This window comes from Mobula hypostoma, unplaced genomic scaffold, assembly GCF_963921235.1.
Source record: "Mobula hypostoma unplaced genomic scaffold, sMobHyp1.1 scaffold_169, whole genome shotgun sequence".
NCBI lineage: Eukaryota > Metazoa > Chordata > Chondrichthyes > Myliobatiformes > Myliobatidae > Mobula > Mobula hypostoma.
The window spans coordinates 26,492-170,670 of record NW_026948235.1 but is presented as its reverse complement, the minus strand read 5'-3'; the positions used below and the strand labels follow the sequence as shown (position 1 = coordinate 170,670).

General features: G+C 46.9%; 1 protein-coding gene across 1 annotated transcript; it reads left to right on the top strand.

The window, feature by feature from the left end:
- Window positions 1-58,082: 58,082 nt before the first annotated feature.
- Window positions 58,083-133,013, top strand: LOC134342105 (EF-hand calcium-binding domain-containing protein 4B-like; the record flags this gene model as incomplete). The annotated part of the gene is made up of 21 exons (XM_063040040.1): window positions 58,083-58,193; window positions 67,497-67,755; window positions 71,539-71,650; window positions 75,679-75,850; window positions 81,127-81,273; window positions 84,363-84,440; window positions 87,618-87,708; window positions 91,411-91,506; window positions 97,801-97,985; window positions 98,970-99,027; window positions 107,064-107,206; window positions 111,132-111,162; window positions 114,347-114,378; window positions 117,083-117,281; window positions 119,445-119,629; window positions 120,689-120,746; window positions 123,742-123,926; window positions 128,991-129,048; window positions 130,571-130,755; window positions 131,146-131,203; window positions 132,829-133,013. Coding segments are annotated over exons 2-21 (2,489 nt in total), but the record flags the coding sequence as incomplete, so codon positions are not given.
- Between the last annotated feature and the right edge of the window lie 11,166 nt (window positions 133,014-144,179).

Below are 144,179 nucleotides of genomic sequence, written 5' to 3'. Positions count from 1 at the left end.
TGTGTGCAAAGACACAGATACACTCAGTGACCTGTCCATACACTCAGCTGGTGTGTGTGCAGACACAGATACACTCAGAGACCAGTCTATCCCCAGTTAGCTGGTGTGTGTACAAACACAGATATACTCTGAGACCTGTCTATCCCCATTCAACTGGTATGTGTACTGACACATATACACTCAGAGACCTGTCTGTACACTGGGCTGCTGTGTGTACAGACACAGATACACGCAGAGACCTGTCTGTACAGTGAGGTGGTGTGTGTAGAGACACATATACACTCAGAAACCTGTCTATACACTCAGCTGGTGGGTGTACGGACACAGATAGACTCAGAGACCCGTCTAAACACTCAGCTAGTGTGTGTACAGACACAGATACACTCAGAGTCCTGACTATTAACTGGGCTGGTGTGTGTACAGACACAGATACACTCATAGTCCCATCCATACACTCAGAGTGTGTGTTTACTGACACAGATACACTCAGAGACCTGTCTATCCTCACTCAGTTGGTGTATGCACAGAGATAGATACACTCAGAGACCTGTCTATCCCCATTTAGCTGCTGTGTGTATAGACACAGAGATAGATACACTCAGAGACCTGTCTATCCCCATTTAGCTGCTGTGTGTATAGACACAGATAGACTCAGAGTTCTGTCTATACACTCAGCTGGGGTGTGTACAGACACAGATACACTCAGAGATCCGTCTAAACACTCAGCTGGTGTGTGTACAGACACAGATACACTCAGAGACCTGTCTATGCTCTCAGTTCGTTTGTATACAGACACAGATACATTCAGAGACCTGTCTATGCTCTCAGCTCGTGTGTGTACAGGCGCAGATACACGCAGAGACCTGTCTATACACCCAGCTGGTGTGTGTACAGACACAGATACACGCAGAGACCTGTCTATACACTCAGCTGGTGTGTGTACAGACACAGATACACACAGAGTCCTGACTATTAACTGGGCTTGTGTGTGTACAGACACAGATACACTCAGAGACCTGTCTATACACTCAGCTGGTGTGTGTACAGGCACAGATACACACAGAGAACTGTCTATACACTCAGCTGGTGTGTGTACAGACACAGATACACTCAAAGACCCGTCTAAACACTCAGCTGGTGTGTGTACAGACACAGATACACTCAGAGACCTGTCTATACACTCAGCTGGTGTGTGTACAGACACAGATACACTCAGAGACCCGTCTAAACACTCAGCTGGTGTGTGTACAGACACAGATACACTCAGAGACTAGTCTACACACTCAACTGGTGTGTGTACAGACACGGATACAATCACAGACCTAACTATCCCCAGTCAGCTGGTGTGTGTACAGACACAGATACACTCAGAGACCCGTCTAAACACTCAGCTGGTGTGTGCAAAGACACAGATACACTCAGAGACCTGTCTATGCTCTCAGTTCGTGTGTGTACAGACACAGATACATTCAGAGAAATGTCTATGCTCTCAGCTCGTGTGTGTACAGGCACAGATACACTCAGAGACCCGTCTATACACTCAGCTGGTGTGAGTACAGACACATATACACTCAGAGACCTGTCTGTACACAGGGCTTGTGTGTGTACAGACACAGATACACGCAGAGTCCTGACTATTAACTGGGCTGGTGTGTGTACAGACACAGATACACTCAGAGACCTGTCTATCCGCACTCAGCTGGTGTGTGTAAAGACACAGATAGACTCAGAGACCAGTATATGCACTCAGCTAAAGTGTATTTGGACAAAGACACACTCAGAGACCCATCTATACACTCAGCTAGTGTGTGCACAGACTCAGAAACACTGAGTGACCTGCCTTTAGCCACTCAGCTGGTGTGTGCAAAGACACAGATACACTCAGAGACCAGTCTATCCCCAGTTAGCTGGTGTGTGTACAAACACAGATTTACTCAGAGACCTGTCTATCCCCATTCAACTGGTATGTGTACTGACACATATACACTCAGAGACCTGTCAGTACACTGGGCTGCTGTGTGTACAGACACAGATACACGCAGAGACTTGTCTGTACAGTGAGGTGGTGTGTGTAGAGACACATATACACTCAGAAACCTGTCTATACACTCAGCTGGTGGGTGTACGGACACAGATAGACTCAGAGACCCGTCTAAACACTCAGCTAGTGTGTGTACAGACACAGATACACTCAGAGTCCTGACTATTAACTGGGCTGGTGTGTGTACAGACACAGATACACTCATAGTCCCATCCATACACTCAGATGGTGTGTGTACTGACACAGATACACTCAGAGATCCGTCTATACACTTAGCTGGTGTGAGTACAGACACATATACACTCAGAGACCTGTCTGTACACAGGGCTGGTGTGTGTGCAGACACAGATACACTCAGAGTCCCGTCTAAACACTCAGCTGGTGTGTGTACAGACACAGATACACTCAGAGACCAGTCTACACACTCAACTGGTGTGTGTACAGACACGGATACAATCACAGACCTAACTATCCCCACTCAGTTGCTGTGTGTAGAGACAAAGATACACTCAGAGACCCGTCTATACACTCAGCTAGTGTGTGTAAAGACACAGATAGACTCAGAGACCAGTATATGCACTCAGCTAATGTGTATTGGGACAAAGATACACTCAGAGACCCGTCTATACACTCAGCTGGTGTGTGTACAGACTCAGAAACACTGAGTGACCTGCCTTTAGCCACTCAGCTGGTGTGTGCAAAGACACAGATACACTCAGTGACGTGTCCATACACTCAGCTGGTGTGTGTGCAGACACAGATGCACTCAGAGACTTGTCGATTCACTCATCTGGTGTGTGTACAGACACAGATACACTCAGAGACCTGTCTATCCCCAGTTAGCTGGTGTGTGTACAAACACAGATATACTCAGAGACCTGTCTATCAACATTCAACTGGTATGTGTACTGACACATATGCACTCAGAGACTTGTCTGTACACTGGGCTGGTGTGTGTACAGACACAGATACACGCAGAGACCTGTCTGTACAGTGAGGTGGTGTGTGTAGAGACACAGATACACTCAGAGACCTGTCTATACACTCAGCTGGTCGGTGTACGGACACAGATAGACTCAGAGACCCGTCTAAACACTCAGCTAGTGTGTGTACAGACACAGATACACTGAGAGTCCTGTCGATAACTCAGCTGTTGTTTCTACAGACACAGATACACTCAGAAACCTGTTTGTACACTCAGCTGGTGTGTGTACAGACACAGATACACTCAGAGTCCTGACTATTAACTGGGCTGGTGTGTGTACAGACACAGATACACTCACAGTCCCATCCATACACTCAGATGGTGTGTGTGCTGGCACAGATACACTCAGAGACCAGTCTATCCTCACTCAGTTGGTGTATGCACAGAGATAGATACACTCAGAGACCTGTCTATCCCCATTTAGCTGCTGTGTGTATAGACACAGATAGACTCAGAGTTCTGTCTATACACTCAGCTGGTGTGTGTAAAGACACAGATACACTCAGAGACCCGTCTAAACACTCAGCTGGTGTGTGTACAGACACAGATACACTCAGAGACCTGTCTATCCCCACTCAGCTGGTCTGTGTACAGACACAGACTCAGAGACCCGTCTAAACACTCAGCTGGTGTGTGTACAGACACAGATACACTCAGAGACCCGTCTAAACACTCAACTGGTGTGTGTACAGACACAGATACACTCAGACACGAGTCTACACACTCAACTGGTGTGTGTACAGACACAGATACAATCACAGACCTAACTATCCCCACTCAGTTGCTGTGTGTAGAGACAAAGATACACTCAGAGACCCGTCTATACACTCAGCTGGTGTGTGTAAAGACACAGATTGACTCAGAGACCAGTATATGCACTCAGCTAATGTGTATTTGGACAAAGATACACTCAGAGACCCGTCTATACACTCAGTTGGTGTGTGTACAGACTCAGAAACACTGAGAGACCTGCCTTTAGCCACTCAGCTGGTGTGTGCAAAGACACAGATACACTCAGTGACCTGTCCATACACTCAGCTGGTGTGTGTGCAGACACAGATACACTCAGAGACCAGTCTATCCCCAGTTAGCTGGTGTGTGTACAAACACAGATATACTCAGAGACCTGTCTATCCCCATTCAACTGGTATGTGTACTGACACATATACACTCAGAGACCTGTCTGTACACTGGGCTGCTGTGTGTACAGACACAGATACACGCAGAGACCTGTCTGTACAGTGAGGTGGTGTGTGTAGAGACACATATACACTCAGAAACCTGTCTATACACTCAGCTGGTGGGTGTACGGACACAGATAGACTCAGAGACCCGTCTAAACACTCAGCTAGTGTGTGTACAGACACAGATACACTCAAAGTCCTGACTATTAACTGGGCTGGTGTGTGTACAGACACAGATACACTCATAGTCCCATCCATACACTCAGAGTGTGTGTTTACTGACACAGATACACTCAGAGACCTGTCTATCCTCACTCAGTTGGTGTATGCACAGAGATAGATACACTCAGAGACCTGTCTATCCCCATTTAGCTGCTGTGTGTATAGACACAGATAGACTCAGAGTTCTGTCTATACACTCAGCTGGGGTGTGTACAGACACAGATACACTCAGAGATCCGTCTAAACACTCAGCTGGTGTGTGTACAGACACAGATACACTCAGAGACCTGTCTATGCTCTCAGTTCGTTTGTATACAGACACAGATACATTCAGAGACCTGTCTATGCTCTCAGCTCGTGTGTGTACAGGCGCAGATACACGCAGAGACCTGTCTATACACCCAGCTGGTGTGTGTACAGACACAGATACACGCAGAGACCTGTCTATACACTCAGCTGGTGTGTGTACAGACACAGATAAACACAGAGACCTGTCTATACACTCAGCTGGTGTGTGTACAGACACAGATACACTCAAAGACCCGTCTAAACACTCAGCTGGTGTGTGTACAGACACAGATACACTCAGTGACCTGTCTATACACTCAGCTGGTGTGTGTACAGACACAGATACACTCAGAGACCCGTCTAAACACTCAGCTGGTGTGTGTACAGTCACAGATACACTCAGAGACTAGTCTACACACTCAACTGGTGTGTGTACAGACACGGATACAATCACAGACCTAACTATCCCCAGTCAGCTGGTGTGTGTACAGACACAGATACACTCAGAGACCCGTCTAAACACTCAGCTGGTGTGTGCAAAGACACAGATACACTCAGAGACCTGTCTATGCTCTCAGTTCGTGTGTGTACAGACACAGATACATTCAGAGAAATGTCTATGCTCTCAGCTCGTGTGTGTACAGGCACAGATACACTCAGAGACCCGTCTATACACTCAGCTGGTGTGAGTACAGACACATATACACTCAGAGACCTGTCTGTACACAGGGCTTGTGTGTGTACAGACACAGATACACGCAGAGTCCTGACTATTAACTGGGCTGGTGTGTGTACAGACACAGATACACTCAGAGACCTGTCTATCCGCACTCAGCTGGTGTGTGTAAAGACACAGATAGACTCAGAGACCAGTATATGCACTCAGCTAAAGTGTATTTGGACAAAGACACACTCAGAGACCCATCTATACACTCAGCTAGTGTGTGCACAGACTCAGAAACACTGAGTGACCTGCCTTTAGCCACTCAGCTGGTGTGTGCAAAGACACAGATACACTCAGAGACCAGTCTATCCCCAGTTAGCTGGTGTGTGTACAAACACAGATTTACTCAGAGACCTGTCTATCCCCATTCAACTGGTATGTGTACTGACACATATACACTCAGAGACCTGTCAGTACACTGGGCTGCTGTGTGTACAGACACAGATACACGCAGAGACTTGTCTGTACAGTGAGGTGGTGTGTGTAGAGACACATATACACTCAGAAACCTGTCTATACACTCAGCTGGTGGGTGTACGGACACAGATAGACTCAGAGACCCGTCTAAACACTCAGCTAGTGTGTGTACAGACACAGATACACTCAGAGTCCTGACTATTAACTGGGCTGGTGTGTGTACAGACACAGATACACTCATAGTCCCATCCATACACTCAGATGGTGTGTGTACTGACACAGATACACTCAGAGACCTGTCTATCCTCACTCAGTTGGTGTATGCACAGAGATAGATACACTCAGAGACCTGTCTATCCCCATTTAGCTGCTGTGTGTATAGACACAGATAGACTCAGAGTTCTGTCTATACACTCAGCTGGGGTGTGTACAGACACAGATACACTCAGAGATCCGTCTAAACACTCAGCTGGTGTGTGTACAGACACAGATACACTCAGAGACCTGTCTATGCTCTCAGTTCGTTTGTGTACAGACACAGATACATTCAGAGACCTGTCTATGCTCTCAGCTCGTGTGTGTACAGGCACAGATACACGCAGAGGCCTGTCTATACACCCAGCTGGTGTGTGTACAGACACAGATACACGCAGAGACCTGTCTATACACTCAGCTGGTGTGTGTACAGACACAGATACACTCAGAGACCTGTCAGTACACTGGGCTGCTGTGTGTACAGACCCAGATACACGCAGAGACTTGTCTGTACAGTGAGGTGGTGTGTGTAGAGACACATATACACTCAGAAACCTGTCTATACACTCAGCTGGTGGGTGTACAGACACAGATACACTCAGAGTCCTGACTATTAACTGGGCTGGTGTGTGTACAGACACAGATACACTCATAGTCCCATCCATACACTCAGATGGTGTGTGTACTGACACAGATACACTCAGAGACCTGTCTATCCTCACTCAGTTGGTGTATGCACAGAGATAGATACACTCAGAGACCTGTCTATCCCCATTTAGCTGCTGTGTGTATAGACACAGATAGACTCAGAGTTCTGTCTATACACTCAGCTGGGGTGTGTACAGACACAGATACACTCAGAGATCCGTCTAAACACTCAGCTGGTGTGTGTACAGACACAGATACACTCAGAGACCTGTCTATGCTCTCAGTTCGTTTGTGTACAGACACAGATACATTCAGAGACCTGTCTATGCTCTCAGCTCGTGTGTGTACAGGCACAGATACATGCAGAGGCCTGTCTATACACCCAGCTGGTGTGTGTACAGACACAGATACACGCAGAGACCTGTCTATACACTCAGCTGGTGTGTGTACAGACACAGATACACACAGAGTCCTGACTATTAACTGGGCTTGTGTGTGTACAGACACAGATACACTCAGAGACCTGTCTATACACTCAGCTGGTGTGTGTACAGGCACAGATACACACAGAGACCTGTCTATACACTCAGCTGGTGTGTGTACAGACACAGATACACTCAGAGACCCGTCTAAACACTCAGCTGGTGTGTGTACAGACACAGATACACTCAGAGACCTGTCTATACACTCAGCTGGTGTGTGTACAGACACAGATACACTCAGAGACCCGTCTAAACACTCAGCTGGTGTGTGTACAGACACAGATACACTCAGAGACTAGTCTACACGCTCAACTGGTGTGTGTACAGACACGGATACAATCACAGACCTAACTATCCCCACTCAGCTGGTGTGTGTACAGACACAGATACACTCAGAGACCCGTCTAAACACTCAGCTTGTGTGTGCAAAGACACAGATACACTCAGAGACCTGTCTATGCTCTCAGTTCGTGTGTGTACAGACACAGATACATTCAGAGAACTGTCTATGCTCTCAGCTCGTGTGTGTACAGGCACAGATACACTCAGAGACCCGTCTATACACTCAGCTGGTGTGAGTACAGACACATATACACTCAGAGACCTGTCTGTACACAGGGCTTGTGTGTGTACAGACACAGATACACGCAGAGTCCTGACTATTAACTGGGCTGGTGTGTGTACAGACACAGATACACTCAGAGTCCTGTCTATCCGCACTCAGCTGGTGTGTGTAAAGACACAGATAGACTCAGAGACCAGTATATGCACTCAGCTAAAGTGTATTTGGACAAAGACACACTCAGAGACCCATCTATACACTCAGCTGGTGTGTGCACAGACTCAGAAACACTGAGTGACCTGCCTTTAGCCACTCAGCTGGTGTGTGCAAAGACACAGATACACTCAGTGAACTGTCCATACACTCACATGGTGTGTGTGCAGACACAGATACACTCAGAGACATGTCGATTCACTCATCTGGTGTGTGTACAAACACAGATATACTCAGAGACCTGTCTATCAACATTCAACTGGTATGTGTACTGACACATATACACTCAGAGACTTGTCTGTACACTGGGCTGGTGTGTGTACAGACACAGATACACGCAGAGACCTGTCTGTACAGTGAGGTGGTGTGTGTAGAGACACAGATACACTCAGAGACCTGTCTATACACTCAGCTGGTGGGTGTACGGACACAGATAGACTCAGAGACCCGTCTAAACACTCAGCTAGTGTGTGTACAGACACAGATACACACAGAGTCCTGTCGATAACTCAGCTGTTGTTTATACAGACACAGATACACTCAGAAACCTGTTTGTACACTCAGCTGGTGTGTGTACAGACACAGATACACTCAGAGTCCTGAATATTAACTGGGCTGGTGTGTGTACAGACACACATACACTCATAGTCCCATCCATACACTCAGATGGTGTGTGTGCTGACACAGATACACTCAGAAACCTGTCTATACTCACTCAGTTGGTGTATGCACAGAGATAGATACACTTAGAAACCTGTCTATCCCCATTTAGCTGCTGTGTGTATAGACACAGATAGACTCAGAGTTCTGTCTATACACTCAGCTGGTGTGTGTACAGACACAGATACACTCAGAGTCTTGACTATTAACTGGGCTGGTGTGTGTACAGACACAGATACACTCAGAGACCTGTCTATCCCCACTCAGCTGGTGGGTGTACAGACACAGATAGACTCAGAGACCCGTCTAAACACTCAGCTGGTGTGTGTACAGACACAGATACACTCAGAGACCTGTCTATGCTCTCAGTTCATGTGTGTACAGACACAGATACACTCAGAGACCTGTCTATCCCCACTCAGCTGGTGAGTGTACAGACACAGATAGACTCAGAGACCCGTCTAAACACTCAGCTGGTGTGTGTACAGACACAGATACACTCAGAGACCTGTCTATGCTCTCAGCTCGTGTGTGTACAGGCACAGATATACGCAGAGACCTCTCTATACACTCAGCTGGTGTGTGTACAGACACAGATACACTCAGAGACCCGTCTATACACTCAGCTGGTGTGAGTACAGACACATATACACTCAGACACCTGCCTGTACACTGGGCTGGTGTGTGTACAGACACAGATACACGCAGAGACCTGTCTGTACAGTGAGGTGGTGTATGTAGAGACATAGATACACTCAGAGACCTGTCTATACACTCAGCTGGTGTGTGTACAGACACAGATACACTCAGAGTCCTGACTATTAACTGGGCTGGTGTGTGTACAGACACAGATACACTCATAGTCCCATCCATACACTCAGATGGTGTGTGTACTGACACAGATACACTCAGAGACCTGTCTATCCTCACTCAGTTGGTGTATGCACAGAGATAGATACACTCAGAGACCTGTCTATCCCCATTTAGCTGCTGTGTGTATAGACACAGATAGACTCAGAGTTCTGTCTATACACTCAGCTGGGGTGTGTACAGACACAGATACACTCAGAGATCCGTCTAAACACTCAGCTGGTGTGTGTACAGACACAGATACACTCAGAGACCTGTCTATGCTCTCAGTTCGTTTGTGTACAGACACAGATACATTCAGAGACCTGTCTATGCTCTCAGCTCGTGTGTGTACAGGCACAGATACACGCAGAGGCCTGTCTATACACCCAGCTGGTGTGTGTACAGACACAGATACACGCAGAGACCTGTCTATACACTCAGCTGGTGTGTGTACAGACACAGATACACTCAGAGACCTGTCAGTACACTGGGCTGCTGTGTGTACAGACCCAGATACACGCAGAGACTTGTCTGTACAGTGAGGTGGTGTGTGTAGAGACACATATACACTCAGAAACCTGTCTATACACTCAGCTGGTGGGTGTACGGACACAGATAGACTCAGAGACCCGTCTAAACACTCAGCTAGTGTGTGTACAGACACAGATACACTCAGAGTCCTGACTATTAACTGGGCTGGTGTGTGTACAGACACAGATACACTCATAGTCCCATCCATACACTCAGATGGTGTGTGTACTGACACAGATACACTCAGAGACCTGTCTATCCTCACTCAGTTGGTGTATGCACAGAGATAGATACACTCAGAGACCTGTCTATCCCTATTTAGCTGCTGTGTGTATAGACACAGATAGACTCAGAGTTCTGTCTATACACTCAGCTGGGGTGTGTACAGACACAGATACACTCAGAGATCCGTCTAAACACTCAGCTGGTGTGTGTACAGACACAGATACACTCAGAGACCTGTCTATGCTCTCAGTTCGTTTGTGTACAGAGACAGATACATTCAGAGACCTGTCTATGCTCTCAGCTCGTGTGTGTACAGGCACAGATACACGCAGAGGCCTGTCTATACACCCAGCTGGTGTGTGTACAGACACAGATACACGCAGAGACCTGTCTATACACTCAGCTGGTGTGTGTACAGACACAGATACACACAGAGTCCTGACTATTAACTGGGCTTGTGTGTGTACAGACACAGATACACTCAGAGACCTGTCTATACACTCAGCTGGTGTGTGTACAGGCACAGATACACACAGAGACCTGTCTATACACTCAGCTGGTGTGTGTACAGACACAGATACACTCAGAGACCCGTCTAAACACTCAGCTGGTGTGTGTACAGACACAGATACACTCAGAGACCTGTCTATACACTCAGCTGGTGTGTGTACAGACACAGATACACTCAGAGACCCGTCTAAACACTCAGCTGGTGTGTGTACAGACACAGATACACTCAGAGACTAGTCTACACGCTCAACTGGTGTGTGTACAGACACGGATACAATCACAGACCTAACTATCCCCACTCAGCTGGTGTGTGTACAGACACAGATACACTCAGAGACCCGTCTAAACACTCAGCTTGTGTGTGCAAAGACACAGATACACTCAGAGACCTGTCTATGCTCTCAGTTCGTGTGTGTACAGACACAGATACATTCAGAGAACTGTCTATGCTCTCAGCTCGTGTGTGTACAGGCACAGATACACTCAGAGACCCGTCTATACACTCAGCTGGTGTGAGTACAGACACATATACACTCAGAGACCTGTCTGTACACAGGGCTTGTGTGTGTACAGACACAGATACACGCAGAGTCCTGACTATTAACTGGGCTGGTGTGTGTACAGACACAGATACACTCAGAGTCCTGTCTATCCGCACTCAGCTGGTGTGTGTAAAGACACAGATAGACTCAGAGACCAGTATATGCACTCAGCTAAAGTGTATTTGGACAAAGACACACTCAGAGACCCATCTATACACTCAGCTGGTGTGTGCACAGACTCAGAAACACTGAGTGACCTGCCTTTAGCCACTCAGCTGGTGTGTGCAAAGACACAGATACACTCAGTGAACTGTCCATACACTCACATGGTGTGTGTGCAGACACAGATACACTCAGAGACATGTCGATTCACTCATCTGGTGTGTGTACAAACACAGATATACTCAGAGACCTGTCTATCAACATTCAACTGGTATGTGTACTGACACATATACACTCAGAGACTTGTCTGTACACTGGGCTGGTGTGTGTACAGACACAGATACACGCAGAGACCTGTCTGTACAGTGAGGTGGTGTGTGTAGAGACACAGATACACTCAGAGACCTGTCTATACACTCAGCTGGTGGGTGTACGGACACAGATAGACTCAGAGACCCGTCTAAACACTCAGCTAGTGTGTGTACAGACACAGATACACACAGAGTCCTGTCGATAACTCAGCTGTTGTTTATACAGACACAGATACACTCAGAAACCTGTTTGTACACTCAGCTGGTGTGTGTACAGACACAGATACACTCAGAGTCCTGAATATTAACTGGGCTGGTGTGTGTACAGACACACATACACTCATAGTCCCATCCATACACTCAGATGGTGTGTGTGCTGACACAGATACACTCAGAAACCTGTCTATACTCACTCAGTTGGTGTATGCACAGAGATAGATACACTTAGAAACCTGTCTATCCCCATTTAGCTGCTGTGTGTATAGACACAGATAGACTCAGAGTTCTGTCTATACACTCAGCTGGTGTGTGTACAGACACAGATACACTCAGAGTCTTGACTATTAACTGGGCTGGTGTGTGTACAGACACAGATACACTCAGAGACCTGTCTATCCCCACTCAGCTGGTGGGTGTACAGACACAGATAGACTCAGAGACCCGTCTAAACACTCAGCTGGTGTGTGTACAGACACAGATACACTCAGAGACCTGTCTATGCTCTCAGTTCATGTGTGTACAGACACAGATACACTCAGAGACCTGTCTATCCCCACTCAGCTGGTGAGTGTACAGACACAGATAGACTCAGAGACCCGTCTAAACACTCAGCTGGTGTGTGTACAGACACAGATACACTCAGAGACCTGTCTATGCTCTCAGCTCGTGTGTGTACAGGCACAGATATACGCAGAGACCTCTCTATACACTCAGCTGGTGTGTGTACAGACACAGATACACTCAGAGACCCGTCTATACACTCAGCTGGTGTGAGTACAGACACATATACACTCAGACACCTGCCTGTACACTGGGCTGGTGTGTGTACAGACACAGATACACGCAGAGACCTGTCTGTACAGTGAGGTGGTGTATGTAGAGACACAGATACACTCAGAGACCTGTCTATACACTCAGCTGGTGTGTGTACAGACACAGATACACTCAGAGTCCTGACTATTAACTGGGCTGGTGTGTGTACAGACACAGATACACTCATTGTCCCATCCATACACTCAGATGGTGTGTATACTGACACAGATACACTCAGAGACCTGTCTATCCTCACTCAGTTGGTGTATGCACAGAGATAGATACACGCAGAGATCTGTCTATCCCCATTTAGCTGCTGTGTGTATAGACACAGATAGACTCAGAGTTCTGTCTATACACTCAGCTGGTGTGTGTAAAGACACAGATACACTCAGAGACCCGTCTAAACACTCAGCTGGTGTGTGTACAGACACAGATACACTCAGAGACCTGTCTATCCGCACTCAGCTGGTGTGTGTAAAGACACAGATAGACTCAGAGACCAGTATATGCACTCAGTTAAAGTGTATTTGGACAAAGACACACTCAGAGACCCATCTATACACTCAGCTGGTGTGTGCACAGACTCAGAAACACTGAGTGACCTGCCTTTAGCCACTCAGCTGGTGTGTGCAAAGACACAGATACACTCAGTGACGTGTACATACACTCAGATGGTGTGTGTGCAGACACAGATACACTCAGAGACATGTCGATTCACTCATCTCGTGTGTGTACAGACACAGATACACTCAGAGACCTGTCTATCCCCAGTTAGCTGGTGTGTGTACAAACACAGATATACTCAGAGACCTGTCTATCCCCATTCAACTGGTATGTGTACTGACACATATACACTCAGAGACCTGTCTGTACACTTGGCTGGTGTATGTACAGACACAGATACACACAGAGACCTGTCTGTACAGTGAGGTGGTGTGTGTACTGACAGAGATACACTCAGAGACCTGTCTATAACTCAGCTGTTGTTTATGCAGACACAGATGCACTCAGAAACCTGTTTGTACACTCAGCTGGTGTGTGTACTGACAGAGATACATCAGAGTCCTGATTATTAACTGGGCTGGTGTGTGTACAGACACAGATACACTCAGAGACCCGTCTAAACACTCAGCTGGTGTGTGTACAGACACAGATACACTCAGAGACCTGTCTATCCGCACTCAGCTGGTGTGTGTAAAGACACAGATAGACTCAGAGACCAGTATATGCACTCAGCTAAAGTGTATTTGGACAAAGACACACTCAGAGACCCATCTATACACTCAGCTGGTGTGTGCACAGACTCAGAAACACTGAGTGACCTGCCTTTAGCCACTCAGCTGGTGTGTGCAAAGACACAGATACACTCAGTGACGTGTCCATACACTCAGATGGTGTGTGTGCAGACACAGATACACTCAGAGACATGTCGATTCACTCATCTGGTGTGTGTACAGACACAGATACACTCAGAGACCTGTCTATCCCCAGTTAGCTGGTGTGTGTACAAACACAGATATACTCAGAGACCTGTCTATCCCCATTCAAATGGTATGTGTACTGACACATATACACTCAGAGACCTGTCTGTACACTGGGCTGGTGTATGTACAGACACAGATACACACAGAGACCTGTCTGTACAGTGAGGTGGTGTGTGTACTGACACAGATACACTCAGAGACCTGTCTATAACTCAGCTGTTGTTTATACAGACACAGATGCACTCAGAAACCTGTTTGTACACTCAGCTGGTGTGTGTACTGACAGAGATACATCAGAGTCCTGATTATTAACTGGGCTGGTGTGTGTACAGACACAGATACACTCATAGTCCCATCCATACACTCAGATGGTGTGTGTACTGACACAGATACACTCAGAGACCTGTCTATCCTCAATCAGTTGGTGTATGCACAGAGATAGATACACTCAGAGACCTGTCTATCCCCATTTAGCTGCTGTGTGTATAGACACAGATAGACTCAGAGTTCTGTCTATACACTCAGCTGGTGTGTGTACAGACACAGACACACTCAGAGACCCGTCTAAACACTAAGCTGGTGTGTGTACAGACACAGATACACTCAGAGACCTGTCTATCCCCACTCAGCTGGTGTGTGTACAGACACAGATAGACTCAGAGACCCGTCTAAACACTCAGCTGGTGTGAGTACAGACACATATACACTCATAGACCTGTCTGTACACTGGCTGGTGTGTGTACAGACACAGATACACGTAGAGACCTGCCTGTACAGTGAGGTGGTGTGTGTAGAGACACAGATACACTCAGAGACCTGTCTATACACTCAGCTGGTGTGTGTACAGACACAGATACACTCAGAGTCCTGACTATTAACTGGGCTGGTGTGTGTACTGACAAAGATACACTCATAGTCCCATCCATACACTCAGATGGTGTGTGTACTGACACAGATACACTCAGAGACCTGTCTATCCTCACTCAGTTGGTGTATGCACAGAGATAGATACACTCAGAGACCTGTCTATCCCCATTTAGCTGCTGTGTGTATAGACACAGATAGACTCAGAGTTCTGTCTATACACTCAGCTGGTGTGTGTACAGACACAGATACACTCAGAGATCCGTCTAAACACTCAGCTGGTGTGTGTACAGACACAGATACACTCAGAGACCCGTCTAAACACTCAGCTGGTGTGTGTACACAACACAGATACAATTAGAGACCAGACTATACACTCAGCTGGTGTGTGTACAGACACAGATAAACTCAGAGACCCCTCTATCGCCACTTAGCTGGTGAGTGTACAAACACAGATATACTCAGATAACTGTCTATCTCCAGTCAACTGGTGTGTGTACAGACACAGATACAATCACAGAACTGACTATCCCCACTGAGCTGCTGTGTGTACAGAGAAAGATGCAGTCAGAGACCCATCTATACACACAGCTGGTGTGTGTACAGACACAGATACACTCAGAGACCCGTCTATTCACTCAGCTGGTCTGAGTAAAGACACATATACCCTCAGAGACCTGTCTGTATACTGGGCTGGTGTGTGTACAGACACAGATACACTCAGAGACCTGTCTATACCCTCAGCTGGTTTGTGTACAGACACAGATATACTCAGAGACCTGTCTATACACTCAGCTGGTGTGTGTACAGACACAGATAAACTCTGAGTCCCGTATCCCCACTCAGCTGCTGTTGTGTACAGACACAGATACTCTCAGAGACTTGTCAATAAACTCAGCCTGTGTGTGTACAGACACTGATAGACTCAGATGCCTGTATATCCCCACTCAGCTGCTGTGTCCGCAGACACAGACATACTCAGAGGCCTCGCTATCCCCGCTCAGCTGATGTTTGTACAGACACAGATACAATCAGAAACCTGTCTGTACACTCAGCTGGTGTGTGTACAGACACAGATACACTCAGAGACCTGTCTCTCCCTACTCAGCTGGTATGTCTACGAACACAGATATACTCAGGGACCTGTTAATCCCCACTCAGCTGGTGTGTGTACAGACACAGATACACTCAGAAACCTGTCTACTCCCACTCAGCTGGTGTGCGTACAAACACAGATACACTCAGAGACCTGTGTATACACTCAGTTGGTGTGTGTACAGACACTGATACACTATGAGGCCCCTCTATCCCCACTTAGCTGGTGTGTGTACTTACAGAGATATACTTAGTCGCCTGTCTTTCCCCACTGAGCTGGTGTGTGTACAGACACAGATACACTCAGACACCTGTGTATACACTCAGCTCGTGTGTGTACAGACACAGATACACTCAGAGACCTGTCTATCCCCACTTAGCTGGTGTGTGTACAAACACAGATATACTCAGAGACCTGTCTATCCCCATTCAACTGGTATGTGTACAGACACATATACACTCAGAGACCTGTCTGTACACTCGGCTGGTGTGTGTACAGACACAGATACATGCAGAGACCTGTCTGTACAGTGAGGTAGTGTGTGTAGAGACACAGATACACTCAGAGACCTGTCTATACTCTCAGCTGGTGTGTGTACGGACACAGATAGACTCAGAGACCCGTCTAAACACTGAGCTAGTGTGTGTACAGACAGAGATACACTCAGAGTCCTGTCTATAACTCAGTTGTTGTTTATACAGACACAGATACACTCAGAAACCTGTTTGTACACTCAGCTGGTGTGTGTACAGACACAGATACACTCAGAGACCTGTCTGTACTCTCAGTTGGCGTGTGTACAGGCACAGATACACTCAGAGACCCATCTACACTCTCAACTTGTGTGTGTACAGACACAGATACAATCACAGACCTGACTATCCCCACTCAGCTGTTGTGTGTACAGACAGATACAGTCAGAGACCCATCTATACACACAGCTGGTGTGTGTACAGACACAGATACACTCAGAGACCTGTATCTGTGTCTGTACACACACCAGCTGAGGGTATAGACCCGTCTAAACACTCAGCTGGTGTGTGTACAGACACAGATAGACTCAGAGTCCTGTCTATAACACAGCTGCTGTTTATACAGAGACAGTTACACTCAGAAACCTGTCTGTACACTCAGCTGGTGTGTGTACAGACACAGATACACTCAGAGACCCGTCTAAACACTCAGCTGGTCTGTGTACAGACACAGATACACTCAGAGACCCGTCTAAACACTCAGCTGGTGTGTGTACAGACACAGATACACTCAGAGACCGGACTATACACTCAGCTGGTGTGTGTACAGACACAGATAAACTCAGAGACCCCTCTATCGCCACTTAGCTGGTGTGTGTACAAACACAGATATACTCAGATAACTGTCTATCTCCAGTCAACTGGTGTGTGTACAGACACAGATACAATCACAGAACTGACTATCCCCACTGAGCTGCTGTGTGTACAGAGAAAGATGCAGTCAGAGACCCGTCTATACACACAGCTGGTGTGTGTACAGACACAGATACACTCAGAGACCGGTCTATACACTCAGCTGGTGTGTGTACAGGCACAGATACACTCAGAGACCGGTCTATACACTCAGCTGGTGTGTGTACAGGCACAGATACACACAGAGACCCGTCTACACACTCAACTGGTGTGAGTACAGACACAGATACACACAGAGACCCGTCTACACACTCAGCTGGTGAGTGTTCAGACACAGATACACTCAGAGACCTGTCAATACACTCAGATGGTGTGTGTACAGACATAGATACACTCAGAGTCCTGTGTATACACTCAGCTTGTGTGTGTACAGACATAGATACACTCAGAGACCCCTCTATCGCCACTCAGCTGGTGTGTGTACAAACACAGATATACTCAGAGACCTGTCTATCCCCATTCAACTGGTGTGCGTACAGACACAGACACACTCAGAGACCCGTCTATACACTCAGCTGGTCTGAGTACAGACACATATACACTCAGAGACCTGTCTGTATACTGAGCTGGTGTGTGTACAGACACAGATACACTCAGAGACCTGTCTATACCCTCAGCTGGTTTGTGTACAGACACAGATATACTCAGAGACCTGTTTATACACTCAGCTGGTGTGTGTACAGACACAGATAAACTCTGAGTCCCGTATCCCCACTCAGCTGCTGTTGTGTACAGACACAGATACTCTCAGAGACTTGTCAATACACTCACTCAGCCTGTGTGTCTACAGACACTGATAGACTCAGATGCCTGTATATCCCCACTCAGCTGCTGTGTCCGCAGACACAGACATACTCAGAGGCCTGTCTATCCCCGCTCAGCTGATGTTTGTACAGACACAGATACAATCAGAAACCTGTCTGTACACTCAGCTGGTGTGTGTACAGACACAGATACACTCAGAGACCTGTCTCTCCCTACTCAGCTGGTATGTCTACGAACACAGATATACTCAGGGACCTGTTAATCCCCACTCAGCTGGTGTGTGTACGGACACAGATACACTCAGAAACCTGTCTACTCCCACTCAGCTGGTGTGCGTACAAACACAGATACACTCAGAGACCTGGGTATACACTCAGCTGGTGTGTGTACAGACACTGATACACTATGAGGCCCCTCTATCCCCACTTAGCTGGTGTGTGTACTTACAGAGATATACTTAGTCGCCTGTGTTTCCCCACTGAGCTGGTGTGTGTACAGACACAGATACACTCAGACACCTGTGTATACACTCAGCTCGTGTGTGTACAGACACAGATACACTCAGAGAGCTGTCTATACACTCAGCTGGTGTGTCTATAGACACAGATTCACTCAGAGACCTGTCTATACACTCAGCTGGTGAGTGTTCAGACACAGATACAGTCAGAGACCTGTCTATCCACGCTCCCCTGTTGTGTGTACAGACACATATACACTCAGAGACGTGTCTATGCCAACTCAGCTGGTGTGTCTACAGACACAGATACACTCAGAGACCTCTCTTTCCCCACTCAAATGGTGTGTGTACAGAGACAGCTACACTGAGACAAACTGTCTATCTCCACTCAGCAGATGTGTGTACACACACAGATACACTCAGACGCCCATCTATCCTCACACAGCTGGTGTGTGTACAGACACAGGTACACTCTGAGGCCCCTCTATCCCCACTTAGCTGGTGTGTGTACAGACGCAGACACACTAAGAGACCTGTTTATCCTCACTCAGCTGGTGTGCGTACAGACATAGATAGACTCAGACACCTGTCTATCCCTACTCAGCTGGTGTGTGTACAAACACAGATACATTCAGAGACCTGTCTATCCCCACTCAGCTGGTGTGCGTACAAACACAGATACACTCAGAGACCTGTCTATCCTCATTCAGCTAGTGTGTGTACAAACACAGATACACTCTGAGACGTGACGATACACTCAGCTGGTGTGTTTACAGACACAGATAGACACAGACGCCTGTCCATCCCCACTCAGCTGGTGTGTGTACACAGATACACTCTGAGATCTGTCTATACACTCAGCTTGTGTGTGTACCGACATAGATAGACTCAGACGCCTGTCTATCCCTACTCAGCTGGTGTGTGTACAGACACAGATATACTCAGAGTCCTGTCTATACACTCAGTTGGTATGAGTACAGACACAGACACCCCTCTATCCACACTTAGCTGGTGTGTGTACAGATACCGATATACTCAGTCGCCTGTCTACACCCACTCAGCTGGTGTGTGTACAGACTCAGATATACTCAGAGACCTGCCTATTCCCACTCATCTGGTGTTTGTGCAGACACAGATACACTCAGAGACATTTCTATACACTTTGCTGGTGTGCATACAGACACAGTCAGACTCAGACACCTGTCTATTCCCACTCAGCTGGTGTGCGTACAGGCACAGATACACTCTGAGACCCGTATACCCACTCAGCTGGTGTGTGTACAGACACAGATACACTCAGAGAGCTGTCTATACACTCAGCTGGTGTGTGTACAAACACGGATAGACTCAGACACCTGTCTATCCCTACACCGCTGGTGTGTGTGTACAGACACAGATACACTCAGAGAGCTGTCTATCCCCACTTAGCTGGTGTGTGTACAAACACAGATATACTCAGAGACCTGTCTATCCCCATTCAACTGGTATGTGTACAGACACATATACACTCAGAGACCTGTCTATACCCTCAGCTGGTGTGCGTACGGACACAGATAGACTCAGAGACACGTCTAAACACTCAGTTAGTGTGTGTACAGACACAGATACACTCAGAGACCTGTCTGTACTCTCAGCTGGCGTGCGTACAGGCACAGATATACTCAGAGACTTGTCTATCCCCACTCAGCTTGTGTGTGCACAGACACAGATACACTCAGAGACGTCTATACACTCGGCTTGAGTCTGTACAGACATAGATAGATTCAGACACCTGTCTAAACCTACTCAGCTGGAGTGTGTACAGACACAGATACACTCAGAGACCCGTCTGTACACTCAACTGGTGTGTGTACAACACAGATAGACTCAGACGCCTGTCTATCCCTAATCAGCTGGTGTGTGCACAAACACAGATATACTCAGAGACCTGTCTGTCCCCACTCTGCTGGTGTGTGTACAGACACAGATACACTGACACACCTGTCTATCCCCACTCAGCCGGTGTGTGTACAGACACAGATACACTCAGAGACCTGTCTATCTCCACTCAGCTGGTGTGTGTACAGACACAGATACACTCAGAGACCCGTCTGTACACTCAGCTGGTGTGCGTACAGACACAGATACAGTCAGAGACCCATATCTCCACTCAGCTGGTGTGTGTACAGACACAGATACACTCAGAGACCTCTCTATACACTCAACTGGTGTGTGTACAGACACAGATACAGTCAGAGACCTATCTAAACACTCAGCTGCTGTGTGTACAACACAGATAGACTCAGACGCCTGTCTATCCCCAATCAACTGGTGTGTGTACAAACACAGATACACTCAGAGACCTGTCTATCCCCATACAGCTGGTGTGTGTACACACTCAGATATACTCAGAGACCTGTCTATCCTCCCTCAGCTGGTGTGTGTACAGACACATATACACTCAGAGACCTGTCTATACATTCAGCTGGTCTGCGTAGAGACACTGATATAGTCAGTGACCTGTCTTTCTCCTCTCACTGGTGTGTGTACAGACAGAGATACAGTCAGAGACCTGTCTATCCCCACTGAGCTGGTGTGTGTACACACACAGATCTACTCAGAGACCTGTCTATCTCCACTCAGGTGGTGTGCGTACAGACACAGATACACTCAGAGACCTATCAAATCACTCAACTGCTGTGTGTAGAGGCACAGATACTCTCAGAGACCTATCTAAACACTCAACTGCTGTGTGTACAACACAGATAGACTCAGACGCCTGTCTATCCCCAATCAACCGGTGTGTGTACAGACACAGATACACTCAGAGACCTGTCTATCCTCCCTCAGCTAGTGTGTGTACAGACACAGATATACTCTGAGACCCGTATCCCCACTCAGCTGATGTGTGTACAGACACAGAAACCCTCAGAGATCTGTCAATACACTCAGTTGGTGTGTGTACAGTCACAGATATACTCAACGTCTGTCTATCCCCACTCAGATGCTGTGTCCACAGACACAGATGTACTCAGAGACCTGTCTATCCTCATTCTGCTGGTGTGTGTACAGACACAGATACACTTTGAGACCTGTCTATCCCCACTCAGTTGGTGTGTGTACCCACACATATACACTCTGAGACCTGTCTATCCCCACCCAGCTGGTGCGTGTACAGACACATATACACTCAGAGACCTGTCTATACACTCAACTGGTCTGCGTAGAGGCACTGATATAGTCAGTGACCTGTCTTTCTCCTCTCAGCTGGTGTGTGTACAACAGAGATACAGTCAGAAACCTGTCTATCCCCACTGAGCTGGTTATGTACACACCGAGATATACTCAGAGACCTGTTTATCCCCACTCAGGTGGTGTGTGTACAGACACAGATACACTCAAAGACCTGTCTATGCACTCAGCTGGTATGTGTACAGACACAGACACACTCAGAGACCTAACTAAAAACTCAGCTGATGTGTGTAGAGACACAGATACACTCAGAGACCTACTTAAACACTCAACTGCTGTGTGTACAAACACTGATATACTCAGACACCTGTCTATCCCCAATCAGCTGGTGTGTGTACAGACACAGATACACTCAGAGACCTGTCTATCCCCATGCAGCTGGTGTGTGTACAGACACAGATACACTGAGACACCTGTCTATCCCCACTCAACTGGTGTGTGTACAAACACAGATATACTCAGAGACCTGTCTATCCCCACTCAGCTGGTGTGTGTACAGACACAGATACACTCAGAGACCTGTCTATCCCCACTCAGCTCGTGTGTGTACATACACAGATAGTCTCAGACGCCTGTCTATCCACACTCCCCTGTTGTGTGTACAGACACATATACACTCAGAGACGTGTCTATGCCAACTCAGCTGGTGTGTCTACAGACACAGATGCACTGAGACAATGGTCTATCCCCACTCAGCTGGTGTGTGTACAGACACAAATACACTCAGAGACCTCTCTTTCCCCACTCAGCTGGTGGTGTACAGAGACAGCTACACTGAGACAAACTGTCTATCCCCACTCAGCTGGTGTGTGTACACACACAGATACACTCAAAGACCTGTCTATACACTCAGATGGTCTGTGTAGAGACACTGATATAGTCAGTGACCTGTCTTTCTCCTCTCAACTGGTGTGTGTACAGACAGAGATACAGTCAGAGACCTGTCTATCCCCACTGAGCTGGTGTGTGTACACACACAGATATACTCAGAGACCTGTCTATCCCCACTCAGGTGGTGTGTGTACAGACACAGATACACTCAGAGACCTGTCTATCCCCACTGAGCTGGTGTGTGTACACACACAGATATACTCAGAGACCTGTCTATCCTCACTCAGGTGGTGTGTGTACAGACACAGATACACTCAGAGACCTGTCTATCTCCACTCAGCTGGTGTGTGTTGTTACGAGAATACACATAAAATTAAGATGTTTGCTGGCCTGGGCTAGCATCAGTGGCATCAGCAGTTGGTCTGCCACCTGCCCTCAGGGGAAGGAGAGATAAGGAACAATGGAGCAGCGTCTGGAGATGTGTAATGAAGGGATGTGGGAGGAAGAGCTGTCTGGAGCGGCTCCCCCCTTTGAACCCTGAACTGTTTGAAGTGATGGACAGGCGATACCCCAGCAGGGGGATAAAAAGGGACAGGTTCGCTAGGACACACACACACGCCACCCGAGGTAACGAGACCCTGGAAGCGGTACGCTTCTCACGAGTGGGTGGAAAGGTACGATCAGCGGGAACCCGGTGTGTGTCCGCCCTTGCCTGGGTGCCGGGTTCACTGCAGAGGATCGACCGCATCTGGAGGAGGGGTCACAGTCGGTGACCTCAGGTGACATCACCAAGGACCTGCCCAAAAGCTGTTTGTGAGCCATCTCGCTGGTCTGTGAGCCATCCCGCTGGTCTGTGAGTGAAGCAGTGTTCTGAATGATCAGTTGTTCCTATTCTGTCTCTCTTCCCCCACCTTGTCCATCGCCATGGCAACGATTACTGCGAACTGAACTACAAACTGGACTGAACTTTGAGTCATTTTGAAATTGGTCATTTACCCCTAGACAACGATAGAGCTTGATTGATGCTGTTATCTTAATTCTGTGCACATGTGTGGTTATTATTGTTGAATTGTTGCATTTATTATCCTTTCGATTACTGTGTTGCTTGTTTCTTTAATAAAACTTTCTTAGTTCTAGTACTCCAGACTCCAACTGAGTGATCCATTTCTGCTGGTTTGGCAACCCAGTTACGGGGTACGTAACATAAGTGGGGGCTCGTCCGGGATTTTGAACACTAAATTTGGGACGGAGTAAATTGATTGGGTTAAAATTCCCGAAAGAAAGAAAAGACAAACAGCAGAAATGGAGGTTGAGGAATTTATAAAGGCGCCGACCTTGGAGGCATTAGAGGATGCCAGGAAATCGGAATTGATAGCTGTGGCAAAACGGGTGAATCTTGCTAAGGTGAAGTCGACAATGAGGAGAGAGGAGATACACAGAGCTATTGTAGAGCACTATGTATCTAAAGGTGTGTTTCCCCAAGGTGAGCTGGGGGAGGTGTCTATTGAAAAACCTGCTGGAGACGCGGTACAGGTACAGCTTGAAAAACTGAGACTCGAGCACGAGTTCCGGGTACGGCAGTTAGAAAGGCAGGAGAAAGAGAGAGAGTTAGAAAGACAGTTGGAGAGAGAAGAGAGAGAGAGGGACAGACAGTTGGAGAGAGAGGAGAAACAGAGGGAAAGGGAATTTGAGCTGGAGAAGTTAAAGATAAGGGCCGAGCAGGGGCTCGTGCCGAACCAAGGTGGAGGGTTCCGGGCGACCCAGGAGGTTAGGCTGGTTCCCCCATTTGACGATACCGATGTGGATCGGTACTTTCTCCACTTCGAAAAAGTAGCTATAAGTCAGGACTGGCCGAGGGATAAGTGGGTTGTCTTACTTCAGAGTGTACTGAAAGGGAAAGCCCAACAAGCTTACTCAGCTTTATCCGCGGAAGATGCCCAGAAGTATGAGGTGGTGAAGGAGGCCATCCTCAGGATTTATGAGTTGGTCCCGGAGGCATACCGGCAGAGGTTCCGGAATGCGAGGAAGTAGTGGGACCGCACGTATTTGGAGTTTGCTCGTGAGATGCAAACATATTGTGAGCGTTGGTGCGCCTCGAAAGGGGTAGAGGGGGATTATGACAGACTGCTACAGCTGATCCTGATTGAGCAGTTTAAAGGTTGTGTCCCTGAGGGTATGAGACCCTACCTCGATGAGAAAGAGGCAGCCACGTTAGCCGCAACTGCTAAGTTAGCGGATGAGTATGCGTTGACGCATAAAATGAAGTTTGCCCCGAGTAAAGGCTACCAGAAGGGTAGTCAGGACGGAGGGGAGAGTCCGCCGGAAAAGTCAGAAAGTAAGCCGGGGACTAGTGAAAAGGATAAGGTAGACCGGGAGCAGTCTGGTCGGAAGTCTCCTGGAGTCGTCTGTTATAATTGTGGGAAAGTCGGACACTTTGCGTCCAGGTGCTTTGCCCCAAGGAAGGAGACGGGGAAAGGAAAAGCGGAAATTTTGAATGGCTGTATTGAGCTGTTAAGCGAACCGCTAGGGAAGGACAGGTCTGAAAAAGTCCAGGAAGGGCGCGAGAGGTTTATCTCGGCCGGACTGGTGTCAGTGAAAAAGAGGTTAAAACCAGTTCCAGTGCGGATCTGGAGAGACACGGGAGCGTGTCAGTCACTAATACTGAAGAGTGTATTAGAGTTTAGCTCAGAGACCCAGACTGGGGAGGTAGAGGTCAAAGGTGTTGGGGAAGGGACAGAGTCAGTCCCTTTGCACCAGATACATTTACAGAGCAACCTGGTCTCTGGACTAGTCACGATTGGGGTGAGGTCCGAATTACCGATGAAAGACGTGGAAGTCTTGCTCGGTAATGACATCGCCGGAGGAATCGTGTTCCCAGTCGTGAGATTGACGGGTCAGCCTGCCAGCATGGAGGCCCCGCCCGCGATGGTGAATTTGGCTGAAACATTTCTGCCAACCTTGTATGAGACAGGGTGTAGTGAGATAAGAGGTAGTGAGGGAGCTGGGACGGACGTAGCAGTAGCCAGGAAAGAATTTGTGCAGACGCAGGAGCGAGACGAGGGGCTGATGGTTTTTGCCGAGACAGCCCTCTCTGACACAGCCTTGACAAGCTATTGTGCGGAGGAGGAAGTGCTAAGGAAGAAAGGGAAATCAAGGACAGTACCCGCAGATGAGGAATGGGGGGTGGTGCAAAAGAGTTACGGGGATGAGGTTTTTAACATGGCCCACGAGGTACCCCCCGGTGGACATTTTGCGGTGCTGGGGGAAACAGTTGGTGGAATCATGAAAGAGAGTTACCGGCTGCCCAGGGGGAAGAATGTTATTGATCATGACCGACGCGAACTGAGACGGTCACAGGCTTTTGATATGCTAACAAACCTAGTCGGTGTTAGCGTGGAAATCAATGAAGCTAGGGGCCCCCTGATAAGAGAAAAGAACCATTTTGAAAAGATTAGGATGGGATCGGTCAGATGGGAGAAGGCTATTGTTTTGGCCAGGTCTACTGATAAGGTCTCTCCCTTAATCCCCGAAGGAGTAATTAAACGACTCGCACCCATGTGTTTGATTGTCCCGAGGAAATGCAAAGAACTGGGACGTTGGGTTATGTCTGTTACAATAGGGCGGCCAAGCAAACAACACCCATATTTTTCGAGTAATTCAGTGACTAAAGGGCTGATGAACACAGAGGTGTGTATTGGCAATTTAATACGGCTGTCTGAAGCCAGCGTGATAGTGAGCCTTGGAAAAAATGAATTCGGCCACACGAATGTCACTTACCTGGGAATTGTGGTGACACAGGGGCAGCTGGCAGTGATGCAAGCTACAGTGCAGGCTATCGCTGACCTCCCAACCCCGACAGACAAGAGGGCCCTCAGAAGGCTTTTGGAGATGGTGGGGTACTGCAGGAAGTTTTGCAATAACTCTGCGGTCAATACCCGTCCCCCTCCTACTAAGCCCTTGCGAGAGAAAACTGAGTCGGAATGGGACGACCCTTGTTATTGTGGTCCGGGACAAAACCAAATGAGAGGTTACATTGGTCGCAATTCATCAGTGTTTTTGGCCACTATGAAGTTTGCTGAGTTGGAGCCTGGTCACGTGTAAAAGGAACAGAAAATGTGATGACTGTCTGTCAAGGTGTTGACAGCTTCAAATTCTCTGTATTAGCTAAATAACTGTTAAAGATGTATATTGTGTATGTATCAGATAATGTAGTCATGTTTGTAATTTTTACCTCCCGGTAAAAATCCTTAAAGGGGGGAAGTGTTACGAGAATACACATAAAATTAAGATGTTTGCTGGCCTGGGCTAGCATCAGTGGCATCAGCAGTTGGTCTGCCACCTGCCCTCAGGGGAAGGAGAGATAAGGAACAATGGAGCAGCGTCTGGAGATGTGTAATGAAGGGATGTGGGAGGAAGAGCTGTCTGGAGCGGCTCCCCCCTTTGAACCCTGAACTGTTTGAAGTGATGGACAGGCGATACCCCAGCAGGGGGATAAAAAGGGACAAGTTCGCTAAGACAGACACACACGCCACCCGAGGTAACGAGACCCTGGAAGCGGTACGCTTCTCACGAGTGGGTGGAAAGGTACGATCAGCGGGAACCCGGTGTGTGTCCGCCCTTGCCTGGGTGCCGGGTTCACTGCAGAGGATCGACCGCATCTGGAGGAGGGGTCACAGTCGGTGACCTCAGGTGACATCACCAAGGACCCGCCCAAATGCTGTTTGTGAGCCATCTCGCTGGTCTGTGAGCCATCCCGCTGGTCTGTGAGTGAAGCAGTGTTCTGAATGATCAGTTGTTCCTATTCTGTCTCTCTTCCCCCACCTTGTCCATCGCCATGGCAACGATTACTGCGAACTGAACTACAAACTGGACTGAACTTTGAGTCATTTTGAAATTGGTCATTTACCCCTAGACAACGATAGAGCTTGATTGATGCTGTTATCTTAATTCTGTGCACATGTGTGGTTATCATTGTTGAATTGTTGCATTTATTATCCTTTCGATTACTGTGTTGCTTGTTTCTTTAATAAAACTTTCTTAGTTCTAGTACTCCAGACTCCAACTGAGTGATCCATTTCTGCTGGTTTGGCAACCCAGTTACGGGGTACGTAACAGTGTACAGACACAGATACACTCAGAGACCCGTCTGTACACTCAGCTGGTGTGCGTACAGACACAGATACACTCAGAGACCCATATCTCCACTCAGCTGGTGTGTGTACAGACACAGATACACTCAGAGACCTCTCTATACACTCAACTGGTGTGTGTACAGACACAGATACAGTCAGAGACCTATCTAAACACTCAGCTGCTGTGTGTACAACACAGATAGACTCAGACGCCTGTCTATCCCCAATCAACTGGTGTGTGTACAAACACAGATACACTCAGAGACCTGTCTATCCCCATACAGCTGGTGTGTGTACACACTCAGATATACTCAGAGACCTGTCTATCCTCCCTCAGCTGGTGTGTGTACAGACACATATACACTCAGAGACCTGTCTATACATTCAGCTGGTCTGCGTAGAGACACTGATATAGTCAGTGACCTGTCTTTCTCCTCTCACTGGTGTGTGCACAGACAGAGATACAGTCAGAGACCTGTCTATCCCCACTGAGCTGGTGTGTGTACACACACAGATCTACTCAGAGACCTGTCTATCTCCACTCAGTTGGTGTGCGTACAGACACAGATACACTCAGAGACCTATCAAATCACTCAACTGCTGTGTGTAGAGGCACAGATACTCTCAGAGACCTATCTAAACACTCAACTGCTGTGTGTACAACACAGATAGACTCTGAGACCCGTATCCCCACTCAGCTGATGTGTATACAGACACAGAAACCCTCAGAGATCTGTCAATACACTCAGTTGGTGTGTGTACAGTCACAGATATACTCAACGTCTGTCTATCCCCACTCAGATGCTGTGTCCACAGACACAGATGTACTCAGAGACCTGTCTATCCTCATTCTGCTGGTGTGTGTACAGACACAGATACACTTTGAGACCTGTCTATCCCCACTCAGTTGGTGTGTGTACCCACACATATACACTCTGAGACCTGTCTATCCCCACCCAGCTGGTGCGTGTACAGACACATATACACTCAGAGACCTGTCTATACACTCAACTGGTCTGCGTAGAGGCACTGATATAGTCAGTGACCTGTCTTTCTCCTCTCAGCTGGTGTGTGTACAACAGAGATACAGTCAGAAACCTGTCTATCCCCACTGAGCTGGTTATGTACACACCGAGATATACTCAGAGACCTGTTTATCCCCACTCAGGTGGTGTGTGTACAGACACAGATACACTCAAAGACCTGTCTATGCACTCAGCTGGTATGTGTACAGACACAGACACACTCAGAGACCTAACTAAAAACTCAGCTGATGTGTGTAGAGACACAGATACACTCAGAGACCTACTTAAACACTCAACTGCTGTGTGTACAAACACTGATATACTCAGACACCTGTCTATCCCCAATCAGCTGGTGTGTGTACAGACACAGATACACTCAGAGACCTGTCTATCCCCATGCAGCTGGTGTGTGTACAGACACAGATACACTGAGACACCTGTCTATCCCCACTCAACTGGTGTGTGTACAAACACAGATATACTCAGAGACCTGTCTATCCCCACTCAGCTGGTGTGTGTACAGACACAGATACACTCAGAGACCTGTCTATCCCCACTCAGCTCGTGTGTGTACATACACAGATAGTCTCAGACGCCTGTCTATCCACACTCCCCTGTTGTGTGTACAGACACATATACACTCAGAGACGTGTCTATGCCAACTCAGCTGGTGTGTCTACAGACACAGATGCACTGAGACAATGGTCTATCCCCACTCAGCTGGTGTGTGTACAGACACAAATACACTCAGAGACCTCTCTTTCCCCACTCAGCTGGTGGTGTACAGAGACAGCTACACTGAGACAAACTGTCTATCCCCACTCAGCTGGTGTGTGTACACACACAGATACACTCAAAGACCTGTCTATACACTCAGATGGTCTGTGTAGAGACACTGATATAGTCAGTGACCTGTCTTTCTCCTCTCAACTGGTGTGTGTACAGACAGAGATACAGTCAGAGACCTGTCTATCCCCACTGAGCTGGTGTGTGTACACACACAGATATACTCAGAGACCTGTCTATCCCCACTCAGGTGGTGTGTGTACAGACACAGATACACTCAGAGACCTGTCTATCCCCACTGAGCTGGTGTGTGTACACACACAGATATACTCAGAGACCTGTCTATCCTCACTCAGGTGGTGTGTGTACAGACACAGATACACTCAGAGACCTATCAAATCACTCGACTGCTGTGTGTAGAGGCACAGATACTCTCAGAGACCTATCTAAACACTCAACTGCTGTGTGTACAACACAGATAGACTCAGATGCCTGTCTATCCCCAATCATCCGGTGTGTGTACAGACACAGATACACTCAGAGACCTGTCACTTCCTACTAAGCTGGTGTGTGTACAAACACAGATATACTGAGAGACCTGTCTATCCCCACTCAGCTGGTGTGTGTACAGACAGAGATAGACTCAGACTCCTGTCCATCCCCACTCAACTGGTGTGTGTACAGAAACAGATACACTGAGACACCTGTCTATCCCCACTCAACTGGTGTGTGTACAAACACAGATATACTCAGAGACCTGTCTATCCCCACTCTGCTGGTGTGGGTACAGACACAGATCCACTGAGACACCTGTCTATCCCCACTCAGCTGGTGTGTGTACAGACAGAGATAGACTCAGACTCCTGTCCATCCCCACTCAGGTGGTGTGTGTACAGACGCAGATACACTCTGAGACCTGTCTATCCCCACTCAGTTGGTGTGTGTACACACTCAGATATACTCAGAGATCTGTCTATCCTCCCTCAGCTGGTGTGTGTACAGACACAGATATACTCTGAGACCCGTATCCCCACTCAGCTGATGTGTGTACAGACACAGACACACTCAGAGACCTGTCTATCCCCACTCAGCTGGTGTGTGTACAAACACAGATCCACTCAGAGACCTGTCTATCCCCACTCTGCTGGTGTGAGTACAGACACAGATACACTGACACACCTGTCTATCCCCACTCAGTTGGTGTGTGTACAGACACAGATACACTCTGAGACGTGATGATACACTCAGCTGGTGTGTTTACAGACACAGATAGAGTCAGACGCCTGTCCATCCCCACTCAGCTGGTGTGTGCACACAGATACACTCTGAGATCTGTCTATACACTCAGCTTGTGTGTGTACAGACATAGATAGACTCAGACACCTGTCTATCCCTACTCAGCTGGTGAGTGTTCAGACACAGATATACTCAGAAATCTGTCTATACACTCAACTGCTGTGTGTACAACACAGATAGACTCAGACGCCTGTCTATCCCCAACCAACTGGTGTGTGTACAAACACAGATACAGTCAGACACCTGTCTATCCCTACTCAGCTGGTGTGTGTACAGACACAGATTCACTCTGAGACGTGACGATACACTCAGCTGGTGTGTTTACAGACACAGATAGAGTCAGACGCCTGTCCATCCCCACTCAGCTGGTGTGTGTACACAGATACACTCTGAGATCTGTCTATACATTCAGCTTGTGTGCGTACAGACATAGATAGACTCAGACACCTGTCTATCCCCACTCAGCTGGTGTGTGTACAGACACAGATACACTCAGAGTCCTGTCTATTCACACAGCTGCTATGTGTACAGACACAGAGACCCCTCCATCCACACTTAGCTGGTGTGTGTACAGATATCGATATACTGAGTCGCCTGTCAGCACCCACTCAGCTGGTGTGCGTACAGGCACAGATACACTCTGAGACCCGTATACCCACTCAGCTGCTGTGTGTATAGACACAGATACACTCAGAGACCTGTCAATAAACTCAGCTGGTGTGTGTACAAACACAGATAGACTCAGACACCTGTCTATCCCTACACCGCTGGTGTGTGTACAGACACAGATAGACTCAGAGACCTGTCTATACACTCAGCTGGTGTGTGTACAGACACAGATTCACTCAGAGACCTGTCTATACACTCAGCTGGTGTGTGTACATACACAGATAGTCTCAGACGCCTGTCTATCCACACTCCCCTGTTGTGTGTACAGACACATATACACTCAGAGACGTGTCTATGCCAACTCAGCTGGTGTGTGTACAGACACAGATACACTGAGACAACTGTCTATCCCCACTCAGCTGGTGTGTGTACAGAGACAGCTATACTGAAACAAACTGTCAATCCCCAATCAGCAGGTGTGTGTACACACACAGATACACTCAGAGACCTGTCTATCCCCACTCAGCTGGTGTGTGTACACACACAGATACACTCAGAGACCTGTCTATCCTCATTCAGCTAGTGTGTGTACAAACACAGATATACTCAGAGACCTGTCTATCCCCACTCAGCTGGTGTGTGTACAAACACAGATACACTCAGAGACCTGTCTATCCTCATTCAGCTAGTGTGTGTACAAACACAGATACACTCTGAGACGTGACGACACACTCAGCTAGTGTGTTTACAGACACAGATAGACTCAGACGCCTGTCCATCCCCACTCAGCTGGTGTGTGTACACAGATATACTCTGAGATCTGTCTATACACTCAGCTTGTGTGCGTACAGACATAGATAGACTCAGACACCTGTCTATCCCCACTCAGCTGGTGAGTTTAAAGACACAGATATACTCAGAGTCCTGTCTATACACTCAGCTGGAATGTGTACAGACACAGAGACCCCTCTATCCACACTTAGCTGGTGTGTGTACAGATACCGATATACTCAGTTGCCTGTCTACACACACTCAGCTGGTGTGTGTACAGACTCAGATATACTCAGAGTCCTGCCTATCCCCACTCATCTGGTGTTTGTACAGACACAGATACACTCAGAAACCTGTCTGTACACTCAGCTGGTGTGTGTACAGACACAGATACACTCAGAGACCCGTATATACACTCAGCTCGTATGTGTACAGGCACAGATACACACAGAGACCTGTCTATACACTCAACTGGTGTGTGCACAGATACAAATACACAGACAGACCTGTCTATGCACCCAGCTGGTGTGTGTACAGTCACTGATACACTCAGAGACCCGTCTGTACACTCAGCTGGTGTGTGTACAGACACAGATACACTCCGAGACCCGTCTGTACACTCAGCTGGTGTGTGTGCAGACATAGATACACTCAGAGAGCTGTCTACACACTCGGCTGGTGTGTATAAAGACACAGATAGACTCAGAGACCTATCTATACACTTAACTAGTGTGTGTACAGACAAAGATACACTCAGAGACCCATCTATACACTCAGCTGGTGTGTGTACAGGCACAGAAACATTCAGTGACCTGCCTTTTGCCACTTAGCTGGTGTGTGCAAAGACACAGATACACTCAGTGACGTGTCCATACACTCAGCTGGTGTGTGTGCAGACACAGATACACTCAGAGTCCTGTGTATACACTCAGCTGGTGTGTGTACAGACACAGATACACTCAGAGACCCCTCTATCGCCACTTAGCTGATGTGTGTACAAACACAGATATACTCAGAGACCCATCTATACACTCAGCTGGTGTGAGCACAGACACATATATACTCAGAGACCTGTCTGTACACGGGGCTGGTGTGTGTACAGACACAGATAGACTCAGAGTCCTGTCTATAACTCAGCTGATGTTTGTACAGACACAGATACACTCAGAAACCTGTCTGTATAGTCAGCTGGTGTGTGTACAGACACAAATAGACTCAGAGACCCGTCTAAACACTCAGTGGTGTGTGTACATACACAGATAGACTCAGATGCCTGTCTATCCCCACTCAGCTGGTGTGTCCACAGACACAGATACACTCAGAGACCTGTCTATCCCCACTCAGCTTGTGTGTGTACAGACACAGATACACTCAGGGACAGATTTAAACACTCAGCCTGTGTGTGTACAGACACTGATACACTCAGACACTTGTCTATCACCAAACAGCAGGTGTGTGTACATATACAAATACACTCAGATAACAATCCATCACCACTCAGCTGTTGTATGTACAGACACAGATACACTCAGGTGGTTTGTGTACAGACACAGATTCACTGAGAGACCTGTCTACACACTCAGCTGGTGTGTGTAAAGACACAGATAGACTCAGAGACCTATCTATACACTCAGCTAGTGTGTGTACAGACACAGATACACTCAGAGACCTGTCTACACACTCAGCTGGTGTGTGTACAGACACAGAAACACTGAGTGACCTGCCTTTTGCCACTTAGCTGGTGTGTGCAAAGACACAGATACACTCAGTGACGTGTCCATACACTCAGCTGGTGTGTGTGCAGACACAGATACACTCAGAGACCTGTCTGTTCACTCATCTGGTGTGTGTACAGACACAGATACACTCAGAGTCTTGTGTATACACTCAGCTGGTGTGTGTACAGACACAGATACACTCAGAGACCCCTCAATCGCCACTTAGCTGGTGTGTGTACAAACACAGATATACTCAGAGGCCTGTCTATCCCCATTCAACTGGTGTGTGTACAGACACAGATACAATCACAGACCTGACTATCCCCACTCAGCTGCTGTGTGTACAGACAAAGATACAATCAGAGACCCGTCTATACACACAGCTGGTGTGTGTACAGATACAGATACCATCAGAGTCCTGACTATTAACTGGGCTGGTGTGTGTACAGACACAGATACACTCATAGTCCCGTCCATACACTCAGATGGTGTGTGTACTGACACAGATACACTCAGAGACCTGTCTATCCTCACTCAGTTGGTGTATACACAGAGACAGATACACTCAGAGACCCATCTATCCCCATTTAGCTGCTGTGTGTGCAGACACAGATAGACTCAGAGTTCTGTCTATACACTCAGCTGGTGTGTGTACAGACACAGATACACTCTGAGACCCGTATATACACTCAGCTCGTATGTGTACAGACACAGATACACTCAGAGACCTGTCTATACACTCAGCTGGTGTGAGTACAGACACATATACACTCAGAGACCTGTCTGTACACTGGGCTGGTGTGTGTACAGACACAGATACACTCAGAGACCCGTCTATCCCGACTCAGGTGGTGTGTGTACAGACACAGATAGACTCAGAGTCCTGTCTATACACTCAGCTGATGTTTGTACAGACACAGATACACTCAGAAACCTGTCTGTACACTCAACTGGTGTGTGTACAGACACAGATACACACAGAGACCCGTCTAAACACTCAGTGGTGTGTGTTCAGACACAGATACAATCACAGACCAGTCTTTACCCACTCAGCTGGTGTGTGTACAGACACAGATACTCTCAGAGACCTGTCAATACACTCAGCTGGTGTGTGTACAGAGACAGATACACTCAGAGACCTGTCTCTCCCTACTCAGCTGGTGTGTGTACAGACACAGACACACTCAGAGACCCGTCTAAACACTCAGCTGGTGTGTGTACAGACACAGATACACTGAGACACCTGTCTATCCCCACTGAGCTGGTGTGTGTACAGACACAGATACACTCAGACACCTGTGTATACACTCAGCTCGTGTGTGTATAGACACAGATTCACTCAGAGACCTGTCTATACACTCAACTGGTGTGTGTACAACACAGATATACTCAGAGACCTGTCAATCCCCACTCAGCTGGAGTGTGTACAAACACAGATACACTCTGAGACCGGTCTATACACTCAGATTGTGTGTGTACAGACAGACATAGACTCAGACACCTGTCTGTCCCTACATAGCTGGTGTGTGTACAGACACAGATACACTCAGAGAACTGTCTATACACTCAGCTGGTGAGTGTTCAGACACAGATATTCTCAGAAATCTGTCTATACACTCTACTGGTGTGTGTACAACACAGATAGACTCAGACGCCTGTCTATCTCCAACCAACTGATGTGTGTACAGACACAGATACACTCAGATGCCTGTCTATCTCCAATCAGCTGGTGTGTGTTCAGAAACAGATACACTCAGAGACCTATCTATCCCCACTCAGCTCGTGTTTGTACAGACACAGATACACTGAGACACTTGTTTACCCCCACTCAGCGGGTGTGGCTACAGACACAAATACACTCACAGACCTGTCTATCCCCATTCTTCAAGTGTGTGTACTGACACAGCTACACTCAGAGAGCCATCTATCCCCACTCAACTGGTGTGTGTACAGACACAGATACAGTCAGAGACCTGTCTATACACTCAGCTGGTGTGTGTACATACACAGATAGTCTCAGACGCCTGTCTATCCACACTCCCCTGTTGTGTGTACAGACACATATACACTCAGAGACGTGTCTATGCCAACTCAGCTGGTGTGTCTACAGACACAGATACACTGAGACAACTGTCTATCCCCACTCAGCTGGTGTGTGTACACACACAGATACACTCAGAGACCTGTCTATCCCCACTCAGCTGGTGTGTGTACACACACAGATACATTCAGAGACCTGTCTATCCCCACTCAGCTGGTGTGTGTACAGACACAGATGCATAGAAACATAGAAAATAGATGCAGGAGTAGGCCATTCGGCCCTTTGAGCCTGCACTGCCATTTATTATCATCATGGCTGATCATCCAACTCAGAACCCACCCTAGCCTTCCCTCCATACCCCCTGACCCCAGTAGCCACAAGGGCCATATCTAACTCCCTCTTAAATATAGCCAATGAACTGGCCTCAACTGTTTCCTGTGGCAGAGCATTCCACAGATTCACTACTCTCTCTATGAAGAAGTTTTTCCTAATCTCGGTCCTAAAAGGCTTCCCCTCTATCCTCAAACTGTGGCCCCTTGTTCTGGACTTCTCCAACATCGGGAACAATCTTCCTGCATCTAGCCTGTCCAATCCCTTTAGGATTTTATACGTTTCAATCAGATCCCCCCTCAATCTTCTAAATTCCAATGAGTACAAGCCCAGTTCATCCAGTCTTTCTTCATATGAAAGTCCTGCCATCCCAGGAATCAATCTGGTGAACCTTCTTTGTACTCCCTCTATGGCAAGGATGTCTTTCCTCAGATTAGGGGACCAAAACTGCACACAATACTCCAGGTGTGGTCTCACCAAGGCCTTGTACAACTGCAGTAGTACCTCCCTGCTCCTGTACTCGAATCCTCTCGCTATAAATGCCTGCATACCATTCGCCTTCTTCACCGCCTGCTGTACCTGCATGCCCACTTTCAATGACTGGTGTATAATGACACCCAGGTCTTGTTGCACCTCCCCTTTTCCTAATCGGCCACCATTCAGATAATAATCTGTTTTCCTATTTTTGCCACCAAAGTGGATAACTTCACATTTATCCACATTAAATTGCATCTGCCATGAATTTGCCCACTCACCCAACCTATCCAAGTCACCCTGCATCCTCTTAGCATCCTCCTCACAGCTAACACTGCCACCCAGCTTCGTGTCATCCGTAGACTTGGAGATGCTGCATTCAATTCCCTCATCCAAGTCATTAATATATATTGTAAACAACTGGGGTCCCAGCACTGAGCCTAGTCACCGCCTGCCATTCTGAAAAGGTCCCGTTTATTCCCACTCTTTGCTTCCTGTCTGCTAACCAATTCTCCACCCACACCAATACCTTACCCCCAGTACCGTGTGCTTTAAGTTTGCACACTAATCTCCTGTGTGGGACCTTGTCAAAAGCCTTTTGAAAATCCAAATATAATAGATCCACTGGTTCTCCCCTATCCACTCTACTAGTTACATCCTCAAAAAATTCTATGAGATTCGTCAGACATGATTTTCCTTTCACAAATACACTCAGAGACCTGTCTATAAACTCAGCAGGTGTGTGTACAGACACAGATAGACTCAGACGCCCATCTATCCCCACACAGCTGGTGTGTGTACAGACACAAATACACTCAGAGACCTGTCTATCCCCACTCAGCTGGCGTGTGTACAAACACAGATACAATCAGAGACCTGTCTATCCTCATTCAGCTAGTGTGTGTACAAACACAGATACACTCTGAGACGTGACGATACACTCAGCTGGTGTGTTTACAGACACAGATAGACACAGACGCCTGTCCATCCCCACTCAGCTGGTGTGTGTACACAGATACACTCTGAGATCTGTCTATACACTCAGCTTGTGTGTGTACAGATACCGATATACTCAGTCGCCTGTCTACACCCACTCAGCTGGTGTGTGTACAGACTCAGATATACTCAGAGACCTGCCTATTCCCACTCATCTGGTGTTTGTGCAGACACAGATACACTCAGAGACGTGTCTATACACTTTGCTGGTGTGCATACAGACACAGTCAGACTCAGACACCTGTCTATTCCCACTCAGCTGGTGTGAGTACAGGCACAGATACACTCTGAGACCCGTATACCCACTCAGCTGCTGTGTGTATAGACACAGATACACTCAGAGACCTGTCAATACACTCAGCTTGTGTGTGTACAGACACAGATACACTCAGAGACCTGTCTATCCCTACACCGCTGGTGTGTGTACAGACACAGATACACTCAGAGAGCTGTCTATACACTCAGCTGGTGTACATACAGACACAGATACACTCAGAGACCTGTCAATACACTGAGATGGCATGTGTACAGACACAGATAGACTCAGAGACCTGTCTATCCCCACTGAGCTGGTGTGTGTACACACACAGATTTACTCAGAGACAAGTCTATAGTCACTCAGCTGGTGTGTGTACAGACACAGATACACTCAGAGACCTGTCTATACACTCAGCTGGTGTTTGTACACGCACAGATATACTCAGAGACTTGTCTATCCCCACTCAGCTTGTGTGTGCACAGACACAGATACACTCAGAGACGTCTATACACTCAGCTGGTGTGTGTACAGACATAGATAGATTCAGACACCTGTCTAAACCTACTCAGCTGGAGTGTGTACATACACAGATTCACTCAGAGACCTGTCTATACACTCAACTGGTGTGTGTACAACACAGATAGACTCACACGCCTGTCTATCCCTAATCAGCTGGTGTGTGTACAGACACAGATACACTCAGAGACCTGTCACTCCTTACTAAGCTGGTGTGTGTACACACACAGATATACTCAGAGACCTGTCTGTCCCCACTCTGCTGTTGTGTGTACAGACACAGATACACTGACACACCTGTCTATCCCCACTCAGCCGGTGTGTGTACAGACACAGATACACTCAGAGACCTGTCTATACACTCAGCTGGTGTTTGTACAGACACAGATAGACTCAGACTCCTGTCCATCCTCACTCAACTGGTGTGTGTACAGACACAGATACACTCAGAGACGTGTCTACACACTCAGCTTGTGTGCGTACAGACACAGATATAATGACAGTCCTGTCTAACTCTACTCAGCTGGTGAGTGTACAGACACGGATACACTCAGAGACCTGTCTATACACTGAGCTGGTGTGTGTACATATACAGATAGTCTCAGATGCCTGTCTATCCCCACTCAACTGGTGTGTGCACAACCACAGATACACTGAGACACCTGTCTATCCCCACTCAGCTGGTGTGTGTAAAGACACAGATACACTGAGACACCTGTCTATCCCCACTCAGCAGGTGTGTGCTGTTACGTACCTCGTAACTGGGTTGCCAAACCAGCAGAAGTGGATCACTCCGTTGGAGTCTGGATTACTAGAACTAAGAAAGTTTTATTAAAGAAACAAGCAACACAGTACTCTAATCAAAAGGATAATGAATGCAACAGTTCAGCAATGATAAACATACATGTACACAGAATTAAGATAACAGGATCAATCAAGCTCTATCGTTGTCTAGGGGTAAATGACCAGTTTCAAAGTGACGCAAAGTTCAGTTCAATTTAGTTCAGTTCAGTTCGCAGTAATCGCTGCCGTGGCGATGGACAGTGGGGGGAAGGAGAGAGAGAGCAAAAATGAATGAATATTCAAACGGCTTCCACACAGACCTTCGCAGTCAGCTTTCGGGCAAGTCCTTTGTGATGTCATCTGAGGTCACCGACCGTGACCCCTCCGTTTCCAGATACGATCGTTTCTCTGCGGTGAACCCGGCACCCAGGCAAGGGTGGACACACACCAGGTTCCCGCCGATCGTGCCTTTCCACCCTGTGCGTCTATGGCCTGGTCCCGCAACCGGCTTTCCAAAACTTCCCACCGACTTGTGAGAGACGCACCGCTTCCAGGGTCTCGTTACCTCGTGGTGTCGTGTGTGTCGCCTTAGCGAACCTGTCCCTTTTTATCCCCCAGCTGGGGTATCACCTGTCCATCACTTCAAACAGTTCAGGGTTCAAAGGGGGAGCCGATCTTGACAGCTCTCCTTCCGTTACTCTCTCCCGTCCCTTCATTAACATCTCCAAATGCTGCTCCACTGTTTTCCTTATCTCTCTCTCTCCTGAAGACAGGTGGCAGACCAACTGCTGATCCCACTGGTGCCAGCACAGGACAGCTAACATCTTAATCTATGTGTATTCTTGTCACAGTGTACAGACACAGATACACTCAGAGATCTGTCTATACACTCAGCTAGTGTGTGTACAGAGACAGATAGACTCAGACGCCTGTCCATCCCCACACAGCTGGTGTGTGTACAGACACAGATACACTCAGAGACCTGACTATACACTCAGCTTGTGTGTGTACGCACACAGATACACTGAGAGACCTGTGTATACACTCAGCTGGTGTGTGTACAGACACAGGTACACTCAGAGACCTGTCTATCCCCATTCAGCTGGTGTGTGTACAGACACAGATACACTCAGAGACCCGTCTGTACACTCAGAGACCCGTCTGTACACTCAGCTGGTGTGTGTACAGACACAGATATACTCAGAGACCCGTATCCCCACTCAGCTGGTGTGTGTACAGACACAGATAGACTCAAACACCTGTCTATCCCTATACCGCTGGTGTGTGTACAGACACAGATACACTCAGAGACCCCTCTATACACTCAGCTGGTGTGTGTACAGACACAGATACAATCAGAGACCTCTCTATACACTCAGCTGGTGTGTGTACAGACACAGATAGACTCAAACACCTGTCTATCCCCACTGAGCTGGTGTGTGTACACACAGAGATACACTCAGAGACCTATCAAATCACTCAACTGCTGTGTGTAGAGGCACAGATACTCTCAGAGACCTATCTAAACACTCAACTGCTGTGTGTACAACACAGATAGACTCAGATGCCTGTCTATCCCCAATCATCCGGTGTGTGTACAGACACAGATACAGTCAGAGACCTGTCACTTCCTACTAAGCTGGTGTGTGTACAAACACATATATACTGAGAGACCTGTCTATCCCCACTCTGCTGGTGTGAGTACAGACACAGATACACTGACACACCTGTCTATCCCCACTCAGCTGGTGTGTGTACGGACAGAGATAGACTCAGACTCCTGTCCATCCCCACTCAGGTGGTGTGTGTACAGACGCAGATAGACTCTGAGACCTGTCTATCCTTACTCAGATGGTGTGTGTACACACTCAAATATACTCAGAGACCTGTCTATCCTCCCTCAGCTGGTGTGTGTACAGACACAGATACGCTCAGAAACCTGTCTATACACTCAACTAGTGTGTGTACACACACAGATAGACTCTGAGACCCGTATCCCCACTCAGCTGCTGTGTGTACAGACACAGATACACTCAGAGACCTGTCTATACTCTCAGCTGGTGTGTGTACAGACACAGATACACTCAGAGACCCGTCTATACACTCAGCTGGTGTGCGTAGAGACACTGTTATAGTCAGTAACCCATCTTTCTCCTCTCAGCTGGTGTGTGTACAGACAGAGGTACAGTCAGAGACCTGTCTATCCCCACTGAGCTGGTGTGTGCACACACAGAGATATACTCAGAGACCTGTCTATCCCCACTCTGCTGGTGTGTGTACAGACACAGATACACTGACACACCTGTCTATCCCCACTCAACTGATGTGTGTACAGACACATATATACTCAGAAACCTGTCCATACACTCAGCTGGGGTGTGTACAGACACAGATACACTCAGAGATCTATCAATACACTGAGATGGTATGTGTACAGACACAGATAGACTCAGACGCCTGTCTATCCCCACTCAGCTGGTGTGTCCACAGAAACAGATACACTCAGAGACATGTCTATAGTCACTCAGTTGGTGTGTGTACAGACACTTATACACTCAGAGACCTGTCTATACTCTCAGCTGGTGTGTCCAAAGAAACAGATATACTCAGAGACCTGTCTATACACTCAGCTGTTGTGCGTAGAGACACTGATATAGTCAGTGACCTGTCTTTCTCCTCTCAGTTGGTGTGGGTACAGACACAGACACACTCAGAGACCTATCTAAACACTCAGCTGCTGTGTGTACAACACAGATAGACTCAGACGCCTGTCTATCCCCAATCAGCCGGTGTGTGTACAGCCACAGATACACTCAGAGGCCTGTCACTCCCTACTAAGCTGGTGTGTGTACAAACACAGATATACTGAGAGACCTGTCTATCCCCACTCTGCTGGTGTGTGTACATATGCAGATACAATCAGCGACCTATATATCCCTATTCTGCTGATTATACAGACAGAGATACACTCAGAAACCTGTCTCTCCCCACTCAACTGCTGTGCGTACAAACACAGATAGACTCAGAGACCTGTCTATGAACCCAGCTTGTGTGTGTACAGTTGCAGATAGACTCAGACGCCTGTCTATCCCCAATCAGCTGCTGTGTGTACAGACACAGATACACTCAGTGACCTGTCTATACACACAGCTGGTGGGTGTACAGACATAGATATACTCAGATTCTTGTCTGTCCCAACTCAGATGGGGTGTGTTCAGACACAGATACACTCAGAGACCTGTCTATACTGTCAGCTCATGTGTGTTCGCACACAGATACACTGAGAGACCTGTCTATACAATCAGCTGGCGTGTGTACAGACACAGATACACTGAGAGACCTGTCTATACAATCAGCTGGCGTGTGTACAGACACAGATACACTCAGAGACCCCTCTAACCCACTCAGCTGGTGTGTGTACAAACACCGATATACTCACAGACCTGTCTATCCCCAATCATCAGGTGTGTGTACAGACACAGATACACTCAGAGACCTGTCTATACACTCAGCTGGTGTGCATTCAGACACAGGTAGACTCAGACTCCTGTCTATCCCCACTCAGCTGGTGTGTGTACAGACACAGATACCATAAGACCATAAGACCATAAGACAAAGGAGCAGAAGTAGGCCATTCGGCCCATCGAGTCTGCTCCACCATTTTATCATGAGCTGATCCATTTTATCCTATTTAGTCCCACTGCCCCGCCTTCTCACCATAACCTTTGATGCCCTGGCTACTCAGATACCTATCAATCTCTGCCTTAAATACACCCAATGTCTTGGCCTCCACTGTTGCCCGTGGCAACAAATTCCATAGATTCACCACCCTCTGACTAAAAAAATTTCTTCACATTTCTGTTCTGAAAGGGCGCCCTTCAATCCTGAAGTCATGCACTCTCGTACTAGACTCCCCCATCATGGGAAACAACTTTGCCACATCCACTCTGTCCATGCCTTTTAACATTCGAAATGTTTCTATGAGGTCTCCCCTCATTCTTCTAAACTCCAAGGAATACAGTCCAAGAGCGGACAAACGTTCCTCATATGTTAACCCTCTCATTCCTGGAATCATTCTAGTGACTCCTCTCTGTACCCTCTCCAACGTCAGCACATCCTTTCTTAAATAAGGAGACCAAAAATGCCCACAGTACTCCAAGTGAGGTCTCACCAGCGCCTTATAGAGCCTCAACACCACATCCCTGCTCCTATACTCTATTCCTCTAGAAATGAATGCCAACATTGCATTCACCTTCTTCACCACTGACTCCATCTGGAGGTTAACTTTAAGGGAATCCTGTACAGGACTCCCAAGTCCTGTTGCATCTCAGAACTTTGAATTCTCTCCCCATTTAAATAATAGTCTGCCTCTTTATTCCTTCTGCCAAAGTGCATAACCATACACTTTCCAACATTGTACTTCATTTGCCACTTCTCTGCCCATTCTTCCAATCTATCCAAGTCTCTCTGCAGACTCTCCGTTTCCTCAGCACTACCGGCCCCTCCACCTAACTTCGTATCGTCAGCAAACTTAGCCACATAGCCATCTATTCCATAATCCAAATCGTTGATGTACAATGTAAAAAGAAGCGGCCCCAACACTGATCCCTGTGGAAAACCACTGGTAACCAGCAGCCAACCAGAATAGGATCCCTTTATTCCCACTCTCTGTTTCCTGCCAATCAGCCAACGCTCTATCCACGTATGTAACTTTACTGTAATTCCATGGGCTCTTATCTTGTTAAGTAGCCTCATGTGTGGCACCTTGTCAAAGGCCTTCTGAAAATCCAAATATACAACATCCACTGCATCTCCCTTGTCTAGCCTACTGGTAATTTCCTCAAAAAATTGTAATAGGTTTGTCAGGCAGGATTTTCCTTTAAGGAATCCATGCTGAGTTCTGCCTATCTTGTCATATGCCTCCAGGTACTCTGTAACCTCATCCTTGACAATTGACTCCAACAACTTCCCAACCACCGATGTCAAGCTAACAGGTCTATAATTTCCTTTTTGCTTCCTTGCCCCCTTCTTAAATAGCGGAGTGACATTTGCAATCTTCCAGTCTTCCGGAACCATGCCAGAATCTATCGACTTTTGAAAGATCATCGCTAATGCCTCCGCAATCTCCACAGCTACTTCCTTCAGAACACGAGGGTGCATTTCATCTGGTCCAGGAGATTTATCGACCTTTAGCCTATTCAGCTTCCTGAGTACTTTCTCTGTCGTAATTGTGACTGCGCACACTTCCCTTCCCTGTCACCCTTGAGTGTCCGGTATACTGCTCAGTGAAGACTGATGCAAAATACTTGTTCAGTTCCTCTGCCATCTCCTCATCTCCCATTACAATTTCTCCAGTATCATTTTCTATCGGTCCTATATCTACTCTCACCTGTCTTTTACTCTTTATATACTTGAAAAAGCTTTTAGTATCCTCTTTGATATTATTTGCTAGTTTCCTTTCATAGTTAATCTTTTCTCTCTTAATGACCTTCTTGGTTTCCTTTTGTAAGGTTTTAAAAACTTCCCAATCCTCTGTCTTCCCACTAATTTTTGCTTCCTTGTATGCCCGCTCCTTTGCTTTAACTTTGGCTTTGACTTCTCTTGTCAGCCACAGTTGCATCCTTTTTCCGCTCAAAAATTTCTTCTTTTTTGGAATATACCTGTCTTGCACATTCCTCATTTCTCGCATAAACTCCAGCCACTGCTGCTCTGCCGTCTTTCCCACCAGTGTCTCTTTCCAGTCAACTTTGGCCAGTTCCTCTCTCATGCCACTGTAATTTCCTTTACTCCACCTAAATACCGACACATCAGATTTCGGTTTCTCTTTTTCAAATGTCACAGTGAACTCAATCATGTTCTGATCACTGTCTCCTTAGGGTTCCTTCACCTCAATCTCTCCAATCACCTCCGGTTCATTACACAATACCCAATCCAGTACAGCCGATCCCCTAGTGGGCTCAACAACAAGCTGTTCTAAAAAGCCATCTCGCAGACATTCTACAAATTCTCTCTCTTGAGATCCAGTGCCGACCTGATTTTTCCAATCTACTGGCATGTTAAAATCCCCCACAATTATCATAACACTGCCCTTCTGACAAGCCTTTTCTATTTCCAGTTGTAATTTGTAGTCCACATCCCTGCAGCTGTTTGGAGGCCTATAAATAACTGCCATCAGGGTTCTTTTACCCCGCTATTCCTTAGCTCAACCCATAAAGATTCTGCACCTTCCGATCCTATATCACCTCTTTCTAATGATTTAATACAATTTCTTACCTATAAAGCCACGCCTCCCCCTCTGCCTACCTTCCTATGCTTCCGATACACCGTGTATCCTTGGACGTTCAGCTCCCAGAGACATGCATCCTTTAGCCAGGTCTCAGTGATGGCCACAATATCATACCTGCCAATCTGTAGCTGTACAACAAGACCATCCACCTTATTACTTATGCTGCGTGCATTTAAGTACAACACCTTAAGACCAGTATTTGATACTTTTTCTTTGATTTCACTCAGAGATCTGTCTATACACTCAGCTGGTGTATGTACAGACATAGATAGACTCAAACACCTGTCTATCCCTACTCAGCTGGTGTGTGTACAGACACAGATACATTCGGAGACCTGTCTCTCCCCACTCTGCTGGTGTGTGTACAAACACAGATACACTCAGAGACCTGTCTATACACTCAGCTGATGTGTGTACAGACACAGATAGACTCAGATGACTGTCTATACCCTCTCAGCTTGTGTGTGTACAGACACAGATACACTCAGAGACCTGTCTATTCAATCAGCAGGTGTGTGAACAGACACAGATACACTCGGACACCTGTATATCCCTACTCAGCTTGTGTGTGTACAGACACAGAAGCACTAAGAGACCTGTCTATCCTTACTAAACTGGTGTGTGTACAGACGCAGACAGACTCAGAGTTCTGTCTATACACTCAGCTGGTGTGTGTAGAAACACAGATACACTCAGAGACCTGTCTATACTCTCAGTGTGTGTGTGTGTGTAGACACAGATACACTCAGAGAACTGTCTATCCCCACTCAGGTGGTGTGTGTACAGACACAGATAGACTGTGACACCTGTCTATCCCCACTCATCTTGTGGGTGTACAAACACAGGTATACCCAGAGACCTGTCTATCCCGACTCAGCTGGTGTGTGTACAGACGCAGATACACCCAGAGACCTGTCTATACACTCAACTAGTGTGTGTACGGACACAGATAAAGTCAGAGTCCTGTCTATCCCCACTCAGCTGATGTGTCTACAGACACAGGTACACTCAGTCACATGTCTATACACTGAGCTGGTGTTTGTACAGATATAGATACACTCAGAGACCTGTCTATACACTCAGCTGGAGTGTGTACAGACACAGAAAGACACAGACACCTCTATATTCCCACTCAGCTGGTGTGTGTACAGACACAGATACACCCAGAGACCTGTCTATCCCCACTCATCAGGTGTGTGTACAGACACAGTTACACTCAGAGACCTGTCTATACTCTCAGTGTGTGTTTGTGTAGACACAGATACACTCAGAGACCTGTCTATCCCAACTCAGCTGGTGTGTGTACAGACACAGATACACTCAGAGACCTGTCTATACAATCAGCAGGTATGTGAACAGACACCTGTATATCCATATTCAGCTTGTTTGTCAACAGACACAGATGCACTAAGAGACCTGTCTATCCCCACTCATCAGGTGTGTGTACAGACACAGATACACTCAGGGACCCCTCTATCCCCACTTAGCTGGTGTGTGTACAGACGCAGGTAGTCTCAGAGTTCTGTCTATACACTGAGCTGGTGTGTGTACAAACACAGATACACTCAGAGACCTGTCTATAATCTCAGTGTGTGTGTGTGTAAACACAGATACACTCAGAGAACTGTCTATCCCCACTCAGCTGCTGTGTGTACAGACACAGATACACTCAGAAACATGTCTATACAGTCAGCTGGTGTGTGTACAAACACAGATAGACTGTGACACCTGTCTATCCCCACTCATCTTGTGTGTGTACAAACACAGATACACCCAGAGACCTGTCTATACACTCAGCTAGTGTGTATACGGACACAGATAAAGTCAGAGTCCTGTCTATCCCCACTCAGCTGATGTGTGTACAGACACAGATATACCCAGCGACCTGTCTCTCCCCACTCAGCTGGTGTGTCTACAGACACAGATACACTCAGTCACATGTCTATACACTGAGCTGGTGTTTGTACAGATATTGATACACTCAGAAACCTGTCTACTCCCACTCAGCTGGTGTGTGTACAGACACAGTTACACTCTGAGACCTGTCTATACACCCAGCTGTTGTGTGTACAGACACAAATACACTCACACACCTATCTATCCCCACACATCAGGTATGTGTAGAGACACAGATATACTCAGAGACCTGTCTATCCCCACTCAGCTGGTGTGTGTACAGACACAGATACACTCAGAGACCTGTCTATACTCTCAGCTGGTGTGTGTACAGACACAGATAGACTGTGACACCTGTCTATCCCAACTCATATTGTGTGTGTACAAACACAGATATACTCAGAGACCTGTCTATCCCTACTCAGCTGGTGTGCGTACAGACACAGATACAGCCAGAGACCTGTTTATACACTCAGCTAGTGTGTGTACGGACACAGATAAAATCAGAGCCCTGTCTATCCCCACTCATCAGGTGTGTGTATAGACACAGTTACACTCAGCGACCCGTCTATCCCCACTCAGCTGGTGTGTGTACAGACACAGATACTCTCAGAGACCTGTCTATACTCTCAGTATGTGTGTGTGTGTGTGTGTGTGTGTGTGTGTGTGTGTGTGTGTGTGTGTGTGTGTGTGCAAACACAGAAATACTCAGAGACCTGTATATCCCTACTCAGCTGGTGGGTGTACAAACACAGATAGACTATGACACATGTCTATCCCGACTCAGCTGGTGTGTGTACAGACACAGATACACCCAGAGACCTGTCTATACACTCAGCTAGTGTTTGTATGGACACAGATAAAGTCAGAGACCTGTATATCCCCACTCAGCTGGTGTTTCTACAGACACAGATACACTCAGTCACATGTCTATACACTGAGCTGGTGTTTGTACAGATATAGATACACTCAGAAACCTGTCTACTCACACTCAGTTGGGATGCGTACAGACACAGATACACTCAGAGACCTGTCTGTACACTCAGCTGGTGTGTGTACAGACACAGATACACTTAGAGACCTGTCTTTACACTCAGCTGGTGTGTGTACAGACACAGATAGACTCAGACGCCTGTCCATCCCCACTCAGTTGCTGTGTGCACACACAGAGATATACTCAGATTCTTGTCTATCCCCACTCAGCTGGTGTGTGTACAGACACAGATACACTCAGAGACCAGTCTATACACTCAGTGTGTGTGTGTGTGTGTGTGTGTGTGTGTGTGCGCGCGTGTGTGTGTGCAAACACAGAAATACTCAGAGACCTGTATATCCATACTCAGCTGGTGTGTGTACAAACACAGATACACCCAGAGACCTGTCTATACACTCAGCTAGTGTGTGTACGGACACAGATAAAATCAGAGTCCTGTCTATCCCCATTCAGCTGATGCGTGTACAGACACAGATATACCCAGCGACCTGTCTCTCCCCACTCAGCTGGTGTGTCTACAGACACAGATACACTCAGTCACATGTCTATACACTCAGCCGGTGTTTGTACAGATATTGATACACTCAGACACCTGTCTACTCCCACTCAGCTGGTGTGTGTACAGACACAGTTACACTCTGAGAACTGTTTATACACAGAGCTGTTGTGTGTACAGACACAAATACACACACACACCTATCTATCCCCACTCATCAGGTATGTGTAGAGATACAGATATACTCAGAGACCTGTCTATCCCGACTCAGCTGGTGTGTATACAGACACAGATAAAGTCAGAGTCCTGTCTATCCCCACTCAGCTGATGTGTGTACAGACACAGATACACTCAGAAACCTGGCTATACACTCAGCTGGTGTGTGTACAGATACCGATAGACTGTGACACCTGTCTATCCCCACTCATCTTGTGTGTGTACAAACACAGATATACTCAGAGTCCTGTCTATCCCCACTCAGCTGATGTGTGCACAGACACAGATATACCCAGCGACCTGTCTCTCCCCACTCAGCTGGTGTGTCTACAGACACAGATACACTCAGTCATATGTCTACACTGAGCTGGTGTTTGTACAGATATTGATACACTCAGAAACCTGTCTACTCCCACTCAGATGGTGTGTGTACAGACACAGATACACTCAGAGACCTGTGTATACACTCAGTTGGAGTGTGTACAGACACAGATATACTCAGAGACTCGTCCATCCCCACTCAGCTGCTGTGTGCACACACAGAGATATACTCAGATTCTTGTCTATCCCCACTCAGCTGGTGTGTGTACAGACACAGATACACTCAGAGACCAGTCTATACACTCAGTGTGTGTGTGTGTGTGTGTGTGTGTGTGTGTGTGTGTGCAAACACAGAAATACTCAGAGACCTGTCTATGCCCACTCATCTTATAAGTGTACAAACACAGATATACTCAGAGACCTGTCTTTCCCGACTTAGCTGGTGTGTGTACAGAGACCTATCTATACACTCAGCTAGTGCGTGTACGGACACAGATAAAGTCAGAGTCCTGTATATCCCCACTCAGCTGATGTGTGCACAGACACAGATATACCCAGAGACCTGTCTCTCCCCACTCAGCTGGTGTGACTACAGACACAGATACACTCAGTCACATGTCTATACACTGAGCTGGTGCTTGTACAGATATAGATACACTCAGAAACCTGTCTACTCCCACTCAGCTTGTGTGCATACAAACACAGGTACACTCAGAGACCTGTATTCCCACTCAAATGCTGTGTGTACAGACACAGATACACACAGAGATCCGTCTATGCAATCAGCAGGTGTGTGAAGAGACACAGATAGACTGTGACACGTGTCTATCATCACTCATCTTGTGTGTGTACAAACACAGATATACTCAGAGACCTGTCTATCCCTACTCAGCTGGTATGTGTACAGACACAGATAGACTCAGACGCCTGTCTATCCCCAATAAGCTGGAGTGTGTATAGACACAGATACACTCACAGACCTGTCAATCCCCACTCATAAAGTGTGTGTACAGACACAGATACACTCAGAGACCCGTCTATCGCCACTCAGTTGATGTGTGTACAGACGCAGATAGACTCAGAGTTCTGTCTATACACTCAGCTGGTGTGTGTACCAACACAGATACACTCAGAGACGTCTCTATACACTCAGCTAGTGTGTGTACGGACACAGATAAAGTCAGAGTCCTGTCTATCCCCACTCAGCTGATGTGGGTACAGACACGGATATACCCAGCGATCTGTCTCTCCCCACTCAGCTGGTGTGTCTACAGACACAGATACACTCAGTCACCTGCCTACTCCCACTCAGCTGGTGTATGTACAGACACAGATACACTCAGAGACCTGCCTATCCCCACTCAGCTGGTGTGTGTACAGACACAGATACACTCTGAAACCTGTTTATACACTCAGCTGGTGTGTGTACAAAAACAGATAGACTGTGACACCTGTCTATCCCCACTCATCTTGTGAGTGTACAAACACAGATATACTCAGAGACCTGTCTATCCCGACTTAGCTGGTGTGTGTACAGACACAGATATACCCAGAGACCTGTCTATACACTCAGCCTATGTGTGTACAGACACAGATACACTCAGAGAATTGTCTATCCCCACTCAGCTGGTGTGTGTACAGACACAGATACACTCAGAGACCTGTCTCTCCCCACTCAGCTGGTGTGTGTACAGACACAGATACACTCAGTCACATGTCTATACACTGAGCTGGTGTTTGTACAGATATAGATACACTCAGAAACCTGTCTACTCCCACTCAGCTGGTGTGCGTACAAACACAGATACACTCAGAGACCTGTCTGTACACTCAGCTGGTGTGTGTACAGACACAGATACACTCAGAGACCTGTCTATACACTCAGCTGCTGTGTGTACAAACACAGATATACTCAGAGACCCGTCCATCCCCACTCAGCTGCTGTGTGCACACACAGAGATATACTCAGATTCTTGTCTATCCCCACTCAGCTGGTATGTGTCCAGACACAGATACACTCAGAGACCTGTCTACACACTCAGCTGGTGTGTGTACTGACACAGATACATTCAGAGACCAGTCTATACACTCAGTGTGTGTGTGTGTGTGCAAACACAGATACACTCAGAGACCTGTCCATACTCTCAGTGTGTGTGTGTGTAGACACAGATACACTCATAGACCTGTCTATCCCCATTCAGCTGTTGTGTGCACAGACACAGATACACCCAGCGACCTGTCTCTCCCCACTCAGCTGGTGTGTCTACAACACAGATACACTCAGTCACATGTCTATACACTGAGCTGGTGTTTGTACATATAGATACACTCAGAAACCTGTCTACTCCCACTCAGCTGGTGTGTGCACAGACACAGATACACTCAGAGTTCTGTCTATACACTCAGCTGGTGTGTGTACAAACACTGATACACTCAGAGAACTGTCTATTGACACTCAGCTGGTGTGTGTACAGACACAGATACACTCAGAAAGCTGTCTATACACTCAGCTGGTGTGTGTACAAACACAGGTAGACTGTGACACCTGTCTATCCCGACTCAGCTGGTGTGTGTACAGACACAGATACACCCAGAGACCTGTCTATACACTCAGCTAGTGTGTGTACGGGCACAGATAAAATCAGAGTCCTGTCTATCCCCACTCAGCTGATGTGTGTACAGACACAGATATACCCAGCGACCTGTCTCTCCCCACTCAGCTGGTGTGTGTACAGACACAGATACACTTCAGAGACCTATCTATACACTCAGCTGGTGTGTCTACAGACACAGATACACTCAGTCACATGTCTATACACTCAGCTGGTGTTTGCACAGATATACATACACTCAGAAACCTGTCTATCCCCACTCAGCTGGTGTGTGCACAGACACAGATACACTCAGAGATCTGTCTATACAATCAGCAGGTGTGTCAAGAGACACAGATACACTCAGAGACCTGTATATCCCTATTCAGCTTGTTTTGCAACAGACACAGATGCACTAAGAGACCTGTCTATCCCCACTCAGCTGCTGTGTGTACAAACACAGATATTCTCAGAGAACTGTCTATCCCCACTCAGCTGGTGTGTGTACAGACCCAGATACACTCAGAGACCTGTCTATCCCAACTCAGCTGGTGTGTGTACAGACACAGATACACCCAGAGACCTGTCTATACACTCAGCTAGTGTGTGTACGGACACAGATAAAGTCAGAGTCCTGTCTATCCCCACTCAGCTGATGTGTGTACATACACAGATATACCCAGCGACCTGTCTCTCCCCACTCAGCTGGTGTGTCTACAGACACAGATACACTCAGTCACATGTCTATACACTCAGCCGGTGTTTGTACAGATATAGATACACTCAGAAACCTGTCTATTCCCACTCAGCTGGTGTGTGTACAGACACAAATACACTCAGAGATCTGTCTATAAACTCACATGGTGTGTGCACAGACACAGATACACTCAGAGACCTGTCTATACACTCAGAGACCTGTCTATACACCCAGCTGTTGTGTGTACAGACACAGATAGACTCAGACACCTATCCATCCCCACTCAGTTGGTGTGTGCACACACAGAGATATACTCAGAATCTTGTCTATCCCAACGCAGCTGGGGTGTGTTCAGACAGAGATACACTCAGAGACCTGTCCATACTCTCAGCTGGTGTGTGTACGCATAGAGATACACTGAGAGACCTGTCTATATGTTGAGCTGGTGTGTGTACAGACACTGATACACTCACAGACCTGTCTATCCCCACTCAGCTGGTGTGTGGACAGAAACAGATAGACTCAGAATCCTTTCTATATACTCAGCTGGTGTGTGTACAGACACAGATACACTCAGAGACCTGTCTATACACTCAGCTGGTGTGTGTACACACACTGATATACTCAGTGACATGTCTATCCCCACTCAGCTGGTGTGTGTACAGTCATAGATTGACTCAGACACCTGTTTATCCCTATTCAGCTGGTGTTTGTACAGAGAAAGATTCACTCAGAGACCTGTCTATACACTCAGCTGGTTTGTGTACATACACAGATACACTTTGAGACCCGTCTATACACTGAGCTGATGTGTGTACAGACACAGATAGACTCAGACACTTATCCATCCCCACTCAGTTAGTGTGTGTACACACAGAGATATACTCAGATTCTTGTCTATCCCAACTCAGCTGGGGTGTGTTCAGACAGAGATACACTCAGAGACCTGTCTATACTCTCAGCTGGTGTGTGTACGCATAGAGATATACTGAGAGACCTGTCTATACGTTGAGCTGGTGTGTGTACAGACACTGATACACTCACAGACCTGTCTATCCCCACTCAGTTGGTGTGTGTACAGAAACAGATAGACTCAGAATCCTTTCTATATACTCAGCTGGTGTGTGTACAGACACAGATACACTCAGAGACCTGTCTCTCCTCACTCAGCTGGCCTGTGCACAGACACAGATAAACTCAGAGACCTGTCTAAACACTCAGCTGGTGTGTGTACAGACACAGATACACTCAGAGACCTGTCTATACACTCAGCTGGTGTGTGTACAGATACAGACACTCTGTGAACAAAGTTGAACTAAGGAGACTATGGAGCCATGAGGGATGAGCTGGCCAAAGTTGACTGGTTGGATATCCTAGCAGAAAAGACAGTGGAACAGCAATGGCCGGTATTCTTGGGAATAATGCACAAGGTGCAAAATCAGTTCATCCCCCGGAGAAGGAAGGATTCAAAGGGGGGAAAGTGGCCACAGTGGTTGACAAAGGAAGTCAGAGATAGCATAGCATTAAAAAAGAAGAAGTATAACAGAGCTAAAGTGAGTGGGAAGACGGATGATTGGGAAATTTTTAAGGAGCAACAGAACTTAACTGAAAAGGCAATACGGGGAGATAAAATGAGGTATGAACGCAAGCTAGCTAGGTATATAAAGGAGGATCGCAAAAGTTTTTTTAGGTATGTGAAGAGAAGGAAGATAGTTAAGAACAATGTTGGGCCCTTGAAGAATGAATTGGGAGAAATTGTTATGGGAAACAGAGAAATGGCAGACGAATTTAATAAGTACTTTGGATCTGTCTTCACTAGGGAAGACACACGCAATCTCCCAGATGTATGGATGTGCCAAGGACATAGGGTAACAGAGGAATTGAAACAGATTGACATTAGGAAGGAAACGGTGATGAGTAGACTGATGGGACTGAAGGCTAACAAATCCCTAGGTCCAGATGGTCTGCATCCTAGGGTACTAAAGAAAGTGGCTCTGGAAATTGCGGATGCATTGGTGATCATTTTCCAATGTTCCTTAGATTCAGGATCAGTTCCTGAGGATTGGCGAATGGCTAATGCTATCCTACTTTTTAAGAAAGGAGTGGGGGAGAAAACAGAGAACTATCGCCCTGTTAGCCTAACATCAGTAGTGGGGAAGATGCTAGAGTCCATTATTAAAGATGAAATAATGGCATATCTTGATAGCAGTGATATGATTGGGCCGAGCCAGCATGGATTTACCAAGGGCAGATCATGCTTGACTAATCTATTGGAGTTTGTCGAGGATGTAACCAGGAAGATAGACGCGGGAGATCCAGTGGACGTGGTGTACCTTGACTTTCAGAAGGCATTTGAAAGGTACCACATAGGAGATTGGTGGGTAAAATCAGAGCTCATGGCATTGCGGGGAGGATATTGACATGGATAGAAAACTGGTTGGCAGATAGAAGGCAAAGTGTAGCAGTGAATGGGTGTTTCTCGGATTGGCAGGTGGTGACTAGTGGGGTGCCACAGGGCTCGGTATTGGGACCATAGCTGTTTACGATTTACATCAATGATTTAGAGGAAGGCATTGTGAATAACATCAGCAAGTTTGCTGATGATACTAAGCTGGGTGGCAGTGTGACATGTGATGAGGATGTTAGAAGAATTCAAGGTGACTTGGATAGGCTGGGTGAGTGGGCAGAAACTTGGCAGATGGCGCTTAATGTGAATAAGTGTGAGGTTATTCACTTTGGGAGCAAGAACAGGAAAGCAGATTATTATCTGAACGGTGTGGAGTTAGGTAAGGAAGAAATACAAAGAGATCTAGGAGTACTTGTTCATCAGTCTCTGAAGGTGAATGAGCAAGTGCAGCAGGCAGTGAAGAAGGCTAATGGAATGTTGGCCTTTATTACAAAGGGAATTGAGTACAAGAGCAAGGAAATCCTTTTGCATTTGTACAGGGCCCTGGTGAGACCACACCTGGAGTATTGTGTGCAGTTTTGGTCTCCAGGGTTAAGGAAGGACATCCTGGCTGTGGAGGAGGTGCAGCGTAGGTTCACTAGGTTAATTCCTGGGATGTCCGGACTGTCTTACGCAGAGAGGTTAGAGAGACTGGGCTTGTACACGCTGGAATTAAGGAGATTGAGGGGGGATCTGATTGAGACATATAAAATTATTAAGGCATTGGACAAGATAGAGGCAGGAAATATGTTCCAGATGCTGGGAGAGTCCAGTACCAGAGGGCATGGTTTAAGAATAAGGGGTAGATCATTTAGGACAGAGTTGACGAGGAACTTCTTCTCCCAGAGAGTTGTGGAGGTGTGGAACGCGCTGGCTCAGAAGGCAGTGGAGGCCAATTCTCTGGATGCTTTCAAGAAGGAGCGAGATAGGTATCTTATGGATAGGGGAGTCAAGGGTTATGGGGACAAGGCAGGAACCAGGTATTGATAGTAGATGATCAGCCATGATCTCAGAATGGCGGTGCAGGCTCGAAGGGCCGAATGGTCTACTTCTGCACCTATTGTCTATTGTCTATTGTCTATTTTCTATTGTCTCAGAGACCTATCTATACACTGAGCTGGTGTGTGTACAGACACAGATAGACTCAGACGCCTGTCTATCAACTGGTGTGTGTACAGACACAAATACACTCAGAGACCTGTCTATCCCCACTCAGCTGGTGTGTGTACGGACACAGATACACTCAGAGACCCGTATCCCCACTCAGCTGGTGTGTGTACGGACACAGATACACTCAGAGACCTGTCGATACACTCAGCTGGTGTGTGTACATACACAGATAGACTGTGACACCTGTCTATCCTCACTCAGCTGGAGTGTGTACAGACACAGATACACTCAGAGACTTGTCTATACACTCAGCTGGTGTGTGTGCAGACACAGATACACTCAGAGACCCGTCTATCCTCACTGTGCATTCGGAGAAGGACTGTTGAGATGGGAAACAGCTTCTTCCCAGGCTGGAAGACCACTGATCTCCTTGCTCCCGCCTCTGTCTCATCACGTATGAAATACCAGGCCTGTTATACTGATTACATTTTGACTTGTGTTGTAAATACTCTCTTTGCTAAATTGTTAATCTTCTGGAACATTTTTTATGATTTGTTAATTTTTTTGTGGTAACATTACTTTGTGTGTTATGTGTGAGTTATCTGTACTGTGTTGTGCACGTTGGTGCAGAGGAACGTTGCTTTATTTGGTGGTATACATGTGCACAGCTGAATGACAATATACCTGAACTTGGTGGGAAGAGAGAAAGTCTAGGGTGGGCGGGGAGTTTGATTATTCTGACCTGTACTGTGGCAGCGAGAAGTGTGCACAGATTCCGTGGCGAGGAGGCACTTTCCCCTGACCTGCTGAGCTGTAGCTGTGGTCAGCCTCTTTGAAGGCCTCACGGTGTCCCTCAGTGGCAGAGCAGCATTAGCTGAGGGAGATGGAGTTCAGAGGTGACAATTCCAGTGTCACCTGTCAGCAGTCTGTACACCCTCCCTGTGAATTGGGAGGCTTTCTCTGAGCACTCCAGTTTTTTTCCCACACCCCAAAGGCATGACGGTTGGTAGGTTAACTGGTCATTGTAAGTTGTCTCATGATTAGGCCAGAGTTAAATTGGGGGTTGCAGGCGATGTGGCTTGACGGATTCGAAGGGCATGTTCTGCGGAGCATTGCAATAATAAATGTTGGTTAGTACTAGACCGGTTGCACTTAGTGATGTGTCCATCACTCCACCGATCTGAACAGCAAGGACTGAGAGTAACACATCACGTCCATATCCGATCCTGCACTTCCCCCCTCGCACAGGAAGTGTCACTGGCTGCCGTGGTTATTGCTTCAGCTCGACTCGATAAAATCAGCGGAAAGTCTGATGCAAGTCATGACTCCAGTGTTTCTCCACCGTGCAGAATGCACACAGAGGACACGGAGCTCACACCAGGGTAAGGATGGCTCCAAACGGGCTCACGGCCAATAGTCGAACAGACACACTTCTGCCCTGAGTGCAGGGGGTTGTGCGTATGTCTTTGCTTAAGGAGTGGTGGTGGTGTGAGTCAATGAGTTGTGTTTGATGAGTGTTTGAGTTTGCCACGTTCAATGTGAGTGGCTGCTTCCTATTTGCATACTCCCAGCAGGTTAACTGTGTGTGCAATTGCTGAACAGTTCAGTGCAGTGTGTGTGTGTGTGTGTGTGTGTGTGTGTGTGTGCATGCACGTGAGAGAGAGCAGGAGTGTAGATCTGTGTGTGTGCGAGAGAGAGCATTAGTGTAAATGTGTGTGATTGTGTGTGAGCACATGTGTGTGTGTGAGAGAGAGAGAGAGCGCATCAGTGTAGATGTGTGTGAGTGTGTGAGAGAGCATTAGTGTAGATGTGTGTGTGAGTGTGACCACGTGTGTGTGTGTGTGAGAGAGAGCATTGGTTTAGATGTGTGTGTGTGAGAGTGTGAGCATGTGTGTGTGTGTGTGTGTGTGTGTGTGTGAGAGAGAGAGAGAGCATCAATGTAGATGTGTGTGTGAGGGAGAGAGCATTAGTGTAGATGTGTGTGTGTAAGAGAGCATTAGTGTAGATGTGTGTGTGAGGGAGAGAGCATTAGTGTAGATGTGTGTGTGAGGGAGAGAGCATTAGTGTAAATGTGTGTGTGTGTAAGAGAGCATTAGTGTAGATGTGTGTGTGAGTGTGACCATGTGTGTGTGTGTGTGTGAGAGAGAGAGAGAGAGAGCATCAGTGTAGATGTGTGTGTGAGTGTGTGAGAGAGCATTAGTGTAGATGTGTGTGTGAGTGTGACCACGTGTGTGTGTGTGTGAGAGAGAGCATTGGTTTAGATGTGTGTGTGTGAGAGTGTGAGCATGTGTGTGTGTGTGTGTGTGTGTGTGTGTGTGTGAGAGAGAGAGAGAGCATCAATGTAGATGTGTGTGTGAGGGAGAGAGCATTAGTGTAGATGTGTGTGTGTAAGAGAGCATTAGTGTAGATGTGTGTGTGAGGGAGAGAGCATTAGTGTAAATGTGTGTGTGTGTAAGAGAGCATTAGTGTAGATGTGTGTGTGAGTGTGACCATGTGTGTGTGTGTGTGTGTGTGTGTGAGAGAGAGAGAGAGAGAGAGCATCAGTGTAGATGTGTGTGTGAGAGAGAGAGAGAGCATTGGTGTAGATGTGTGTGTGAGTGTGTGTGAGCACTTGTTTGTGAGGGAGAGAGAGCATTAGTGTAGATCTGTGTGTGTGTGTGTGTGTGTGTGTGTGTGCGTGAGTGTGTGTGTGAACATGTATATAAGGGTGAGAATGGGTGTCTGTGTGCCTGTTGGTAATTCCTGTTGTTTGGGCCTGTTGGTGATTTCTGTTGTGTGGGCTTGTTGGTGATTCCTGTTGTTGGGGCCTGTTGGTGATTCCTGTTGTTGGGGCCTGTTGGTGATTCCTGTTGTTGGGCCCTGTTAGTGATTCCTGTTGTTGGGCCCTGTTAATGATTCCTGTTGTTGGGCCCTGTTAGTGATTCCTGTTGTTGGGGCCTGTTGGTGATTCCTGTTGTTGGGCCCTGTTAGTGATTCCTGTTGTTGGGCCCTGTTAGTGATTCCTGTTGTTGGGCCCTGTTGGTGATTCCTGTTGTTGGGGCCTGTTAGTGATTCCTGTTGTTGGGGCCTGTTGGTGATTCCTGTTGCTGGGGCCTGTTAGTGATTCCTGGTGTTGGATCTTGTTGGTGATTCCTGTTGTTGGGACCTGTTAGTGATTCCTGTTGTTGGGCCCTGTTGGTGATTCCTGTTGTTGGGGCCTGTTAGTGATTCCTGTTGTTGGGGCCTGTTGGTGATTCCTGTTGCTGGGGCCTGTTAGTGATTCCTGGTGTTGGATCTTGTTGGTGATTCCTGTTGTTGGGACCTGTTAGTGATTCCTGTTGTTGGGCCCTGTTGGTAATTCCTGTTGTGGGATCCTGTTGGTGATTCCTGTTGTTGGGGCCTGTTGGTGATTCCTGTTGTTGGGGCCTGTTGGTAATTCCTGTTGTGGGATCCTGTTGGTGATTCCTGTTGTTGGGCCCTGTTGGTGATTCCTGTTGTTGGGGCCTGTTGGTAATTCCTGTTGTGGGATCCTGTTGGTAATTCCTGTTGTGGGATCCTGTTGGTGATTCCTGTTGTTGGGCCCTGTTGGTGATTTCTGTTGTTGGGGCCTGTTGGTGATTCCTGTTGTTGGGGCCTGTTGGTAATTCCTGTTGTTGGATCTTGTTGGTGATTCCTGTTGTTGGGGCCTGTTGGTGATTCCTGTTGTTGGGGCCTGTTAGTAATTCCTGTTGTTGGATCTTGTTGGTGATTCCTGTTGTTGGGGCCTGTTGGTGATTCCTGTTGTTGGATCTTGTTGGTGATTCCTGTTGTTGGGGCCTGTTGGTGATTCCTGTTGTTGGGGCCTGTTAGTGATTCCTGTTGTTGGGGCTTGTTGGTGATTCCTGTTGTTGAGTCCTGTTGGTTATTGCTGTTAATTTCCGATATCTGGATCTGGTGTTGATACATTTCAGCCCAAGTGGACTCTATTGTTATTTCTTGTTTTTTATTATCATAAATATCAGACATTGACTAATAGCAGCACATGATACAGCTGTTGAAATTCATAACAGGAACCCTCTTACTGTGTATTCATCTCCAAGACTGTGTTGAAAACAACTGGAATATGATACCAGAGTCTGCCATGATTTAACTTCTCATTTCCTCTCTCTGATATGGATGAAAACATACAACATGTATGCTGAGGAAAATATGATATCAGGAACAAGACTTACCCATGTTTAGAACTTGAGGCTGGTGATTTCTAGCTGTGACAATGTGCAGTGTCTGAGCGGGGATCCCACCGGCAAATGGTAGCACTACCTTCTGAGGTGTGTGGGGAGAAGCTTTTCCTGAAACATTGGGTGTGTGCCTTTAGGCTCCTGTACCTCCTCCTTGTTAGTAGCTGTGAGAGGAGGGAATGTCCCAGGTGATGGGGGTCCTTCACGGTGGGTGCAGCCTTTTTGTGGCATCGCCTGTTGGAGTCGTCCCGGATGGTGTCCTTTCTGGCCATTCCCTCTGACATACAGTTGCATGTTGTAGACTCTGTCTCTGCTGGCTGAGCAGAGAGATCCCTCCTGCTCCACTGCTCCTACCCAGAACCGAACAAGAAGCCTGCAAGTCAGGTCCTCAGCATTAATACTATTTGCACAGTCTGTCCACTTCTGCACACTGCTTGTTTGTCAGTCTTGTCAGTGTTTCGTAAAATGTGATTGTTTTTCCTTTTCCCTGTAAACCTTGCAGAACAATGACTGCCAGGGCTGCACGTGGCAACATATACATACTCGATAGTAAACTTACCTTCAACTTTCAACACTTGTTCCCCACTGACCTATTCCTTCTCACTCACCCAACCCTGCTCCTGGATTCTAGTGCGCAGAGACAGCTCCCAGCGGGCAATCGGTGCCAAAGCACACGCAACATTTTCATTCCCCGGAGCATCTGGGGAAAAGCCACCCGGTCAGAAGGGGTGCGTGCAAACTCCACACGGGCAGCACCTGAGGTCAGAGTATCCGGTACTGGAGGTGTCGGCTCTTCCTGCAGTGCCACCGTGCTGCCAGTCTGAAGGAGCCAGTGTACTCAGCTCCGGAAAGGCCGCCTCTACTCTTTCTTAAAAGTGATTGTGGAAGCCTGTGCGACACCACTCTCAGTTTTGAGATCCAGACATTTCCATGAGAGGGACTTCTTCCCATTTCACATGAGCAGCTTCAAAGTAAATTCATTATCAAAGTACATTTATATCACGATATAAAACCCTGAGATTTGCTTTCTTGCGGCCAAAAAATGCAATAGAATCAATGAAAGACTGCCCTAACAGGATGGGCAACACCAGAGTGCAAAAGAAAAAAAAATGTGCAAGTGTAAATGGTAAAAAAATAAACAATAAACATGGAGAACATGAGATGACAGTCCTTGAAAGTGAGTCCATAGGTTGTGGGAACAGTTCAGTGATGGGGTGAGAGAACACCAGTGAAATTATCCCCTCTCGTTCAAGAGCCTGATGGTTCAGGGTTAAAAACTGCTCCTGAACCTGGTGGTGTGGGTCCTAAGGCTCCTGTACCTTCTTCGTGATGGCAGCAGCAAGAAGAGGGCATGGTCTGGAGGGTGGGGGTTCTTGATGGTGGATGTTGGCTTCCTGAAACAGCGGTCTGTGTAGGTGTGTTTTACCAGTGATGGACTGGGCCATATCCACTCCTCTTTGTCGGATTTTCCATTGGAGGGCATTGGTGTTTCCATACCCAGGCCATGATACAACCAGTCAATGTACTCTCCATCACACATCTGTAGAGGTTTGTCAAAGCTTCAGATGTCATGCCAAATCTTTGCAAACTCCTAAGGAAATAGAGGTACTGCCTTGCTTTCTTTATAAGGGCAATTATGTTCTGGGCCCAGGACAAATTCTCTGAAATGATAACACTGAGAAATTTAAACCTGACCCTCTCCACCAATGAGGATTGGCTCATGACCTCTGGTTTCCTCCTCCTGAAGTCAATAATCAGCTCCTTAGTCTTGCTGACACTGAGTGTGAGGTTGGTGTTATGGCGTCACTCAGTCAGATTTTCAATCTCTGTCTTGTATGCTGATTCATCACCACCTTTGATTCAGCCTACGAAAGTAGTGTCGTCAGCAAACTTGAACATGGCATTGAAGCTGTGCTTAGCCTCACAGTCACAAGTATAAAGTGAGTAGAGCAGGGGGCTAAGCACACAGCCTTGTTGTGCACGTGCTGATGGTGATCATGGGGGAGATGTTGTTGCCAATCTGAATTAACTAGGGTCTGCAAGTGAGGAAATCGAGTACCTGATTGCACGAGGAAGTATTGTCAAGGTCTTAGAATTTATTAATTAGTCTTGAGGGGATGATGGTTTTGAATGCCAAGTTGCATTCGATAAAGAGCATCCTGATGTATGTATCTTCATTGTCCAGATGTTGAAAGTAAAATTTCTTATCGGAAAACGTACATGTCACCTCATACAACCTTGAGATTCTTTTTCCTGTGAGCATACTTAGCAAATCTACAGAACAGTAAGTGTAAACAGGATCAACGAAGGAGCAAGAGCAGAGAAATCAACAAACTGTTGAAATACAACCGTCAATAAATAGCAATTAATAATGAGAGCATGAAATAACAAGATAAAGAGCCCTTAAAGTGAGAGCATTAGTTGTGGGAACATCTCAAAAGACGAGTGGTGTTATCCTCCTTTGTTCATCAGCCTGATGTTGAGGAGCAGTAACCATCCTTAAACCTGGTGGTGCAGATCCCGAGGCATCTGTTCTTTCTACCTGATGTCAGCCGTGAAAAAGGAACATGGCCTAGGTGATGAGGATCTTTGATGATGGATGCTGCTTTTCTACAACAGCGTTTCATGTCGATATGCTCAGTGGTTGGGTGGGCTTTCCCTGTGAAGTACTGGGTTGAATCCATTACCTTTTGCAGGAGTTTCTGTTCAAAGGCATTGGTGTTCCCATACCAGGCCATAATGCAGCCAGTCAGCACACATCTATAGAAGTTCATCGAGGTTTTTGATGACATGCCAAACCTCTGCAGACTCCTAAGGAAGCAGAGGTGCAGTTGTGCTTTCTTTGCAGTTACATTTACAGAGTATATGATGGGTCTAGGAGAGGTCCTCTGAGACAGTGACCCCCAGGAGTTTAAAGTTACTGACCCTCTCCACCTCTGGTCCTCTGATGATTACTGGCTCATGGACCTCTGGTTTCCCTCTCCTGAAGTCTACAATCAGTTCCCTGGTCTTGCTGACATTGAGTGAGAAGTTGTTATTACATCACTCAGTCAAGTTTTCAATCTCTTTCCTATATGCTGATTCATCACCACCTTTGATACGGCCTACAACAGTGTGTCATCAGCAAACTTGGATATGGCATTGAAGCTGTGCTTAGCTCCAGAGTTGTGAGAAGAGCCAGTGAGATGGTATCTCCTATGGACCTGTAGCTCTGGTAGGCAAATTGGAGCAGATCCAAGTCACCTCTCAGGCAGGAGTTGATCTACTTCATCGCCAGCCTCTCACAACACTTCATCATAGTGGATGTAAGTGCTGCTGGACGATAGTCATCAAGGCAAGTTGCACACACACAAAATGCTGGAGGAACTCAGCAGGCCAGGCAGCATCTATGGAAAAAAGAACAGTCAGCGTTTCGGGCCGAGGCATCAACTGTACATTTTTCCATAGGTGTTGCCTCATCTGCTGAGTTCATCCCGCAATTTGTGTATGTGCTGCTTGGATTTCCAGCATCTGCAGATTTTCTCTTGTTCGAGACAGGTTAGCGCGTTCTTCTAAGACACGGTATAATTGAAGCCTGCTTGAAACAGGAAGGTACCTCAGACTTGGGCATTTTCCAATCATTGGAAATAAATGTGATTCCCATCAATATTACTTTCTCTTTGAAGTGGCCTTTCATGCTGATCAGATGCTCACCCTTTCTCCTTTCAAGTTTTGTGTCAAGCCCAAGTTCAGGTCAAAGGGTCATGGAGTCACAGAGAACTCACTTTCAAGGTCTCTATAATTCAGTATTACATACTTGTTATTATTTGTACTATTTGTCTTCTTTTCCACATTGACTGCTTCTCAGTCTTTGTTTATGTGTAGATTTTCATAATTTCTCCTGCACCTTTTTATTTTCATGTAAATCCCTGCAAGAAAATGAATCTCAGGGTTGTATACATAGCTAGATAATAAATTTACTTTGAACTTTGAAGCTATGTAGCAGATTTTGTCGATCCAAGACTGCTTTGGAGAAGGTTCTGTGATAATGTTGGAGTCACAGAGCGATACAGCACAGAAACAGGCCAGGCCCGTTGGCCCATGTAGGCCGTGCCGAATTGTTATTCTGCCTGTATCATTGACCTACACCTAGACCAGGCCCTCCATACCCTATGTCCTCCATTTCTCTTAAATGTTCAAATCAAACCCACATCCACCACTTCCTCTGCAGCTCTTCCCACACTGTCACAGCCCTCTGAATGAAGAAGTTATTTATTTTTATATTTTTAAAGAGATACACTGCCCTTCCAGCCCAAAGAGCTGTGCCACTCGGCAACACATCTATTTTAACCCTCGCCTGATCACAGGACAATTTACAATGACCAGTGACTCTTAACCGGTATATCCTTGGACTGTAGGAAGAAAGCAGAGCATCTGGAGGAAACCCACGTGGTTCACGGGGAGAATGTATAAACTCCTTACAGACAGCTCCAGAATTGAACTCTGAACTCTGACGCATCCCAAGCTGTAACCACTGTGCTACCATGGTACCCACCTTTCACCCTTAACCCATGACCTCTTGTCCTAATCTTACCCAACCTCAATGGAAAAAGCTTGCTTGCATTTATCCTATCCATACCCTTCATAATTTTGTATATCTCTGTCTAAATTCCCTCATTCTCCGATGCTCGAGAGAATAAAAGTCCTAACTTATTCAACGTTTCCCTATCACTCAGGTCCTCCGGTCCCAGCAACATCCATGTAAATTTTCTTTGCATTCTTTCAACATTATTTATGTCTTTTCTGTAGTAGGTGACCAAAACTGCACACTGTACTCCAAATTAGGCCCCAGTAATGTCTTATACAACTTCAGCATAACATCCCCAACTCCTGTACTCAATACTTTGATTTATAAAGGCCAATGTGACCTTCTTACGACCCTATCTACCTGTTACTTATTGTTTATTTGTTTGTTTTGTATTTGCTAAGATCGTCTTCTTTTGCCTATTGGTTATTTGTCTGTTTGTGTTAGTACTTTGAACTTTAACCTCTTGAAATTAGGCCTCAGCAACATTTTGGAAATACTGTACTGTTGGCCTGTACTGTAGGGCTGAAATGGGACTTTGCCTGAGTGAGTCCACAATGACAATCAACCTCTCCTCCCCATTTACACTACGCAGATCCTTTTTCCGTCATTTTCCAATATTTCAATCAATTCCCAGGTTCCAGGTTACCCACACACTAAAGACAATTTACGGTGTCCCATTCACCCACCAACCTGCACATCGTAGGGATCTCGGAGGAAACCAGAGCACCTGGAGGAAACCTACATGGTCACAGAGAGAACTTACAATTTCCACACATTCACAGAGCACCCGAGGACAGGAGTGAAACTGCGTCTCTGGTATTGTGGAGCAGCAGCTCTCCCAGTTGTGTCACTGTGCTGTCGTTTTGATTGGACAGATCTTGGTTGAGCACGCTAATAACTCAGTGGCCACTTCATTATGTACACTATACACCTGCTCGTTCATGCCAAATATCTAATCAGCCAATCATGTGGCAGCAACTCAATGCATAAAAACACGCCGACATGATCAAGAGGTTCAGTTGTTCTTCAGACCAAACATCAGAAATGTGATCTAAGTGACTTTGGCAGTGGAACAGCTGTTGGTGCCAGATGGGGTGGTTTGAGTATCTTCTGAGGCTTACACACGCAGCAGTCTCTAGAGTTTAACTAATGAAGTGGCCATTGAGTGTATATTTAATTAGTTAGTCATTCGTTGACATATTTGTGGGAAGTGTTTTTTTTTCTCTTGCACTCGTTATTTAATCTGATCAACAATATGTATTGAATCATACTGGTTCAGAATTGGCTCACCCACAGAAGGCACATTGTGGTTGTAGATGGAGTACATTCTGCTTGTAATTTGGTGAGCAGCAGTGTTCCTTGTGGATCTGTTTTGGAACCCATGCTCTTTGTGACGCTCATGGATGAGGAAGTGTTAGGTTGGGTTAGTAGGTTTGCAGATGACTTGAAGGCTGGTGGAGTTGTGGATACTGTAGAAGGTTGTCGTAGGCCGGAACAGCACTTTTATGGGATACTGATCTCGGTTGAGAAGTGAGAGGTAGAGTTCAACCAAGAAAAGTGTGAAGTGATTCACTTTGGAAGGTCGAATTTGAAAGCAGAGTACAAGGTGAATGGCAGGATTATTTGCAGTGTGGAGGAACAGAAGGAACTTGGGGTGCATGTCTAAAGATTCCTCAAAGTTACCACGCAAGTTGATAGGGTTGTTAAGAAGGTGTATGGTGTAATATTTTCTTTAACATAATATTACTAATATCTTGGTAATATTACCAATAGTTTCCTTCGTTAATCACTCTTCAACATACTGTATGTATGGAAAGTGTTTTTCTCTCTTGAACCCATTATATAATCCAATTAACAATTTGTATTGCATCATACCCGTTAGTCAGCACAGAATTAACTCCATATCCTTGTCTCCCATGCAGGTAGGAAGAGGGGGACTAGTCTGATGGGATGGCGGAGAACAGGAATGATACTCCCAAAGCCAGGAAGTTCACCAGGGATGGTCGGAGGACAGCGAGGCGCAGGAGGGGACTTCCTGAGTTCCAGAACCCAGAGGCCGAGGAGCACAAATGGGCGGAAGGGTGGAGCTCTGGAGAAATGTTTATCATGGAGAAGGTCCATGAGTTCTTCCAGGAGTGTGGTGGGGACGAGAGGGGCTTCATCACGCGGGAAGACATGAAGGTAAGAACTGTACCCTCCGCGCTCCCTAATTCCTACCTAGCATGTCAGAGACATCTGGAGAACTCCAACATCTGATTAACGCAAAGAATAGATATGCAGAATTATGTAGCATGGAACGTAGAGCAGTACAGCAAGTACAGGCTTTTTGGCCCACAATGTTGATACTCATGTGAGCATGGTACCCAAAGTGATGGCTATAGTGCTTTGGTGTCTCGTTCTGTGTTTGTTCATTTTCAGTCAATTCAGTTGGTGTATATATATATTTAATTATTCTGTTATCTGTATTTTAAACTCTAACTTTACTTTTGTATAATTCTTTATTCTTTATAACTCTTGAATGTTGTTTGTTGCATGTCTACCCTGACCAACTCACCACAGCTCAGTGCTACAGTGTGATTGATAGATACAACTTCCATGTTCTTCAGTGATATTCACAGGGGTATCGGGTCCATAGACACTGAGTGGCCACTTTAATAGGTACACTTATACACCTGCTCGTTAATGGAAATATCTAATCAGCCAATCATGTGGCAGCAACTCAATGCATTAAAGAATGTAGAATAGACATAGTCAAGAGGTTCAGCTGTTGTTCAGGTTAAACATCCGAATAGGGAAGAAATGTGATCTAAGTGATTTTCACAATGGAATGATTGTTGGTGCCAGACAGAGTGGCTTGAGTATCTCAGAAATTGCCGATCTCCTGAGATTTTCATGCATTGGATTGCAACAGTAACTTGAATAACCATGCATTACAACAGTGGTGTGCAGAAGAGCATCTCTGAACATACAACACATTGAACCATGAAGTGGACGGGCTACAGCAGCAGAAGACCACAGACATGCACTCAGTGGCCACTTTATTAGGTACAGGTTCTATGGCTCCATTTGGGTGCAGATCAATGGGACTATGCAGATCAATGGGACTAGACAGATCAATGGGACTAGACAGATCAGTGGGACTATGCAGATCAATGGGACTAGACAGATCAATGGGACTATGCAGATCAATGGGACTAGACAGATCAATGGGACTAGACAAATCAATGGGACTATGCAGATCAATGGGACTAGACAGATCAATGGGACTAGACAGATCAATGGGACTATGCAGATCAATGGGACTAGACAGATCAATGGGACTAGACAGATCAGTGGGACTATGCAGATCAATGGGACTAGACAGATCAATGGGACTAGACAAATCAATGGGACTATGCAGATCAATGGGACTAGACAGATCAATGGGACTAGACAGATCAATGGGACTATGCAGATCAATGGGACTAGACAGATCAATGGGACTATGCAGATCAATGGGACTATGCAGATCAATGGGACTAGACAGATCAATGGGACTAGACAGATCAATGGGACTATGCAGATCAATGGGACTATGCAGATCAATGAGACTAGACAGATCAATGGAACTAGACAGATCAATGGGACTAGACAGATCAATGGGACTGTGCAGATCAATGAGACTAGACAGATCAATGGGACTAGACAGATCAATGGGACTATGCAGATCAATGAGACTAGACAGATCAATGGAACTAGACAGATCAATGGGACTAGACAGATCAATGGGACTATGCAGATCAATGGGACTATGCAGATCAATGGGACTAGACAGATCAATGGGACTATGCAGATCAATGGGACTATGCAGATCAATGGGACTAGACAGATCAATGGGACTAGACAGATCAATGGGACTAGACAGATCAATGGGACTATGCAGATCAATGGGACTATGCAGATCAATGAGACTAGACAGATCAATGGAACTAGACAGATCAATGGGACTAGACAGATCAATGGGACTCTGCAGATCAATGAGACTAGACAGATCAATGGGACTAGACAGATCAATGGGACTATGCAGATCAATGAGACTAGACAGATCAATGGAACTAGACAGATCAATGGGACTAGACAGATCAATGGAACTAGACAGATCAATGGGACTAGACAGATCAATGGGACTATGCAGATCAATGGGACTATGCAGATCAATGAGACTAGACAGATCAATGGAACTAGACAGATCAATGGGACTAGACAGATCAATGGAACTAGACAGATCAATGGGACTAGACAGATCAATGGGACTATGCAGATCAATGGGACTAGACAGACCAATGGAACTATGCAGATCAATGGGTTAGCACAGACTAGGGTAGCTGAAGGACCGGTTTTTGTGCTGTAGTGTTCTATGATTTGATGACTCCAAGTGGCACCTAATAAAGTGGCCACTGAGTGTACATGTAAATGTATATTGTGATAAAATTAATCTTTGATCATTGTGCTGAGTGTTTAAACTGACTTCATGATCAATCCAACCCTTCCCACCAAATTAGTAATCAGAGAGCAGAAATTTAAAATAAATCAGGACATTCTGACTTCTTCCTCTTCCTTTCCAGCCCTGATGAAAGGTCTCGGCCTGAAATATCGACTGTTTCATTCCTTTCCATAGATGCTGCCTGACCTGCCTAGTTCCTGCAGGATTTTGTGCAAGTTGTTCAGGATTTCCAACATCTGCAGAATCTCTTGTGTTTATAAAATAAAAACCAAAGTTTCTTGAAATGATTGGCAGGTCCAGACATTATGCATTTTTCTTCTGCCTTCTGGGAGAAAATACAGGAACTGCAGACTCAAGAGCAGCTTCTCCCTTACTGCTCCCTCACCCTGGACCTCTCTCACATCCCTTTCCACAGACCCTAAATCTCTCTCACATCCCGTTCCACAGACCCTAAATCTCTCTCACATCCCTTTCCACAGACCCTAACTCTGTCTCACATCCTGTTCCACAGACCCTAAATCTCTCTCACATCCCTTTCCACAGACCCTACCTCTGTCTCACATTCTGTTCCACAGACCCTAAATCTCTCTCACATCCTGTTCCACAGACCCTAAATCTCTCTTATATCCCATTCCAGACATCCCCTACTACCGGATCCCTGAATCTCTCTTGCCTCCCGTTCCAAACATTCCTCACTGCTACAGTCCCCGAAATCTTCTCACATCCCACTCCAGTTACTCCTCACCTGCCTATCACCTCCCCTGGTGCCCCTCCTTCTTCCCTTTCTCCTCTCCTATCAGATTCCTGCTTATCCAGCCCTTCAGCTTTCCGACACTCCTCATTTCACTGATCGTCTTCTAGCTAGCCTCCTTCCCCTCCTGCACACCTTTTTATTTTGGCATCTACCCCCTTCCTTTCCAATCCTGATGGTGGGTCTCGGCGAATGTTTATTCAGTTCCATTGATTCTACCTGATCTGATGAATTCCTGCACATTTTGTGTGTGTTACTTTGAATTTCCAGCATCTGCAGAATCTCCCATATCACAGATCGGCACATGGACGATAGGAAAATGGAGGGTTAAGTGAGAAGGTAGGGGTAGTTAGATCTTGGAGTAGGTTAAAAGGTTGGCACAACATTGTGGGCTGCATTGTGCTGTAATGTTCTATCATCATTACTATCTGCTTTACATCTTGTGATTGCACAAAATATACACAGAAAACACAATGCAAACAGTTCGTCATTCATTAAATCCATTTTGCCATCAAGAGGGCCATTTATCCAATTCTGTTCCATGTCTGATGTTCTATACCTACTTTTCTCCACATTAGGCTCAAATTGACGACTTTGTCGTCTCATTTAACCTGCGCAGATACTGCTATGGTCTCAGCTAGTACTCTTCAACCCTCACCTCAGCTTCTGTCCTTCAGTTGTCAGCACATTTAAGAACTGGCTCTTTCCTCTGTCTCTACTCTATCAACAGAAACTCCAGGAGAAGTTTCCTTTCAGTTCTGAGGAGCTGGAGACAGTGTTTGATAAACTGGACAATGACAACAAAGGAATTCTGACCCCGGAACAACTCACAACAGGGCTGAGTAAGTTCAGAGTACGATGTCTGGTGGCCCCTTTGGGGCTGGGCTATGGGATCTCGTATAGGAAATGCAGCACAATGTGGGTCCACACGTGGATCTCTCACTGGAGACTGAAGTAGCTGATGGCGACAGGCTTTGAGTGTCCGAGAGGGACACAGATCAGTAAATGCTCACAACAACAGGAATTTTCACTCTGGTGAAAGAATAGGCCTTTGGGACTCAAATCTCCGTGTATGCTCACTTAGGTATTCTCCCCATATAGACTGGGCAACTATGTCAACATTCTGTATAAAGTGGATGTTCAATATCACCCTCATCAATATCACCAACATCATCCATACCCCTCGTCAATATCACTCACATCCCCCCGTCAATATCACCCACATTCCCCGTCAATATCACCCACATCTCCTTTGTCAATATCACCCACATCCCCCGTCAATATCACTCACATCCCCCTCATCAGTATCATCCACAACCCCCTTGTCAATATCACCCACATCCCCCTCGTCAGTATCATCCACATCCCCCTTGTCAATATCACCCACATCCCACGTCAATATCACCCACATCCCCCGTCAATATCACACACATCCCCCTCGTCAGTATCATCCACACTCCCCTTGTCAATATCACCCACATCCCCCTCGTCAGTATCATCCACATCCCCCTTGTCAATATCACCCACATCCCCCTCGTCAAAATCACCCACATCCCCCTAATCAATATCACCCACATCCCCCTCGTCAATATCACCCACAGCCCCGTTATCAATATCACTCACATCCCCTGTCAATATCACCCACATTCCCCTCGTCGATATCATCCACATCCCCCTTGTCAATATCACCCACATCCCCCTCGTCAGTATCATCCACTTCACCCTTGTCAATATCACCCACATCTCCCTCGTCAATATCACCCACATCCCCCTTGTGAATATCACTCACATCCCCTTGTCAACATCACCCACATTCCCCGTCAATATCACCCACATCCCCCTCGTCAGTATCATCCACATCCCCCTTGTCAATATCACCCACATCCCCGTCATCAATATCATTCACATCTCCTCGCCAACATCACCCACATTCCCCGTCAATATCACCCACATCCCCCGTCAATATCACCCACATCCCCCTCGTCAAAATCACCCACATCCCCCTCATCAATATCACCCACATCCCCCTCGTCAATATCACCCACATCCCCCTCGTCAAAATCACCCACATCCCCCTCATCAATATCACCCACATCTCCCTCGTCGATATCACCCATGTCCTCTCATCAATATCACCCACATCCCCCTCGTCAATAGCACCCACATCCCACTCGTCAATATTACCCACATCCCCTCATCAATATCACCCCAATCCCCCTGTCAACATCACCCACATCCCCTCTTTAATATCACCCACATCACCTCTTCAATATCACCCACATCCCCCCATCAATAACACCCACATCCCCCTTGTCAATATCACCCACATCCCCCTGTCAATATCATCCACATCCCTTCTTCAATATCACCCACATCCCCCTCGTCAATATTACCCACATCCCACTCGTCAATATCACCCACATCCCCTCATCAATATCACCCACATCCCCCTCATCAATATCACCCACATCGCCCTCGTCAATATCACCCATGTCTTCTCATCACCCACATCCCCCTCGTCAATAGCACCCACATCCCCGCTTTAATATCATGCACATCCCCTCTTCAATATCACCCACATCCCCCGTCAATATCATCCACATCCCTTCTTCAATATCACCCACATCCCCCCATCAATATCACCCACATCCCCGTCAATAGCACCCACATCCCCCTCGTCAATATCACCCATGTCCCCTCACCAATATCACCCACATCCCCTGTTCAATATCACCCACATCCCCCTTGTCAATATCACCCACATCCCGTCAATATCATCCACATCCCTTCTTCAATATCACCCACATCCCCCCATCAATATCACCTACATCCCCGTCAATAGCACCCACATCACCCTCATCAATATCACCCACGTTCCCTCACCAATATCACCCACATCCCCCTTGTCAATATCACCCACATCCCCCCATCAATATCACCCACATCCCCCCATCAATATCACCTATATCCCTGTCAAAAGCACCCACATCCCCTCACCAATATCACCCACATCCCCCTTGTCAATATCACCCACATCCCCCTCGTCAATATCACCCACATCCCCTCTTCAATATCACCCACATCCCCCCATCAATATCACCTACATCCCCGTCAATAGCACCCACATCCCCTCACCAATATCACCCACATCCCCCTCGTCAATATCACCCACATCCCCGTCAGTGTCACCCACATCCCCTCATCAATATCACCCACATCCCCCTCTTCAATATCACCCACATCCCCTCATCAATATCACCCACATCCCCGTCAATATCACCCACATCCCCCCATCAATATCACCCACATCCCCATCAATATCACCCACATCCCCTCATCAATATCACCCACATCCCCCTCGTCAATATCACCCACATCCCCTCGTCAATATCACCCACATCCCCGTCAATAACACCCACATTTCCAGTCTATATCACCCACATCCCCTCATCAATATCACTCATATCCCTTCATCAAGATTGAGGCAAAAGAGAGGGGAACGAAGTGTTAGTGTGGGAAGTGAGGGGTGAGTAAAATGGAGTGAGGAAGGAGTGTGGGGAGTGAACAGTTAATGTAGGGAATGAAGGGGAGTGAGGAGTGAGTGTGGGAGAGAGAGAGAGTGGAGGTAGGTGTTAGTTTGGGGAGTGAGGGGGAAGTCTGAGAGGAGAGAGGGAGAATGTGTTGAGTGTGCGGAGTAAGGAGGGAGTGAGGGGAGTGAAGGGCTATTGTGGGAGTGAGGGGGGAGTGTGGGAAGTGTGGGGAGTCAGTGGTGTGAGGACAGAGTGAGTGGCTAGTAAGGGAGTAGTGAGGGGGTAGTGGGGGGTAGTGAGAGGGTAGCAAGAGGGAGTGAGGGGTTAGTGAGGGGAGGGGGTAGTGAGGGAGTTGGGGGAGTGAGAGGGTAGTGGGGGAGTGGGTTGTTAGTGAGGGGGTGTGAGGGGTGTGTGGGATATGTGGGGAGTGAGTGGGGTGAGGGGAGGTTGAGGGGGAGTGGGGTGAGTGAGGGGAGTGAGGGGAGTGTGGGAGAGTGAGGAGTGTGGGGAGTGAGGAGTTAGTGTAGGTGGAGTGAAGTGGGAGTGTGAAGTGAAATAGGGGGAGTGAGGGAAGTGAGGGTTTAGTATGGGGAGTTGGGGGATTGAGTGGAGTGTGGAGGAGTGTAGGGGAGTGAGGGGGGAATGGGAGAGTGAGGGGAGTGAGGGGTGTGAGGGAGACTATGGGGTAGTGAGGGGGTGGGGGGAGTTGGGGGTTATTGTGGGGGGTATAAGGGGGTGTGAAGGGGAAGTGTGGGAAATGTAGGAGTGACTGGGGTGAGGAGAGAATGAGGGAGGGGTAGGGGAGTGAGGGCAGTTTGGGGAGTGAGGGATTAGTGTAGGGGGACTGAGGTGGAGTGAGGGGGGAGCGTAGGGTCAATGACAGTGCCAAAGGTACAGGGAGATGGCAGGAGAATGGTGTTGAGATCGGTGGTAAATCAGTCATGATAGATTGGCGGAGCATTCTTGATGGTTGGAATGGCCTAATTCAGCTCCGATGTTTCATGGTCTAACCTGGACTGGAGAGAAGGGAAATTTCTTCAAAGTCATGTACTACAAATGAATGATCTCACCTCAGACCGTGGACTCTCCATCCCCAGCCCCAGATGGTGAGTTCTTCCACCATTTTGTGTGTGGCTCCAGACTGCGGCATCTGCAGATCTCTTGTGTTTCCCTGAATACCAATAATCAGTTTGTGGAGTTATCAGGTCTGGTGATTGGTGGGATTGGACTGGTTTAACCCACAAGCCCTTCGGGTGATACAGATTTGCTGCTGCAAGATCAGCCCGCTGTTCTGTGGAGACGTTATGTTTGAACTGAACCGTGCCCGCTCTCGTTTTCAGGCCACTTCCTGAGTGACCAAAGTCAGCCCCTGGGTGGTGACGATCCGAAGGAGCCATCTGTCTCCCTGTACCAATCCCCCAGCCTTCAACACCAGATGGACTCTGAGGACGAGGAGAAGCAGCAGTTTGCTGCCTTGCTGGAGAAACTGGGGGCTGGCGCCATCTTTGAAGGGTAAGATTCAAGATTCAGGAGTGTTTAATGTCATTCCCTGTACACAAGTGTAAAGGAGAACAAAATAATTGTTACTCCGGCCCCAATGTGGCACAAAAAAAGCACAAAAATTTTTTAAAAAACACAATAAATATAAATATGTAAGATAGCTTATATACGTAGATTGATTGCATGTCCATAAAGTGATGCTAGACACAGGAAGGTCTGTACATAAGGTGACTGACAGGAAATGATAAAGTCATGGTGGTGGAGGTGTGGAGGGTGTGTTAGTGGGTGGAGGTGTTGATCAGCCTTACTGCTTGAGGTAAGTAACTGTTTTTGAGTCTGGTGGTTTTGGTGTGGATGCTATGTAGCCTCTTCCCTGATGGGAGTGGGACAAGCAGTCCAAGAGCAGGGTGGGTGGGTGATGCTTCCGGCCCTTTTTGTGTGACCCAGGGTTTCCTTGCACAGGTTAAGGGTCTGTCAGTGACCAGGAGCCTTGGCATCTTCTCCAAGGAGAAGTGTAATCCACCATAAAGAAATAGTTATACCCAGCCAATTACCACCCTATCAGCCTACTCTCAATCATCAGCAAAGCCATGGAAGGGGTCATCAGCAGTGCTATCATGCAGCATCTACTCGACAATAACCTGCTTATGAATCCCCAGTTTGGGTTCCATCAAGGCCACTCAGATCCTGACCTCATTACCTCCTTGGTCCAAACATGGACCAAGGAGCTAAATACTGGAGGTGAGGTGAGAGTGACAGCCCTCGACATCAAGGCAGCATTTAACTGAGTATGGCATCAAGCTGCCCTAGCTAACATGGAGTCAATGGGAATTTGGGGGAAACTCTCCGATTGTTGGAATCTTACCTGACACAAAGGAAGATGGTTGTGATGGTTGGAGGTTAATCATCTCAACCTCAGGACATCACTGCAGGGGTTCCTCAGGGAAGTGTCCTAGGACCAACCATCTTCAGCTGCTTCATCAATGACCTTCCTTTCCTCATAAGGTCAGAGAGTGGTGAATCTGTGGAATTCTCTGCCACAGGAAACTGTTGAGGCCAGTTCATTGGCTATGTTTAAGAGGGAGTTAGATTGGCCTTTGTGGCTACGGGGGTCAGGGGGTATGGAGGGAAGGCTGGGGCGGGGTTCTGAGTTGGATGATCAGCCATGATCATAATAAATGGCGGTGCAGGCTCGAAGGGCCGAATGGCCTACTCCTGCACCTATTTTCTATGTTTCTATAACTAAATGAAACAGGACCTGGACAATATCCAGGCTGGGGCTGACAAGTGGCAAGTAACATTCGAGCCATGCAAGTGTCAGGCAATGACCATCTCCACAAGAGTGGCTCTAACCATCGTCCCTTGACATTCAGTGGCATCACCATCACTGAATCCCCTTTATCAACATCCTGGGGGTTAGCATTGACAGGAAACTGAACAGGTCTAGCCACATAAACACCATAGCTACCTGTAGCGTGTAGCTCACCTCCTGAATCCCCAAGGCCTGTCCGCCATCTACAAGTGTCAGATCAGGAATATAGTGCCACTCGCCTGGATGAATGCAGCTCCATCAACACTCGAGAAGCTTGACACCATCCAGTACAAGACAGCCCTCTTGATTGGTACCCCTTCCACAAGCATCCAATCCCTCCACCATCGATGAACAGTTGCAGCAGTGTGTACTACTACAAGATGCACTGCAACAACACACAAAGGTTCCTAAAGCAGCACCTTCCAGACCCACGACCACTACTATCCAGAAGGACGAGAACAGCAGATATCTGGGAGCACCACCACTTGGAAATCCTCTTCCAAGTCACTCACCATCCTGACTTGGAAACATATTTCCGTTCCTTCTTTGTTATAGACCAACACCCACAATGCTGGGGAAACTCAGCAGGTCAGGCAGCATCCATGGAGAGGAATGGACAGTCAAAATAAGAATCAGAAGCAGGTTTAACATCACTAGCATATGTCATGAAATATGTTGTTTTGCAGCAGCAGTGCATTGCAATCCATAATAAACCTACAAATTACAATAAAAATATTCATATATGAAAAAATAAAACAAATTATATGAAAAAAATAAACCAGCGGAAGCGTCCATGAGTTCATTATCCATTGAGAAATCTGATGGCAGAGGGGAAGAAGCTGTTGCTGAAACATTGAGTGTGTGTCTTCAGGCTCCTGTACCTCCTCCCTGATGGCAGCAGTGAGAAGAGGGCAGGTCCTGGGTGATGGGGATTCTGCTGCCTTTTTGAGGCATCGTCTTTTGAAGGTGTCCTGGATGCTGAGGAGGCTGGTGCCCATGATGGTACTGACTGAGTTCACAATTTTCTGCAGCTTTTTCCGATCCTGTGCAGTAGCCCCTCCATACCAGGTTTCATGTTGAGTCCCTTTATCTGGGCTGGAGAGGAGGAAAACTTTTTTAATGTCTAATGGTGATCTGGCAGTGATCACCGTGGATGGTCACAATGTATAAGCAAGGAGACGTGGGATACCTGTTTGCTGGGAACAGTTTAGTAATGCTGATGGTGTGAGATATGCCATTGTATCAAAGAGAGGGTCTGATCTTGTGAGATACATCATTGTGTCAGAGAGAGGATCTGATGATGTGAGATACATCATTGTATCAGAGAGAGGGTCTGATGGTGTGAGATACATCACTGTGTCAGAGAGAGGGTCTGATGATGTGAGATACATCATTGTATCAAAAAGAGGGTCTGATGGTGTGAGATACATCATTGTGTCAGAGAGAGGATCTGATATGTGAGATACATCATTGTATCAGACAGAGGATCTGATGATGTGAGATACATCATTGTATCAGAGAGAGGGTCTGATGATGTGAGATACATCATTGTATCAAAAAGAGGGTCTGATGGTGTGAGATACATCGTTGTGTCAGAGTGAAGATCTGATGGTGTGAGACACATCGTTGTGTCAGAGTGAAGATCTGATGGTGTGAGATACATCATTGTATCAAAAAGAGGGTCTGATAGTGTGAGATACATCATTGTGTCAGAGTGAAGATCTGATGGTGTGAGACACATCGTTGTGTCAGAGAGAGGGTCTGATGGTATGAGATACTTCATTGTATCAGAGAGAGGGTCTGATGGTGTGAGATATATCATTGTATCAGAGTGAAGATCTGATGGTGTGAGATACATCATTGTGTCAGAGTGAAGATCTGATGGTGTGAGATACATCATTGTATCAAAGAGAGGATCTGATGGTGTGAGATACATCGTTGTGTCAGAGTGAAGATCTGATGGTGTGAGATACATCATTGTGTCAGAGTGAAGATCTGATGGTGTGAGATACATCATTGTATCAGAATGATCTGATGGTGTGAGATACATCGTTGTGTTAGAGTGAAGATCTGATAGTGTGAGACACATCGTTGTATCAGAGAGAGGATCTGATGATGTGAGATACATCATTGTATCAAAAAGAGGGTCTGATGGTGTGAGATACATCATTGTATCAGAGAGAGGATCTGATGGTGTGAGATACCTCATTGTATCAGAGAGAGGATCTGATGGTGTGAGATACCTCATTGTATCAGAGAGAGGATCTGATGGTGTGAGATACATCATCATATCAGAGAGAGGGTCTGATGGTGTGAGATACATTATTGTATCAGAGAGAGGATCTGATGGTGTGAGATATGTTGTATCAGAGAGAGGGTCTGACAGTGTGAGATACATCATTGTGTCAGAGTGAAGGTCTTATGGATCACATGTTATTGAATTAATTATTGTATTGATGTCTTTTTAAAAATTATGTATTGCACTGAACTGCTGCTGTAAAACAACACGTGAATGATATTAAACCTGATTCTAATTACTAGAAATATGTTTCTCTTGTGCTCCCAGAATATAAAGACAACAATGGCCCTTCACTTCTGCTGTAAACTGTGTTTGTAAATAATGGCATTTCTCTACAATGGATCTGTTAGGCATTCACAGTACAAACCCTGGAATTCTTGCTCACTGAACTTCCATGTCTCCATCAGAGGTGTGGTCTGTTGCAGTACAGTAGTCAGTGAGAGTCTCTGCTAATTCTGTATCATTATTTGCCCATCTGACTTACTCTCTCTCTTCCGTTCTCTCTCAACCCCTCTCTCTCCTCTCTCACTCCCCTCAACACTCTCTCCCCCCTCACTCTCCTTTCTCCTGCCTTTCAACCCTCTCTCCCCTTCTCTCACCCACTCTCTCTTCCTTTCTCTCTCCTTTCTCTCTCCCACCTTCTCGCTCTCCCCTTCTCCATCTCTCACTCTCTCTCCCAACCACTCTATCTCTTTCCCCCTCTCTCTCCCCTCTTTCTCCCCTCTCTCACACACTATTTCTCTTCCTCCCTCTCACCTCTCTTGCCCTCTTTCTCTTTCTGCAACTCTCTCCACCCTCTCTCACCCTCTCTCTCATTTCTTTCAACCATCTCTCCCCCTCCCACTCCCCCTTTCCTTCTTTCCTCACCTCCCTCCCCTCTTCCCCCTCTCTCTCCCCAATCATTCTCTCTCTCCATTCTTCTCTCTCCTCTCACTCTCTCTCACCCTCTCCTTCCCCATCTCTCTCACTCACTTTCTCTACCACTCTCTCTACCCCTCTCTCTTGCCCATTTCGCCACCTCTCTCCCCCTTCTCCCCCTCCTTCCTTCTCACCCTCTCTCTACCCTCTCTGTCTCGCCCCTCCTTCTCTCTCACTATCTCCCTCCTCTCTCCCTCTCTCTCCCCTCTTTCTCCCCTTCTCCTTTGCCCACCCTCTCTCTCCCAAACACTCTATCGCCCTCTCCCCTCTCTCTCACGTTATCTCTCTTCCTCCCTCTCACTTCCTTTACCCTCTTTCTCTTTCTCTCTCCCCCCATCTCTCTCCACCTCTCCATCCCCCTCTATCCTCAACTTCTCTCCCCATCTCTTCCCCTCTTTCTCTCCCACTTTCTTCCCCTTCTCTCTCTCCTTCTTTCTCTCCCCCTTCTCTACCCCCATCTCTCCCCACTCTCCCCTCTCTCCTGCCCTTCTCCCCCTTTACCTCTCTGTCCCTACTCTCCCCCTCTCTCTTTCACCTTCTCTCCCCTCTCTCTCTCCTCTCTCTCTCTCTCTCTCCCTCTCTCTCTCTCACCTTCACTCCCCCTCTCTCTCTCCTCTCTCTCATCTTCTTTCCCCGTCTTTCTCTGCTTCTGTTTCTTTCTCTCCCCCTTTTTCTCTCCTTGCTCTCTACCCTCTCTATTCCCCCGTCTCTCTCTCTCTTTCCCTTTTCCTCTCTCTCTCTCGCTCACTCACCCCTCAGTAAGACGGAGATTTGGAAACTGTGGTCACAGCTCCGAGTCAGTGAGCCTAACCTGCTCGGACACCTGGAGGACTTCCTGTCGAAAGTGACCGGTCAGATCCAGGACACCCTGCATGAGAAGGAGGAACTGGAGCAAACTCTGAAAAAGTGAGTAGTGTTCCACTGAAAATAAAACTAAAATGGTGCAGATGCCTAAAATCTGAAATAAAACTATCAGAAAGTGCGGGAAACACTCAACAGCTCAGGCAGCATCTGTGGAGAGAGAAAAACCAAGATAATGTTTCAGCTCAGAGATATTTCATCAAGCTGAAATAGTAACTGTTTTTCTTCCAAACCTGTTGAGTTGGTGTTTTCAGTTTTTGTTCCACCAAACTTTGTCATTGTTAAATCATCTCAGTCACTCTCTGCACTTTTGTGACTCATGCCTCCTGTACCTAATAAAGTGGCCACCGAGTGTATGTTTGTGCCCTTCTGCTACTGCAGTCCCTCCAATTCAATGTTCAATGTGTTGTGTGTTCAGAGATGCTCCTGCACACCACTGTTGTAACACGTGGTTACTTGAGTTACTGTCACCTTCCCATCAGCTTGAACCACTCTGGCCATTCTCCTCTGACCCCTCTCATTAACAAGGCATTTTTACCCACAGACCTGCTGCTCAATGGATTTTTTTTTTGCATCATTCTCTGTAAATTCTAGAGAATGTCGTGTATGAAAATCCCAGGAGATCAGCAGTTTCTGAGATACTCAAACCACCCTGTCTGGCACCAACAATCATTCCACAGTCAAAGTCACTTAGATCACATTTCTTCCCCATTCTGATATTTGGTCTGAACAGCAATTGAACCTCTTGACCATGTCTGCATGTGTTTATGAATTGAGTTACTGCCACATGATTGGCTGCTTAGATATTTGCAGTAACGGGCATCTAATAGAGTGGTCACGTTAATCAGAGAATATATCTCTCGAGCATCCATTGATCTTGCAGGAGATGTTGTTCAAATTCACCAAGATCTGAAGAGTTTCAGAGTCATGGAGTCGTACAGCACGGAAACAAGCCCTTCAGCCCATCTCCTCCAGGTCAGCCCAGGTGCCTATTTGCCTGGGTCGCCTTTGCCTGTATTTGGACCATATCCCTCTAAACCTCTCCAATTCATAGACTTCTTCAGGAAGTGTACACTTAAATGCAAGTGTACCTATCTCTACCACATCCTTTGACAGCTCATTCCATATAACACCCACCCTCTGGGTGGAAATATTGCCCCTCAGATCCCCAAACCTTAAACCTTGGTCCCTTTGCTTTGGAACATAGAACATAGACAGTTACAGCACATTACAGACCCTTTGGCCCATAATGTTGGGCTGACTTTTTACATACTCTAAGATCAATCTAACCCTTGCCTCCCACATAAACCCTTACTTTTTATCATCCTAGTACCTGTCTAAGAGTCTCTTAAATGGCCCTAATGTATCTGCCCTATCTCTCTATACACTCACCCCTCTCTGTGTAAAAAAAACCTACTACTGACCTCCCTCTATGCTTTCCTTCAATCACTTTAAAATTATGCCCCCTCTTATTAGCCATTTCCACCCTGGAAAAAGTCTCTGGCTGTCCACTCAAACTGTACCTCTTTTCATCTTGTACATCTCTATCAAGTCATCTCATATCCCCCTCCATTCCAGAGAGAATAGCCCTAGCTTGCTCAACCTATCCTCATAAAACATACTCTCTAATCCAGGCAGCATCCTGGTCAATCTCCCTCTCTAAAGCTTTCACATCCTTCCTATGATGAGGTGATCAGAACTGAACACAATTCTCCAAGTGTGGTCTAAACAGAGTTTTTAGAGTTGTAACGTTACCTTGCAGATCTTGAACTTAATCCCCCAACTGATGCCTAGAGTGGCAACTTTGAGGGATCTATGGACGTGGACCCCAGATTCTCCTGCCCATCCACATGTCTAAGAATCCTGCCATTCACCTTCAAATTCAACCTTCCAAAGTGAATCAGTTCACACTTTTTGGGATTGAATTCCATATGCCATTTCTCAACCCAGTTCTGCATCCTTTCAATTGCCCATTACGACAACCTTCTACACAATCCACAACTCCACCAACCTCATGTCATCTACAAACTCACTAATCCACTCTTCTACTTCCTCAAACAAGTCATTTATGAAAATCTCAAAGAGCAGAGTCTCTGTGGAATACCACTGCCTTAGGGAAATGACCGTGAAGAAGTCTATCTTGTCTATGATCTTCATAATTTTATAAACCTCTGTAAGGTCACGCCTATCTCCTTCAATCCAGGAAAAACAGTCTCAGCCTGTCCAGCCTCTCCCTTTATTGCTTAAGGCAGGGTGGTCAACCTTTTACATTCCATGTGTCAATTTTTTCATGCACGAGTTCAGAAGCACCATACAACTCTTGTACCTCCACAATTCTTGTAAAAATATGTTAATATAGAACTCGTGCATGAAAAAAACGCATCTGAACTCATGTGTGAAAAAATTGACGCATAGAATGTAAAAGGTTGGCCACCCCTGTAAGGAGTGACACCCCTTTGCTGCGCTCTCTCCAGTGTAATCCCATCCTTCCTACAGGATGGAGATCAGAACTGTACACAATGCTCCAAGTGCAGTCTCTACATGAGGCCCAAAAGAGTTAAAGTACGCCTGGGCTTCAGTTCCTCCTTGTGGAACTGGATCCCCAATTTCCTCACTTTCAGACCCCAGTCAGATCCCCATTGACAGCAACATCTCCTCCACAATCTCCATCAGCACAAGTGCACCTCAAGGCTATGTGCTTAGCTCCCTGCGCTACTCACTTTACACTTACGACTGCGAGGCTAAGCACAGTTCCAATTCCACATTCAAGTTTGCTGACAACACTACTGTCGTTATTTTAAAGCAAAGGTGGTGATGAGTCAGCATATAGGAGGGAGATTCCAATTCTGGCTGAATGGTGCCGCTACAAAAATGTCTCCCTCAATGCCAACAAAATCAAATAGCTGATATTGACTACAAGAGGAGTAAACTAGAAGTCCATAAGCCAGTCCTCACCAGGGGATCAGAGGAGGAGAGAGTCACAACTTTAAATTCCTTGGCATTGTCATTTCAGAGGATTTGTCCTGGAACCAGCTCGTCAGTGCCTTTACAAAGAAAGCATGGTAGTTCCTCTATTTTCTTAGAAGTTTGTGCAGATTCACCATGTTATCTAAAACTTTGACAAACTTCTACAGATGCACGGTGGGGAGTATCCTGACTGGTTGTATCATGGCCTGGGATGTGAACGCCAATGCCCAGGGTGAACATTTCAGGTCAATAACCTTCCATCAGAATATCATGTTTCTGTAATATTACTGTTGATTTTCAGTTCCCCACAGAAACGGCCTGATTTGCAAACTTCAACTTTTCATACCTGTTACTCCCTGCTAGATGAGTGGCAGGGTGGAGATATGTCTCTACCAAAGGTATAAGGCGCTCCCTCCCTTTGCTAGCCTGCAGGTCACCCTTGCTTAGAACCCTGATCAGGGTCAAGTGAAGCATTGGGAGCAGGCGGTGGATGGTCGTATGAGCAGCTGGTGCAGATCACAAGTCTTGGTTATAGAAACATAGAAAATAGGTGCAGGAGTAGGCCATTCGGCCCTTCGAGCCTGCACCGCCATTTATTATGATCATGGCTGATCATCCAACTCAGAACCCCGCCCCAGCCTTCCCTCCATACCCCCTGACCCCCGTAGCCACAAGGGCCATATCTAACTCCCTCTTAAATATGGCCAATGAACTGGCCTCAACAGCTTCCTGTGTCAGAGAATTCCACAGATTCACCACTCTCTGTGTGAAGAAGTTTTTCCTAATCTCGGTCCTAAAAGGCTTCCCCTCTATCCTCAAACTGTGACCCCTTGTTCTGGACTTCCCCAACATCGGGAACAATCTTCCTGCATCTAGCCTGTCCAATCCCTTTAGGATCTTATACGTTTCAATCAGATCCCCCCTCAATCTTCTAAATTCCAACGAGTACAAGCCCAGTTCATCCAGTCTTTCTTCATATGAAAGTCCTGCCATCCCAGGAATCAATCTGGTGAACCTTCTTTGTACTCCCTCTATGGCAAAGATGTCTTTCCTCAGATTAGGGGACCAAAACTGCACACAATACTCCAGGTGTGGTCTCACCAAGGCCTTGTACAACTGCAGTAGTACCTCCCTGCTCCTGTACTCGAATCCTCTCGCTATAAATGCCAGCATACCATTCGCCTTTTTCACCGCCTGCTGTACTTGCATGCCCACTTTCAATGACTGGTGTATAATGACACCCAGGTCTCGTTGCACCTCCCCTTTTCCTAATCGGCCACCATTCAGATAATAATCTGTTTTCCTATTTTTGCCACCAAGGTGGATAACTTCACATTTATCCACATTAAATTGCATCTGCCATGAATTTGCCCACTCACCCAACCTATCCAAGTCACCCTGCATCCTCTTAGCATCCTCCTCACTGCTAACACTGCCACCCAGCTTCGTGTCATCCGCAAACTTGGAGATGCTGCATTTAATTCCCTCATCCAAGTCATTAATATATATTGTAAACAACTGGGGTCCCAGCACTGAGCCTTGCGGTGCCCCACTAGTCACCGCCTGCCATTCTGAAAAGGTCCCGTTTATTCCCACTCTTTGCTTCCTGTCTGCTAACCAATTCTCCACCCACACCAATACCTTACCCCCAATACCGTGTGCTTTAAGTTTGCACACTAATCTCCTGTGTGGGACCTTGTCAAAAGCCTTTTGAAAATCCAAATATACCACATCCACTGGTTCTCCCCTATCCACTCTACTAGTTACATCCTCAAAAAATTCTATGAGATTCGTCAGACATGATTTTCCTTTCACAAATCCATGCTGACTTTGTCCGATCATTTCACCGCTTTCCAAATGTGCCGTTATCACATCCTTGATAACTGACTCCAGCAGTTTCCCCACCACCGACGTTAGGCTAACTGGTCTATAATTCCCCGGTTTCTCTCTCCCTCCTTTTTTAAAAAGTGGGGTTACATTAGCCACCCTCCAATTCTCAGGAACTAGTCCAGAATCTAACGAGTTTTGAAAAATTATCACTAATGCATCCACTATTTCTTGGGCTACTTCCTTAAGCACTCTAGGATGCAGACCATCTGGCCCTGGGGATTTATCTGCCTTCAATCCCTTCAATTTACCTAACACCACTTCCCTACTAACATGTATTTCGCTCAGTTCCTCCATCTCACTGGACCCTCTGTCCCTTACTATTTCTGGAAGATTATTTATGTCCTCCTTAGTGAAGACAGAACCAAAGTAATTATTCAATTGGTCTGCCATGTCCTTGCTCCCCATAATCAATTCACCTGTTTCTGTCTGCAGGGGACCTACATTTGTCTTTACCAGTCTTTTCCTTTTTACATATCTATAAAAGCTTTTACAGTCCGTTTTTATGTTCCCTGCCAGTTTTCTCTCATAATCTTTTTTCCCCTTCCTAATTAAGCCCTTTGTCCTCCTCTGCTGAAATCTGAATTTCTCCCAGTCCTCAGGTGAGCCACTTTCTCTGGCTAATTTGTATGCTTCTTCTTTGGAATTGATACTATCCCTAATTTCTCTTGTCAGCCACGGGTGCACTACCTTCCTTGATTTATTCTTTTGCCAAACTGGGATGAACAATTGTTGTAGTTCATCCATGCAACCTTTAAATGCTTGCCATTGCATATCCACCGTCAATCCTTTAAGTGTCATTTGCCAGTCTATCTTAGCTAATTAATGTCTCATACCTTCAAAGTTACCCCTCTTTAAGTTCAGAACCTTTGTTTCTGAATTAACTATGTCACTCTCCATCTTAATGAAGAATTCCACCATATTATGGTCACTCTTACCCAAGGGGCCTCTCACGACAAGATTGCTAATTAACCCTTCCTCATTGCTCAAAACCCAGTCCAGAATAGCCTGCTCTCTAGTTGGTTCCTCGACATGTTCGTTCAAAAAACCATCCCGCATACATTCCAAGAAATCCTCTTCCTCAGCACCTTTACCAGTTTGGTTCACCCAGTCTACATGTAGATTGAAGTTACCCATTATAACTGCTGTTCCTTTATTGCACACATTTCTAATTTCCTGTTTAATACCATCTCTGACCTCACTACTACCGTTAGGTGGCCTGTACACAACTCCCACCACTGAAGCCAGGCAGACAATCTCTAAACAGTATTGATAAAGGCTGGGTTTACCTGCCTTGTTTAGACACTGCCCAGAAGAAGGCAAAGGCAAACACCTTCTGTAGAAACATTGAATAGGAACAAACATGGTCACAAACCAAGACATACTACATTGCTCATGATGCTGACTCCCTGCTAAAGACAGCAAAGGGACATTCGAAGACTTTCTTTCTAAAAATCCCGAAAGGTCCGAGCTGGAGTGAGATTTCCAGATGTTGGGGACCCTGTCTGAAACTTACGTGTGTTCTGGTTCCTCAGGAAGATGGGGGAGCACAACGCAGACGTGCAGAGACTGTACGAGGAGATGGAGTTGCAGATCAACAGTGAGAAGGAAAGGATCGAGACTGAGGTGAGAGCTGTGGGCCGAGCTTTAACCCAGCCACAGCCCGGGCAATGTTCAAATCGATATTATAAAGTTGTCACACACATTGATAGGGTTGTAAGAAGGTGTATGGTATCTCCCCCTCCCCCTCCCCTTCCCACTTTCAAGTCCCTTACTAGCTCTTCTTTCAGTTAGTCCTGACGAAGGGTCTCGGCCCGAATGTCAACTGTACCTCTTCCTAGAGATGCTGCCTGGCCTGTTGCATTCACCAGCATTTTGTGTGTGTGTTGTATGGTGTGTTGGCCTTCGTTAGTCAGGAGATAGCATTCAAGAGCCACGGGGTAATGTTGCAGTTCTATAAAACTCTAGTTGTACCACACTTATTGTGCTGAGTTCTGATTGCCTCATTATAGGAAGGATGTGGAAGCTTTAGAGAGGGTCCAGAGGAGATTTACCAGGAAGCTGTCTGGATTAGGGAACATGTCTTATGAGGATAGGTTGAGCGAGCTAGAGCTTTTCTATTTGGAGGGAATAGACAATAGACAATAGACAATAGACAATAGGTGTAGGAGTAGGTCATTCGGCCCTTCGAACCAGCACCGCCATTCACTGTGATCATGGCTGATCACCCACAATCAGTATCCAGTTCCTGCCTTATCCCCATAACCTTTGATTCCGCTATCTTTAAGAGCTCTATCCATCTTTTTCTTGAAAGCATCCAGAGACTTGGCCTCCACAGCCTTCTGGGGCAGAGCATTCCACATATCCACCACTCTCTGGTGAAGAAGTTTTTCCTCAACTCTGTTCTAAATGACCTACCCCAATTCTTAAACTGTGGCCTATGGTTCTGGACTCACCCATCAGCGAGAACATGCTTCCTTCCTCCAGTGTGTCCAATCCCTTAATAATCTTATATGTTTCAATAAGATCCCGTCTCAGCCTTCTAAATTCCAGAGTATACAAACGCAGTCGCTCCAATCTTTCGACATATGACAGTCCCACCATCCCAGGAATTAACCTTGTGAACCTACGCTGCACTTCCTCAAGCAAGAATGTCCTTCCTCAAATTTGGAGACCAAAACTGCACACCAGAGCCCTGTACAGCTGCAGAAGGACCTCTTTGCTCTTATACTCAATTCCCCTTGTTATGAAGGCCAGCTTGCCATTAGCTTTCTTCACTGCCTGCTGTACTTGCATGCTTGCTTTCAGTGACTGATGTACAAGAACACCTAGATCTCGTTGTACTTCCCCTTTTCCTAACTTGACTCCATTTAGATAATAATCTGTCTTCCTGTTCTTACCACCAAAGTGGATAACCTCACATTTATCCACATTAAACTGCATCTGCCCACTCACCCAGCCTGTCCAAATCACCCTGCATTCTCATAACATCCTCCTCACATTTCACACTGCCACCCAGCTTTGTGTCATCAGCAAATTTGCTAATGTTACTTTTAATTCCCTCATCTAAATCATTAATATATATTGTAAACAGCTGCGGTCCCAGCACTGAACCCTGCGGTACCCCATTGGTCACCGCCTGCCATTCCGAAAGGGACCCATTAATCGCTACTCTTTGTTTTCTGTCAGCCAGCCAATTTTCAATCCATGTCAGTACTCTGCCCCCCAATACCATGTGCCCTAATTCTGCCCACTAATCTCCTATGTGGGACTTTATCAAAGGCTTTCTGAAAGTCCAGATACACTACATCCACTGGCTCTCTCTTGTCCATTTCCATAGTTACATCCTCAAAAAATCCAGAAGATTAGTCAAGCACGATTTCCCCTTCGTAAATCCATGCTGACTCGGACTGATCCTGTTACTGCTATCCAGATGTGTCATAATTTCATCTTTTATAATTGACTCCAGCATCTTTCCCACCAATGACGTCAGGCTACCCGGTCTATAATTCCCTGTTTTCTCTCTTCCTCCCTTCCTGAAGAGAGGGACAACATTAGCCACCCTCCAATCCACAGGAACTGATCCTGAATCTATAGAACATTGGAAAATGATTACCAATGCGCCCACAATTTCTAAAGGAGGATGAGATGTGACTTGATGGAGATGTACAAAAGGATAAGAGGCATAGATTGAGTGGACAGCCAGAGACCTTTTCCCGGGGCAGAAATGGCCAATGCAAGGGCATTATGTTAGACTGATTGGAAGCATAGGGGTAAGCTTTTTACACAGAGAGTGATGGGTGTGTGGAACCTGCTACCAGAGGCAGGTACATTAGGGACATTTATGAAACTCTTAGATAGGCACATGGATGATAGAAAAATGGATGGATATGTGGGAGGGAGGGGTTAGGTTTATCTTAGAGTAGGTAAAAAGGTCAATACACATCGTGGACAAAAGGGCCTGTACTGTGCTGTACTGTTCTATGTAGTTAGTTCATATTTACTGTAAACACAAGGGATTCTACAGTTGCTGGAAATCCCAAACAACACACACAAAACGCTGGGGGACTCACAAATCAGGCTGTGTTGATGGAGAGGAGTAAACAGTCAATGTTTGAGCTGAGAACCTTCATCGAGGTTTACTGTGCTGAGTTTCTTGTGACATGCAGTTGGGATATTAAACAAAGCTGTCAATGGAGCGAAGATGGTCCACGTTCTAATTAATGAGAAGAGATAACTGGACGGGGAATGTGTTGCAAAATGTGGGAACTTGTTAGAACATAGAACGTGAAATATTGAACACAGAATATTATAGTCTAGTCCAGGCCCTTCTGCCCACGATGTTGTGCCCATCATTTAACTGACTACAAGGTCAATCTAACCCTTTTCCTCTGACATAACCCTCCATTTTTCTATCATGCACATGCCTATCTAAGAGCTTCTTAAATGTCCCAAATGTACCTGCCTCTACCATCACCCGCATGTGCGTTCCACACACCCAACACTCTCTGTGTAAAACACTACCTCTGACGTCCCTCTATACCTTGAAGATTCAAATTTCAAATTTATCAAGTTTATTGTTCGAACTTATGTACCTTGACATCGTAAAGGATTCCACCCACCCGGCTCATGGACTGTTTGTCCCACTCTCATCAGGGAGGAGGCTATGTAGCATCCTCACCAGGATCACCAGACTCAAAAACAGTTACTTTCCCCCAGTTGGTCAACACTTCCACACCCTCAACTACCATGACTTTATCATTTCCTGTCAGAGTCACTTTATGGACAGACACTTAAGCAAACTTGTGCATTTGTATTTATTGTGTTCTTTTTATTATTGTGTTCTTTATCTTATTGTGGTTTCTTTCCTGTGCTGCACTGGAGTCAGAGTAACATTTGTTTTGTTCTCCTTTACACTTGCGTACAGGAAATTACATTAAACAATCTTCAATCTTGAATGTTGAAACAAATGCATTGTTTGCTTTAACAAGCAACACTGCCGAGGCTGCGCTGGGGGTGGGGGGGGGGGTAGGGTAGCGGAGGGGGCGCAGCCAGAAGTGTCACCGCAGTTAATTAAGCTGATTCCTCCAGTCACCCTGACATTGTGTCCCCTCACATTGTCTTTGCTCAGTTTAGCAAAGGAGTGAGATTGTTTCTTTGTGGGAATTGCTGCAATATCAGCTCGATTTCTTTGTTAATTTCTCAATGTCCTGCTGCGATTTCACCTCATGCTCTCTGGGTTGTTTATCCAGGGGGTCTGACTGCGTTCTTGCCGCACCTTGGACACACATCCATTGACTGAATGTACATCTTATTCCTTCCTTGCAGAGTATGTTGAAGTTCCAGGCACAGAGCCAAGATGTGCAGAAGGAGTTAGACAGTAAACAGGATGAGGTGCAGCAACTACTTCAGATGCAGACACAGGTAAACCAGATGTGTATCCCAGATGTGACAGAGGTAAACCAGATGTGTATCCCAGATGTGACAATGGAGTCTGTGATCACACCCTGATTCCCCATCTCCAGCTGAGGCTCATGGTGAATCAATGAACTGGGAACTGCTGCAAGACCTGTGACCAAATGCAAAAGGGTGATCTTGGACCAGATAACCTTCGCAAAGTTCTAATAACGATTGAATCAGAATTAGAGTCAGGATCCGAATCAGGTTCAGAATTACAGTCAGATTCAGAATCAGACTTTGAATCAGGATCAAGATCAGAATCAGAAGCAGTGATAGAGGACTCTATAGTTAGGGGGTCAGACAGGCGTTTCTGTGGATGCAGGAGAGAAGTGCAGATGGTAGTTTGCCTCCCAGGTGCCAGGGTACACGATGTTTCAGATGGCATCCATGATATCCTGAAGTGGGAAGGAGAACAGCCAGAGGTCGTCGTACATATTGGTACCAATGACATAGGTAGGAAAAGGGAGAAGGTACTGAAAACAGACTACAGGGAGTTAGGAAGGAAGCTGAGAAGCAGGACCTCAAAGGTAGTAATCTCGGGATTACTGCTTGTGCCACGTGATGGTGAGTATAGGAATAGAATGAGGTGGAGGATAAATGCGTGGCTGAGGGATTGGAGCAGGGGACAGGGATTCAGATTTCTGGATAATTGGGACCTCTTCTGGGGCAGGTGTGACATGTACAAAAAGGACGGGCTGCATTTGAATCCCAGGGGGTCCAATATCCTAGCAGGGAGGTTTGCTATGGCTGTTGGGGAGAGTTTAAACTAGAATTGCTGGGGGGGTGGAACCAAACTAAAGAGTCGGAGGAGGGGATGGTGAGCTCACAAATAGAGAATGCTTGTTGGCAGTGTGAGAGGGAGGATAGGCAGGTGATAGAGAAGGGATGCGCTCAAACCGATGGTTTGAGATGTATCTATTTTAATGGAAGAAGCATCATGAATGAAATGGATGAGCTTAGAGCGTGGATGAGCACTTGGAGCTGTGATGTTTGGCCATTACAGAGACTTGGATGGCTCAGGGGCAGGAATCGTTAGAGTGTCAGGCTTTAAATGTTTCAGAAAGGACTGGGAGGGAAGCAAAAGAGGTGGGGGTGTGACACTGCTGATCAGAGATAATGTCACGGCTGCAGAAAAGGAGGAAGTCGTGAGGGGATTGTCTACGCAGTCTCTGTGGGTGGAAGTTAGAAACAGGAAGGGGTCAATAACTCTACTGGAATGTTTTTTATAGACAACCCAATAGTAACAGGGACATCGAGGAGCAGATAGGGAGACAGATTCTGGAAAGGTGTAATAATAACAGGGTTGATATGGAGGGAGATTTTAATTTCCCCAATATTGATTGGCATCTCCCTAGAGCAAGGGGTTTAGATGGGGTGGGGTTTGTTAGGGTATTCAGGAAGTTTTCTTGACACAATATGTAGATAAACTTACAAGAGGAGAGGCTGTACTTGATCTGGTATTGGGAAATGAACCTGGTCAGGTGTCAGGTCTCTCAGTGGGAGAACATTTTGGAGATAGTGATCACAATTCTATCTCCTTTACCATAGCATTGGAGAGGGATAAGAACAGACAAGTTAGGGAAACGTTTAATTGGATTAAGGGGAACTATGTTGCTATCAGGCAGGAACTTGGAAGCATAAATTGGGAACAGATGTTCTCAGGGAAAGGTATGGAAGAAATGTGGCAAATGTTCAGGGGATATTTGTGTGGGGTTCTGCATAGGTTCCAAAGAGACAGAGAAAGGATGGTAGGGTACAGGAACCGTGGTGTACAAAGGCTGTTGTAAATCTAGTCAAGAAGTAAAGAAGAGCTTACAAGAGGTTCAAAAAACTAGGTAATGATAGAGATCTCGAAGATTAAAAGGCTAGCAGGAAGAAATTTAAGAATGAAATTTGAAGAACCAGAAGGGGCCATGAGAAAGCCTTGATGATCAGGATTAAGGAAAACTCCAAGGCATTCTACAAGTATGTGAAGAGCAAGAGGATAAGATGTAAGAGAATAGGACCAATCAAATGTGACAGTGGAAATGTGTGCATGGAACTGAAAGAGATAGCGAAGGTACTTAATGAATACTTTGCTTCAGTATTCACGATGGAAAAGGATCTTGGCAATTGTAGGGATGTCTTGCAGTGGACTGAGATGCTTGAGCATATAGATATTAAGAAAGAGGATGTGCTGCTGCTTTTGGAAAGTATCAAGTTGGATAAGTCACCAGGACCGGACAAGATGTACCCCAGGCTACTGTGAGAGGCAAGGGAGGAGATTGCTGAGCCTCTGGCAATGATCTTTGCATCATCAATGGGTACAGGAGAGGTGCCGGAAGTTTGGAAGGGTTGCAGATGTTGTTCCTTGATTCAAGAAAGGGAGTAGAGTTAGCACAGGAAATTAACGACCAGTGAGTCTTACTTCACTGGTTGGAAAGTTTGGTAAGTTGTTGGAGAAGATCCTGAGAGGCAGGATTTATGAACTATTGGAGAGGCAAAATATGATTAGAAGTAGTCAGAATGGCTTTATCAAAGGCAAATCGTGCCTTACGAGCCTGATTGAATTTTTCGAGGATGTGACTAAACACATTGATGAAAGTAGAGCAGTAGACGTAGTGTATATGGATTTTAGCAAGGCATTTGATAAACTACCCCATGCGAGGCTTATTGAGAAAGTAAGGAGGCATGGGATCCAAGGGGACCTTGCTTTGTGGATCCAGAACTGGCTTGCCCACAGAAAGCAAAGAGTGGTTGTAGAGGGGTCAAATTCTGCATGGAGATTGGTGACCAATGATGGGCCTCAGGGATCTGTTCTGGGACCCTTACCCTTTGTGATTTTTATAAATGACCTGGATGAGGAAGTGGAGGGATGGGTTAGTAAATTTGCTGATGACACAAAGGTTGGGGTGTTGTGGATAGTGTAGAGGGCTGTCAGAGGTTTCAGCGGGACATTGATAGGATGCAAAACTGGGCTGAGAAGTGGCAGATGGAGTTCAACCCAGATAAGTGTGAGGTGGTTCATTTTGGTAGGTCAAATATGATAGCAGAATATAGTATTAATGGTAAGACTCTTGGCAGTGTGGAGGATCAGAGGGATCTTGGGGTCCAAATCCGTAGGACACTCAAAGCTGCTGCGCAAGTTGACTCTGTGCTTAAGAGGGCATACGGTGTATTGGCCTTCATCAATCTTGGGATTGAATTTAAGAACCGAGAGGTAATGTTACAGCTATATAGGACCATGGTCAGACCCTACTTGGAATACTGTGCTCAGTGACTACAGGAAAGATGTGGAAACCATAGAAAGGGTGCAGAGGAGATTTACAAGGATGTTGCCTGGATTGGGGAGAATGCCTTATGAAAGCAGGTTGAGTGAATGTGGCCTTTTCTCCTTGGAGCGATGGAGGATGAGAGGTGACCTGATAGAGATGTGTAAGATGATGAGAGGCATCGATCATGTGGATAGTCAGAGGCTTTTTCCCAGGGCTGAGGAGGGCACAGTTTTAAGGTGCTTGGAAATAGGTACAGAGATGTCAGGGGTAAGTTTTTACGCAGAGAGTGGTGAGTGCGTGGATCAGTATCAGAATCAGAATCAGGATCAGGATCAGCATCAGGATCAGGATCAGAATCAAAATCAGGATCAGGATTAGGATTAGGATTAAGATCAGGATCAGGATCGGGATCAGGATCAGGATCAGGATATGGATCAGGGTCAGGATCAGGATCTCGATCTGGATCTGGGTCTGGATCAGGATCAGGATCGGAATCAGGAATCATTATCACAGACATATGCCAAGGAATTTATTGTTTTGTGGCAACTGTACGGTGCAATAGGTAAAGAAAACTTCTACAGATTCAAAAATAATTAATAAATAGTGCAAAAGAGGAATAGTGAGGTAGTGTTCATGGATTCATTGCCCATTCAGAAATCTGATGGTGGAGGGGAAGAAGCTGCTCCTGAAAGGTTGAGTGTGTATCAATGGTACAATGAGAAGAGAGCATTTCCTGCGTGACAGTGGTCCTGAATGATGGATGTTGCCTTTTTGAGGCATCGTTTTTGAAGATGTCCTTGATGTTGGGGAGGCTAGAGCCCACAATGGAGATGGCTGAGTTTACAGGTTTTTTTCTGATCCTGTACGATGGAGCCTCCAGGCAGTGATGCACCCAGTCAGAAAGTTCTCTCTGGTACATTTATGGAAGTTTGCAAAAGTCTTTGATGACATGAAACTAACACCAAACTGTAGATGCTGGATATCCAAAATGGAATACTGCATAATGACCCAGCAGATCAGGCATCAGGCAGCACCTGTGGGGATGTGGGGCAAGAATAATGTTTCATCAGGACCTGGGTCTGGGTCCAAAACATCAACTGTTCATTCCCCTCCACAGATGTTGCCTGACTGGCTGACTTCCTCCAGCATTTTGTGTGCGATGCTCTTTCTGCCTGACATAGTGGGTATTTCTAGTCTTTGCGCCCTCTGTTTCTCGGGTCGCACGACGTTGATTGGCCACCTCACCCATGTTCCATGTGTGAGCACGCACACACCAGGCTGCAAGCACGTGCGGGCTGCAAATATGTGGCCACAAGGGTGAGAGCATTTCACTTGTGGACCTGAGTTATATGGGATGGTTGAATAGGTCAGGACTTCATTCTCCAGAGTGTAGGAGAATGAGGAGAGATTAGATAGAGGTATAAAAAATTAGGAGGGGTTTAGGTAGGGCTTTTTCCACTGAGGTTGGGTGAGACTAGAACTAGAGGTCATAGGTTAAGGGTGAAAGGTGAAATGTTTAAGGGGAACCTGAGGGGGAAACTTCTTCACTCAGAGGGTCGTGGCAGTGTGGAATGAGCTGCCTGCACAAGTGGTGGATAAAGGTTTGATTTCAACATTTAAGAGAAGTTTGGAGTGATACATGGATGGGAGGGGTATGAGGGCTATGGTCTGGGTGCAGGTCGAAGGGACTAGGCAGAATGACAGTTCAGCACAGACTAGATGGGCCGAAAGGCCTGTTTCTGTGCTGCAGTGATGTATGACTCTGACTGTACGTGGATGGGAGGGATATACAGGTTTAAGGTGCAGTTGCAGGTTGATAGGCTGAGACAGAGCAACAGTTCACCATGGACTAGATGGGCTGAAGGGCCTGTTTCTGTGATGTATGGTTCTTTGACTCTATGACCCCTTGGCCTATGCCAGCTCTTGGACATATTCCCTCAGCCCTGTTCAAACGGACATCACTATCATCTGTTCTTCTCTTGCCCATTGACTTGCCATCTACCCACTTCCATTTCTCCCAACTCTCACCTCATTTACATGGGCCAGGTAACCTACCTATCCACACCTCTGTGAGAGGACATGCGATTAATGTGCAATAGGGTAACTGGAAAGGGAATGTGCAGATAGGCACCGTATTTTGTGTGTCTGGAAGTAGAAAAGGCCATTCGCCCCATCGAATCTGCTCTGTCATTCCATTATAGCTGATATCAACCTCTGCCTTAAACATACCCAATCAACTGGCCTTTACAGCTGTCTGTGGCAATGAATTCCACAGATTCATCACCCTCTAGCCAAAGACATTCCTTCTCATCTCTGTTTCAAATGGACGTCCCTTTATTCTGAGGCTGTGTCATCTGATCCCTAGATTCCCCCATTACAAGAAACATCCTCTCCACATCCACTCTATCTAGGTCTTTCAATATTCAATAGGCTTCAGTAAGATCCACCCCCACCCTCATTGTTCTAAACTCCAGCGAGCACAGCCCAGAGCTATCAAATGCTCATCTTAAGTTAACCCTTTCATTCCCGGGATCATTCTATTGAATCTCCTCTGCACCTTCTCCAATGCCAAGACATCCTGTCTGAGATAAGGGGCCCAAAACTCCGTGTGTGTGTGTGTGTGTGTGTGTGTGCGCGCCTCTGCCTGTCTACCTCTGTTTGAAGGTGATTGGACAAGTCTGAAGCATGAAGTGGTAATCAATGATTATTCTGGCGTGAATATGGCCCTGATCTGGTGCGATGTTGGAACAATGGATCAAAGCACAGAGCTTCAAGTTCTGCCTCCAGGCTACATGGTGGTACAGAGTACACAGGGGTTGAGAATATTGTACAAAGATAGGGACAATGCAGGCTTATTAACAAATAATCAAACACTATGAACAAAAGCATAACATTGAAGATAGGACGTTGGCTCAGCGCTAAGACAAATAAAATAAAAGAGACTTATCCAAGTAGGAAGGACATCTCCAGGTTGCAATCATAAGCGTACCTGTTTCCCCTCCAGCTCCAGGCGGAGATCGAGTCCCTGCGCGGTCAACAGGAGGAGACCAGCGCTGAGAACCAGCAGCTCAAAGTGACCAATCAGGAGATGGAGACGCGGCTGGAGGGGATCCAACAGGAGCTGCAGGAGGCTCAGGATCGGCTGGTCACCCTCCAGGAGGAAGCAGCTCACCAGGAGGAGAAGGAAGGGTGAGGGATCTCTAAGGAACTACACAGGACATTGGGACAGCTGGGACTGTGCTTGAAGCTGCCACAGACTGGACTTGTGTGACCTCCTACGTTGTAAGAAAATAGGAGAGAAATCTGAAAGATATTGTTCAACACTGCACTGTGCATTTACCCTTCGATCTGTGCACATGTTGTAGATGCACGCATGCCACACAATGTACACATACCATACACCATGCCCTGTGTACAATGTGTAAACCTAACATACTAATGTATCCCATACAGCATAGGAGCAGAATTAGGCCATTCAGTCTGATTTATTGCCCCTCCCAACCCCATTCTCTTGCCCTCTCCCTGTAAATGTTAACGTCCTGATTAATCAAGAACTCCATTTTAAATACAGTATACCCAATGCCTTGGCCACCATTGCTGAATGTGGCAATAAATTCCATAGATTCCCCACCCTCTGCCTGAAGAAATCCCTTGTCATCTCTGTTCCAAAGGGACACTTTTGTATTCTGAGGCTGTGTCTCCGGTCCTAGGCTCTCCTACTATTTATCTTTATTTGTCACATGTACATTAAAACAAATCAGATCAGCGAGGACTGTGCTGGAGGAGAGCCCATGATTGTCACCATGCTTCCAGCACCCTCAACTCACTAACCCTAACCAGTATATCTTTGGACTGTGGGAGGAAACCAGAGCACCCGGAGGAAACCCACTTGGTCACAGGGAGAATGTAGAAACTCCTTACGGACAGTGGCGGGAATTGAACCCTGATCAGTAATCGCTGGTGCTGTAATAACATTATGCTAACGGCTATGCCACTGTACCGCCTGCCATAGACAGTACACAGTGTACAGGGACGGTGTGTACAGATAGATCCAGATGCAGAAAGACATCGCGCTCCTGTAGAACAGGGACTTGAAACGGACGCACAGAGGAGTGGGGAAAACTTGTAAAATTTCCTTCTGACATTATCACTGATACTCTCTATCTGTTGCAGAGAGTGGAACCAATCTCCTAGCGGAGAGGAAGTACGCTTGGGAGAAGCTGTTCAGCAGGTAATAAGGGAATACAGAATACTCTCAGTCTGGATGATTGATGAGACTAATGGCAGAGGAGCTGGGGACCCTCAGGTTGTTGTGCGGACCTGGCCCTCATCGTGCAGAGGTGCATGCTGCAGCTACCCGGGGAGGAGGCACCGGAGGTGGGATGGGAGAGAACAGGGATGCGGCAGGTTCACTGGAATCTGTGCAGGCCAGCACTCCCATCGCTGCTTCTCTCCAGGGTTCACTCCCTGGAAGACAAACTGGATTACCTTAGTCTGCAGCTGGCCCAGGGGGAGATGAGGAACTGCTGTGTCCTTGTCCTTGCAGAAACATGGCTCCAGTACAAAATCCCATAAACCATCAATCTTTAGGCCATGCCACTCAGGGATTTATGCTGATAGTATTCTGTGACTGTATGTGCTGGATTGTAACTATATGTGCTGTGTGTGGCTGTTTGTGCTTTGTTTTACATCTTGGCCCGAGATGAACAATGTTTCATTTCCCTGTACACGTGTGTACGCTTAAATGACAATTAAACTTCAACTTGAACTTAGTAGGTCTGGTCTGGGAAAGAGGCACAACATTCACATTCACTGCCCGTCCAAGGTGAACTCCAGAGCTAAACCACACTGTGAGAGCACAAGAGGGTCTTTATTCACGGTGTGAAACAGCACGGTGGAGAGATTGATTGTTAGAGGCTCATCTGGATGTATCCAAAGGTGGGGCAGGTGTATAAATTCCAAATTTATCTTCACATATGCATTATATTGAGGGGAGATTTGATAGATGTACATAAAATTCTGAGGGGCATTGATAAGGTAAATAGAAGCAGGCTTTTTTTCCACTGAGGTTGTGTGAGACTAGAGCTAGAGGTCATGGGTTAAGGGTCAAAGGTGAAAGGGTGAAAGGTCACATAGTCATGATTGTGGAGAGAGCCGGAATCGAGACCACAGTCAGTGGTGAATCTGTTAGAGCTGTCACTTCACACAGCTCCAGAGACCTGGGTTCAAACCTGAACTCCAGTCAAAGTCAAAGTCAATGTAGATTTATTATCAGAGTAGCTATATGTCACTAAATACTACCCTGAGATTCATTTTCTTGTATATTATTCAGAGACACAGCATGGTAACAGGGCGTTCTGGGACAATGAGCCCAATTATACCCACAAGACAAATTAACCTACTAACCTGTACATCTTTGGAATGCGGGAACAAACCGGAGCACTTGGAAACCCACACTGACACAGGGAGAACGTACGGAGAGTGACGGGATTTGTACTGTGTCACTCTCACTGTCACAGCACACGGACACAGGCAGAATGTACGGACCCCTTACAGAGAGTGACGGGAGTTGTACTGGGTCACTGTCACTGTAATACCACATGGACACAGGGAGAACGTACAAACTCCTTACGGAGAGTGACAGGAATTGTACCGGGTCACTTTCACTGTAATACCACACGGACACAGGGAGAATGTACAAACTCCTTACGGAGAGTGACGGGAATTGTACCCCTGTCACTGTCACTGTAATACCACACGGACACAGGGAGAACGTACAAACCCCTTACGGAGAGTGACAGGAATTTGTACCGGGTCACTTTCACTGTCACACCACACGGACACAGGGAGAACGTACAAACCCCTTACGGAGAGTGACAGGAATTTGTACCGGGTCACTTTCACTGTCACACCACACGGACACAGGGAGAATGTACGGACCCCTTACAGAGAGTGACGGGAATTGTACCGGGTCACTCTCACTGTAATACCACACGGACACAGGGAGAACGTAAGGACCCCTTACAGACACTGGCCTGTATTGAATTTATGCTGACTACTACACTACTGTGCCACTCCTAACCTTGCAGGCTTCTACAGGAAAATAAGGACATAAAAGTGAACTTATGAAAATCTGCACATAGATAGCGATGGAAAAACAACCAATGTGGAAATGAAGACAAATCGTGCGAATAATTTAAAAAATGACAGTGTTGCAGGTGGTTGAAAGTGAGTTTGTAGGAAGTGGAGTGGAAACAACTCCGGTGCTGTTCTATGTGGAGTTTGTACGTTCTTCCCATGACAACATGTGTCTCCTCCAGGCGCTAGACTTCCTCTCACATCCCGATTCTGTGCAGGTTGGTAAGTTAATGGCCGCTGTAAACTCCCCAGCGTGTAGGGGAGTGGGAGTATGGGGATCTGTGCAGGAATAGCGTATTGAACAACAGAGAATGGGAACACTATTGCACAGTACTGGCCCTTTGGCCCACAATGTGCTGACATTTTAACCTACTCAACAATTAATCTAGCCTTACCATCTCACTAGGTCATCCATTTTTCTACCATCCATGTGCATACCTATGAATCACTTAAATGTCCCTAATGTATCTGCCTCTACCACCAACCCTGGCAGAGTGCTCTACACACACACACACACCACTCCCTGGGTGAAAAACTTACTTCAGACATCCCCCTATACTTTCCTCCAATCACCTTAAAATTATGGCCTCTCCTATTAGCCATTTCCACCCCGGGAAAATGGCTGGCTGTCCACTCAGTCTGTGTTTCCTATGATCTTCTTCACCTTTATCAAGTTACCTCTCATCCTCCATCACTCCAAAGAGGAAAGCCCGAACTTATTCAACTTGTCCTGGTAAGTCATGTTCTCCAGTTCGGGAAGGAATCCTGATAAATCTCCTCTGCACTCTCTCTAAAGCTTCCTCATCCTTCCTATAATGAGGTGATCAGAACGGAACAATATTCCAAGTGTGACCTAACCAGGGTTTTACAGAGCTACAACATTACCTCATGGCTCTTGAACTCAGTCCCCCAACTAACGAAGGCCAACAGACCACACACCTTCTTAAACACCTGATCAGCTTGCACAGCATCTTTAAGGGATGGAGCCCAAGATCCCCCGGCATCACAAAACAAGCTCCTGACACCCGTCCCATCCCTGGAGACCGCGTTGTTTCCCTGTGCTAACTCCATTATCCCATTTCCCATATTGGACCAGTGACAGGGAGATGGGAAGCAGGGTGACAGGCCTGAGGATGGGGAAGTTGGTATACAGGTAGAGGCAGTGTGTAGTGAGACTGTCAGGAAGGACAAGCAGATGATGGGGCAAAACTGCAGTCAGTGGGATGGGCTGCAATTTTAAAGGGGGACAAAACTGAAAACGTCATGTATGCAGGACTGAATGTGTGACATTTAAATGCATGCAGTATTTTGAAATAAGGCAGATGACCTTGTAGTGCAGTTAGAGATTGGCAGGTATGACATTGTGGGCACCACTGAGTCGTGGCTGAAAGAAGATTATACTTGGGAGCTTAACATCCAAGGATACACATTGTATTGAAAGGGCAGGAAGCCAGAGAGGATAGGATGGCTCTATTGGAAAAAAATGAAATCAAATCTTAGAAAGAGGTGACACAGGATCAGAAGATGCAGAATCCTTGTTGGTAGAGTTAAGGTAAGGGTGGAAAACGTGGCACTCATTACATACAGCCCTCCGAGCAGTGGCTAAGATGTAGGCTACTAATTACAATAGGATTTAGAAAATGCATGTCAAAAGGACAATGTTACGATAGTCAGGGGGGATTTCAGTATGCAAGTAGAACATAGAACATAGAACATAGAATAGTACAGCACAGTACAGGCCCTTCGGCCCACAATGTTGTGCCAACCCTCAAACCCTGCCTCCCATATAACGCCTCACCTTAAATTCCTCCACATACCTGTCTAGTAGTCTCTTAAACTTCACTAGTGTATCTGCCTCCACCACTGACTCAGGCAGTGCATTCCACACACCAACCACTCTCTGAGTAAAAAACCTTCCTCTAATATCCCCCTTGAACTTCCCACCCCTTACCTTAAAGCCATGTTCTCTTATACTGAGCAGTGGTGCCCTGGGGAAGAGGCGCTGGCTATCCACTCTATCTATTCCTCTTATTATCTTGTACACCTCTATCATGTCTCCTCTCATCCTCCTTCTCTCCAAGGAGTAAAGCCCTAGCTCCCTTAACCTCTGATCATAATGCATACTTTCTAAACCAGGCAGCATCCTGTTAAATCTCCTCTGGACCCTTTCCAATGCTTCCACATCCTTCCTATAGTGAGGTGACCAGAACTGGACACAGTACTCCAAGTGTGGCCTAACCAGTGTTTTATAGAGCTGCATCATTACATCGCGACTCTTAAACTCTATCCCTCGACTTATGAAAGCTAACACCCCATAAGCTTTCTTAACTACGCTATCCACCTGTGAGGAAACTTTCAGGGATCTGTGGACATGTACCCTGAGATCCCTCTGCTCCTCCACACTACCAAGTATCCTGCCATTTACTTTGTACTCTGCCTTGGAGTTTGTCCTTCCTAAGTGTACCACCTCACACTTCTCTGGGTTGAACTCTATCTGCCACTTCTCAGCCCACTTCTGCTTCCTATCAATGTCTCTCTGCAATCTTTGACAGTCCTCTACACTATCTACAACACCACCAACCTTTGTGTCATCTGCAAACTTGCCAACCCATCCTTCTACCCCCACATTCAGGTCATTAATAAAAATCACGAAAAGTAGAGGTCCCAGAACAGATCCTTGTGGGACACCACTAGTCACAATCCTCCAATCTGAATGTACTCCCTCCACCACCACCCTCTGCCTTCTGCAGGCAAGCCAATTCTGAATCCACCTGGCCAAACTTCCCTGGATCCCATGCCTTCTAACTTTCTGAATAAGCCTACCGTGTGGAAACTTGTCAAATGCCTTACTAAAATCCATATAGATCACATCCACTGCACTACCCTCATCTATATGCCTGGTCACCTCCTCAAAGAACTCTCTCAGGCTTGTTAGACACGATCTGCCCTTCACAAAGCCATGCTGACTGTCCCTGATCAGACCATGATTCTCTAAATGCCTATAGACCCTATCTCTAAGAATCCTTTCCAACAGCTTTCCCACCACAGACGTAAGGCTCACTGGTCTATAATTACCCGGACCATCCCTACTACCTTTTTTGAAAAAGGGGACAACATTCACCTCCCTCCAATCCTCCGGTACCATTCCCGTGGACAACGAGGACATAAAGATCCTAGCCAGAGGCTCAGCAATCTCTTCTCTCACCTCGTGGAGCAGCCTGGGGAATATTCCGTCAAGCTCTGGGGACTTATCTGTCCTAATGTATTTTAACAACTCCAACACCTCCTCTCCCTTAATATCAACATGCTCCAGAACATCAACCTCACTCATATTGTCCTCACCATCATCAAGTTCCCTCTCATTGGTGAATACCGAAGAGAAGTATTCATTGAGGACCTCGCTCACTTCCACAGCCTCCAGGCACATCTTCCCACCTTTATCTCTAATCGGTCCTACCTTCACTCCTGTCATCCTTTTTTTCTTCACATAATTGAAGAATGCCTTGGGGTTTTCCTTTACCCTACTCGCCAAGGCCTTCTCATGCCCCCTTCTTGCTCTTCTCAACCCCTTCTTAAGCTCTTTTCTTGCTTCCCTATATTCCTCAATAGACCCATCTGATCCTTGCTTCCTAAACCTCATGTATGCTGCCTTCTTCCACCTGACTAGATTTTCCACCTCACTTGTCACCCATGGTTCCTTCACCCTACCATTCTTTACCTTCCTCACCAGGACAAATTTATCCCTAACATCCCGCAAGAGATCTCTAATCATCGACCACATGTCCATAGTACATTTCCCTGCAAAAACATCATCCCAATTCACACCTGCAAGTTCTAGCCTTATAGCCTCATAATTTGCCTTTCCCCAATTAAAAATTTTCCTGTCCTCTCTGATTCTATCCTTTTCCATGATAATGCTAAAGGCCAGGGAGCGGTGGTCACTGTCCCCCAGATGCTCACCCACTGAGAGATCTGTGACCTGACCTGGTTCATTACCTAGTACTAGATCTAGTATGGCATTTCCCCTGGTCGGCCTGTCCACATACTGTGACAGGAATCTATCCTGGACACACTTAACAAACTCTGCCCCATCTAAACCCTTGGAACTAATCAGGTGCCAATCAATAATAGGGAAGTTAAAGTCACCCATGATAACAGCCTTGTTAATTTTGCACCTTTCCAAAATCTGCCTCCCAATGTGCTCCTCTGTATCTCTGTTGCTACCAGGGGGCCTATAGAATACCCCTAGTAGAGTAACCGCTCTTTTCCTCTTCCTGACTTCCACCCATACTGACTCAAAGGAGGATCCTGCTACATTACCCACCCTTTCTGTAGCTGTAATAATATCCCTGACCAGTAATGCCACCCCTCTTCCCCTTTTTCCACCCTCTCTATCCCTTTTAAAACACTGAAATCCAGGAATATTGAGAATCCATTCCTGCCCTGGTGCCAGCCAAGTCTCTGTAATGGCCACTACATCATAATTCCATGTATGTATCCAAGCTCTCAGTTCATCACCTTTTTTCCTGATGCTTCTTGCATTGAGGTACACACATTTCAGCCCTTCTACCTTACTGTCTTTACACCGTTTATTCTGCTTCTCTTTCCTCAAAGCCTCTCTATATGTTAGATCTGGCTTTACTCCATGCACTTCTTTCACTGCTCTATCGCTCTGGGTCCCATCCCCCTCGCAAATTAGTTTAAACCCTCCCGAACCATGCTAGCAAACCTACCTGCAAGGATATTTCTCCCCCTCGAGTTCAGGTGCAACCCATCCAATCTGTACAGGTCCCACCTTCCCCAGAAGAGATCCCAATGATCCAAAAATCTAAAACCCTGCTCCCTGCACCAACTCCTCAGCCACGCATTCAACTGCCATCTCCTCCAATTCTTACCAGCACTGTAGATCAGGAAAATTGGGTTGGTGCTGGATCCCAGGAGAGTGAATTTGTTGAGTGTCTATGAGATGGCTTTTTAGAGCAGCTTGTGGGTGAGCCCACCAGGGGAAAGGCCATTCTGGATTGAGTGCTGTGTAATGAAGTGGATTTGATTAGAGAGCTTAAGGTAAAGGAACTCTTAGAAGTCAGTTATCATATTATGACAGAATTCACCCTGCAATTTGGGAGGAAGAAACAAAAGTCAGATATATCTGTACTGCAGTGGAGTAAAGGGAATTAAAGAGCTGGGGAGGGAAGCATAAGAAAGGGAATTAAGGGCAGTTAGCCTGAATCCAGTGGTTGGAAAGACTTTGGAGTCGATTATTAAGGATGAGATTTCAGGGTACTTGGAGGCACATGATAACATAGTCCAAAGTTAGCATGGTTTCCTTAAGGGGAAATCTTGCCTGACACGCTGATGAAATTTTATGAAGAAGTAACAAGCAGGATAGGCAGAGGAGAATCTGTAAATATTGTGTCCTAGGATTTTCGGAAGACCTTTGACAATGTGTTGCACATGAGGTTGCTTAACAAGATAAGACCCTGTGATATTAGAAGAATGATACCAGCTTGGATAGAGGATTGGCTGATTGGCAGGAGACAAAGAGTGGGAAAAAAGGGAGCCTTTTCTGGAGTGTGTGTATGGACACTCTGTGTCTGTATGTGTGTGTGCCTATGGGCTCTCTGTGTCTGTACTGTTCCCTGGTCTGTGTTCTATCTGTATGTGTGTGTATATGGGCTCTCTGTGTCTGTACTGTTCCCCGGTCTGTGTTCTATCTGTATGTGTGTGTGCATATGGTCTCTCTGTGTCTGTACTGTTCCCCGGTCTGTGTTCTATCTGTATGTGTGTATATATTGTCTCTCTGTGTCTTTACTGTTCCCCGGTCTGTGTTCTATGTACTATGTTCCATGAATCTGCTGCCAGGATGTTTGCTCATTCTCAGAACAAAGAGATCAAATACATGGAAGGGGAATTCCTTCCTGGAGCCTGTACAAGTTCTGAGGTAAATGGTAAGTAACTTAGTAAAATAAAGGGCTCTGGGTCACCCTAGGTAATTTCTAAGGTAAGGGCATGTTCGGCACAGCTTTGTGGGCCGAGGGGCCTGTATTGTGCTGTAGGCTTTCTACGTTTCTAACTTGATCTATTTCTTATCACCTTTATTGCTGTGTTTCCCCTCCCTCCACCCCCCAGCTCCAGGCGGAGATCGAGTCTCTGCGTGGTCAACAGGAGGAGACCAGCGCTGAGAACGAGCAGCTCAAAGTGCTGAATTGGGAGATGGAGTCGCGGCTGGAGGGGATCCAACGGGAACTGGAGGAGGCTCGGGATCGACACAGGTTCTAGTCCACACACGCACAGCTCACACTTGGTGCCTCGACTACACACACAGATATACTCTCCCCACATGACACGTATGTTTCAAAGTTCATGTAAACACTGCAGAGTATCAGAGATGAGTTGATCACATTGCCTTTTATGGCATGGAATTGACTGCTTTGTGCAGCACTACAGAGCAAATATATAAAGATTACAGTAAATAGCAAAATAAATAAATAATGCAAAACCAAAGAATAATAATATGGATCGTTTGGAAATCTGATGGCAGAGGGGAAGAAATTATTTCTAAAGCATAGAGTGTGTGCCTTCAGGTTCCTGTCCCTCCTCCCTGATGGTGCCAATGAGAAGAGGGCATGTCCTGGGTGATGGGGCCATTGATGATGCATGCCACCTTTTTGAGGCGTTGCTTTTCGAAGATGTGCTCGATGCTGGTGCGACCAGTGTCCACGATGGAACCGGCTAAGGTGCAACACTTGCAGCTTTTTCCCATCCTGTGGGGTGGCCCCTCCATACCAGACGGTGATGCAACCAGTTAGAATGCTGTCCATGGTAATCTGCAGAGATTAGCAAGTCTTTAGGGACATACCAATTCTCTTCAAACTCATAATGAAATATAATCACTGACAATACTTCACGTCAGAGCCCCTCGGTCAGTACGTCCCCGTCAGACCCCTCGGACAGTCACATCCACGTCAGACCCCCCAGTCAGTCACGTCCACGTTAGACCCCCCAGACAGTCACATCCGCGTCAGACCCCTTGGACAGTCACATCCGCGTCAGACCCCCCGGTCAGTCACGTCCACGTCAGACCCCCCGGCCAGTCACGTCCACGTCAGACCCCCCAGCCAGTCACGTCCGTGTCAGACCCCCCGGCCAGTCACGTCCACGTCAGACCCCTCGGACAGTCACGTCCACGTCAGACCCCCCGGCCAGTCACGTCCATGTCAGACCCCCCGGTCAGTCACGTCCACGTCAGACCCCCCAGCCAGTCACGTCCACGTCAGACCCCCCGGCCAGTCACGTCCGTGTCAGACCCCCCGGCCAGTCACGTCCGTGTCAGACCCCTCGGACAGTCACATCCGTGTCAGACCCCTTGGACAGTCACATCCACGTCAGACCCCCCGGCCAGTCACGTCCACGTCAGACCCCCCAGCCAGTCACGTCCGTGTCAGACCCCTCGGACAGTCACGTCCATGTCAGACCCCCCGGTCAGTCACGTCCACGTCAGACCCCCCGGCCAGTCACGTCCGTGTCAGACCCCTCGGACAGTCACATCCGTGTCAGACCCCTTGGACAGTCACATCCACGTCAGACCCCCCGGCCAGTCACGTCCACGTCAGACCCCCCGGCCAGTCACGTCCGTGTCAGACCCCTCGGACAGTCACGTCCACGTCAGACCCCCCGGCCAGTCATGTCCGCGTCAGACCCCTTGGACAGTCACGTCCACGTCAGACCCCCCGGCCAGTCACGTCCACGTCAGACCCCCCGGCCAGTCACGTCCGTGTCAGACCCCCCGGACAGTCACGTCCACGTCAGACCCCCCGGACAGTCACGTCCGCGTCAGACCCCCCGGCCAGTCACGTCCGTGTCAGACCCCCCGGCCAGTCACGTCCACGTCAGACCCCCCGGCCAGTCACGTCCACGTCAGACCCCCCGGCCAGTCACGTCCGTGTCAGACCCCTCGGACAGTCACGTCCGTGTCAGACCCCTTGGACAGTCACATCCACGTCAGACCCCCCGGCCAGTCACGTCCACGTCAGACCCCCCGGCCAGTCACGTCCACGTCAGACCCCCCGGCCAGTCACGTCCGTGTCAGACCCCCCGGCCAGTCACGTCCACGTCAGACCCCTCGGACAGTCACGTCCCCGTCAGACCCCCCGGCCAGTCACGTCCGTGTCAGACCCCTCGGACAGTCACGTCCACGTCAGACCCCCCGGCCAGTCACGTCCGTGTCAGACCCCTCGGACAGTCACATCCGTGTCAGACCCCTTGGACAGTCACATCCACGTCAGACCCCCCGGCCAGTCACGTCCACGTCAGACCCCCCGGCCAGTCACGTCCACGTCAGACCCCCCGGCCAGTCACGTCCGTGTCAGACCCCCCAGTCAGTCACGTCCACGTTAGACCCCCCAGACAGTCACGTCCGTGTCAGACCCCTCGGACAGTCACGTCCATGTTGTCCAGCAAGTATCACTGAGCACGTCTACACGTCGCACTGCCACAGGAACGCGGCCTCCATCATCAACGACCCTCACCAGGCAAGCCATGCCCGCTCCTCACTGCTGCCATTGGAAGGAAGTACATTTGGAGAAAGCCCCAGGATTCACACCAGCAGGTTCAGGAACAGTTACTTCCCCTCAGCCATCAGACTCCTGAACCGGGGCGGATAACTCCATTCGTCTCAACACCAAACTGACTCCAGAATCTACAGACTGACTTTCAAGCTTTCTTCATCTCACGTTCTCAGATTGTTATTTGCTCATTTATTACTATTATTATCTTTTTTCACAGTATGCCCTTTGCACATTTGCTGTCTGTCTTTGTAGTTTTTCTTGGATTCTATTGTATTTCCTTGTTCTACTATGAATGCCTGCAAGAAAATGAATGGTGACACATGTACTCAGTGGCCACAGTATCAGCTACACCTGCTCATTAACGCAGATATCTAATCAGCCAATCACATGGCAGCAACTCAGTGCATAAAAGCTTGCAGACAATGGTCAAGTGGAGTGATTGTTGGTGGCTGATTGCTGGGATGGTCTGAGTATTTCAGAATCTCTTGGGACCTTCATGCATGACAGTCTCTAGAATTTACAGGGAATAGTGCAGGAAGCAAATAAAATCCAGCCAGCAGCTGTTGTGTGGGCAGAAATGCCCATGGTCAAAATCACTTAGATCACATTCCTTCCCCATTCTGATGTCTGGTCTGAACAACAAGTGAACCTCTTGACTGTGTCTGCATGCTTTTGTACACTGAGTTGCTGCCACGTGGTTGGCTGATAACGGACAGGTGATCGGGTGCACCTGATAGTGGCCACTGAGTGTATGTCCTGGAATTTGTTGCTTTACAGCAGTAGTAGTGTGCAATGCATTAAAGTTTCTAAGGGGTACGATAAGAAATATATTAAAAATTAAAGAAAAATTCAACAAATAAGTAGTGAAAATGTGAGATGGAGTTCATGGGTTAATGGACCATTCAGGAATCTGATGGTGGAGCGGAAGAAGCTGTTCCTAAATATTGAGTGTGAGTTATCAGGCTCCTGTACCCCGCCCCTCAAAGTTTGAGATCCAAAGTAAACTTATTATTGAAGTACCTATGGGTCAGCAAATACAACCCTGAGATTCATTTTCTTGTGGGCCTTCACAACTGAACAAAGCAATACAACAAAACCAATGAAAACCTACAGACAAAGACTGACAAACAAAGGAGACAAACTGAGCAAATACAAATAAGTAGATAGACATGTAGACTCCTTGAAAGTGAGTCTGTAGGTTGTGGAATCAGTTCACTGTTGTGGCGAGTAAAGTTATCCACTCTGGTTCACGAACCTGATGGTTGAGGGGTAATAATGGTTCCTGAACTGGGTGGTTTAAGGCTCCTGTGCCTCCTTCCCAATGGTAGTGGTGAGAAGAGAGCATGGCCTGTGTGGTGGGGGTCCTTGATGATGGATGCTGCTTTCTGATGGCAGTGCTCCTCGTAGATGTGCTCAATTCTCCCTGATTGTAGTTATGAGAAGAGGGCATGTCCTGTGCCCTCTCTTCCCTGTGGCATCCACGTGATTGGCCAAGGACAGGCTCTGACCCCCTGACCCTGGTCAGGCTCTTGGGGCTGAAATGCATGAGGTGAGGATAATGTGGCCAGCGACACTCTCAATACCACACTGCCTCTCCCCACATCTAACTGAGTCTTTCATTTCATTACAGAGAGTGGGACCAATCTCTGCACAGTGAGAAGGTAATGAAGTGGGGGGTTTCAGCTGGGCCAAAGGGCAGTTTCCTTCTGCGTGTTTTTAAAGAGCAGCTCTGAGAGATAGTCAGTGATCTGGCGAGCAGCAAAGGCCCTCGTTCTGTGAAGCAGCAAAGTCCCTTGCTCCTGCAAAGCTCTCCCCCCAGTTAACACGGTGCAGGCAAAAGAGTAAAATATTAACGTCCATTCAGGGCCCCAAATAGTCCTTCCAGGTGAGGCAACACTTCACCTGTGAACTGTATCTGCTGCTCCCAATGTGGCCTCCTCTACTTTGGTAAGACCCATCGTAAATTGGGGGACCACTTCGTCGAGCATCTCCACTCCATTGGGTACAAGCTGAACTTCCTGGTAGCCATACATTTTAATTCCAAACATGTCGGTCTGTGGCCAAGATGACATCATCCTCAGGATAGAGGAACAGCTTTTATATTCCATCTGGGGACCCTCCAACCTGATGGTATGAATATTTGTTTCTCCTTCCAGTAAAAAATATCCCCCCGCCGCCTTCTTCTTTTATCCTGCACTCTGGCCTCTTACCTCTTCTCACATTCCTATCACCTCCCCTGATTCCCCTCCTCCTTTCCTTTCCCCTATGTTCCCCTCTCCTCTCCTATCAGATTTCTTCCTCTCCAGCCTTTCACCTCTTCCACCCACCTGGCTTCACCTATCATCTTCCAGATTGTCCTCCTTCTCCTTGCCCCACTTTTTCATTCTGGCCTCTCCGCCCCCTCCCCCTTCCTTTTCAGTCCTGATGAAGGGTCTTGGCCCGAAATGTCAACTGTTTATTCATCCCCATAGATGCTGCCTGACCTGCTAATTCCTTCAGCATTTGTGTGTGATGCTAAAGAATAGCGCTATTTGTCACATGTACATCAAAGCATACAGTGAAATTCATCGTTAGTGTCAAGTGAAATCAGTGAGGATTGTGCTGGGCAGCCCACAAGTGTGGCCACATTTCTGGCACCAACATGGCATGCCCACAACTCAGTGACCCTGACCTGTTTATCTTTGGAACGTGGGAGGATCCCTACACGGTCATGAGGAGAATATACAGACAGTGGCAGAAATTGAACCCTGATCCTACAGATGGTGCTGGAAAGCATTGCACCTAATAGAAACATAGAAAACCTTCAGCACAATACAAGTCCTTCAGCCCACAATCCTCTGCTGAACATGTACTTACTTTAGAAATTACTTTGGGTTACCCATAGCCCTCTATTTTTCTAAGCTCCATGTATCTATTCAGGAGTCTCTTAAAAGACCCTATCGTATCCACCTCCACCACCGTTGCTGGTAGCCCATTCCACGCACTCACCACTCTCTGCGTAAAAAACATACCCCTAACATCTCCTCTGTACCTATTTCCAAGCACCTTAAAACTATACCCTCTTGTGCTAGCCATTTCAGACCTGGGAAAAAGCCTCTGACTATCCACATGATCAATGCCTCTCATCATCTTACACATCTCTATCTGGTCACCTCTCATCCTCCATCGCTCCAAGGAGAAAAGGCCAAGTTCACTCAATCTATTTTCATAAGGTATGCTCCCCAATCCAGGCAACATCCTTGTAAACCTCCTCTGCACCCTTTCTATAGTTTCCACATCCTTCCTGTAGTGAGGTGACCAGAACTGAGCACAGTACTCCAAGTGTGGTCTGACCAGGGTCCTATATAGCTGTAACATTACTCTCGGCTCTTAAACTCAATCCCACGGTTGATGAAGGCCAATACACCATATGCCTTCTTAACCACAGAGTCAACCTGCACAGCAGCTTTGGGTGTCCTATGGACTTGGACCCCAAGATCCCTCTGATCCTCCACACTGCCAAGAGTCTTACCATTAATACCATGTTCTACCATCATATTTGACCTACCAAAATGAACCACCTCACACTTATCTGGGTTGAACTCCATCTGCCACTTCTCAGCTTAGTTTTGCATCCTATCAATGTCCCGCTGTAACTTCTGACAACCCTCTACACTATCTACAACACCCTCAACCTTGTATCATCAGCAAATTTACTAACCATCCCTCCACTTCGTCATCCAAGTCATTTACAAAAATCACGAAGAGAAGGGGGTCCCTGAGGCACAGCACTGGTCACCGACCTCCATGCAGAATATGACGCATCTGCAACCACTCTTTACATTCTGTGGGCAAGCCAATTCTGGATCCGCAAAGCAATGTCCCCTTGGGTCCTATGCCTCCTCACTTTCTCAATAAGCCTGGCATGGGGGACCTTATCAAGTACCTTGCTGGAATCCATATACACTACATCTATTGCTCTACCTTCATCAATGTGTTTAGTCACATCCTCAAAAAGTTCAATCAGGCTCGTGAGGCACGACCTGCCTTTGACAAAGCCATGCTGACTATTCTGAATCATATTATGCCTCTCCCAATGTTCATAAATCCTGCCTCTCAGGATCTTTTTCATCAACTTATCAACTACTGAAGTAAGACTCACTGGTCTATAATTTCCTGGGCTATCTCTACTCCTTCTCTTGAATAAAGGAACAACATCTGCAACCCTCCAATCCTCCGGAACCTCTCCCATCCCAATTGATGATACCAAAGGCTCAGCAATAGGAAATAGGATCTGGCTTTGAGGGCAGTGAACATCTCATTACTGGGAGAGCTGTGGAAACCAAGTCTTTGAGTAAATTTAAAGTGGAGGTTGATAGGTTCTTGATTATTCAGGGCATCAAAGGATACGGACAGAAGGCAGGAGACTGGGGTTGAGAAGGAAAATAAATCAGCCATGATGGAATGGTGGAGCAGACTCGATGGACTAACTAGCCTAGTTCTGCTACGATTAACTGTGCTGTTGGAGAGCTTGTGTTAAATCCTTCCAAAGTGAAATGAAGTGATGGAAGGAGGGGGCTGCTGGAGTGGGAAAGATGGCAAGTGAGGGCCTGGTGATCCTCTGCTGAACTGGGAAAGATGAGTGTGACACTGGAAATTGTCTGCTGAAATGGGAAAGATCGCCAATGAGACTGGGTATTGTCTGCTGAACTGGCAAAGATGGCCAGTGAGACTGGGAATTGTCTGCTGAAATGGGAAAGATGTCCAGTGAGGGATTGGGGATTGTCTGCTGAACTGGCAAAGATAAGTGTGGGTCTGGGGATCGTCTGCTTTTCAGTTTATAATCATCAGTTTTTTCCCTTTCAGGACACAAGGCCAAGGAACCTACAGTCTGAAGAGTAAGTGTTGTATCTCCTTGGACAACTTTCCTCATTAAATAGAGCTGCCTTGGCCATTAAATAGCAGAGATGTCTGATGTGTGTCTCCTCAGGTCAGGCGGTATCTGTAGAGGGAAATGAACAGTTGACGTTCTGGGCTATGACCCTTCATCACAACCTTTGATCCTCTCCACAGATGCTGCCTCACCCGTTGAGTTCCTCCAGCATTTTGTGTGTTTTGCTCTGGATTTTCAGCATCTGCAGAATTCCTGCGGCATTACCTCCAATATCAATAGACAGAAAATAACTCTCCCCACAGTTTAGCCTCTCGGGCTGTAGGCACCTGTAGCCTTTGGCTGAGTGAGTTCCAGGTGGCCCTGGTGTGAAACGCTGTTTCAGCGGTCTCTCTGGTCTGGGGTCACCTATCTTGAAGAGAATGCATCCTTATTATCAGAGTCACCAAGAAGTACCACACGGGTGCAAACCTTTCAGCCCACCGAGTCTGTATGTACGGCCAGCCACATATTCACATTCATGTTCAGAATTATTCATCACACACAGTGAAAGGTGTCGTTTGTGTGAACAGCCAACACAGCCTAAGGGTACGCTGGGGGCAGCCCGCAAGTGTTGCCCACAACGCACACCCGCAACGCTCATCAGAACAACACAGGACCCAACAAGCAACAAAACACCAACAACCGAACACATCCCCTTTCTCCCACATACACAGTCCCCTAGCCCCAGGGTAGCCTGTCTTCTTCAGCCTCCAGCCTCCAGCAGATTTGTGGATTTGCAGACGCAGGCCCCGACTTACTCAACAGACAGAGAGATTCACAGACTTGGGGCTCCGGCCTTTGGGCCTCAGCTTCTGGGCTCCTGATTGACCTCCGGGCTTTGTTCTGAATCCCCAATCAACTTCTGGGCTTCTATCAACCTCTATAGTTATACCGTGGACAGCATTCTGACAGGCTGCATCACTGTCTGGTATGGAGGGCCTACTGCACAGGACCGAAAGAAGCTGTAGAAGGTTGTAAATCTAGTTAGCTCCATCTTGGGTACTAGCCTACAAAGTACCCAGGACGTCTTCAAGGAACAGTGTCTCAGAAAGAAGCATCCATTATTAAGGACCTCCAGCACCCAGAGCATGCCCTTTTCTCATTGTTACCATTAGGTAGGAGGTACAGAAGCCTGAAGGCACACACAGCGATTCAGGAATAGCTTCTTCCCCTCTGCCATCTGATTTCCAAATGGATGTTGAAGCTTTGGACACTACCTCACTTTTTTCTAATATACAGCATTTCTGTTTTTGCACATTTTTAAAAACCTATTCAATATACGTAATTGATTTACTTGTTTATTTATTATTATGTTTTATTTTATTTATTACTTTTTTCTCTCTCTCTGCTAGATCATGTATTGCATTGAACTGCTGCTGCTAAGTTAACAAATTTCACATCACATGCCAGTGATAATAAAACTGATTCTGATTCTGATCTTCAGTATTGACCCAGGACTGGGCAATGACAATGAATGAGGGCCTAAATTCCAGGCTTTGAGCTTCAGACTTGCCAGTGATGGGACTCTGAAAACTAGGCCTCAAACTCTGGTCTCACCAATGACAGGACACTAAAAGTACTCAGTAGTCAGCCAACCTGACAGCTGCCACAAACTCGTCACTGGCCTTCGAATGCAGAGCAAAGGCCTAGACGCAAACCAGTCCTCTAATTCCTCCTCATCCTTGTCCCCAAATTCTAACTTGATCCCCTAACTTCCCTCTTGGTCCCCAAAACCAACCCTACGAATCATGCACCAGAAAACACCCCAAAAAAATTAAAATTGACCCTCATTCATCCCATGTTAATTCTATTTTATTCTCTTCCACAGTTTGTCCATTCCCCACAGATTCTAATTCTGACCTACACATGAGGCTAATTAACAGGCTAAGCTGCCTGTCTTTGGGATGTGGGAGGGAACTGGAGTGCCCGGATGGAAACCCAGGAGGGGAACAGTGAGAATTAACAAGTTAAGCTGCCTGTCTTTGGGATGTGGGATGAGACTGGAGTGCCCGGGCAAAAACTCAGGAGGGGAACAGTGAGAATGCAAACTCCACAGACAGTGTCCAACCTCGGGATCGAACTCGGCTGTCTGGCACTCCACCTATTCCCACGAGAGAAAATCGACTTTATCCACCCTGCTACATCTTCCCGACGTTCCAAGCGCAACAATCAGCTCACCCGGTTAGCCTTTTAACACACCATCTGTGTTTATACTCCTGCCCCTCTTTATTTAACACGTCAGGCCCTGGTATCATGAACGCAAGCCACTTGGCAGCTTCCGGAAATCCAGAGAACACAGACAAAATGCTGGAGGAACTCAACAGGCCAGTCGGCGTCTGTTGAGGGGAATGAATAGTCGACGTTTTGGGCTGAGAACCTTTGTCGGGACTGTAGACTCTTCATCGGGGTCTGTCGCACTGAACTAATAAACACAAGAGGTTCTGCAGATGCTGGGAATCCAGAGGCCGTATGGAGGAGGATAAACAGAGCCAAGACCCTTCACCAGTCCTGATGGTCTCAGCCCGAAACGTCGACTGCTTATTCCCCTCCACAGATGCTGCCTGACTCGCTGAGCTCCTCCAGCGTTCTGTGTGTGGTGCTGCAGCCCTGTGATAGAAGCACTTGCTGCCCTTAGACCGTTGTTTTTGATCGGTGCAACCTCTTGTCAGCCTCCAGCCCTGCCGGGAAATCCTGGTCCACGAAAGCCGCATCATCTCCATCGAGGAGGAGCCCCTGCCGCAGCAGGAGCCCGGGACACAAGACTTGGAGGTTGCCGAGCAGGGGAACAGTGTGATGGCTGCAGATGCTGTCTTTGTGGAGGTGGCAGGTCCCCCATGGAGAGACGGAGCAGCCGATGTCATCGCAGAGGTAGGGATCACTAGCCAGCTTCTACGGCATTATAAGACATTGGCCGGTCTGCACTGGGAGTATTGTGAACAGTTTTGGGACCCTTACCCCCTCAGAAAGGATGTTCTGGCATTGAAGGTGGGCCCAGAGGAGGTTCACAAGAATGATTCTAGAAATGAAAGGGACAAGGAACATTGGATCACACTGGGCCTGTACCCGCTGGAACTCAGAAGAATTGGGGGGTGGGGGGGGACCTCACTGAAATGTATTGAATATTGACAGGCCTGGACAGAGCTGGCATGGAGAGAATGCTTCCTGTAGTGGGGGGGGGGGGGGTCTTGCACCAGAGGGCACAGCCTCAGAATAGGGGGAGGTCCATTTACAGCAGCATTTCCTTAGCCAGAGACTGGTGAATCTGTGGGATTTGTTGTCACAGACAGCTATGGAGGACAGGTTACTGAGTATGTTTAAAGCAGAGGTTGATAGTTTCTTGGTTAGTCAGGGTATGAAAGATTACAGGTAGAAGGCAGGAGAATGGGGGTTGTGAGGGATAGTAAATCAGCCACGATGGAGTAGGCCAAATGGCCTAATTCTGCACTTATTCCTTATGCTTTTATACGTTACCACACATTGCTCTGCAACGACACCAGTGCCAAGCTGTATCGGCCCTAGTGCACTTCCCTTGGACAACATCGGTGGTGTGGAGAGGGGAGACTTGCAGCATGGGCAACTGACGGTCTTCCATACAACCTTGCCCAGGCCTGCGCCCTGGAAACCTTCCAAGGCGCAAATCCATGGTCTCACGAAACTAACGGATGTCTATTACTATTATATGTTACCATATGTTACCTTGAGTCTCATTTGCTTGCAGGCATTTACAGGAATAGAATTTTATGTAATGAAAGATAGATAAGGATGTGCAGTGTGTGGAGAGCTTGCAGAACATTGTCGTAGAGTCATTGAAGAGTATGTGGAGAGTTTGCAGGATATTGTCCTGCAAAGTGGAGCCCTAGTCTTTGGGTATATTTAAACCAGAGTTTGATAAGTTTCTGGATTAGTCAAGATGTGAAAGGTTAAGGGGTGAAGGTGGGAGAATGAGGCTGAGGGGGATAATAAATCAGCCATGATGGAATGGTGGTGCAGGCTTGATAGGCTGAATGGCCTAATTCTGTTCCTGTTTTATGGCCTAATGGTCTGTGCTAGGAAGCCAATCTGGCAACACCTCCACCAGCTTTTATTACAGAAATGCATAGCTTTTCTTAAAATGTTCATCAAAACATAAGGTGAAATCTTCCATTTGTGCCAATGACCAACACGGTCTGATGATGTCACCACAATTGCAGCACTAACACAGCACGCTCACAACTTACTAACCTTAACCCGTGCATCTTTGCATGTGGGAGGAAACCAGAGCACCCAGAGGAAACCCACGCGATCACAGGGAAATTGTACAGACTTGTAGTCAGCGGCAGGAATTGAACCCAGGTCACTGGCACAGTAATATCTTTATGCTACCATGCCACCCCCTTCGTAATAGGCAGTCAAGTGTCCAAGTAATTCCTTCTGCCTGCACAGTGTCCATTTGGCTATCAAAGAGCCATTTGAATGCCTCTATCTTACGTGCTTCCACCAGCACCCCAGACAGCGCATTGCAGGGACCCACCCATCTCTGTCTAAAAGAAACCGAGCCCTACACATCTCATTGAACTTAACCCTCTCTCACCTTAAACGCATTCCCTCCGGTATTAGACTAATGTTAGAGTTCTGAGAACCCGTTTCATTGACCCCCGTATTCACTCCTGAGTAAGTTAGATCTGACCAGCATCCCCACAGAGACCGTCTTTGCCACAGCACTCCTCTGCCACAAAAAATAAAGCAGATATTGACATTATTTATTTATTTATTTATTTGTTTATTATTTTCACAATTTGTTATCTTTTGCACATTGGTTATTTGTCCATCCTGTTGATGTGGTATTTTATTGATTCGATTGTGTTTCTTGTATTACTGTGAATGCCTGTAAGAAAATGAATCTCAGTGTTGTATACGTGACATATATGTACTTTGATAATAAATTTATCTTGAACTATAAACTTTGAACTCGATATGAAATTATCCTCCAAAGGATCATTGTTGTTCATAGATTGAAGCCTATATTATATCGAGCTCTGTGTGTCCCTCCAGCTCCAGGTGGAGATCGAGTCCCTGCGCGGTCAGCAGGAGGAGACCAGCGCTGAGAACCAGCAGCTCAAAGTGACCAATCAGGAGATGGAGACGCGGCTGGAGGGGATCCAACGGGAGCTGCAGGAGGCTCAGGATTGGCTGGTCACCCTCCAGGAGGAAGCAGCTCACCGGGAGGAGAGAGAGAGGTGAGGAAGACCACACCCACCACTCCATACAAGTGTCCTCTACACACCCCTCATATATCACACTCATTTCAAACACCCCACAGTCTGTGTACACACCCTGCAGACACACACTGACACACTGCACAATACTCACACACTGAGTTCTGTCTTTCGACACGACATAGATGAATGAACAGTATACCACAGTACAGGCCCTTCAGCCCACAATGTTGTGCCAACCCTTTAATCCTCTCCAATGTAAATCCAACCCTTCCCTCCCATATATCCCTCCATTTTACCAACATCCATCTGCCTGCCGAAGAGTCTCACTAATGTGTTGGCCTTTGCCATTGGCAGCATATTCCATGCACGCTCTGTGTAAAAAAAAATACCCTTGACATCCCCCTATACTTCTGTCAAACAGAAAAATATTCCCCCTATGGAATTAACCATTTCTACCCTGGGAAAAAGACTCTGGCTGTCCACTTGATCTAGGCCTCTTATCATTTTGTACACCTCGATCAAGTCACCTCCCATCATCCTTCACTCCAGAGTGAAAAGCCCTCGATCCCTCAACCTATCCTCATAAGACATGCTCCCTTTCCAGTCAGCGTCCTGGTAAATCTCCTCAGAAAAACTCTCTAAAGCTTCCACATGCTTCCTATAACGTGGCAACCAGAAATGAACACAATACTCCGAGTGTGGTCTAACCAGGCTTTTACAGAGCTGCAAGATTACCTCATACTCTTGAACTCAAACCCTCAGCAAGTGAAGGCCAACACACCACACCATTATCTTGAGGGATCTTTGTTCAAGGAGCCCAAGCTCCTTCTGTTCCTCCACACTGCGAGGGATCCTGCCATTAACAGTTTTCTCTGCCTTCTAGCTTGACGGCTGTCCTATCCTGCACAATATTCAGTCACCACTTTACATACCTGTATACCTGCTCATTAATGCAAATATCTCATCAGAGAATCGTACTGTACACTCTAAACACAGACAGTAAAATGTATCAGTAAATACAATCTGAGACCCACCTCACTGTTTCTGACCCTCTCTCCCTCATCTGCCTGATTACAGAGAGTCAGGTCACCCTGCAGATGGTGTGGGACCACGTTCTGATGAAGCTTTCCAGCAGGTAAGGTCGGTGCCGGCCACAGTATTGGGGAAAGTTCTGGGGAAGCAGGAGAAATTGGTCTTTAAGGAGACCAGGCTGATCAGAGGCCTTGAAATGGTCATTGGTGTCTGAACAACTGGATTCAATTTTTCCTTTGAGTCTCGATGAGGGGAGAGTAGTTGATGTTGTCTACAAGGATTTTATCAGTATATTTGACAAAGTCCCACAGATCAGATTGATGAGGGACATAGAGGGACAATGGATGGAGGAGATGGGTGGAAGTTTGTGTCACCAGTACAATACAATAGATAAGTATTAATGGGACAGTCAGCATCTGAGAGGAGTGTGTGAAGAGGGGTGAGCGGGGTTTGATAATCACCTGCGTACCTCCTGCTCAGTTCATCAGTGACTTGGAGATTGATTCTATTGTGCGATGAAATATTCAGCCAATGGTAGGAAAAAGGAGGAGTGAGCAACCACCATCAAACCACCAACAGCCGCATCTTCTCAATACTAATCAACAAGCACTAAAACCTGGGCCTCTGTACCTCCGTCTGCAACTGGATCCTTGGCTTCCTCACTGGAAGACCACAGTTTGTGTGGATCAAAAACAACATCTCCTCCCCACTCATGATCAACACTGGGCACCCCAAGGAAGCGTTCTTAGCCCACTGCTCTACTCTCTCTACAACCACGACTGCGTGGCTAAGCACAGCTCAAATGCCATCTATTAATTTAACAATGACACAACTATTGTTGGCAGAATCTCAGATGGTGACAAGCAGGCAGACAAGAGTGAGATAGATCAGCTGGTTGAGTTTGTCAGTAAGTCTTCATAAAAGGATCAGAAGTGGAATGGATGAACCGTTTCAAGTTTCCAAGTGTAAATATCATCTTTTTGGGCACAACCTATTAAAAAGAAGGCACGACAGCCATTATATTTCATTAGATATTTGAGGACACTTGGATCATCAACAAATTTTGAAAATTTCTACAAATGTACCGTGGAGAGCATCCTAACTGTTTGATTCATCGTCTGGTACGGAGGGGCCACGGCACGGGATCGGGAAAACCTGCAGAAAGTTGCAAACTCAGCCAGTTCCATCATGGACACCAGTCACTGTAACAAGGTGAGTGTGAGCGGAGTGGTCGTGTCAGAACTGTACAGCGTTTGTCACTATTGGTTTGAAGCATGGTGAGTGTGAGCGGAGTGGTCGTGTCAGAACGGTACGACACTTGTCTCTATTGTCTGAAACAAGGTCAGTGTGAGCGGAGTGGTCGTATCGGAACGGTACGACACTTGTCACTACTGTCTGAATCAAGGTCAGTGTGAGCGGAGTGGTCATGTTGGAACTTTACGACACAGGTCACTATTGTCTAAAGCATGGTGAGTTTGAGCGGAGTGGTCGTATCGGAACTGTACAACACAGTAGCTATGAATTGTGTCTACATCACGCAGCTCTCTACAGGAAGGACGGTCAGCACAGAGAGGGTGTGAAGGAGGTGAACGAAGAGCTTACTGAGGCTGCAGTGTTGCTGAAGATTGAAGTTACAGCAGGTCCTGGAAATCTAAAATCAACAGAGATTTGCAAGATGATGATGGCGATCGATATATGGCAATATTTTGTTGACAGCTCATTAAACTACTAAGTAGTGTGCTAACTATAGTCCTTAGGAACTATGATCACTGCAATCCACAGCCAGTCATTTCCCTTTCGGAGACGTGCTTTTGAACTCTCTGAACGACCTGACATTTTTGTGTTCTCCTGAAGGATTTGACAAACTGAACTTTCCAAAGTGCTGGTACGGCCATTGCTGGAGTGGATTCCAGGGCAGATAAAACCATCGAAGCCAAGAGTGGAAAATGAACTGATTTAAGTGCCGAGTCAGAATACAAAGGTTAAGGAGTCAAGGCCGAGGGTGGGGGTCGAAAGAGTGTTCTGCTTACTTCTTCATGTCAAACAAGTTCCACCCACTCTGCCTGCCTGGGATTGGCCCACCTCGCTCTCTTCTCGTTACTACCTTCGGGCAGGTGTTACGGGGGTCCTGCGTCCCACCTCCTCCAGGTTCGGCAGTAGTTATTGCACGGGCTTCACTTGCCTCAGCACTGAACTGGCCCCACCGCCGCCACTCGCTTTCGGGGACCCTGTGGTTCATTGTCTCTCTATTATTTGTTTGCAATCTTATGAGCTGCACGGTTTGTTCTTTTTTCACTCATTTCAGTCTTTGTTGTGTGGAAGTTTTCATGGATTCTATTGTGTTTCCTTGCCTCATGGCTGCCTGCAAGAAAACGAATCTCAAGGTTATCTGCATACTTTGATAATGAACTTACTTTGAACTTTGAAATGCTGAAAACACTCGGCAGGTCACTCAGCGTCTGTGGAGGGAGAAAGAGCTGATGTTTCAGGTCAATCATAAGAACTATAAATGTGAGTTCTGATGAAATGGCTTGCTGTTGTAGTGGAAGTTATCGATCTGAGAGGGAATGGTTTCTCTCTCTTCTTGTCTGCTGAGGGTTTCCAGATTTTTGACTTTATTGCTGGGCCGTCGGGGAGAGAATGGCCGGACTTGGAACGCAAGATGAAGGTTTAATTGAGGTGTGTAGGACAGTGAGAGACCTCGACCACGGGAACACAAAGGGCTCATTTCCCAAGGTGGAGGTTAATATCTCTGGAACACTGAGTTCATTGAGCGGCTGGGTGGGTGGGAGGGAGGGAGGGAGGGAGGGAGGGTAGCTGAAGGAGGTGTTTCAGCTGAAGAACAGTGTGTAGCTGAGGCTCATGGCCAGTCAAGGAGGGGGAGGCTGAGACCCACGCCACAGTTCAGTGGAACACCGGTGGGCAGAAACAGAGAGCTGCGGAATCCGAGTCATCAGTGGGATTCTATGTCACTAGTATGGCAATGATGGGCCAAGTGGCCCCACACAAGGTGCTACATGTCTGACATTCTATGAAAAATGGCGACCAACCCCTCTGTGTCCACACATCCCACTCCTCCCCCCCCCCACCAACTCCAGCTCCAGGCGGAGATCGAGTCCCTGCGCGGTCAACAGGAGGAGACCAGCGCTGAGAACCAGCAGCTCAAGGTGACCAATCAGGAGATGGAGACGCGGCTGCAGGGGATCCAACGGGAGCTGCAGGAGGCTCAGGATCGGCTGGTCACCCTCCAGGAGGAAGCAGCTCACCGGGAGGAGAGAGAGAGGTGAGGGAGACCACACCCACCACTTCATATAAGTACCCTCTACAGGAACTGGTGCAAAGTGCAGGGTTTTAGATTTCTGGATCATTGAGATCTCTTCTGGGGACAGTTTGACCTGTACAAAATTAACAGGTTACACTTGAAACTGAGGCAAATTTGCCAGAGTCACTGGGGAGTGTTTAAACTAATTTTGCAGAGGGATTGGAGGTGGACTGGAGAGATCTGAGGGTAGGGTTGTTGGTTTACAAGCAGAGGTAGTGTATCATGAGACTGTCAAGAAGGACAGGCAGACTATAGGGCAAAATTGTAGTCAGTGGGATGGGTTGTAGTGTAAAAGGAGGACAAAATTGAAAAGGGTGACAAATACAGGGCTGAGGGTGTTATATTTGAATGCATGCCATATACAGAATAAGGAAGATGATATTGCAATGCAGTTGGCGATTGGCAGGTATGACATTGTGGGTATCACAGAGTCATGGCTAAAAGACAATTGTAGTTGGGAGATTAACATCCAAGGATACATAATCTCTCAAAAAGACAGGCAGGTAGGCTGAGGAGTAGGAGGAGTAGCTTTGCTGGTAAAAAATGAAATCAAACCTTTATAAATAGGTGACATAGGTTCAGGAGATGTAGAATCCTTATTAGTACAGTTAAGAAGGGTGAGAAGACCCTGATGCAAATTATATACAGACATCCAAACTGTTACCGGGATGTGGTCTACAAACTACAGTGGGAGATAGAAAAAGCTTGTCAGAAGTGCAATGCTACATTCATCATAGGTGATTGCAATATGCAGGTAGATTGGAAAAATCAGGTGGATGCTGGATTCCAAGGGAGAGAACTTGTGGAATGCCTCCAAGATGGCTTGTTTGGAGCTGCCCGTGGTTGAGCCCATTGAGGATTATCAGTTCTGGATTGGGGGTTGTGTAATGAACCGGATATGATTAGAACATAGAACATAGAATAGTACAGCACAGTACAGGCCCTTCGGTCCACAATGTTGTGCCGACCCTCAAACCCTGCCTCCCATATAAGCCCCCACCTTAAATTCCTCCATATACCTGTCTACTAGTCTCTTAAACTTCACTAGTGTATCTGACTCCACCACTGATTCAGGCAGTGCATTCCACGCACCAACCACTCTCTGAGTAAAAAACCTTCCTCTAATATCCCCCTTGAACTTCCCACCCCTTACCTTAAAGCCATGTCCTCTTATATTGAGCAGTGGTGCCCTGGGGAAGAGGCGCTGGCTATCCACTCTATCTATTCCTCTTAATATCTTGTATACCTCTATCATGTCTCCTCTCATCCTCCTTCTCTCCAGAGAGTAAAGCCCTAGCTCCCTTAATCTCTGATCATAATGCATACTCTCTAAACCAGGCAGCATCCTGGTAAATCTCCTCTGTACCCTTTCCACCCTTAGGGAGCCTAAGGTAAAGGATCCCTTTGTAAACAGTGATCATAATATGATAGCCTTCGTCCTGCAATTTGAGAAAGAGAAGCTAACATATTTGTGTCATTATTACAGTGGAATAAAGGGATTACAGAGTCATGAGAGAGGAGATAGCCAGAGAAGATTGGAAAGGGACACTCTCAGGGATTATGACAGAACAGCAGTGGCTGGAGTTTCTGGGGACAATTCAGAAGGTGCAGAACAGGTTCATCCCAAAGAAAAGGAAGTATTCTAAAGCCAGGATGACCCAACCATGGCTGATAAGGGAAGTCAAAGCCAACATAAAAGAAAAAGAGAGGGCATGTAATAGAGTAAAATTGAGTAGGAAATTAGAGGATTGAGAAATTTTTCAAAACCAACAGAAGGCAACTGTAAAAAACCATGAGGGAGGAAACAATGAAGTATCAAGGTAAGCTGGCCAATAATATAAAAAAATCATATCAAACATGTTTTCTGATATATAAAGAGTAAAAGAAAAGCAAGAGTAGACATTGGATCATTGGAAAATGACACTGGAGATATAGTAATGGGCAAAGAAATGGCAGACAAACTGAATAAGTATTTTGCATCAGTCTTCACTGTTGGAGATACGAGTAGTATGCTGGAAATTCGTGAGAGTCAGGGGTCAGAAATGAGTGCAGTTGCTTTTGCTAAGGAGAAGATGCTTGGGAAACTGAAAGGTCTGAAGGTAGATAAGTCACCTGGACCAGAGGGACTACACCCCAGGGTTCTAAAAGAGGTAAGTGAAGAGATTGTGGACGTATTAGTAATGATCTTCCAAATATCAATAAATTCTGGCATGGTTCTGGAGTACTGGAAGATTTCCAAAAGTTACTCCATACTTCAAGACAGGAGGGAGGCAGAAGAAAAGAAATTATAGGCCAGTTAGCCTGACCTCAGTGGCTGGGAAGGTGTTGGAATCCATTGATAAGGATGAGGTTTTGGGGTAATTGGAAGCACATGACAATATAGATCAAAGTCAGCATGGAAAATCTTGTCTGACAAATCTGTTGGAATTCTTTGAAGAAGAAACAAGCAGGATAGGCAAATGAGAATCAGTGATTGTTGTGTACTTGGATTTTCAGTAAGCTTTTGACAGGTGTTATACAAGATGAGAACCCAAAGTATTACTGGAGAGATACTAGAATTGATAGAGCATTGGCTGATTGGCAGGAGGCAAAGAGTGGGAATAAACAGATCCTTTTCGAATTGGCTGCCAGTGACTAGTTGTTATATCACAAGGGTCTGTGTTGGTACCACTTCTTTTTGCTTTATGTGTCAATGATTTGGATCATGAAATTAATGGCTTTGTTGCCAAGTCTGCAGATGATACGAAGAGACGTGCAGGGGCAGGTCATGTTGAGGAAGCAGAGAGGCTGCTCTAAGATGTAGACAACTTAGACGGAATAGGAGAATGGGCAAAGAGGTGGCAGATAGAATAAAGTGTCAGGAAGTACGCGGTCATGCAGTTTGATAAGTGGAGTAAAAGCACAGACCATTTTCTAAAGGGAGAGAAAATTCAAAAATCCATGTTGCAAAGGGAATTGGGAGTCCTCATGCAGGAATACCCTGAAGGTTAGCTTGCAGGTTGGATTGGCAGTGAGGAAGGCAAATACAATGTTACCATTACCATTTCAAGAGGTTGAGAATATTAAAGCAAGGATATAATGCTGAGACTGTAATAGGCATTGGTGAGGCCTCACTTGGTATATTGTGAGCAGTTTTTGGGCCCGTTGTTTAAGAAAGGATGTGTTGACGTTACAGAGGGTTCAGAGGAGGTTCACGAGAATGATTCTGAGAATGAAAGGGTTATGATATGAGCAGTGATTGAAGGCTCTGGGCCTGTACTCACTGGAAATTTAGGAGAATGAGGGGGGCATCTCGTTGAAAGTATTGGATGTTGAAAGGCCTAGATGGAGTTGATGTGAAGGACATGTTTCCTTTGGTTGGGGAATCTAGGACCGGAGGGCACAGCCTGAAAATTGAGGGATATCCATGAAGAACTGAGATGAGGAGAAATTTCTTCAGCCTGAGGGTGGAGAGTCTGTGGAACTCGTTTCCACGGGTGGCTGCCGAGGTCGGGTCACTGGGTGCATTTAAAGCACAGGTTGACCTTCATTGGTCAAGGTGTGAAAGGTTATTGGGGGAATTTAGCAGAACAGGATTATGAGGGATATGGATCAGCTATGATAAAATGGTGGAGCAGGCTTGATGGGCCAAATGGCCTAATCCTGCTCTGATGTCTACGTCCCTGTGGCTTACCCTGATTTCAAACACACCACAGTCTGCTCTGATGTCTACGTCCCTCTGGCCTCACCCTGATGCCTCACACCCCACAGTCCGTGTACATACCCTGCAGGCACACACACTCTGACACACTGCACAATTCTCAAACGCTCTTTGTCCTCTCCTTCCACATGACATGCAACATTGAACAGTATACCACAGTACCGGCTCTTCAGTCCACGGTGTTGTGCTGACCTTTTAACCTACTCCATTCAAAATCTAACCCTGCTATCGCACATAGCCCTACATTTTGTTATCGTCCATGTGCCTATCTCAGAACCTCTTAAATCTCACTAATGTATCGGTCTTTACAACTGGCAGCATGTTCCATCACCTCACCACTCTCTGTGGAACAAAACTTACCTATGACATCTCCCTATATTTTCCCCTATGCCCCCTGATATTAGTGATTTCCAACCTGGGGAAGTCTCTGGCTATCCATTCGATCAATGCCTCTTATCATCTTGTACACCTCTACCAAGTCATTCCCAATCCTCCTTCACTCCAGAGAGAAAAGCCCCAGTTCCCTCAACCTATCCTCATAAGACACGGTCTCTAATTGAGGCAGCATCCTGGTAAATCTCCTCTGGACCCTCTATAAAGATTCCACATCCTTCCTATAATGAGGTGACCAGATCTGAACACAATAGTCAGAGTGTGGTCAAACCAGGGTTTTATAGATCTGCGACATTACCTTGTGGCTCCAGGACTCAAACCCCGACCAATGAAGACCGACCCACCATATGACCTGCTAGCACCCTATCAACGTGCACAGGAGCTTATAGATATCTACAGATCATGCGGCGGTAATGCAAATAACAATGTGTAACAACAATGTGTGGTGAACCATGAAGTTGTCGGGCTACAGCAGCAAAGACCATGAACGTACACTCAGGGGCCACTTTATTATGTACAGGAGGTGGCCACTGACTATAAACACGCTCACTGAGCACTCAGATACATTCTGTTCACTGTTGCATGTGTAATACACCATTATCACCCACAATGTTTTCACCATGAGTACGGTGAACATACACCACACTCTACGTACAGACCAGGTGTCGTTGACTCTCACTCTGAGTGATGTGAGAAGCATTGGTAGATGTGCACACAACAGACCTTGTCTGAAGATGCCCCTCCCACACACACACACACACACACACACACACACACACACACACACACACACACACACACCCCTCATTCATTGTGTGCACAGACGGTACTGTACACACACTCTGAATACAGACAGTAAAATGTATTAGTAAATAGAGTCTGAGACCCACCTCACTGTTTCTGACCCTCTCTCCCTGTCTGTCTGATTACAGAGAGTCAGATCATCCTGCAGACGGTGTGGGACCATGTTCTGATGAAGCTTTCCAGCAGGTAAGGTCGATGCCAGCCACGGTATTGGGCAAAGTTCTGGGGAAGCAGGAGAAATTGGTTTTTAAGGAGACTAGGCTGATCAGAGGCCGTGAAATGGTCATTGCTGTCTGAACAACTGGATTCAATTCTTTTCTGAGAGTCGCAATGAGGAGAGAGCAGTTGATGTTGTCTACAGGGATTTTATCAGTATATTTGACAAAGTCCCACAGATCAGATTGATGAGGGACATAGAAGGACAATGGATGGTGGAGATGGATGGAAGTTTGTGTCACCAGTACAATACAATAGTTAAGTATTAATGGGACAGTCAGCATCTGGAGGGGAGTGTGTGAAGAGTGTTTGATGAGCCCCTCTGTACTCCAGGCCAGTTCATTGGTGACTTGGAGACTGATTCCAGGGTATGATGAAATGTTCGGCCAATTGTAGGAAAATGGAGGAGTGAAGAACCCCAGCATTTTGTCAACACCAGAATTCCCTCAGCTCTAAATCCTGGACCTCTATCCCTCCTCTATAACAAGATCCTTAACTTCCTCACTGGAAGACCACAGTCTGTGCTGATCGGAAAGAACATCTCCTCTGGTCTCATGATCAACGCTGGTATACCTGAAGGAAGCGTTCTTAGCCCACTGCTCTACTCTCTCTACACCCACAACTGTGTAGCAATGCTCAACTGAAATTCCATCCACAGATTTGCCGATAACAACACTATTTGGGAAGAATTTCAAATGGTGACGATGAGGCGTACAGGAGTGAGATCGATCAGCTGGTTGTGTGGTGTTGCAATAACAAACTCGTCCCGAACTTCAGGAAGACCAAGGAATTGATTGTGGTCGTCAGAAAAGTGAAGCTGCAGAAAAACACACCAGTCCTCGTCAAGGGATGAGAAGTGGAAAGGGTGAACAGTTTCACGTTCCTGAGTGTCAACGTCTCTGAAGATCTACCCTGGGCCCAACATAATGATGCAATTTGAAAGAAGGCATGACAACAGCTGTATTTCACGAGGAGTTTGAGGAGACTTGGTTTGTGACCAAAGACTCGAAAATTTCTACAGATGTGCCGTGGAAAGAATTCCAGCTGGTTACACCATCTCGAGTTGTATTTGTTATGCATTCTTCAATAATAAGTTTGCTTTGAACATTAAATGCTGATAATATTTGGCAGGTCATTCAGCGTCTATGGAGAGAGAAAGAGCTGATGTTTCAAGTTAATCATAAGAACTGTAAAAGAGAGTTCTGATTGGATAGCTTCCTGTTTTAGTGGAAGATATCAATCTGAGAAGGAATGGTTTTTCTCTCTCCTCATTTGTTGAGTGGTTCCAGAATTTTGTCTTTATTGTTGGGCCTTTGGGGAGAGAATGCCTGGTTGAGAATGCGAGTAATCGATGGAATTCAATGTCACTAGTATTGCAATGATGGGCCAAATGGCCCCACCCCAGTCAGCACATGTCTCACATTCCATGCGAAATGGTGACCATCCCCTCTGTGTGTACACTCCCACCACCCCCCCCCCACCCCCAACTCAGCTCCAGGCGGAGATTGAGTCCCTGCATGGTCAACAGGAGGAGACCAGCACTGAGAACCAGCAGCTCAAAGTGACCAATCAGGAGATGGAGACGCGGCTGGAGGGGATCCAACAGGAGCTGCAGGAGGCTCAGGATCGGCTGGTCACCCTCCAGGAGGAAGCAGCTCACCGGGAGGAGAGAGAGAGGTGAGGGACTCCCACAAACTCCTCAGTGCGCAGATACACTGTACACACCATCATACAGTGCACACAGTGTGCACACACACCAGTGTACACACACTGCTGTACATGGCACACACAGATTGCACAGTGTCTATACAGACTTAACACTGTTAAAATACCCGTACACACCCCTCATACGCTGTACATGGTGCATACACACCACACACTGAGCACAGGCATCATGGGACTTGGCGTAGTGCATACAGTGGTGCAGAGAGCCACTGTACAGTGTATGCTGTCACTGTGTTTGGTCCACAGACTGTATACACACACACACACACACACACACACACACACCTCGTTCATTCCCACCTCACTGTTTCTGACCCTCTCTCCCTCTCTGTCTGATTACAGAGAGTCAGATCATCCTGCAGACGGTGTGGGACCATGTTCTGATGAAGCTTTCCAGCAGGTAAGGTTGGTGCCGGCCACAGTATTGGGCAAAGTTCTGGGGAAGCAGGAGAAATCGGTCTTTAAGGAGACCAGGCTGATCAGAGTCCTTGAAAAGTTCATTGCCGATTGAACAACTAGATTCAATTTTTTCTTTGAGTCTCGATGAGGGGAGAGTAGTTAATGTTGTCTACAGAGATTTTATCAATATATTTGACAAAGTCCCACAGATCAGATTGATGAGGGACATAGAAGGACAATGGATGGAGGAGATGGATGGAAGTTTGTGTCACCAGTATAATACAATAGTTAAGTATTAATGGGACAGTCAACATCTGGAGGGGAGTGTGGGAAGAGTGTTCGATGACCCCCGCCGTACTCCAGGCCTGTTCATCAGTGACTTGGAGTCTGATTCCTGGATGTGATGAAATGTTCGGCCAATTGTAGGAAAAGGGAGGAATGATGAACCCCATCATTTTGAAACACTAGCATCCCCTCAGCTCTGAATCCTGGGCCTCTGACACTCCTCTCTAACTGGGTCCTTAACTTCCTCACTGGAAGACCACAGTCTGTGCAGATTGAAGATAACACCAGCATCCCATCAGCTCTAAATCCTGGGCATCTGAAACTCCTCTGCAACAAGATCCTTAGTTTCCTCACTGGAAGACCACAGTCTGTGCTAATCAGAAATAACATCTTCTCTGGTCTCATGATCAACACTGGCACACCTCAAGGAAGCATAATTAGCCCAGTGCTCTACTTTCTCTACACCCAAGACTGTGAGGCAATGCTCAGCTCAAATTCCATCCACAGATTTGCCGTTAACAACACTATTTGGGAAGAATTTCAGATGGTGACGATGAGGCGTATAAGAGTGAGATCAATCAGCTGGTTGAGTGATGTTTCAGCAACAAACTTGTCCTCAACTTCAGGAAGTCCAAGCAATTGATTGTGGTCTTCAGAAAGGTGAAGTTGTTGAAAAACACACCAGTCCTCATCGAGGGATCAGAAGTGGAAAAGGTGAACAGTTTACATTCCTGAGTGTCAACATCTCTGAAGATCTACCCTGGGTCTGAAATATTGATGCAATTTGAAAGAAGACATGCCAGCATCTGTATTTTATGAGGAGTTTGAGGAGACTTGGTTTGTGACCAAAGGCTTGAAAATTTCTACAGATATGGCATGGAAAGCACCCCAGCTGGTTACACCATCTCGACATTATATCTGGTATGCATTCTTCGATAATAAGTTTGCTTTGAACTTTAAATGCTGAAAATATTTGACAGGTCATTCAGCATCTGTGGAGGGGAAAAGAGATGATGTTTCAAGTTAATCATAAGAACTGTAAAAGTGAGTTCTGATTGGATAGCTTCCTTTTTTAGTGGGAGTTATCTCTCTGAGAAGGAATGGTTTTTCTCTCCTCTCGTCTGCTGAGTGTTTCCAGAATTTTGTCTTTATTGCTGGGCCATTGGGGAGAGAAGGCAAGTTTGAGAATGCGAGTAGTCAATCGTATTCTATGTCACGAGTATGGCAGTGATGGGCCAAATGGCCCCACCCCAGTCAGCACATGTCTCACATTCCATGTGAAATGGTGACCATCCCCTCTGTGCGTACACTCCCACCACCCCCACCCCACCCCCAACTCAGCTCCAGGCGGAGATCGAGTCCCTGCGCGGTCAACAGGAGGAGACCAGCGCTGAGAACCAGCAGCTCAAAGTGACCAATCAGGAGATGGAGACGCGGCTGGAGGGGATCCAACAGGAGCTGCAGGAGGCTCAGGATCGGCTGGTCACCCTCCAGGAGGAAGCAGCTCACCGGGAGGAGAGAGAGAGGTGAGGGACCCCCACAAACTCCTCTGTGTGTAGATACATTGTGCACACCATCATACAGTGCACACAGTGTGCACACACACCAGTGTACACACACTGCTGTACATGGCACACACAGATTGCACAGTGTCTATAAAGACTTAACACTGTTAAAATACCCTGTACACACCCCTCATACGCTGTACATGGTGCATACACACCACACACTGAGCACAGGTATCATGGGACTTGGCGTAGTGCATACAGTGGTGCAGAGATCCACTGTACAGTGTATGCTGTCACTGCGTTTGGTCCACAGACTGTACACACACACACACACACACACACACACACACACACACACAGACACACAGACACACACACACACACACACACACACACACACACACACACACACACACACACAAACACTCTGTTTTACTTGTAGCCTTCAACCCATGCAGACACTCACTGTACAGTGTATAAAAGCACACTGCACACACATAACACACTGTGTACACATCCCACGCTAATACGCTGAAATCGTGAAAATCCCACACATTACACCCGCCTCTTCCTCATTGTTCACTTGTCCTGTTGCACGCTGCACTTCTTCCACAAGCTGCATATGCATCTCTGTCCATGGGACACACAACACATGCCCTCTCTTCTGCTGTGGAAGTTGTGGCAAGGTAAGTGTTTAACAGATTGTGTACAATCAGCCCAGGCAAGAAAGGACTTGAAGATCTGAGCTTACAATAACACAGCAGGGGACAGGAGAAATTTGCCATTAGGATACAAAGTAAAAGAGGAACAAAGAGGATATAAAGCACACATATCCACCAGGAGAGAAATACTTCAATAACATCAAAATATCATCAGCAGTTAGTCTGTAGTTTCGAAAGATAACTTACACATCTCTTGTGAATGGAGTTTATTCTGGCAATTAAGGAACTGGAGCATTCACATGTCAATATCTGTAAATGCCAGTCAATTCCGAAAAAAAAATTCTGGGTTTGTAGCGGTTATCAGGACACGAATACTGCAAAGGGAATTGGAAATCAGAGTTCAATCCCAGCAACACACCCAGTGTAAAAACAAACCCGGTTCCATACACCCACCTGTCCCTGTGTAAAAACAAACGCCATTCCACACACCCACCACCCTCTGTGTAAAAACAAACACAGTTCCACACACCCACCACTCTCTGTGTAAAAACAAACCCCGTTCCACACACCCACCACTCTCTGTGTAAAAACAAACCCCGTTCCAGACACCCACCACCCTCTGTGTAAAAACAAACACCATTCCACACACCCACCACCCTCTGTGTAAAATCAAACACCGTTCCACACACCCACCACTCTCTGTGTAAAAACAAACCCCGTTCCACACACCCACCACCCTCTGTGTAAAATCAAACACCGTTCCACACACCCACCACCCTCTGTGTAAAAACAAACCCCGTTCCACACACCCACCACCCTCTGTGTAAAAACAAACACCGTTCCACACACCCACCACTCTCTGTGTAAAAACAAACCCCGTTCCACACACCCACCACTCTCTGTGTAAAAACAAACCCCGTTCCAGACACCCACCACCCTCTGTGTAAAAACAAACACCATTCCACACACCCACCACCCTCTGTGTAAAATCAAACACCGTTCCACACACCCACCACTCTCTGTGTAAAAACAAACCCCATTCCACACACCCACCACCCTCTGTGTAAAATCAAACACCGTTCCACACACCCACCACTCTCTGTGTAAAAACAAACCCCATTCCACACACCCACCACCCTCTGTGTAAAATCAAACCCCGTTCCACACACCCATCACTCTCTGTGTAAAAACAAACCCCGTTCCACACACCCACAACTCTCTGTGTAAAAACAAACCCCGTTCCACAGACCCACCACTCTCTGTGTAAAAACATACCCCGTTCGACAGACCCACCACTCTCTGTGTAAAAACAAACCCCGTTCCACAGACCCACCACTCTCTGTGTAAAATCAAACACCGTTCCACACACCCACCACTCTCTGTGTAAAAACAAACCCCATTCCACACACCCACCACCCTCTGTGTAAAATCAAACCCCATTCCACACACACACCACTCTCTGTGTAAAAACAAACCCCGTTCCACACACCCACCACCCTCTGTGTAAAAACAAACCCCGTTCCACACACCCACCACCCTCTGTGTAAAATCAAACACCGTTCCACACACCCACCACTCTCTGTGTAAAAACAAACCCCGTTCCACACACCCACCACTCTCTGTGTAAAAACAAACACCGTTCCACACACCCACCACTCTCTGTGTAAAAACAAACCCCGTTCCACACACCCACCACTCTCTGTGTAAAAACAAACCCTGTTCCACACACCCACCACTCTCTGTGTAAAAACAAACCCCGTTCCACACACCACCACTCTCTGTGTAAAAACAAACCTCGTTCCTCACACCCACCAGTCTCTGTGTAAAAACAAACACCGTTCCACACACCCACCACCCTCTGTGTAAAAACAAACCCCGTTCCACACACCCACCACTCACTGTGTAAAAACAAACCACGTTCCACACACCCACCACCCTCTGTGTAAAATCAAATCTCATTCTACACACCCACCAGTCTCTGTGTAAAAACAAACCCCATTCCACACACCCACCACTCTCTGTGTAAAAACAAACCCCGTTCCACACACCCACCACCCTCTGTGTAAAAACAAACCCCGTTCCACACACCCACCACCCTCTGTGTAAAAACAAACACCGTTCCACACACCCACCACCCTCTGTGTAAAATCAAACACCGCTCCACACACCCACCACTCTCTGTGTAAAAACAAACCCCATTCCACACACCCACCACTCTCTGTGTAAAAACAAACCCCGTTACACACTCCCACCACTCTCTGTGTAAAAACAAACCCTGTTCCACACACCCACGACTCTCTGTGTAAAAACAAACCCCATTCCACACACCCACCACTCTCTGTGTAAAAACAAACCCCGTTCCACACACCCACCACCCTCTGTGTAAAATCAAACACCGTTCCACACACCCACCACTCTCTGTGTAAAAACAAACCCCATTCCACACACCCACCACCCTCTGTGTAAAATCAAACACCGTTCCACACACCCACCACTCTCTGTGTAAAAACAAACCCCATTCCAGACACCCACCACTCTCTGTGTAAAATCAAATACCTTTTCACTCACCCAACACTCTCTGTGTAAAAACAAACCTCGTTCCACACACCCACCACTCTCTGTGTAAAAACAAAGCCCGTTCCACACACCCACCACCCTCTGTGTAAAAACAAACACCGTTCCACACACCCACCACTCTCTGTGTAAAAACAAACTCAGTTCCAGTCACCCATCACTCTCTGTGTAAAAACAAACCACGTTCCACACACCCACCACCCTCTGTGTAAAATCAAACCTCATTCTACACACACACCAGTCTCTGTGTAAAAACAAACCCCATTCCACACACCCACCACACTCTGTGTAAAAACAAAACCCGTTCCACACACCCACCACCCTCTGTGTAAAAACAAACCCCGTTCCACACACCCACCACCCTCTGTGTAAAATCAAACACCGTTCCACACACCCAACACTCTCTGTGTAAAAACAAACCCCATTCCACACACCCACCACCCTCTGTGTAAAATCAAACCCCGTTCCACACATCCACTACACTCTGTGTAAAAACAAACCCCGTTCCACACACCACCACCTTCTGTGTAAAAACAAACCCCGTTCCACACACCCACCACTCTCTGTGTAAAAACAAACCCAGTTCCTGTCACCCACCACTCTCTGTGTAAAAACAAACCCAGATCGACATACCCACCACTCTCTGTGTAAATCCAAACCCGGATCCACACACCCACCACCCTCTGTATAAAAACAAACCCCGTTCCACACACCCACCACTCTCTGTGTAAAAACAAACCTCATTCCACACAACCACCACTCTCTGTGTAAAAACAAACCCCATTCCACACACCCACCACTCTCTGTGTAAAAACATACCCCGTTCCACACACTCACCACTCTCTGTGTAAAAACAAACCCCATTCCACACACCCACCATACTCTGTGTAAAAACAAACCCCGTTCCACACATCCACCACTCTCTGTGTAAAAACATACCCAATTCCACACACCCACCACACTCTGTGTAAAAACAAACCCCATTCCACACACCCACCACCCTCTGTGTAAAATCAAACACCGTTCCACACACCCACCAGTCTCTGTGTAAAAACAAACCCCATTCCACACACCCACCACTCTCTGTGTAAAAACAAACCCCGTTCCACACACCCACCACCCTCTGTGTAAAAACAAACCCAGTTCCACACACCCTCCACCCTCTGTGTAAAAACAAACACCGTTCCACACACCCACCACCCTCTGTGTAAAATCAAACACCGCTCCACACACCCACCACTCTCTGTGTAAAAACAAACCCCATTCCACACACCCACCACACTCTGTGTAAAAACAAACCCCGTTACACACTCCCACCACTCTCTGTGTAAAAACAAACCCTGTTCCACACACCCACGACTCTCTGTGTAAAAACAAACCCCATTCCACAAACCCACCACCCTCTGTGTAAAATCAAACACAGTTCCACACACCCACCGCTCTCTCTGTAAAAATAAACCCCATTCCACACACCCACCACTCTCTGTGTAAAATCAAACACCTTTTCACTCACCCACCACTCTCTGTGTAAAAACAAACCTCGTTCCACACACCCACCACTCTCTGTGTAAAAACAAAGCCCGTTCCACACACCCATCACACTCTGTGTAAAAACAAACACCGTTCCACACACCCACCACTCTCTGTGTAAAAACAAACTCAGTTCCAGTCACCCATCACTCTCTGTGTAAAAACAAACCACGTTCCACACACCCACCACCCTCTGTGTAAAATCAAACCTCATTCTACACACCCACCAGTCTCTGTGTAAAAACAAACCCCATTCCACACACCCACCACACTCTGTGTAAAAACAAACCCCGTTCCACACACCCACCACTCTCTGTGTAAAAACAAACACCGTTCCACACACCCACCACTCTCTGTGTAAAATCAAACACCGTTCCACATAGCCACCACTCTCTGTGTAAAAACAAACCCTATTCGACACACCCACCACCCTCTGTGTAAAATCAAACCCCATTCCACACACACACCACTCTCTGTGTAAAAACAAACCCCGTTCCACACACCCACCACCCTCTGTGTAAAAACAAACACCGTTCCACACACCCACCACCCTCTGTGTAAAATCAAACACCGTTCCACACACCCACCACTCTCTGTGTAAAAACAAACCCCATTCCACACACCCACCACACTCTGTGTAAAAACAAACCCCGTTCCACACACCCACCACTCTCTGTGTAAAAACAAACCCCGTTCCACACACCCACCACTCTCTGTGTAAAAACAAACCCCGTTCCACACACCCACCACTCTCTGTGTAAAAACAAACCCCGTTCCACACACCCACCACTCTCTGTGTAAAAACAAACCCCATTCCACACACCCACCACTCTCTGTGTAAAATCAAACACCTTTTCACTCACCCACCACTCTCTGTGTAAAAACAAACCTCGTTCCACACACCCACCACTCTCTGTGTAAAAACAAAGCCCGTTCCACACACCCACCACCCTCTGTGTAAAAACAAACACCGTTCCACACACCCACCACTCTCTGTGTAAAAACAAACTCAGTTCCAGTCACCCATCACTCTCTGTGTAAAAACAAACCACGTTCCACACACCCACCACCCTCTGTGTAAAATCAAACCTCATTCCACACACCCACCAGTCTCTGTGTAAAAACAAACCCCATTCCACACACCCACCACACTCTGTGTAAAAACAAACCCCGTTCCACACACCCACCACTCTCTGTGTAAAAACAAACACCGTTCCACACACCCACCACTCTCTGTGTAAAATCAAACACCGTTCCACACACCCACCACTCTCTGTGTAAAAACAAACCCAGTTCCACACACCCACCACTCTCTGTGTAAAATCAAACCCCGTTCCACACACCCACCACTCTCTGTGTAAAAACAAACCCCGTTCCACACACCCACCACTCTCTGTGTAAAAACAAACACCGTTCCACACACCCACCACTCTCTGTGTAAAAACAAACACCGTTCCACACACCCACCACTCTCTGTGTAAAAACAAACTCCGTTCCACACACCCACCACTCTCTGTGTAAAAACAAACACTGTTCCACACACCCACCACTCTCTGTGTAAAAACAAACCCCGTTCCACACACCCACCAGTCTCTGTGTAAAAACAAACCCCGTTCCACACACCCACCACTCTCTGTGTAAAAACAAACCCCGTTCCACACACCCACCACTCTCTGTGTAAAAACAAACCCCGTTCCACACACCCACCACCCTCTGTGTAAAAACAAACCCCGTTCCACACACCCACCACTCTCTGTGTAAAAACAAACCCCGTTCCACACACCCACCACTCTCTGTGTAAAAACAAACCCTGTTCCACACACCCACCACTCTCTGTGTAAAAACAAACCCCGTTCCACACACCCACCACTCTCTGTGTAAAAACAAACCCCGTTCCACACACCCACCACTCTCTGTGTAAAAACAAACCCCGTTCCACACACCCACCACTCTCTGTGTAAAAACAAACCCCGTTCCACACACCCACCACTCTCTGTGTAAAAACAAACACCGTTCCACACACCCACCACTCTCTGTGTAAAAACAAACCCCGTTCCACACACCCACCACTCTCTGTGTAAAAACAAACCCCGTTCCACACACCCACCACCCTCTGTGTAAAAACAAACCCCGTTCCACACACCCACCACCCTCTGTGTAAAAACAAACCCCGTTCCACACACCCACCACTCTCTGTGTAAAAACAAACCCCGTTCCACCACACACCCACCACTCTCTGTGTAAAAACAAACCCCGTTCCACACACCCACCACTCTCTGTGTAAAAACAAACCCCGTTCCACACACCCACCACTCTCTGTGTAAAAACAAACCCCGTTCCACACACCCACCACTCTCTGTGTAAAAACAAACCCCATTCCACACACCCACCACTCTCTGTGTAAAAACAAACCCCGTTCCACACACCCACCACTCTCTGTGTAAAAACAAACCCAGTTCCACACACCCACCACTCTCTGTGTAAAAACAAACCCCATTCCACACACCCACCACTCTCTGTGTAAAAACAAACCCCGTTCCACACACCCACCACTCTCTGTGTAAAAACAAACACCGTTCCACACACCCACCACTCTCTGTGTAAAAACAAACCCCATTCCACACACCCACCACCCTCTGTGTAAAAACAAACACCGTTCCACACACCCACCACTCTCTGTGTAAAAACAAACCCCATTCCACACACCCACCACTCTCTGTGTAAAAACAAACCCCGTTCCACACACCCACCACTCTCTGTGTAAAAACAAACCTCGTTCCACACACCCACCACACTCTGTGTATAAACAAACCGTTACACACACCCACGACTCTCTGTGTAAAAACAAACCCCGTTCCACACACCCACCACTCTCTGTGTAAAAACAAACAACGTTCCACACACCCACCACTCTCTGTGTAAAAACAAACCCCATTCCACACATCCAGCACTCTTTGTGTAAAAACAAACCTCATTCCACACACCCACCACTCTCTGTGTAAAACCAAACCCCGTTCCACACACCCACCACTCTCTGGGTAAAAACAAACTCAGTTCCACACACCCACCACTCTCTGTGTAAAAACAAACTCAGTTCCACACACGCACCACCCTCTGTGTAAAAACAAACCCCGTTCCACACACCCACCACTCTCTGTGTAAAAACAAACACCGTTCCACACACCCACCACTCTCTGTGTAAAAACAAACCCCGTTCCACACACCCACCACTCTCTGTGTAAAAACAAACTCAGTTCCACACACCCACCACTCTCTGTGTAAAAACAAACCCCGTTCCACACACCCACCACCCTCTGTGTAAAAACAAACCTCATTCCACACACCCACCACTCTCTGTGTAAAAACAAACCCCGTTCCACACACCCACCACTCTCTGTGTAAAAACAAACCCCGTTCCACACACCCACCACTCTCTGAGTAAAAACAAACACTGTTCCACACACCCATCACTCTCTGTGTAAAATCAAACACCGTTCCACACACCCACCACTCTCTGTGTAAAAACAAACCCCGTTCCACACACCCACCACCCTCTGTGTAAAATCAAACCCCGTTCCACACACCCACCACTCTCTGTGTAAAAACAAACCCCGTTCCACACACCCACCACCCTCTGTGTAAAAACAAACACCGTTCCACACACCCACCACCCTCTGTGTAAAATCAAACACCGCTCCACACACCCACCACTCTCTGTGTAAAAACAAACCCCATTCCACACACCCACCACACTCTGTGTAAAAACAAACCCCGTTCCACACACCCACCACTCTCTGTGTAAAAACAAACCCTGTTCCACACACCCACCACTCTCTGTGTAAAAACAAACCCCATTCCACACACCCACCACCCTCTGTGTAAAATCAAACACAGTTCCACACACCCACCGCTCTCTCTGTAAAAATAAACCCCATTCCACACACCCACCACTCTCTGTGTAAAATCAAACACCTTTTCACTCACCCACCACTCTCTGTGTAAAAACAAACCTCGTTCCACACACCCACCACTCTCTGTGTAAAAACAAAGCCCGTTCCACACACCCACCACCCTCTGTGTAAAAACAAACACCGTTCCACACACCCACCACTCTCTGTGTAAAAACAAACCCAGTTCCACACACCCACCACTCTCTGTGTAAAAACAAACCACGTTCCACACACCCACCACCCTCTGTGTAAAATCAAACCTCATTCTACACACCCACCAGTCTCTGTGTAAAAACAAACCCCATTCCACACACCCACCACACTCTGTGTAAAAACAAACCCCGTTCCACACACCCACCACTCTCTGTGTAAAAACAAACACCGTTCCACACACCCACCACTCTCTGTGTAAAATCAAACACCGTTCCACACACCCACCACTCTCTGTGTAAAAACAAACCCCATTCCACACACCCACCACCCTCTGTGTAAAAACAAACCCCATTCCACACACCCACCACTCTCTGTGTAAAAACAAACCCCGTTCCACACACCCACCACCCTCTGTGTAAAAACAAACACCGTTCCACACACCCACCACCCTCTGTGTAAAAACAAACACCGTTCCACACACCCACCACTCTCTGTGTAAAAACAAACCCCGTTCCACACACCCACCACTCTCTGTGTAAAAACAAACCCCGTTCCACACACCCACCACTCTCTGTGTAAAAACAAACCCCGTTCCACACACCCACCACTCTCTGTGTAAAAACAAACCCAGTTCCACACACCCACCACTCTCTGTGTAAAAACAAACCCAGATCGACATACCCACCACTCTCTGTGTAAATCCAAACCCGGATCCACACACCCACCACCCTCTGTGTAAAAACAAACCCCGTTCCACACACCCACCACTCTCTGTGTAAAAACAAACCCCATTCCACACACCCACCACTCTCTGTGTAAAAACAAACCCCGTTACACACTCCCACCACTCTCTGTGTAAAAACAAACCCTGTTCCACACACCCACGACTCTCTGTGTAAAAACAAACCCCATTCCACACACCCACCACCCTCTGTGTAAAATCAAACACAGTTCCACACACCCACCGCTCTCTCTGTAAAAATAAACCCCATTCCACACACCCACCACTCTCTGTGTAAAATCAAACACCTTTTCACTCACCCACCACTCTCTGTGTAAAAACAAACCTCGTTCCACACACCCACCACTCTCTGTGTAAAAACAAAGCCCGTTCCACACACCCACCACCCTCTGTGTAAAAACAAACACCGTTCCACACACCCACCACTCTCTGTGTAAAAACAAACTCAGTTCCAGTCACCCATCACTCTCTGTGTAAAAACAAACCACGTTCCACACACCCACCACCCTCTGTGTAAAATCAAACCTCATTCTACACACCCACCAGTCTCTGTGTAAAAACAAACCCCATTCCACACACCCACCACACTCTGTGTAAAAACAAACCCCGTTCCACACACCCACCACTCTCTGTGTAAAAACAAACACCGTTCCACACACCCACCACTCTCTGTGTAAAATCAAACACCGTTCCACATAGCCACCACTCTCTGTGTAAAAACAAACCCAATTCGACACACCCACCACCCTCTGTGTAAAATCAAACCCCATTCCACAGACACACCACTCTCTGTGTAAAAACAAACCCCGTTCCAGACACCCACCACCCTCTGTGTAAAAACAAACACCGTTCCACACACCCACCACCCTCTGTGTAAAAACAAACACCGTTCCACACACCCACCACTCTCTGTGTAAAAAGAAACTCCGTTCCACACACCCACCACTCTCTGTGTAAAAACAAACACTGTTCCACACACCCATCACTCTCTGTGTAAAAACAAACCCCGTTCCACACACCCACCAGTCTCTGTGTAAAAACAAACCCAGTTCCTGTCACCCACCACTCTCTGTGTAAAAACAAACCCAGATCGACATACCCACCACTCTCTGTGTAAATCCAAACCCGGATCCACACACCCACCACCCTCTGTATAAAAACAAACCCCGTTCCACACACCCACCACTCTCTGTGTAAAAACAAACCTCATTCCACACACCCACCACTCTCTGTGTAAAAACAAACCCTGTTTCACACACCCACCCCTCTCTGTGTAAAAACAAACCCCGTTCCACACACCCACGACTCTCTGTTTAAAAACAAACCCCGTTCCACAGACCCACCACTCTCTGTGTAAAAACATACCCCGTTCGACAGACCCACCTCTCTCTGTGTAAAAACAAACCCCGTTCCACAGACCCACCACTCTCTGTCTAAAAACAAACCCCGTTCCACACACCCACCACTCTCTGTGTAAAAACAAACCCCGTTCCACACACACACCACTCTCTGTTTAAAAACAAACCTCATTCCACACACCCACCACCCTCTGTGTAAAAACAAACCCCATTCC